Source organism: Meleagris gallopavo, chromosome 1 (genome assembly GCF_905368555.1).
Source record: "Meleagris gallopavo chromosome 1, MGAL_WU_HG_1.1, whole genome shotgun sequence".
Lineage (NCBI taxonomy): Eukaryota > Metazoa > Chordata > Aves > Galliformes > Phasianidae > Meleagris > Meleagris gallopavo.
The window spans coordinates 151,586,317-151,730,495 of record NC_139404.1 but is presented as its reverse complement, the minus strand read 5'-3'; the positions used below and the strand labels follow the sequence as shown (position 1 = coordinate 151,730,495).

At 39.1% G+C, this 144,179-nt stretch overlaps 2 protein-coding genes across 8 annotated transcripts in view; both read left to right on the top strand.

Annotated features, from left to right (window-relative positions):
* Positions 1-47,816, top strand: part of SCEL (sciellin) — a 51,786-nt gene extending 3,970 nt beyond the window's left edge. For 2 of the 6 annotated variants that reach the window (XM_085215690.1, XM_085215691.1), the window contains exons 2-17: positions 3,153-3,226; positions 7,512-7,629; positions 8,281-8,343; positions 8,668-8,751; positions 13,843-13,902; positions 15,759-15,824; positions 19,503-19,568; positions 21,530-21,565; positions 22,437-22,508; positions 35,025-35,084; positions 36,163-36,219; positions 37,676-37,735; positions 41,498-41,572; positions 42,383-42,491; positions 44,258-44,360; positions 45,106-47,816. In XM_085215690.1, coding sequence (XP_085071816.1) covers positions 3,184-3,226; positions 7,512-7,629; positions 8,281-8,343; positions 8,668-8,751; positions 13,843-13,902; positions 15,759-15,824; positions 19,503-19,568; positions 21,530-21,565; positions 22,437-22,508; positions 35,025-35,084; positions 36,163-36,219; positions 37,676-37,735; positions 41,498-41,572; positions 42,383-42,491; positions 44,258-44,360; positions 45,106-45,122 — 1,089 coding nt within the window. In that variant the 5' untranslated portion in view covers positions 3,153-3,183 and the 3' untranslated portion in view covers positions 45,123-47,816. The remainder of the gene's footprint in view (positions 1-3,152; positions 3,227-7,511; positions 7,630-8,280; positions 8,344-8,667; positions 8,752-13,842; positions 13,903-15,758; positions 15,825-19,502; positions 19,569-21,529; positions 21,566-22,436; positions 22,509-35,024; positions 35,085-36,162; positions 36,220-37,675; positions 37,736-41,497; positions 41,573-42,382; positions 42,492-44,257; positions 44,361-45,105) is intronic. The other 4 variants (XM_085215692.1, XM_010728711.3, XM_085215693.1 and 1 more) reach the window with 4 other exon arrangements.
* A 14,855-nt stretch (positions 47,817-62,671) lies between these two features.
* On the top strand, positions 62,672-119,385 carry SLAIN1 (SLAIN family member 1). 2 transcript variants are annotated; one of them, XM_085215687.1, is made up of 8 exons: positions 62,672-63,249; positions 66,367-66,506; positions 89,872-90,021; positions 91,843-91,992; positions 98,104-98,442; positions 112,674-112,838; positions 114,649-114,931; positions 118,294-119,385. In XM_085215687.1, exons 1-8 carry the CDS (start codon positions 62,807-62,809, stop codon positions 118,367-118,369), a joined length of 1,746 nt encoding a protein of 581 aa, XP_085071813.1. In that variant the 5' UTR covers positions 62,672-62,806; the 3' UTR covers positions 118,370-119,385. The 2 variants fall into 2 exon arrangements, with proteins under 2 accessions (XP_085071813.1, XP_085071814.1); XM_085215688.1 differs by lacking the exon at positions 89,872-90,021.
* The last annotated feature ends 24,794 nt before the right edge of the window (positions 119,386-144,179 follow it).

Genomic DNA, 144,179 nt, shown 5'->3' with positions numbered 1-144,179 from the left:
TTTGAAGGTATTTTTCTGGGTTAAACTGTATTTGAATTTCTCCAAAAATGTGGGGAATTCTGAATAAAGGACTGCTATGCCCTAAAACCTTTTGGGAGCAGCTCATTGGACTGGCTTGGGCAGTTTTCATTTCCTTTTAAAGTTTCCTGACGCTGTTTTTAAATTCAAATTTGCACTGAAGCAGCATTCCTATTTGTTTTTATTTTGCATTCCAGCAGAGTTGTTTGGCTTCAGTGGCTGAGCTCTTATTAAGAAAACCTGAACATAATTTACTACTATACTATAGAGGACTAGAACTTCTCTTTTTCACAATTTGATTTTAGAAGTTTTTTTTTTTTTTTTTATCTCCTCATAGTTATGGGATGTTGATGAACTGTTCACTGACCTGTGTGAATAGTGTGTTGGTTTTAGATCTTTATAAGTCGAAGTTTTCAAACTAATGTGATTCTCATAGTTTTCTGTCCATTCCTCTTTTCACATACGCAGATGCACACACCTTTTACGTAATAGTGAAGATCAAGAAAAAAATGCTTTGAATTTTATCCTGTCTCTTTATGCAAGATTCTTTCCATTTTTAAGATCTTGAACTCTAATTCTTCCTCTGATGACTCTTCATCATCTGTGCAGAGACCAAATTCAAAGGGTTTTTAATTTGCATTTCAAAATTGTAATGGACTAATCTAGGATATACAACTTAAAAGTACAAAAGCGAGACATAAATCTTGAGAACGACATGACATTGTGCTCTGGGTTTGAAATTTCTGAATGTCTGACGCATTTTCAGTGCTGGCTGTAAAAGGTATTGAGCTGTTTCTAATGCTCATTGATGCATTCTACTTTGGGGCTTAAAGACTAGGTAGTAGTTTATTTTGGATGCTGTACACATGTGCAACAGAAATATTTTTTTTACCCTGACAACAATGCAAACTGAATATAGGATGAGACGACACACAGCTTCAATTAAAAGATGAAGAAAGAAAGTAGTCTCGCTGTGGACTGTTCTCAGTTCTCTGCTGGACTTTGTTTTGTCATGCATGGAATAGCAAACCTGTTTTTCAGTTGTTTTTAGAGTCAGTATTCTTCATGCATTTTTAGTTATTCTGTATATTTTAAAGTCACGTCTCAAAACATATGATTTCTGTTTGCTTTGGGGATAATTTATTTTCCTGAACTAATATCTGTGGCTTTCTTTTCTGTGACATCTATATAGCAATTACCTGCTGTTTTAATGAGAAATATTTCAAATGCAAAATATGAATTTTTAACAAGAAATTTTGAGCCTTAGAATATCCACATTTGATCTGATCTTGATAAAAGAAGGCTCTTCGATGTTTTGTAATATCTTCCCTCAGAAAATATATTTTAAATTCTTTAATAGAAAATAAATGGAAGTTCCTTCTGCAGAAACTACTTTTATTTGTCCAGATGAAAAAGTGCCAGCACTCACTGACATGCTGAAATGTCAAGCTTCTTATTATCCAGAGACTGACTGAAATAAAAAGCAGTATCAGATGTCCAGTTGTTGCTAAGTTGAAAATATAGCTGAAAATATAAATAAATCAGAACTATCATCCTTTTTTTCTCATATGACTGTGACAGTTCAGGAAAATATACAGCAAGAATATTCATTATTTAAAATGGATTGCCTGAACAGTTCCCAGGAAATTCAGTACATACCTACTTAAAACCTTGTATCAGTAATTTTGAAAGGTATTTTGTAACTTGCTGCAAAATAAATAAGGCTCACTATAGCCCTGAGCATATTTTTATTGGGTGGGAATCAGATCCAACATTCATGTGTTTTCTACATGTGCTTTGTCAACATGTGCTTGGTACTAACAACTATAAGAAAGTAGTGTGGCTCAGAGCCCTCCAGTCAGCTTCTCAGAATTTTAAACTCTTATAAACATCTGGAATTTCACAGCTCAGTAAGACAGATGAAGACTTTTGTACTTCAATACTATTTTTAAATTTATATATATTTACTTTATAATAAGATCTGTCAATGCTTTCCTTTTTTGGTCATCATAAGCTCTCCTAACAATTATTTGGCAGTAGAAACATACAAGGGAATAATCTGCTCTAAGTGCAATTCATTGTGGCATCCACTAGTTATTTTGTTTCCATACCTTCATTTCATCATTATTTCTAATACCTTTGCTAAGCTTCTGCCAAAATTCGACGCCATCACCTTCCATCAGTAAAGAAACAGCCACACGCTCTGGTCTGTCAATCTGCTGTTTACATCTGTAAGACATAACAGTGTCACTCAGAGAATGTTTGCGACTTTTTAATGAATGTCTCTGTCATAGAAACTGTTTTCTTGTCCTGCTTTAAATCTTAGCAACCTGACCAGTGCAGTGGGTTGGGAAAATCCCAGCTTAACGTTGTTTTCTTGGAAAATCCTGCTTTTCAAACAGAAAACTGTTTGCTAAAGAGTATCATGTTCACATGCCTACGTTCTTGTTAGTATTATTTTTTTTTCCTTAAGGGAATTTTTTTGGTTATTAAAATATCATTATGTTTCACTTGATGTTTTCTATATAAGACTGATAATCAAAGTTTCAAAGCACATAGTGAAATTTTTGCATGACTCAACTCCCATATATATTTTTAAATCAGCATATTTGCAGGCTTGTTTTTAACCTTGTTTCAGACAGGGAAGGAAGTCAGTGACTTGTGAACTGCTGCAGGGCAGAAGAACCACCTCTTCCTCCTTCTCCCCCTCTGTCCTCAGAGCCCTGCTGTTAGCTGCAGGCCACTGAAGCTGTGAGACCTGTCAGCAGGGCTGGGTGAGCCCACACGTGCTCCAGGCAGCACTCTGAGCCACAGGCTGATATCATCTTCCCACCTGAGTCTTCTCTTCTGAAGCCTCTCATCACCACGTATGTTCTCAGGGAAGAAGCTCCAGACAAGAAGAAGAGAAAGATGAGCACAGATGCAGGGCAGGATTATACACTGTCTTAACAACGGATGGAAAAGTGAATACCATGCCTGAACTTCAGTTCAAAGAAGGCTGCAGCTATCTCTAAGCCATTCTATCTAACTAAACTTGTCCAAGGAGCTGATCAAAGTGGCAAATGTATTTACTCTGACTTCGAGGCTGATTCCTAATCTTACTGCCATCTTTTCTTTTTCGTGTTCTATTTTAGATTCCCACAGAAGGACACCCCACAGAAGAAAATGTCAGCCTTCAGCATACAAAAGCAGTCTCCTAATCAAAGCGGTAATACTGAGTATCCTTCAGTTTCTGCTGGGGTCTCTTTTACTTACTGTTTGCAAGCACTGCTGTGCCCATTGAACAGCTCCCTTCCAAGGCACACCAACACTCTTTGGTAGCAACACTGACAATGACTACTCTTTGATACTGATATGCAATTGTACCCACTACAGCTGCAAAGTCAGGAGTATTTATTGAAACAGAGTTCTCAGGGCGGTGGTGGTGTCTCTATTCTGGGAGGTTTTCAAGAAAAGGTTAGGTGTCATGCTGAGTGGCATGGTCTAGTGGTACTGTGGTGATGCGTTGATGGTTGGACTAAACGATCTTGGTGATCTTTCCAACCTCAGTGATATTCTTTTATTCTATGATTCTGTGTCATGTGAAAACTTTTTCTGGCAGAGGTTTAGGCCAAAATACTGTGCTGGGTAGCATATCCAGGCAGTGTGGTACAAGATGGCAGTTCCCCATGGTATCCTGGTTGCTGTGGAAACCCCATGGGAACATGGCAGCTTGGCCATCCACTGTCCTTTGACTTCAATGGAGAAAATGAGAAACTGGGGAAAATTAGAATGGAAGGGAGGAGGGGGGAAAGTTGTTTAATCATTGTCAGATGGGACATAATATTTCTAAAGACTTACTGTTTTGAGGTGCTTGAGGGCCTAGTTTTGGTGATCCACTAGAAGTCCTAGCTCATCAAGATGGCCACAGCCATGCTTTCAGGGCTGACCAGGGCTGGAGGCAGCTCAGCCACAAGGATAAGCATCGTGCAGCCTACCCACTGGATTGATTGCAAAAAACTTTATTATTTGTGCATTTTCCTTTTTACAGCTTTCAAGAACTTGTACTGATGTTGCCATTTTCTTCAGGCAGTACTCAATGTAAGGCAGCCCTGCTGTAGGGAGGCAGAAGATAGGAAGGGAGCAAGCATTCTGCCCTCTGAGGAGGGCTTCCCAGGAGCAGCAAAACTGGAAATGGCCTCTGGAAACATGCTGGAGGCATGCACCCTGAAACAGGCTGTATCACCCATGCCCTTGAGCATACTGAAAATCAGTATTTTGCTTTATTCTGAATGTTCATCAAGTCTGGCTGAATTCACTTGGGTTTGGGAGGTAATTCCTCTGTTCCCGTGTTCAAGCCCTGCAAAAAATTAAGGTTGAAATAGTGAAGAAACAGTATATGAATAAGTGACTAGAGGCATCTGTATTCAAATCTGTATAGTGATAAGGACATAAACTATTGCCAAAGTAAGAAGAGAGTAAGCTCTGTCTACCTGTGCTCACGTGACCTACATGGTTGCATCAGATATGTATTCGATTATTAATTGAAACTTAGGAGGTAGTTATTTAGATTAGAAATGAATGCTGTTCAGCAAAGTGTAAGCCTTATGCACTAGCAAATAACTTGTAATATTTCTTGAAAAATAAGCACAGTGTATATCCTTTGGCTGCTGCCTTTATAGGAGATCTCCTGAAGCCTTATGTGCACTGAACAATTTAAAAAAGCCATGTTTTCTCTGAAATCCAAATGATTTTGGGGTAGATGATAAGAGTTTTCATAAAATGTCATTAGAATAGAAAAAGATTCCATATAACAAGTTAATAACTGGATTTATATTGAGTACTTCTTGAACATGTTATGTTCCTGTCTTTACTTCAAGATTTAGAGGAGGTTATGGCTTAAAGCACAGCACAGATTCAGATTTATTGCACAGTTGAAAGCTGCTCTGGCAAAAACTGTAAGTATGAAAGGAATGCTGGAGTTACCTCCACTCCTTGCCAAAGAGAAATTTTATCTCTGGAATGCACATACTTGAACTCATATTTTTCCTACTTTCATGAATTAAAGTGTTGGATTTTTTCCAGTGCAAATGATTGCACCAAATTGAAAATATCTACATATTTATGAGAATAGGAAGCCACAGTTCTTGCGATTACATCTTCACTCAAGTCCTTGATTTTTGATTGTAGTCTGTTTTATTTCTGTGTATCTTCATCCAAGTCTCTAGTACATTCCAGTCATTACTAATAGCATCAGTATAGTCAAAACAATAAATATTTTGAGTAAATGCCCTTAATACAGTTTTGCTTGCCAATTACAACTATATCCATTCTTGGCAGTGACTATGAGACAATGACATTGTTTAAACTGATGAAGTTCCTTCTCTATTCTGTTTACAAGAAGTGAAGTGAATTTTCAATAGATATTTCAATGAACCATAGGAGTTATGCAGGGAAGGCTGTGATATTTTCATTTTTTGAAGTCTTTAGCACAGGTTTCAATAAATATTTTTAAGAAAGAAACTAGTTTAAGTGTAAGAGAACAGGCTGGTACAGAAACTATGCAGTAAGGATGGATGATGTTTTGATCTTAATTTGTGATTGTCAACACATTCTCAAACATCTAACTTTGATGTGCATATTCATTTTGTAATAGTCACAAAGGGATGCATCTTTGTTGCTCTAAAAATAAAATTAAACTTTGGGATCAAGGCCAAGAGACAGCAACACACATCTATACTCTCACATCCATGCTTCTTAAATGTTTGCCCCTTCTGTAGCACTTAGTCTTGGAGAGAGATAATTCAACAAAGAAGCAGAGAATGTCTCTACAGCTGAGCAAATACAAATGATAAGGAGTCCAATCCTTGAATTGCTTCACTGGCCTTCTTTTATTTGGTGGTTGAACATATCTGCTGTGAAAAAGAACAGATAAGAACAGGCACAGTTTGGTCTGCAGTTAGGTACAGAGTTTGACAACTTTTTTCATGGTATAATAGTGTACTTTTTTCATGAAGAAATGTATTTGAAAGATAAATCTTGGCCACTGTCACTTAAAATAAATGTTTTGGTGTTCTGTTATGATTCTATGTAACACTCACTGTAGTTACTTGTCATTTTTCATGTTATTTATCTTTTTTTTTTGTTACCACTACAGCTGATGATCTTGAATCAAAAGCAAGAGCTACATTTTCTTAAAATCACAGCAAAATGTCAAAATACAGCATTGAAAAATGACACAATATGGACTGTGAAGTGTGATCTTCCTTTAAAATTGAATGTCCTTAATGAATATCAGATAATAATGTCTCCTAAAATGTGGTGTGTAACTACTTTCCCTCAAATGCTGGGAATTAGAACTTCATGGAGAAAATCATTAAGGTCTCTGAAGGAAAACCTGAAAAGTTCAGTGTTTTTCGTCAGTCAGGTTTTTGACTAACTGGATGCCATTGAAAAAGATTTTTTGTATTTAATACTTTACCAGGAAAATGTGGAGTTTCTAATAGAGCTCAGCTTCCAGTCCTGCATTTTAAAGAGAAATGTTGTAATGGCAAAAAAATATTCCATTCCACTTCAAAGAAGAAGATGGTATGAAACTCAGAAGGAAGAAAAAGAAATGGAAATAATGGATAATAGTTTTAATATTTTTGTTTGTTCCTGGTGCAAACTCCTCATAAAGAGAAACCAAAGGAAATAAAGATTAGCTTTCTAATACAATGAAGAACATATATTCTCACAGATCAAGTGAACATCATATTATTAGTTTCTCAATATACTAGATATCAGCATTGTTAGGCAAAGCTATTTTAGGTTATTTACATAAGTAAATAAAAATTATATGTGTGTGCATGTTTGTTGTACTATTTCTCTTGAAAACCTTTGAAAACATAAAAATACTACATTTAGAAAAAGTTAAGGAAAACTACATAGTTGGTTAGAACAGAGAACTTTGTTTGTTAAGCCTCTGAGGAAAAAGCTTCAGAGGGAGTCTGAGCCTTTTGAGGAACCTGAAAATTCAGAGAAGTTGGGCTGGATGTGGGTGAATGACCATGTGATCATTTCCAGATTAGCTTTCACCTGAAATTTGTATCCTGTTCCACATCTAAAAATACAGATACCACAGAGATTCCCCGGGAAAATAGGAATCATATGTTTGGCCCTGGAAAAACCATTGTATGTATATTTCATAATTCTTCTATCAGATCCGTCATATTTGTTTACAGTAAAAAACATATCCCTAGCTACTTCATATTGAGAATGAAAATGAATTCAGTTTGATAAACTGTCCTTTTGCATTCCTTTTAAAGTTGAAGGCATTAAGTCACAAACTTTTCAAGGAAACAGACTGCACTAAACAAGATCATCAAACATATTCCTTGTGCTTTTTTTTTTCTGGTGGTAAAAAAGCTGAACTTTCACAGATTTCACCCTTTCTAACAGTACTTTTTAATAGTAAAAGTTTCCAAAGCTTTCTCTTGCCTTCATTTTCAATACATGTTTCTCTGCATTTGTAGATAAAAAGAGCCCTTCTGTTGCAATTAAAAGCAGACAGCAAGCTAATCATGATGTTAACAAGCGACGGACCCTTTTGCAAGATAACAGCTGGATAAAGAAGAGACCTGAAGAGGAAAGGTAGGAAAGATCTGAAGTACATTTCTTCAGTCTTCATGTTATCATGCTAAGTAAATATTTTCTTTGAATGTCTACTTTTTGAATGAATTATATTACCAAAAATTAAATAGATCTCATAAAATAACTATTATTTACTCATCTTGATGAAATATTCATTATGTTATGGAACATTAGTCTGTTGGACTTTCAGTGACTGTTTTTTAGTAGGACTTCTGTGCACTGAGTATTTAATGAGATGTACTGAGCATCTCAGGCTTGTGCTTTGCATGAAAAGTCCCACATTTCCTGTTTGTATGTTCCAAGATTACCATCTGACTCTTTTTCACAGGTCTGAAGACTGCAAACCTTGACAAATTCCTCTAAGGAACTTAGTAAAGTCAGAATCATTTGAAATTTACTGTAATGCAAACTGGTGCTTGTATTAGAGTAGAAACTCAACCTAAAGACCAGGCCCTCCATGAAGAGCACATAGGAAGAGATAAGTCCAAAATGTTTGGAGTAATCTAATCTAATAGTTCTATAGTTGGTGTGGCTATAGTGGTAGTAAATGGCTGTGAAATCTGATTGAGGACAGAAATCTTTTGCCAAGATACATTTTTCTATTGTTGGTATTCAAATTTAAACTAACCACTGTCTTTATTCTCCTTGTAGCGCTGATGAAAACTATGGAAGGGCTGTACTTAATCAATACAAATCCCAAGATAGCCTACACAGGTACCACAGATTATCTAAACATCTTTCTGATGATGAGAAAACGAAACACCCTTCCATTATAACCTGTTTATATCAAGAGCTTTCTTTAAATAATAATCCACTATAGATGTGACTTTCATTTCCCACTGTAAATCTGTTCTCATTTTAAATCTGACATAATTATTAAGCTGATGATTGAAATAGATACAGGATTGGATTTACTAACACCTGAATAGTCTAAAATTCTGTATGAGACTTTAATTCATTTCCTATATTGTTTGATATATGATGAGTTGTTTAATAAAACAGTGACAAATGTGTTATTTTTAACCTTTTTTATGGCAGGAGCGCAAATGAAAAGGAAGATCAGAAAACTGCACTTGGACGATACAGATCTGATACTAACTTGGACAGGTACAGATGTTTTTCGTATGTATTTAATTTTGTGATTCTCATACGTATAAGTAGTCTCAAATATGAAGGCATGAATGAGATAAATCACATATCATTTTTTTCTATTTACTAAGTAGAAGAATTTGAACGATTTTTGCATGAATTGTAAATGAGACAATTGGAAATGTGATTTGGGAAAAGGTTCTTTTTGACATCTTGCTCTTCTTCCCTTGTATCAGTTCATGTGGACTCTTGTGCTCATAAAAGTAAACACCTCTGCACAGATGATCCATTTACTCCTTCCCAGTTTCCTTTTTTTCAAACTATAAATCAGTATCCTATCTCCAACAGTTAAGCACAACATGTCTAATAATTAGTTCTTTCCAAATCCTTGTTGCCACTTCATACTATGATAAATATCAGGACCATATAAGTATCTTAAAGGTGCTTAATTTAAATGTTCTTATCAGTGTTAACTTCTGTCTAGTTCTTTAAGACATGATCACACCAGTATTTGCAGATTGTTTCTGCAGAAAATCTTCAAAATTCAGTCCACAATTAGTATCTGTTATCAACAAGACCCTATCACTACCAGAATTTAATGCACACTTTGTAGAAAACATGAACTTGTTTGGTTGAATCTTGGTACTTTGTAATTTTGTTTGATGAGCATATTTATGGTGTTGTAAGAAACAATGACAAATTATTGCATTGCATTTATTGTGTCCATGGAAATCTGGAATAAAATGGGCTACAGTGCTCTGTGATTCTTCTATGGGCTGATGAATTCTACTGTATTTGTTCCTTCATCATGAAGAAGTGAGCCTATAACTTTATTTTACGTATTGCTTTTCTCCATATCTTTTCTATCTCCATGTTAGTCTTTCTGACCTGAATGTCCACCTCAGAGCACACCTTGCGTATGTACGGGAATATAGCAATGGTTTCTGGTTCATTTGCCGTATCTTTTCTCATACTTCATAATGAATTTGCTCTTTTCAGTACCGCTGAGAATTGAGCTGACATTTTCACAATATTATCTTTATAACTCTAAGACCTCTTTCTTGAGTGATAATAGCTAGTTCAGAGATCAGTTGTTTTTCTTGGCAGGCCTTACTTTGCATCTAAGAAAAATGAATGTCACCTGCCATTTTAGAAATCTGGTATTTTAACACATGACTTCTGAAAGCCTTGCCAGTCAGTATTTGCTTTGACTATCATGAGTTAGTGTAGTTGGCAAGCAACATTCTCTGGCTTCTGTTTTCCAGATAATTTCTAGATATATGGAAAACACAGGTCTTGTACAGATCTCACTTTCCTCTCTGAAAAAAATACCATTTATTCCAAATCCTTATTTATGACTTTTTAAACAGTTTTTTGTGCATGAAAGAACTCTATTACCACATGGTAGATTAGTTTATTTAACAGTCTTTAATGAGGAATTTTCTAGGAGTCTGTTTGGAAATGCAAGCAGACTGTATCTACCATGTCATTCTTACCCACAAACTCATTGACTCAAAAACAAATTTAAGACCTTTTTTTTCAGAATAGAAGCTTTGACTGCTAGTTTAGAAGCCATAGGGCAGTTCCACTTTCTATAGTGTTGATGAAAAGTATTGTCCTGAACATCTCTATCCAGCTGGGAATTTCTGCTTTGTGATATTAAAGATGCCTGAATTATTTTCGGTTGTTAGATGCCTGTCTGTGTTCTTATACACACAAATATCTAAAATAAATTGTTATTAATATGCAACAGGTGACAACAAAATAAAGAAATGTTTATATATATGAATAAACATTTCTGATAACTGATGTGGACTAAGTGAATAATGTTAGTTCTATGTTAAAATGACAAAAATGAGGAAGAAGGTAGTCGTTTATTTTTTCTCAGTCCTCATTGGTCTTCTCAAATCTGTGATATCAGTAATTTCAGGATTAATTCATACACACCCATTGCCAGAAGGCACTTCTGTGAATATGAATCATGTCTTCTGCATCTTCTCAAATTTGCAACCTGAGGCATAAAAGGGTGTGGTGATGTATTTTCTCTTAGCTTCTCTTTGTAACTTGCAGTTAAATTTGGTATTTCTGCTTCCTTGGTAAAGGATGTTTTCCACCAGGTACAATTCCCTTATTTTCTTACAAATTATTTCTGGCAAGAATAACAGTACTACAGAATTACAGCTTAGAATATAGCAGTCTTCAGACTAGCAATATTTCTTAGTTTTCTGTGTAAAAAAAAGAATCATTCATTTTTTTTTTTTTCCTCAAAACTAAAATGTGTAGCTGAAAAATGTCTTCTACGATTATGGAATGTATCAGAAAATCTAAAGCACTGTTCATAGCTTGACAGCTTTGAGAAGAATTACCTTCATACTGAAGATTTCTCAGCTGTTTACCAAGTAAAATAATTTTTGTTTAGCTAGGATGTTGTAAAAATGCAGTCTACCATGCTGAAGGCATGCGGATGTTACCAGTTTTAAGCCAGAGATTAGAATGTCTTTCCGAATTTCTACTTTTTATATCTTGTGAGCATTACTCCAAAGGACATGGATTTTCAAAATGGGGTTCTATCTAGATAAATGTGTCTTCAATAGCTAATTTTCAAAACATCTAAATAGTCATTGAAACTCTAATTTAAAAAATTGGAAATACACTGCTCAGAGAATACAGGAGCAATTCGATGTTCTTCAATCCATGTAGAAATACAACAGTGAAAACATATCTACAAGTCATTTCAAGTACAGATATGCTTCCCAACTCCTGTCATCTCCATATTCAAGGACATTATTGTTTGATATGAGTTTATCTGAAGCTCAACCTCAGAGGCATTCGAGGTCAGGATGGAAAGAGCCCTGAGCATCCTGATCTAGTGGGTGGCATCTTTGTCAACAGCAAGAGGGTTGGAGCTAAATGATCCCTTCCAACCCAAGCAATTATATGATTCTATGATAAACCAGTGTTCACAAAATTTGAACATCAGTTTCAGTATCAAGGAGCTGGAAGAGATGTTGGGGCTGTCTATATGCTTACACCATTGGCCGGAAGCACAAGGGCAGATGAGTTGAGAGAAATCTGTAGCTTGACTGTAGTAGATGCACATATACTGGCACATAGTTCTATACTTCATATGTCAGAGAAAAATTTAATATTAAGATGAGAAGATAAACTATTATTCAGTGGTACTAATCACTTTTTCACATCTCGAATATGCTATGCAATATTTCACTTATGTGTAAAGGGAGATGTCAGTAAATATGTCTATAGGTACAAAATAGCTTTCATACATGGAATGGCTGAAGAGAAAACATTTTCTCAGCTTGGAAAATAATGTAATGTAGGGAAAGTGAGTAAGGAAGGAATTTGACTGCTTTATTTTAAGAATAATGAGATACTCGATAAAAGGTTTAAGTAACAATTCAAAGAAAATAAAGAATATTTGGTTTTTTGTTAACACAAATTAATCTTAGGTTTCACCATTGCAGGATAATGTGGAGGTTAGATATTTAAATTGGTTCAGAAAAACATTAGATGGATAAATGCATCATTAATCCAGAAGTGTCTGTTGTAAACAGCACTGTGTGTGCAAACTGTGTATATTCTTCCACCACTGCTGATCAGAAGCAGAAAAGTTGTACAAGGAAAAATTAACTTTACAGTTAACTTCTTTTACTTTTTTCAAAACATTACTACATTGAGCAGCCAGATGGATGCCAGATGGACCCTTTAAGTCTTACCTAGAATGATATAATACATCACCACTTATTTTGCTTAAATTTTGAAAATAGGAAATGAAACTTTATTGAAATGCTTGTTTGGTGAATGAATTACACTTATGTTTGCATCCACAGTACAGTTTGCAAGATTAGTGAGACCTCTAGTGATCTTTTGGGAAATTGTAGCTGCCAGTCACTGTTACAAGACAGCCATGTAATGACATAGCTATTTGAGCAATTAAGTTTAAGATTTGAAGAGAGAACAGATTGTGTCTCAGTGTCCTTGAAGGATTTTCTTTAAATACAACCATCTTCCGTGATAGCTGGCTGAAGGCAGCATACAAAAGGTTTTGTACATAATATTGGATTATAAATGTAGAAATAATTATAGTTATGTATCTATGGGGTACGTAACAAAAATTAAGTAATTTCCATGTGTAATTAAGTTGCAGTTCAAAATATTTTTCAGCTAATTTAACCAAATATTTAAGATAAACATCTCAACTTAGTATTTGTAATTTATTTACTTCAGTTTATACTTGAACTCTTTGGACTCTCTCTCTTCTTACCAAAGGACATAGTCCTGAGCAGTCTGGTGGCACTGCTCAAGGGAGGTTGGACCAAGTGACCTCCACAGGTCTTTTCCAGCCTCAAATCTGTGATTCTGTGATTTCATTTATGGATTAAATATACATATAAGTATTTAAGTGTTTAAACTGTGTTTCAGCTATGATAGCTACATAATGCTTTCCGTGAAAGTGTGACAGGGCTTTGGGCAGCAACTCTACAATACTTAAGAGCCTTAAAAGTCATGATTAGTTCTTAGTAATGGCATAATAAAATCAATTTAAGGTAAAGCAACATAACTTCTGTGATAGATGGTACTCCTACAGGACCTTACTAGGTTTTATCAGGCATTTTTCACTAGAGCATTTTCAAATCATATTGATCTCTAAGGCCTTAAAGAAAACCATACCTCTGCATCTCTCAGGGAATGGTGAAGTGGATGGAAATAGTATACCTTACATACTGTTTATCTGAAAAACACTGCTTTCTTTCTAGTGTTCAGTTATAATTCAAAGGAATTGCTATATATTCTACTCTATTTTATTCTAAAATTAATTGTTACAGCAATAAGGCTTAGTATATCACTTAGAATCTAAACATCATAGTCTTTTAAAACAGTTTTTCAGTGAGCTACTTAGACTATTCAGATATGAATGCACTACATTTATATTAAGTCAGCTTCTCTTCTGTACCTTTTTTGTGATGCTATTAAATTTGTTATCTGAACACAGGACAAAGGGATACTTCATCTTTTAATTTTATTCAGAGGTTAAAAATAAATATCTAGAGTATGTATTTTGAGTAATTTCTGTTTTGTTTATTTTTGCTTTTTCTTTTTAAACAGAATATGTGATATCGACAAAATAAATAAGTCTCCCACTCTGAATAATAAGCAAAACAGTAGGTAAGTGTTTTGGAAATGTTATCATCTAAGCATTACATATTAGATATTATCACCTAAGTTACCTGTATATATAGCAAGAATGTATAAAGAAATAGTTAGTATGGTATATGGCTTAACAGTAGGTTTCACCATTTGACATCTGGAATGCAGCCATCCATGCCTAAGTTACCATGGACTCTTTAACAGGGGGGTTGGACTCGATGATCTCTTGAGGTTCCTTCCAACCCCTGTGATTCTGTGAAAAAGGGTCTTTTGGTGGATATTTCAACTGATGTCTTCCAGATACTTTGTTTTTAGAACAAGAGGAATTATTATTTCCTAGAACTGCCTATTTCTCCACATAGATTAAAAGAAAGATCAGCACAGATTTATATATTTACATTTCATACCAATTATTTAAGAAATACAGGCTTTTAGATAAAATACAGATACAGAAAAGGAAGACTGAGAATGTTTTGAAATCAATTCATTGTGGTTATGTTCTAGAGCTCTGCATTTGTCTGCATGAATTCATGAGGAAATTCTACAGGGGGAAAAAAATCCGACTCAGGTTTTCACTGGAAAATATCATTGAACTTTAGCCAAAGGAAAACTTGATAACCAAGTTGTAAGAAAATATTTTTTGATAGCAAAGCTGATTTTTTATTTTATTTTATTTTATTTTTAGTGAAAATCAAACAGAAAACTCATGGTTTCTTTGAAAGCTTTTATTTTTTCAGAAGTTCAGATTTTGTTACAAACAGGTTAAAGCCAAAATTTCATTTAAAATAATATAGTAGAAAAACTGTGAAATAATATTTAAAAAATCTGTTATGATTCAGAGGTGACCATAGGATACATCTAACATGATTTAGTTATAATTTAATTCCTAAAGCACAGTTCTACTAATTGAAATTTTTATTTAAAAATTGAAAGTCAGAAGTGCTCAGTTGCCATCCTTATAAATGTAAACAAACAAATATATTGCTGTGGGCCTTCATCACTGTAGAGTTCTATCAAAAATAAATTGCATTGAATATGGTTGCTAGTGAGAACTGAGCACAGGAATTAAATGTCATCTTACAAGGTGCCAAGATTTTATTCTGAAGAGCAAAATAAAGCCATTTAAACATCAAGTGAAGTCATTCCTTTAAATTATAATTATAAAATAATGATATTTTATATCATAATGTTGTAAACCATTGTGATGATGACATGAAATATCATATAAATTGGATTTTAAATTATAGAATTTGGGGATAACTTTTAATAGGCATACCATGAATTCTGAAGTAAGAATTAAGTGAGACTTCAGTGGTATACACTTTCTCCTGCCAGACAGCAATGAAATAATTTTTAAAATTCCATTCTTTAGTTATTCTAATGTCATTAAGAATTGAGGAGAACAGACAATACTTTTTTGATAAAATTTATGAGAAAAATCCCTGACTTGGAATTTATGTAGTTAGGCATATGAAGGATGTCAGCTCCCTTTACAGGCATATAATAAAATAGAACAGCACTAACGGTTACATGAAAAACATAAAATTTAAAATATGAAAAATATTTTAGAACTTGAAGAGTGAAGTGTTGGTATAGTCCAGATGTTCAGAAGTCAGAAATTAGTTTGGATACCAAGTAAAGACACGTATTCTTTAAATATCAAAACTCCTTAAGATATCCAAAATCTATTATCATTTGAGTTATTTCCAAAATTTCATTTGGCAAATGTAAGCATAATTGCACCATTTACTCTGCACAGTCATGTCTTTCTGATAAGAGAAATGTCATTTTTTATCCTCGTTTTCTCATTTAAAATGATACACTTATTAAAGATGAATTAGTAAATGAATGAATGAAGTATATTTTCTTAACAGACAATTGTGGACTCCTAATACATCATCCACAAACACACCTGCCACTTCTCCAATCAAGAAAAAAAGGTATTCATTGCTGCCATTGTTTGCTTGGCAGAGGACATATAGCACTGTATTAAACCTCTGTTAATAATTGTATCAAAAAACACTATCAACTTTCTCCTCTAGCAAACTCCAAGAATTCTTAACACAGAGTACTGTGTTAAGATAGTTTGTACTACCAATTTAAGCTCTGTGGAAGCAATAATAGATGCTAATTCTTCACTATAGCCCCTAACTCAGCAAAACTATACCTTTGCAGTGTATAAATTTAAAGCGCTGTAGCACACTCTAATTACAACCAGCTGAAATCTCTGATGCCAAACTTTACCCTGTGCTGTTTCATTACATAGAAACTACACAAATGGTTTTGGAATAGCTAACTTTAAAATTTTAGATTTCAAATAATATTGACTGAATAAGAGAAAAGAAAGGGTGTAGAACAAATAACTTTTTTTTTTTTTTTTAATTCAAAACATACTGCTGTATTTTAATCATACAGTCATAGAATAGTTTGAGTTGGAAGGGACCTTTAATGCTCATCTAGTTCCAAACTTCCTGCCATGGTCAGGGACACCTTCCACTAGACTAGGTTGCTCAAAGCCTCATCCAGCCTGGGCTTGAATGTTCTCGTAGTGAAAAAATTCTTCCTAATATCTAATGTAAGTCTACTCTCTTTTAGTTTAAAACTATTTACCCCTTATCCTATCAGTATGCACCTCAATAATGAGTCCTCATCTTTCTTGTAGGCACATTTTTAAAACTGGAAGGCTGAAATAAGGTCTCCCTGGATCCTTCTTTAGGGTGAACAACCCCAATTCTCTCAGCGTCTCTTCGTAGGAGAGGTGCTCCAGTGTTCTCATCATTTGTAGTCCTCTTTTGGACCTGCATTTCTCCTATGCTATGGGCCCTTGAGCTCAAGACAGTAATTCAGGTGAGATCACATAAAGACATAGTAGAGGGGGGATAAGCACCTCCCTCAGCCTGCTGGCCACACTAGTTTTGATGCAGCCCAGGATATGATTGGCTTTCTGGGCTACTAGCACATATAGTTGAGTCATGTTGAGTTTTTTATCCACCTGTGCCCACAGGTCCTTCTCGACAAACTTGCTCTCAATCCATTCATCATCTGATCTGTAGTGAAGTTTGGGATTGTGCTGACCCATGTTCAGGAACTTGCACTTGATGTTGAACTTTATGAAGTTCACATGGGCTGTCTCCCAGGCCTGGCTAGATCCCTCTGGATGGCATTCCTTCTCAACTGTGTGATTCAGCTTCTTGTTGTCCATAAACTTGCTGGGTAAGCCCGGTCCACATCACCAATGAAGACACTAAACAGTTCCAGTGCTAGTATGTACCATTGAGGGATGCCTCCGATCACAGATCTTCACCTGAACATTGAGACATTGACCACAACTGTTTAGATGTCGCCATTCAGCCAATTCATTATCCACTAAGTAGTATACCCATCAAAAACATTGATTTTTGGGCTCTTTTAAGAAATGAAGACATTTTTCCCTTTTTCCAGTAACTGGGAAGTTCACTTGGCTTTTGTGACTTTCCACATATGATGGATAGTGACTTAGGGATTCAGCTGCTCCTCATAAGACTTGTGCTCCAGACTCTTCACAGCTTTGTTGCCCTTCTCTAGACATGTTCCAGGCCTTCAATGTCTTTCTTGTAGTGACGGGCCCAAAACTGAACACAGTAGTTGAGGTATGGCCTCACCAGGGCTGAGTACAGGGAGACGATCACCTCTCTGGTCCTGCTGGCTGCACTATTTTTTATATAAGGCACAATGCCATTGGCATTCTTGGCCATCTGGGCAAACTGCTGACTTGTATTCAGCTGAGCATTGACCAACACCCTCAGATCCTTTTCCTCTGTGCGGCTTTCCAGCCACTATGCTCAAGGCCTGTAGCATTGTGTGGAGCTGTTGTGACCAAAGTGCAGGACTTGACATGTGGTCTTGCTGAACTTCATCCCACTGGTATCAGCCCAGCTATCCAGCCTCTCCAGGTCACTTTGAAGGGCCTTCTAACCCTCAGCCAGATCGATGCATCCTTCTAGGCTGATGTCATTTGCAAACTTACTGAGGGTGCACTCATCCTCTCAGTCATTCATCACCCTCATCCAAATCATCAATAAAGATATTAGACAGGGCCAGCCTCAATACTGACCCCTGAGGGGTCAGACCTCTTGACTGGTCACCAGCTGGATTTAACTCTGTTCACCGCCACTCTCTGGGTCTGGCCTTTCAGACAAATTTTTACCTGTCCAAGCCATGGGCTGCCAGCTTCTCCAGGAGAATGGGAACCAGCTCTCTCAGCACCTTGGGATGTACTTCGTCAGGTCCCATGAACTTGTGCACATTTACGTTTTTCAAATATCTCAAACCTGATCTTCTCCTGTGGTGGGTAAGGCTTCATTCCTCCAATCCTTGCCTTGAGATTCTGTGAACTGGGAGGCATAGCAAGAGAAATCGCTGGTGAATACAGACAGAAATGTTGTAGATACCTCAGTCCTCTCCATATCAGTTATAGTCAGGTTCCCTGTCTCACTCATCTTTTTGCATAAAGGACAACCTTCCTTGTCTGTCCCTTCTGAACAGCTTTCAGCCACTCACTAGAGCACTCCAGTCATATTATTCATCCCACCATGTTTCAGTGACAGCATTCAGATCACGGATTTCTAGCTGGACAGCGTGTACAAGCTACTCATGTTATCCATGTTATGTGAATTAATATAAACACTTCAACTGGACTTTCAACTGTCTAAAGTTTCTGACGTGTTATTTTGAGAGAGCTGAGGGGCATTCCTCCACCATGTAGCTCACAAGTATACAAAGAGCCACAGCTTTATTAGCTTCGTTAGTTTGAGGCCCAGTTCCCTGAATAAGCCAACCTGCCAGTGAAGATTCTCGTTCCTTTCATAGAGAAGTGGATCCTATAGTTGCCCAGTAATCTGTTTTCATTGAAATGTATTCTGTGACTGGAAATACCAAAGACACAACAATGACAGGTAGCCAGGTATTAATCTGCATTTGTCCTGCATAAGGGAGTGTTCTGTGCACTCCCTTATCTCTGACTGGCAACATAAAGGAGACTATCGCTTGGGTCCTCATCCCTTCACTTGTGCCTCCAAGGCTAGGAAGTCCTGCTTTATGTATCCTTTCCATTCATTATTTCTGTCTGTGTTTTTTTTTTCCCCGTATTCCATGTGCGAACAATATGATCAGTAGTATTATAAAAGTAGAAATTTCTTTCAAGAAAAGAAGTAAAGCAACAGCTGGAAGTGCTTATAACACAAGACATTTAATAAAAGCCCAAAAATGTTTCTTGAGTTGGTATTCATACCTTTGTTTGCTTTTACATTCTACTTTGTTGTGTTTTCAGAGAACAATCCACTTATTTTCATCATTCAAACTGTAGAAAAGACAATTTGGAGTCAGAAAATACATTGTACACAATAGTAATTAAATTTATTATGTTATTTCCAATTCCATTCAATTCTCTGGATTTAAAAAAATGGTCTAAAGAGTATAATTATGCAGTTTTTTCAAAATATTAGTAATTTAAGAACCATTACAGACATTCCTACACCATTTCTGAGATTCTAATGTTCTTTTGAAAAGAAAGACTCAGACTGCCTTTCAATTCCATAGTATATACTAATACTCAAGCATTTATTTCTTAACACTGACAGACAATCTTGGATGCCTCCCCCAGTTTCAAGTAATAAGACCATGACAGAAGCAGTGGAACCCAAGCGGTAAGTACTAATGATCATTAGTTACTTCCTTTTGTAATTTTTTGCTAGAGTTGATTTCACATGTAAGCCTACAGGGTTAAGTAAGATGGTATGGGTAGAAAAAGGATCCCATGTCTAAAGACTTGTTTGGGCTCTAATCACACAACTGAGGTGTGAGTATGTGAAGTGCCAAAGACTTGAGGTTGCATAAGCGCTCCTTAATTTTTCTACAATGCATGTATGTTTTCTCTGTGATTTTACTTCAGAAATGACTTACTAGTCATACGGGCAGGAATCCATTAATGCCTCTTGGTGAGACAGACAGGGGCTGACTGACTAATCTGGTGGTCTTCTATGGTGGGGTGATGGCATCAGTGAACAAAGGAAGGGCAAATAATGTCTTTTGCATGGACTTGTGCATGGCCTTTGACACGATCTCACATCATATAATTATCTCTAAAATGGAGAGAGATGAATTTGAAGGATGGATAGAGATTCGTTGGATGGTCCAGCCAGAGGGTTGTGTTCAATGACACTATATCTAGATGGAGGCTGGTGAAACAGTGTCTCCTAGGTAGTCCATTTTGGGACCAGTGCTCCTCAACATATTTATCAGTGACATAGACAGTGGGGTTGAGGGTACCCTCAGCAAGTATGATGATGACACCAAGCTGAGTGGTACAGTTGATATGGCAGAAGGAAGGGATGTCATACTGAGGGACTTGGATAGGCTTGAAATGTGGGACCACGTGAACCCAGTGAGTTCAACAAGACCAAGTGCAGTGCATTGCTTTTAGGTCAAGGCAATCTCAGATACGTATACAAACTGAGAGAAGAACTCAGCAGCCCTGTGAAGAAGGATTTAGAGGATTTGGCCAGAATTCAAAGTCACTCACCAACCACTGGAAAGCCAGTGCTTAATAGATATTTTAATATGTCAGATGCAATGTATTTATCTGACTTAATTTCAGGATCTCACTATGATCATGGTAATTTTGAAAGCAAGGAATGCATCTTTATATGACACCTGACCAGCTTCCAGTAATATACCAACATTCCTATGTTCTGCTCAGCACTAATTATCCAATTACTTCTCTACCCTCATCAGACAGAGATGATTGAAATACAGGCCTATTCTTGATGAAGCTTTCATGAACTCTTGCCATTCTTGAATCATCTTACAATGTTATCAAGCATACTTGGTTAAATAGTGATGGGCATTAAATGATTAATTTGTTTATCTTTGAAAAGTGCTTTGAGGATGGGTAAGCTATTTGAAATTGTAAAAATTACTGTAACTAATAATAGCCAAAGGGGAGCATTTTATTTGCTTACGCGTTTCAGAAAATAAAGTGTGATGTGTATATGCTAATAACCACAGTTTTAAAAGGTTGCTATCAGTCTTAGGGACAGCTGGGGCAAAGCACTGTCTTTTCTTCAAATACGAGAATGGCCTATGTTCTGCTGTGTTTACTATCTTCAGGAAAGCAGTTCAGCAATGAAGGATTATTTTTCTATCAAGTTTATAATTTGATAACTTTTTCTAATACTGAGACTCAATTTTAGTTTTCTGTATTCAAGCATGACACATGAACTTTTATAGTGCTTTGTCTCAGTCCTAAATGGATAAATAAGACTTTACAGAATGCTATAAAAAAATTAAGCTAAGTATATAAGCAGCTGACTGTAATTGAGTTTTCTGGACTGTGAATTGTATCCTGTAAACAAAACACTCGATCTGTGATTTACTGGAGAGTATTAACTGAAGAATTAGTGCCTTAGTAACATATAAAGAGTATGATTAGAATTATATCATTACAGTACTTGGGTTAAACAAATTATATGCTACATTAAGAAACAAGGAAAAGTACATTCTTGAAAGAAGAAAAGTAAAATTAATTGCTAATTATTGATCTAAAAGCTTGCAAAGTGCTTCGGTATTAGCACTGTGTTTCTGAAATGTTTTTTCTTCTCTTTCCCAGGGCCACATCATCAGAAAATTTGGAAGATCCAACAAGGTATGTCTTGTTTATCTTGCTTCCTAATAAGTTTAGACATGCAACACACCCCTATGCATAAACATTGATTATTATTTTATATTTATTCATATAGCATATTTATTATTGTAATATTATGATTTATTTGGGGAGTTTCCTCTATAGTCAGGATCCCAGAATTGCATGAAGAAGACATTCTTCTTTGCAGAAATATAGTTATGTTCATATAGTTCAAAATGCTTCATTGATTATTTACTCAAAATTCAAAAACTGTAGCTGCATAAAAATATTTAAAATTGCTTCAAAATTTTAATTTCACAATTATATATGTAGTTAATGTGACCATTTGTTTATGCTAAACTGATGTTTTAAAGAGTGAAAAAGAGAATGAGTAAGCAAAGTAAAGAAGGAGAAAATAATAAATGAAAAAGTTATACAAATTCAAAGTTTTGTAATAGAAGGCATTAACATACGATGATTTGTTGTAAAGTCTCCCTAAATTTTATGTTTGCAAAAGTTGCTCCAATTTCTGAAAATAAATTTATTAAAACAATTCATTAATGAAATATACATTTCACATGGCCTAAATTAGGAAAAGATTACTTAACTAGTCTGTAATTTCATGGCTTATGATAAAGGAAGCTGTAAAACTTGTCATAATTTAATTGCCATCTTAATAGAAAGACTTTCTATAGAAACATGGACTCTCATTTCCAGTTGTATCTTCCACCTTCTCTTATCATTTCAGAGTGTTCCAAAAGTGACCAATCTGACTGATCTTGTCAGCAATAAGTAAACATATCTACAATGATAACTAACATAAGTGATAAATTATGTAACCTGTTTCCAAATATCATATGCAGTAAGTATGTTTTCACCATTTGTATTGCAGTGCTGCTTTTTCATCAGAACAAGTCACCTCTCAAAAACTAAAGACTGACGTGGATGATCAAGCTACAGCAGGGTAAGAGAAACTGACGTAGTTAAAATGATGTTATAGTATATGATAAATGTCATCTTATGTACTCGTTTATTTTTCATGTCCATATTTGATAGCTTTTTTGGTCATGGTGAGTGATAAATGCAGCATTTCTCTACTGCTAACAATTGTCCGAGAAGTATGAACTTTAAGTCCCACCTCACTGACTTGCTAAGTTATTTCAGATGTCTTCATTTTTAATTCTTTCACTGCATCTAGTTTGCATCATAAGGGGCAGTATATAGATAGATGCTGCAAAAAATAAAAAAGGTAGAGGCAGACACATTGCAATAGCATGGTTTGTATAGTATATTTTCTTGGAGCTTCAAGAAATTGTGGGAGCAGGAGTATCTTCATACTGCTACATATATAAAAAGTTCCAACTTTGAGATTTTACATAGGAAAAAATAGCACATATCATGACAAATTAGTATGTTTATACAGATGCATTTGTTCTTGTGTTAAGTTAGATGGCATACGTAGTAATGTATCTTAGAAATGTGTCAGTGTAAAGAATACCGTGAAGATGACTGGTGGAAAAGACAGAACTGTTGCTTTACTGAAATTCCAGTTAACTGTAAGAATCTCTACTAACAGAGATGGCATGTTTTTTCAAAACAATCAGCAATACTGAGGGGTGATGGTTTTACACTGATGGGAGCTAAGCTCCACCATGCCGCTTGCTCGCTCCCCCTCTTCCAAAAAACAAGAGGAGAAGATACAGTAGAAAAAAAAACAGCTCACGGGTTGAGTTATTTTGAGTAAAAATATTCTACCAGAATAAAATGCCTGAATATGCAACTAAAAAGTGCATGAATTAGAAGTAGATTTCTAGGTGTGCGCCAAGAATTATGGTAGCTCAGATTTGTAGTTTTTAACTGGAAATACTGAATTGCATAGATGCTTAAATTAGTCCTGTTTAGCTAATTCAATTTTGTTTGATTCATAATTTGTGGTCAACAGTCATAGTTTATACTATTTTGAATCTTGTTCCCTCCCTTCAGTATGTAAAATCAGTACAAAATAGTTAAGGATAACATGCAGAAAATGTGACAGTGCAATTCCTTGGAAAAAGCAGTGCTTTAGTGAAACATTTTCCTGTCAGGAAATGTGGGAGATGTTAGAGAATTAAATATGCCTCTGTATTAATGAGGGAATTCACAGCCATTCTTTACTTGTAAAGGCATGTAAAAGTCTTAATCCCCAGCCTCAATCAGTCCACATCAATAGTCCCCAGGGTCTCTCATTACCATCTTGAGCTTTGTATTCTAGTCCTTCAATTGGCAGAGAGCTGGAGGAATATTTGACTGATCTACAAGTTACTATGGTAACCTCACACTAACTACAGCTATATGTGTCACTGTGTAAACTATAAGTAGCCTGCAATCTTCATGGGCAAAATTCTGCTCTCTTTCCTCTTGCTATAATTCCTTTACATTTGGGTGATAATTTATATGTCAACCATCTGCTACTCATGTGTCAATTTCACAAAACTACAAATTTTTGCTGAATTTATGCTAACCAAAAATGCATTAAGCAGCTGTCAGCAGAAGATCCTTTCTTCCTATAAGATGACATATCAATACTATTTTTTTGTCAAAAATGCTTGCGCCACACAGGAGAAATAAATGGCAACATTAGAGTATCTCTAGTAACACTGACGTGTATAAGTAGTCTTACATCCTTTAATTTCACAAAATTTTATTCAAAATGCAAAGATTTTCAAGTTGTGCTTTTTGAAGTTATATTTAATTGATTATTTGTCTTTTGTCAAGGATTCTGATATGAAAGTCAATGGCATAATGGATTAATTTCAGTATAAAATAAAGAGAATATGCTAAGTGGTTTTCTATCAAACCTCATCAGTGACATAAAGAAAATCTTTTGAAAGGACTTACCTGAAAAGGATAGCAGATATTTTCTTTTGGCTGAAAATGTAAGCTTCATTATGAAAATGAAAAGCCTAAGCCTGCCTTAAAGTAAAAAAAAATTAATGTGTTCAAATAGAAGAGTTAGATGTAGTATCTGTCTTAAAGCAAAAATAAATTTAGAATACATAGAGGCATAATTAACCTACGGACGGCCACTATTTGGTATGATTAACAGACTAGAATATGCAAATTGCAGTTTTTTAGGGAATCGAAAGGTTCCATAGACAGCATAAGTAAGTAAGGTAGAAGCCAGAAAAGGCAGAGATAACCACTATGTAATAATTGTTGTGTGTTTTTTCAGAGTATTATAGGTTGTCCTCAAATTGGGTACCTGGATATTTTTCTGTCTTACACTATGGATCCTTTTTCACTCAGAAAACTCAGGAAACAGTATCTCAGAAGAAGTTCATGAAAGAATCATATAAAGCACTCAGGAATTTCATTTTTATACGTTCATAGTTAGCTTGGAGAAGAGAAGGTGCCAGGGAAACCTCACTGCGGCCTTCCAATAGTTGGAGGGGCAATGACTGTTAACAGGGGTGGATAGTGATAGGACAAGGGGGAATGGTTTTAAACTAAGACCGGGGAGATTTAGGTTAGATATTAGGAGGAAGTTTCTCACTCAGGGTGGTGACGCACTGGAACACGTTGCCCAAGGAGGTTGTGGATGCTCCATCCCTGGAGGCATTCAAGGCCAGGCTGGATGTGCTTGTGGGCAGCCTGGTCTGGTGGTTGGCGACCCTGCACATAGCAGGGGGGCTGAAACTAGATGATCATCGTGGCCCTTTTCAACCCAGGCCATTCTATGATTCTGTGATTCCTTTAGTCATTTATACATTGTTTACCAAGTATTTTTTGTATTTTGTTTCCATTTCAGTGGAGAACGAAGATTTTCACTTTTTTCCATTATAGAATCTCAGCAACTATAAAATGCAGTCACTTAGACAACTGCATTACTAACCGTGTCTTGTGGGCAGTCTTGTTAAATCATTTGAAACATCCTGTGTGTTTAACACAACATTAGTCTATTTTTCATTACTGATGGTAATAGGGAAATTAAAATGTATGTTTCTATAAAATACTTTTAAGAGAGAGTTCACTTATGTTTAACTAAACTGTTTTCTTGCATATGATCTATACAGAAACCAACAGTATTTGTGACAGTGGGCCATGTTTACCAGTACAGTAACAGAAGTATTATCACCAAAAGAATTGCAATAATTAGAAATCCAAATTTCATAAAGTTATAGAATAGCTTGGGTTGGAAGAGATCTTAAAGATCATCTAGTTCCAAAACACTGGCATGGACAGGTCTGCCACCCGCAAGACCAGGCTGTTGAATACCCACAAGATCAGGTTGCTCGGTGCAGCATGGACTCAGCTGTGAACAATCCAAATCATTCACTGAAGGTTCTGACATCCCTAATGTACAATTCCAAGTTCCCTCTTGTAACTTTCCATCCCTCCCAACATGTCAACAAACATTTAAGTCTTCTTCATATCAAGGCACTAACTGACCACACCAGTGCTCATCCAATCAGAGCTACAAGTTGCTTCTATTTACACATTTCTTCTCCAGTAAAGATCATAATACAGCGATTATGCGCCCCGCTTGACTTCTGCTCTTGTCTCCTGGAGATAGTCTTTATTCTCAGTGTCCTCTTCCACACAGTATCAAACTTGTTTTTCAGTCTCTATTCTGAACATTGTCTTGAACCCCATAGCCCCATCCAACCTTGAATGTCTCCAGAGATGGAATGTCCATAGCTTCTGTAGGCACCTGTACCAGTGCCTCACCACTCTCTGAGCAAATAATTTATTCCTATAGCATCTAACTTAAATTTTCCCTGTTTTACCTTAAAGGAATTTCTCTTTGTCCTGTCACTATCAACTCATGCAAAAAGTTGGTCTCCTCCTGTTTGTAAGTTCTCTCCAAGTACGGAAAGATCACAATGAAGTCTCCCCAGAGCCTTCCCTTCTGCAAGCTGAACAAGCCCAGCTCCTTCAACACTTCTATATAAGAGAAGTGCTTCAGCTCTCTGATAGTTCCTGAGGCCATTCTCTGGACCTGCTCCAACAGCGCCTCATCCTTCTTTTTGATCGCCGAGGTTTGCCGCTTCGGAGCTGCCCCAGGCAGAGCTGAGGCGGCGGATCGCGGGCTGCGTAGAGGATTCGCTCGGTTTTCCCTCATCCAGGGATTCCCGAGGCATCGGAACAGCCCGGCGCCTCTCGCGAGGGCGGCTCACGTGGCGGGGGCGTTGCCAGGTTAGCGGCTCTCCGTTCCCGCCTCCTTCTCCCCCTTCTAATAAGCGGGTTGAAGAGGGCAGTGGCGTGCCACTGGCCACACAGGCGAGGAGGAGGAGTTTTTTGTCACTGTGAAGAGAGTGATAGGTGCGGTTGCACCCGTCAACAACCTGGTAAAAGAGCGAGGGCAGATCCAGCACTATCAGTAACGGGGCGGTGCTGTTTAGTCGCACTTGTGAAGGCTACTCTGGTTGTGTTAGTGCTAGTGGGTCTGCTGGATTGCCATGGCTGGGTCCCAGTGGAAGGCTACTGGCAGGAAACATGTGGAGACCCCAACAGAGGTTCCCTGCACGCGTAAGAGGACAGCTGCAGCCAAGAAGAGTGTGGAGACCCAGACTGAGGTCCCAAAACAGCACGCTAGTGTTCAGGTTGTTGGCTGCAACGAGTGCCAGAGTCTGGCCTTTGAAGTGCCAGGCGATGGAGGCAGCGCCTGTATAAGGTGTGATCAGGTAAATGACCTTCTCAGTCTGGTGGCCTGCCTGAGGGAAGAGGTGGAGAGGCTGAGGACCATCAAGGACTGTGAAAAGGAAATTGACTGGTGGTGCCAGGCCCTATCGGCCCCGAGGTCCCGGCATGCACCTGAGGTTCCCTATGGAGTATGTGGCCCCCAGTCGCCTAGCAAACAAATGACAGAGAGGAATCGGCAGACATACTGTGCTCCTGATACAGTGAGCCCTCAGTCTGCTCCTACCCCTCACAATACTAATGAAGAACTAGGGGGTGTGGGACTGGGTCAAAACCACTGTAACTCTCTCCCAAAAGGGCAAGGTGATATCCACTGCACAGTGGCAGAGCCTCCGCCCTGTTTTTGCCAAGCAGAGCAAAGCCATTTGAGAGAGAAGGACGGGTGGAAACAGATACCGATTCGATGTTGTGGGCGTTTCACTTCCCCTCCTCTCCCCCGACCATGCTCGGTTCCTCAGGTGCCTCTGCAAAATAGATTTGATGGCCTGGAACCCGAAGGAGAGGTGTCTGCAGGTGTGGAGGGAGGCCCATCCGTTGAGGGTGCCTCGGGGGAAGCGGTCACTCCCGTGCCTCAAGACTTCCTCCACCCAGAAGGACAGAAGGGTGATTGTCATAGGAGACTCCCTGCTGCAAGGAACCGAAGGCCCTATATGCCGGCCCGACATTTTCTTCTAAATGAAAATTTATTGATAGAACTTACACAGCTGCAATGAGTACAAAACTGAGGGAACATTTTAGTACATCTCGAGGCGTTTAACAATTATGTCATCCCATTACATGAAAAGAGAAATCTGTTTTGTGGATAAAGGCAGGCAGCTTCAAACAACCACTAGAACAAACTGGAAAATTACCATTGTTTGGAATAGATTTTAGATGACCAAAAGAAGGTGGCCTGTATCTTACACCAAGTATTCCTTTACTATTGTGGTGGATTATTTATTTACTTTCACTTTCTTATAGGCTATATAATGCTTCAATAGACCTCTGTTATTCAAAAAGTGTTGGAAATGAAGATAGTATAAAACAGAAGTCACATAAGTATAGCCATAACATAATAGTCACGACTGCAGCCAGACAGCCAGTTCTGGCTTTGACTACAGTTGCAATTTATTCCATATAATTAGGAGAAGAATCTTAGAACTTTCAAATCTGTTTTTGATAGTACAAGTAAATACACTTATTTTTGATGATATATTTTTGCATTTCAGTAGAAGGCAAAAACATTAATTTACTTTCTAGTGATGGGGACCTTCTGCCTGCCCTTTCTGACAGATTTGCACCTTTTCTGTTGTTGATACAAATTATCTGCTCTAGCAGAGCTTCAGTGCAGCAATCCAAGCCCTTTATTCCTGACTGAAAAGATAATATATGTTTGCAAGGTCATACATATTTTCCAACCAAAACTGAGTAAGACTTCCCTTCTTCAGCCATCTTTCCTAATCTACTTTCTAAAAATGTTCTGATCAACAGCTTCTTCTTCTGTATTTAACTATTGAATTCTCTATGCTAAGGATTACGCTGTTTTTGGCACTGTTTAAATTGGCGTTCACAGTTGACTGCAGAGCTCTTCTGTTCCATCATCCTCTAGTCTTGGTCTGAATGAAGACTCCTGGCGCTGGTTAATGGGCGTTAGTGAGCAGCCAGCCTCAAAATAGATGTCACTCTCTTCTCAAAGAACTTCTTTATTCTTTCTCATTTATACGTGAAAATAAGTCTGATATAAGGATAGTAAAGCAGCCATGCATGGCAGATCAAAATTCAGGTAGGCCCATGGGGTTAAGCTTTTCTCAGTGAGGTGCCTGACATACTTAATATATTCTAGACCAACTCCCTTCGTTCACACTTGGAAGGTCCAGTTGGCAACCATTTGTTTTTGTAACCTTAAACTGTCTTCTATGCTGAAACTACTAGGTCAGAAATTCCCTTAATGTTTTAGCCAGAGTTTATTAGCATGGCCTTTACGTATACAGTCTTGATAGAGGAAAAACCTGTGGATCAGATGTTTCATATGAGATCAGCTGGGAAAAATATTACTGGAGAAAGGATAACAGATTATACTTGTTTTGTATCACATCTAGAAAAGTCACTTCTGAGTAGAGAAGGCAGCTACTTGATGGTTATCAACAGATTCCTAATTTTGTCACAGTGGCTATCCAGATCAAAGGAATTTACTTCTTGCATTGTATGACCTGTAGCAGTTCACCATAGGAGCCAGCAGTCAGAATGGTGTTTTAGTAAGTTTCATGAGCAGCTCCTCCATATCCAACAATCAGTAATCTTCTGAAATTTGTGTGCTAATTCTATTGTCTTGTCCATTAAACACTACCTACAATGTTGAAGACTTGTATACATAGCTGTTTGTGAATCAGCAAAGAGGTATTCTAGGTAATGAGACAAATCTTTCAGTAATTAGATAACATCTGAACCTAGAAATGGACTAATCAAGACTTTTATAGCTTTCATAGCTTACGTATACTCATTCACTGAACGAGTAGGGAATTTCTATCACACAATTTTCTACCTTGCACACAGGATGCATAGTTCAAGAGTATGGCCAGTATCTGTTTAAAATTTCTATTCTCACTCTCCCACTTGCATCCAGGATCAGGTTAAGTTTGGCCTCAGCATAATGACACAGTAACGTGGTCAAACATTTTAAGATCTATTTTTAGATATGTTTTTAGATTATCGTTTTCTCCATTGCCTTCCAAATTTGCAAATGCAAACATTATAAATGTTTTCATTGCTTTCATCAATCAATGACATGCTAAAGCTCTTTTTGTAGGCATAGTTTATATATTTTCTTTTTCTCTGTTGTTTGGATTTTTGTTTGGATGCTTTCAAGACAAACGAGAAACAAGCAAGCAAACAAACAAACAAAAAACCCAAAAACAAACAGACAAAAAACAACAACCAAAACTATTAGCTGTGCTTGAATTTGTGGATAGGATTCATTTTCCTTTTCCTTCTTTGATGGTGATCTGACTTGTCACCAGTCAAACCAGAATTACAGAACTATTACCCATAATAGAGACTCATAAATGTATCTGACAAAGCAGAAGGACTGGAAGATATTAGAGCTTTATCTCATGTGAACCGAGTTAGAACTCAAATGCAGGATGAAATTCAAAGCAAAATGTAGACAACTCAATTCTGAATTTGTGATACAGAGCATAAAAGAAAAAATCATAATTTATGGTTACATTATACATCAATTTCAGTGCCTTCAAAGTTTACTCAATACATCTATATGTCTTTTGTGCATTAAATCTATAAAGACATTCAGTAGCTAACATTAGCAAAGCGAAATAGCCCAAAATAAATAGTTTTTCTGTAAATGACTTTAAATAAACTTTTACTGGTATTGATTCAGGGTCAGATACTTTGAAATTGAGCTTTTGAAATTCAGCTCATCTCTGGAGAGCTTTTTATCTGAATGATTTCCCTCTTAGTTTGTGTATGAGAAGCACAGGGGTTGAAGATATGGCAAAAGAGAATCTGGTTAAATAAGCGATAATTTTTGCATGCAGCCTGACTTGGTAGCAATTTTTTTTAACATACTTTACTTATCTTCATTGCCATCCTATTTTTATTTTTTTTTCCCTGCTGGATTCTCTTCATTAGTTATCACATCTCTAATCCTATTTTGCACAAAGAGCTAGAGGTAAGAAAAAAGAAAGCACCAGCAAAATTCATGGTTGAAAAGATTTTTGGAATGAGGCCCATGATGCCCAGTTACACAAGGGTTTTCCTGTCTTTCAAATTGGGGCTTTTTTGTAAACCCAAAGTGCTATTTTAGGCACTTTTCTGTAAGGGAATGTTACGAGCAGAAAGACTTTTTTTAAAAAAAAGATTTATTTTTTTCTCTTGGATGTGGTCACTTATTAATGGAAAAGCAAATGAATCAATGAAAATGCAATCCATACATTTGTGATGATTACAAGCACATCTGCAACTTAAGAAATTTATTAATTTAGTCAATGCTATATTTAAACAAATCCTTTTATATAACATATGATAACAAAACTTTCTGCACTATGTTCCAAGTATTTTATTATTTTTTTTATGCATAATACAAAAAAAAAGTATTTGTTATCCTGAGTTGGGTGCTCCAAAAAAAATCTAGTCACGTCCTGAGGTTGTATTTATCTATTTATCATGCATTTAATCTTCTTGAATTTATGAACAAATAATGCATTCTCTTCCTGGCAAGCTTTCTAATCTGCTTCCTTCCCATCCATTTCTAAAAACATTCACCCCAGGCAGAATGTTTACAGTGGTGTAATGGCTGTCTCTAAAAAAAAGTGGGTTTGGAGTTGACATCTTTCAGAATGATCAATGAAAAATGTCAGTATCCATTAGAAGCCATCTATCATATTTGAAAGACATTTCTCCAATTTTGTCTAAATTGCTGTATGTAATCCTAGAAAATTTATACTGTGGTTTTCCATTGTCATCATAGCCTAAAAAACTGCTGCCAAATTTAAGAAGGATATATTACATTCAGCCATATTTGGACACTGATTCATTTTTCAGATAACACTTGTATCTGAAATGGGAAATACTGTTCCGCAATGGCTTTTCACTTTATGAAATTTTCTGATATTAAAAGAGTTTATTTAATAAATGAGTTTATAGGTTAGTCTCTTCCCCACTTTAATACTTGACATCTCTTTTAGAAATATTAGTAAACGTGACATTGGGTTATATGATTTTATCTGCAGTTACTGCCACTGTTCTATAATAATAATTAATGTAGTTTTACTAAGGGCAAGAGAAATTACAAAAATCTCTGAAAGTATGCCCAATGCATAATCAGTTAAATTCTGATTGACCCACTATATCCTGCAGTTTGCCCCATTTTATCCTTTTATAAGTAATAACTTAGGTTCAGCAAGGCCAAGTGCTGGGTCCTGCACTTTGGCCACAGTAACTCCACGCACACTACAGGCTTGGGGCTGAGTGGCTGGATGACTGTGAAGAGAAAGGGACCTGAGGGTGTCAGTTGATGCTCAGCTGAACATGAGCCAACAGTGTGCCTAGGTGGCCAAGAGGGCCAATGGCATCCTGGCCTGCATTAGGAATAGTGTGGCCAGCAGGAGCAGGGAGGTCATCATCCCCCTGTACTCAGCACTGATGAGGCTGCACCTTGAGTACTGTATTCAGTTTTGGGGCCCTCACTACAAGAAAGACATCGAGGCCCTGGAACGTGTCCAGAGAAGGGCAGTGAAACTGGTGAGGGGTCTGGAGCACAAGTCTTATGAGGAGCGGCTGAGGGAGCTGGGATTGTTTAGTCTGGAGAAGAGGAGGCTTAGAGGAGACCTCATTGCACTCTACAGCTTCTTGAAGGGAGGTTGTGATGAGGAGGGGTTTGGCCTCTTCTCTCACGCAACAAACAGGATCCGAGGAAATGGCCACAAGTTGTACCAGAGGAGGTTTAGGTTAGACATGGGGAAGAATTTTTCTCTCAGAGAGTGGTTAGACACTGGAATTTCCTGCCCAGGGAGGTGGTGGAGTCGTCGTCCATGGCAGTGTTCAAGAGGCATCTGGATGAGGAGCTACGAGATATGGGTTAGTAGCTTGTGGTAGCAGTGGTAATGAGAGGATGGTTGGACTGGATGATCTTGCAGGTCCTTTCCAACCTTGTGATTCTATGATTCTATGAACTCTAACTTCAGTAGCTAGTAATCTGAGCTGTGCTGGAACCAATAGCCTGGGGTGATATTCTCCCGTGACTTCTTTGCTCTTACCAGCTACCATAAAGCAAGGAATTTGCAAGATGTCAGCCCTGATTACTTTCTGCAGTCCTGTCAAGCAGCTGTTTCATGAAGTTGAAAATTAGTGAAAACAGTGCAGTAAATTAAAATCTTCTGAGGGTCAAATGTTCTGTACATACTTTGTTCCATAGGACCCATAAACTGTAGCTGAACAGGTCAGTCAGCATCTGTTTTTGTGCTGAAAGCTGCAGCTACAACTCTCCATCCCCTCTCTAGGACTCTTCAGTGATACCCTTCTGTAAATCAGGCTGCTTGTTGTGAGGGCATGTGAGTACAGTCTAGACTTATTACTTTTGTTACAATCCCTTTGGAGAGCAAGTCTTCCTCGCTAGTCAATCAGTTAATTCTAATACACAAAGTATTGAAAATAATGTGTGAAGAAGTAAAAAATGCTGCCGTCTGCAAATTCATGATGATTTGAAGTCTACAGAATGGAACAAACTCAGCATTAGGGTTTGATATGGCCAGTAGAAACCTTTCTACCCCAATGGTACCCTCAGGTGCATTAAAAAGAGCATGGCCAGCAAGTAAAGGGAAGTGATCTTCCCCCTCTACTCTGCCCTGGTGAGGCCACATTTAGAATACTGCGACCCGTTCTGAGCCCCAGTTCAAAAAAGACAGGGGTCTCCTAGAAGTAGTCCAGCAGAGGACCACTAAGATGATAAAGGGCCTGGAGTATCTCCCATGTGAGGAAAGGCTGAGTGACCTGGGTCTGTTCAGCCTGGGAAAAAGAAGACTGAAGGGGAATCTAATAAATGTTAATAAATATCTAAAGGGAGATAGGAGGAAAATGGATGATGCCAGGCTCTTCTTGGTGTTGTGTTTTAGAAAAAAACAATTGGAATATAGTTCCCCAGCTGTCTATATTCCTTTGAAAATCAGACAGAGAAGCATACTATCCTGCAAGGATCTGCAGAGCATACTGTCCTGCAGTCTTTACGTTTCACTAAGATTCTGTTTCATGGTAGAACTGTGCGGAATGAAATTTCATATGGAATATAGTTGGCTACCAAGTTATCAATAGTAGAGTGTGGGAATACAAGAAAAACTGTTCAGAGCAGCAGCTGTGGAGCAAGATAAAAAGCATGAGAACCAAGGACACCTCTAGAAGAAGAAAGAATGTCTCACGGCTCTGATTGGATAAGCGCCTGTGTGAATGGTTGAAGAGTGTTTTGTAGAATGCTCTGCTGACATGTATAAATAGAGTAGTGCTTAACAGTAAAGCAGACTAGCAGCTTTTAACCACATTGGTGTGCTGTTCTGTCTCCAGCACGTCCTGAGAGTCCAGAGAGTTCCCCACAGTGGAGCACTGTCATACTAGTATAAGCATCATTCTTTCCCAAATTGCCTACTTAAGAAATATTTTTTTTCTTTTTTTCTTTTTTTCTTCTTTTTTTTTTTTAGCCATTTATTCATTGTTGTAATGAGTTAAGTTTACTAGATGGTGATTTCTTGTAATGTTGCTGTAAGTGTTACAGGAGTTTTCAGTTGGAAAAATGGATTTTTCTTGGAAGTGAGGTATTTTGCAGAAGCATATTGACACTGTTTAAATCCTATGAAAAGAGATAAAAGCATTCAAGGAACACCCTATTTTTGGATTTGAAGGGTTAGTCTATAATAATTATTTTTTTTTAGATAAGGAATTATTCATGCAGGTGTCAGGAATATTTGGCTGATTTTATTTCTGGGAAAGATACTTGCTATGTCTTAGTAAATTAAAGGACAGACACTTTCTGAAGCTGCCTGTGATGTGCTCAGCAGGAATTATAAAAGGTATAACTTCTTTCCAAAACCTAATCTGGTGATTTTATTCTAGCAGGAATGTGTGCTCATGTACATATGGCTAAGTCCATGAATTTATCTGAATTACAAAAGTGATGTGTGCTTTGAACTTTTAATCAGTTTAATTTCAAATTTCATTAAGAATGTGAATTATAATTTCATTTTAAGTGATATGTATTGGCTAATTGGTAGCAGGATATATAAATTTTGATTTGATTTTTTTTTTTGTTCTGTCTGTAAAGGAATCAAGACCCTGATGACCTCGTCAAAGTGAATCCACTGTCTTTCACAAGGAACAAGGAGTAAGTCTTCAAAGTTCTTCAGGCCCTGCTTTTCTAAGGCAGTACTAGTTTGTAATAACGTGAATGTCAGGAAAGATAATGTTGCTAATCTCTAAAATGTTTCTAGATTAGTGAGTGGCATTCTTTATACAGAATGACATTAACATAAAAATAAAAATGCAGATGAATTAATTGGTGCATGCACTGTCAGCAAATGTTATCTATGGCAAGTTTCCATACATACCCAACATGCTTTCTCAATAATCTATTACAGAAATATATTAATATAGTTAGGGAAAGTGCATTGAACAAAATGTTGTATAAGTCATGGATGATAAGTAATGCCCCAACAGCATGTAACAAAATATTTCACTTAGCCAAGGGAAGTGAGCCATGAAGAGCAGCCTGAACCTACAATTTTGAACTGCATGTCAGTTCACTTTGTTTCAGGCCAAATATCTTGTGGTCTATAATCAGTCCTTTGGCATACAGAAAGGGAACTACTAGTGCTAGAACAGCTGTATAATGTACTGTGCTATTAAGTGCTATGTAGCCTTTTTCACATCGTACATTAGAATTGTGCGATGACTTCAAGAAACAGCACATAAATGTTACCAAGATGTGATCATCCATTTTATAATAGACAATCTTGTGTATATGCAGACATACATATAAATTTGTATAATTTATATACAGTTTAGTACTAAACTGTAGGTTGAATATGACTTTTTTTTTCTTTTTTTTTTTTTCTTTTTTGCAAATTTTAATTTACAGAGAATGTATTAGGACAGAGTCCAAAACTTTGAAGCACTGCTTAATTCTGGAAGACATCCAGAGCTGTAAAATCAATAAGTTCATTCTGGATTAAAGTGTCCAACTCAGTTATCAGCTTCAAAGAGCTAACACACCTTTTTCTTTTGCTCTCTTCCTCTACCTAAAAAGAATTAGGATTTATTGCAATAGTTAGAATGCTTTTCATAGATCATCATTTCCTCTAATTAGGTGAACCAATATAAAGTCAGTTTAAAGAAATTATTACAGTTTACCTCTTTCCAGCTAGAGAGAATATTCTAACAATTGTATTTGTTTGTTGTTTCAGAGTAAAAGACCATGAGGATTTTACTGAAATAAATGCTGCTTCTCAGAAAAATAAGAGGCAAGACTGTCATCTTTCCCTTACAACTTCTAAAAACTCTTTGGTTAGATAATGATAGTAATAGGCTCTCTCCTGTAAAGGTAATGATGGAAGTCAAAATTAATACTTGAATTTGAGCTAATTACTTAAAATTCCTCATTAAATACAGGATGGTAAATATAAATAATTCAGTGTGGAAAAAACTTAGTTCTTGATTTTATCTTCTACAAACTTAAATATTGCATGACCATGTTTTTTAATTACAGACCACTTAATATGAAATGTTGTTATCAAATCAGCTGTTTCACAGCCAGTGAGTTAATAGTTACTAGTATAAATGTCGTCATAAGGTCCTAGAGAATATATGGAAACCTAAACTACACTAAGACAAAACAGTGCTGGATATAACTGCAAAGCAAATAACACGTTTTGGCAACCATCGTGCTGGTGCCTGTACTAAGTATGATCATATTAAGAAGCTAAAATGACATCATTATAGTCTACTTTGAAGATGTAAATGGACTCTTCAGCTGTAGCATGGCAAGATGATGAGATGTAAGGGTCATAAATAGAAATGAGAGATTCAGATATTATATAAGGAAGAGGTCCAGCAGTGGAGGAGGATGGGTAAAGAGGCTGTACTAATTCTGTCCTTGGAGATTTTCAGGGGTCAATTGCAAAAAGTCCAGACCTCAGAGGTTTAGAGACCTCCCAAAGACACTTCCAACCTGACTTATCATACAATCCTATGATGTGAGAAAGACACAGACATACTGCGAAGAGTCCAACAGAGGATTACCAAAAGGATCAAGGGATTGAAGCATTTATCCTCTGGAGAGAGGCTGAAAGAGCTGGGACTGTTCAGCCTAGGGATGGGGAGTCTTGGGAGACCGTATAACTACTATAAATATACCTGAGAGGAGGATGCAGAGAAGGCAGAGCCAGGCTCTTTTCAGTGGTGCAATGAGAAGATGCATTGGGCACTAACCTGGGACACAAGAGATTTCATCTGAACACCAGGAAGCACTTCTGTGCCATTTGGGTGATGGCACAGGTTTCCCAGGGAATTTGTGGGGTCTCCTCCTTGGATATTTTCAAAAGCCACCTGGATCTGGGCCTAGGCACCTTACTCTGGGTGGTCCTGCTTGAGTAGGGGGTTGGACCAGATGGCCTCCAGAGGTCCCTGCCAGCCTCTGCCGTCCTGTGATTCTGTATGTGATTTTTTGAGTAGCATGTCATACCTCTGTAGTGATATAGTGGAGAGAAACAGAAAAATATTGTAGTTAGAACTGATAACTTTTAATTCATAACTAAAGATTTGTGGAAATTGTAGTATATACTCAGTGTAGTCAGGAACTTCCCTTGTTAAATGCATACACTTTTTCTCCTTTTTCAACATACAAAATTCAACGTATGTAATATGCTTGAATTTAATCAAATAACTTGATCAATTCTGAGATGTTTCTATCTTTCACAGAGATGAGGATCTTGGTGATCATATGGAAGTGAAGTCTCCTGATGACCAAAGTAGAAAAGGGTAAGACTCAGTTCATAGTTCTCTCTAAAATTTAAAGACCACATAGCAAGAGCTGTAGTTGTTCAGTATGGTATCTGAAAATACTAATACCTAATGCAAAGAAGCTGAATGTGCATAACTTGTGTAAGGTATGTATATTATTTATAAAATGTGCCAGATTAATTAAATATAAGAGCATAAACTGCATGTATTAGCAAAGCAACATAAGCAAACATATTCATAGCTTAAAAAAATTACTGATGCTAGTTTGTCAACTAATGTGAAGGCAGTATTACGTTATCAGGTACCATTCATGTGGTATTTTTGTAGTCTTTCATTTAGGTACATATATATATGATGAGGAAAGACTTAGCTATCTGAATACAGAAGTATTTCTGCTTTTTTTTTTAATATACGTATTTTTGTCCTAGCAGTTCCACTTGACAGACCAGAAGAACATAACGCTGAATATGTAAAGTGAATGAGTTTCTCTTTTAGTTCTGAAAAGAAGCCTGCCAGATTAGTACTAAAGCACAATAGAGGGTGCTGCTTCATACAGCATGCTATGCATACAAAACAGCGACCAGCACTGAGCGAGATTCATTTAGCAAAGCTTTAGATTTTGGCAAATTCACTGAAATAAATCAAAATGCAGACCAGACATCCAGAGTTAAGGCTTATAATCATCAAATTGTTTCAGAATATAACATTTGACAAACCAAACAAGAGTAGCTTTTGTCTGAGCTGCTTGTAAAATTGTCAAGGAAATTATTAGCATTGATTACTTAAATCCTATAATTTATCTGACAAGGTTTATTCCTGTTTGGTGGCATATTATCTTTACTGAATGAAAAATTGCAGGAGACAAGGTTTATTCTGCTTGAATCATAATCCTGCTTCTTGAAATAAGAGTCTTTGTATTTGTTTAGCTCATGAATTACTGATTCAAACATTAGTCTAGTATTTATATGAATGTATGTATATATATATATATATATACGCACATAAAATATTAAATTTCTGAGCTGGAACAAAAGTACAGTAAAAACAAGAATAAAATATTGTGGAATATTGCTAAGAACATGCAGAATATTATCAACCATTGAAACTCTACTGTTCAGCTGAAAACCTCAGTGAGCACTCTGAGGAAACTAAGGTTCAATTAAGTTAGGGGAAGTTTCTGATATGTGTTTATCTATTAGCATAAACTGAGGGCTTAAAATTAGAGATCTGTGATTCAGTTGTTTTCCACAAGCAACAATTTAACAACAGTAGGAAAACAATAGATTTCTTTAACTGCTGTCACTAACATAAGCTTCTCCATTTATGGGCATAAGTGTAAGTGAAGGTTGTGTAGCTGAAAAGGACTTTTATAAATACTGCTTTCTTGGTTTTTTTTTGTTTTGTTTTGTTTTGTTTTTAGCATAACTAAGCAAATATATGAAAATCCTCCAGGTGCTTCAAATAATGTCCCAGAAGTAACGTACCTCAGTGACAGCAGAAGAAAGAGCAGCTAAACTGGACAATTAATTGAGAATCATTCCATTTAAAGTGCTATTTCTTGGGGAAAAAAAAAAAAAGAAGAAGAAGAAAGGAAAAAAAAAAAAAGAGAAACCATCTTTATGCAAGAAATTTCAGGCATATTTGAAAACCTCACACTTGTCTCTGATATAATGCCAGCCCCCTTTCAAGTTTTTCTGTTTTTCAAATAGAAGCCCACAAAGCAAACCTTCCATGCACAGAGTGGGCAGGACTAGGTATACCTTGTGTAGCTCTAGAGATGTGGCTGAGGCATGAAATTTAGGAGAGTTGTTAAGCCAAAATTCTTACGTAATCAGTAGAGCAAATGTATTCCAACATGTTATTTGGATGCTAAATGTACCGTGCTATAGGAGAGCTCATTTCTTTCCAAGGCTGTAAGGAAAAAATTACATTATTCACTGATTCTGAAGTTCCTAAAGCTGTATGGGATTAATCTGAGCCCTTGTGTCATCTCTTACCACAAACATTATTGCTGTGACCTGGGTTTCTGACTTTTTAATCAGGTATAAATTATTTTTAAAACCATTTCTCCTTCTCTATTTGGACTTTGTCACTCAAAGCATTCAATTCTGAGTGGGAAAAAAATGTGTTATAGGGACATGTAATAGAACTGGCTAAAAACCATGTCTCTTGGTAAGAGGAAATCATTGCATGTTTATTTGAGGAAGTATTTTGTGACAAGCAAATCCAGGCTTGCATTATTATTGAATGGCAAGAATATTATTATGTTCTGTAAAATATAAAATATTTATCATTTACATTTCTCATTATCTGTGCAATTTTAATAGATTTCTGGTGTTACATAGTATAAAATACAACAAATGCACTAAAAAGACAGGTAAGTGTAAGGTTTATGTGGGCTGTATAATACCCTGCACATGCATGTTGTCAGTCTGTTACGCTTTACTTAAAAAGACATTCTGCAAACACACATAAGTATAAAAAATTTCACAGCATTACTGAATAGTATGCAAGATTGATATGAAAAATAATTATTATGTTAAATTATCATTATTGTTGTAACTACGTTAAATTGCTGCACCTTGAGTACTGTGTTCAGTTTTGGGCCCCTCACTACAAGAAAGATCTCAAGGCCCTGGTGTGTATCCAGAGAAGGGCAATGAAGCTGGTGAGGAGTCTGGAGCGCATGTTTTAGGAGGAGTGGCTGAGGGAGCTGGGATTGTTCAGTATGGAGAAGAGGAGACACAGGGGAGACCTTATTGCTCCCTACAACTACCTGAAGGGAGGTTGTGGCGGGGTGGGGGTTGACCTCTTCTCACTTGTAACTAGCAATAGGACTAGAGGGAATGGCCTCAAGTTGCACCAGGGTAGATTCAGGTTGGATGTTAGGAGAAATGTTCTCTCTAAAAGAGTAGTCAGGTGTTGGAATAGGCTGCCCAGGGAAGTGGTTGAGTCACCATCCCTGGAGGTGTTCATGAAATGTTTAGATGTAGTACAGAAGGACATGGTTTAGTGGGAAATACTGGTGATACAGGGATGGTTGGACTGGATGATCTAAGAATTCTTTTCCAACCTTGGTGATTTTATGATTCCATGAATTACCATATACCTTATAAATTTCTGGAAGAATGAGGGTAATTAAATCAGTTCAGAAATGTTCAAAACATGTATGACAAGATGGCTTGTTCAGCTGTCATATAGTTGCTCATTCCTTCCATGCCAAACAAAACTGACAGTTAGGTAACCAGGAAAAAAAAAGGAAAAATTAACTGCTCTGGCAGCTAAATTCAGTTATTGCAGGGAATGCAAATCGCACATGAAACAGCCTGTATTACAAAGACCCTCAATCTACTTCTAGGGACATATTGTAATTTTTTTTGGCTATTTGACAGTTGGACAGAGGACTAGTGAAAGAATACAAAAATTGCAAAAATGCAGCATGTCACAATTTCATAGTAAGTACAATATATGCTGAGATATGAGCATAGGCAAAACCAGTATTGTAGTGTAGATTTCACTCAGTAGCCTTGTGGAGTTCATTTTGAAATACTAAAGAATCATGCAGCAAGTGAACACAGTGTAGGGATACTTTATGTCCAAGTTACACTTTCTTATTTAATATATATTTCTTGACGAAAGTGAAAAAAGAACTCATAACTAAATGGGATTTTTTTTTTACAACAGTGTTACATCTGTTTAATTTCCATATGATCAATGTAGTGAAGCCTTTTACAATAAAAAGTAGCTTTTTGTAATTTTTATGTATTTACTGCCTTGCAGAAATTCATCACGTCATGCCTATAACGAAAATATAACTGGAAATACTATCAAAACTGTTTACTCTACTTCTGATCAGTAAGTGCACATTAATAATGTTATGCTATATCAAAGGGCACAGATGTTTTACGTAAGCTTTTCAGGTGTTCGAACAAAAGAGAGCAGTAGAAATCATCATTAGGCTAGTCAGACAGCTTTTCATACAGTACTCCCTCTCAGTGGGATCTTGTCTTCAAATCATTACAACGGTTTGGCAGGCTAATATTATGTAGGCTTATTGGATCTGGCATATAAAACATCTAGAAACAGTAGCCAGGGTCTTAAGTGGTAGAGTTGGATTTGTGATTCTGTAGGTTTCTAACTCTGCTGGCTACTTTCTCTGCAAAATTTCATTCCTTTTTGAAAATAGTGTTTATGTGACCAAGTTTAAGTCTAGATGTGGGAGAATAGGTCCACATGATAATGCTGATTAAAAATGTCATGTTTTCACACCAGTAAATATTTTCCCAAGCATAGAAGAATATTTGTTCAAATCAGTAATATCTCTTGGGAAGAAAAAAAAAATTTAAATGTGCACACTGTTTTCAGATAATTTGGATATTTCCATTACTTGGAAATACATAGAATAATAAAAACTTGTATCCTTTTCAATGTAAGTATAAGAAACTCTGGGGATGATTAAGAAATGAGTACGATGTTTTATCACTGACTGGAAAGGAGCAGGACCAGTTAATTAAAAACATTGATGTTGTTATAAATACTAGGTGAGCTGTTTTATACATATGTCCTATATAGCTGCCTTGAAAATACACACAATGCACTAAGATTATCAATTTTCTCCTTGAGATTGCTCTTTTTCTGACAGCTGATGTTATATTATATACACAGGAGTATAATTGGAAAAGATATATGTACATACTGCAGGAAGCCCTTGGGCATAGATGCCAAAATGATCTTAGATGCCTTGCAAATTTGCTGTCATTCAACTTGCTTCAAGGTAAGAAGATTTCACTTACTACTATGAAATAAAATTTAAATGTAATACCTACGTTATATTACACATCTAATAAGTGAATATTTAGGCTTTAGGCCTGGTAGATGAGGAAGGCTTGCACACTAAAGGAGAAGATTAATCTAGGAAGTACTCGTCTGTAGTCTTTCTCTTTCCTCCCCAGTCCCTTCCCTCTCCCTCTCCTTGCCTCTCCTTTCTTTCTCTTGCAACCACTAGAATGATAAAGGATACAGAAGGACATGTCCTGAATGTCATTCATGTTTATAAGCTTTCAGTTACACAGACTTCCAAACTGATACAGTGAATTTTATCCTATTTACAATTTAATCATACTGTAAAATCTTATTCTCCTTCTTTTCTATGAAGTTTTGTGAATTTTCTTAGTTAAAGCCATACTAAAAAGCACTAGTAAGAAGAATTTACATAAGTAACAGGGTTGAAATCATTTTCCCATTAGGATCAAAATATCAGTTAAGATTTTGTTGCTATGGAGAGTTCCTGTTGTATAATAAAATAATCTTAATTCTACTTGCATCCCCACGCATGATTTGTTGTTGTAACAAAAATTATTTGTGAAAATCACCTCATTAGCATAAATCACCTTCTGCCCAGTCTATCGTAGTTTCTGTTTCTCAGAGCTACTCTTTTACCCAGCTGTTGCATGAAAAGTCACCCAAACCTGAATAGTGAGCACTAGCAATGCAATTTCATCTCTGACAATCACTATGCAATACTTTCTCAAAATTGTTATTACAAATACAAACTCTGGTTTGCTTCCATTCTTTTTAGATGGATGAACCCACATAAAGAGTAATTATTTTTGAATGCAGCTAGGATTGATAACTTCTTCTGTTGTTATCGACTGAATTATTTTTTAAATATTTAAGCTTACTGATGAGATGATATTTTTTTTATACATATTCCCAATTGGTGATGTGTTTGCCCAGCAAAAGTCAGCTTAAATTTTCTGTAATTACACATTTATGAAAGTATTGGCAGAAAATTAAACAACTAAGTCTGATCTGGGGATCAAAATTCTGTTCTGTAGATAGAATGACAGTGTTTCTTGATACAATCACTGTATGCTCTCCTTATGACTTTGGGAAGTCAGTCTTTGTGTTTATCTGTACAGTTTAATACATGAAACAAGGGAAATACTTATGTATCTCAGAAATTAGCTTTTTCTTGTATTTAATATAATATTTAATATTTAATAGAAGTCTCTGGATTCTTCAATTATGGGAAATATATATAATGGTTAAGGTAAAGTATTGTAAAAAGTTTGAAATAAGAAAGTTCAGATTCCTTGAGTTCTACTTTGAGTTGGATGTTTAAGTCTAATTATGCTTCCTTTACTCAGTGAAAACAGAAGGGGATCTTGAAATGGTGAATCATTTTGTTTTAGAATCAAATTCTAAGTTAAGATAGAAATTACCCTCTGGAAACGTCTGGGGGAGGAGAGAGGTTAGTGATGATAAATAGAACCTAGGGAACCAGCCAAGATTCAGATATCTGACTTTTAGAGGTCTGAAAATGTTATTTTTACATTTATAGTTTATTTCATGTAAATACTTTTTTGGTTTTTTTTTGTTTTGTTTTGTTTTTTAAAGTTCAGATTTCACGATAGTACAGTACTCACAAATGCTGTTCTGGTCTGGGTATGTTTGCTTTATGAAAGAGTATGCTGGAAATGAATAGTAGCGAGGGGCTTTATTTTATTTTTTGTTTTTACTTTTACTTGCACTTTGAAGTGTGAAGTATGCAAAAGACCACTGGAAGATCTGAAAGCAGGAGACAGTGTTTGGATTTACAGACAAACTGTGCATTGTGAGCCTTGCTACTCCAAAATTAAGGGTAAGATGCAAGATGTATTATACTGAACAGAGGAAAAAAACATGAGAAACATTCAGAAAACTTCAGTATATTACAACAAGGCTGTTGCTTTTGCTTATATCAGTGTATGCAAACCTTTTCAAAGTATGCCCCCCCAAAAAGAGAAATTAAAAAATATATTAAATTATAATGAAAATATTATACTAACCGACATTATTTACTTTGTGAGGAGGGTAGTGAGTAAACAAATATGCAAGGTGGTAAAGAATGAAGCTTTTATTTCATTAACTTCTCTAGAAGTTGTTAGACTTTAAGTCTTCTTTGTTTGTGGCAATTATTAATTCATAATACTATAAAACTATACCAAATAAAGACAAGCTTAAACCTAGGTGATATGTTATAAGCTAGTGTTGCCCTATGGGCTTTTTTGAGATAAGATCATGTAAACTGAAGTTAATCAATTTGTATTGTTAAAGAACAATGTTGTTAAGCCATTGCAAAATTTGATGGGAAGAGTGAATTTTACAATTAATCATATTTAAAAAATAAGGCATTGTGACTGTTATAAAACTGTAGAAAGAAATACCAAAAGTATGCATGCTGTGTTATAAATGTATATACCGTATTTCAGCAAGTGACAAGAAGTGATAACCAGACTCCAATTGATTTTCTAAGAAAAAAAGAAGACCTAAAGTTTTACTTGTATGACATTTAGAGACTGCTTCTGTGTTTGGCATCTCTAATCATTTTTTTTTTTCTCTTGCAGAAAAATGGATCTACTAATTTTGACATACAGAAAGTAAGACAAAGAAGTTCCACTTGTGTTTACTTAAGTGTATTGGCCTGTTACTTCAAACTGCTAAGGAACACAATTTTTATTTCTAGAAATAAATGCCCTACTGCATGGTTCTCAAAGGAATGAATTCCTTGAGAATTTAGATGCCTTTTCATGCACACATTCCAGAAAGCAAAACAAGATGTCTGTTGTTCAATATATTCATCAGATCTGTAAAACTGCTAAACTGTATGTAAAACTAATGATAATTTATTGAAATGTTCTGAATAGGACATTCTTCTGAGAAGGACATACTTACACATCAGTTCTGAAGGCTGTTTATTCTTTTTACTGCAACCATATCTCCTTATAAATAAGAAACTATTATCTTTGTGAAGCATGAAAGGTATTAATCTCATCTATGATTAGCCATCTAGAAGTCAGTTAAAACTACAATTTAAACTACTGGTTTCATATAGAGTGAGGTGGGTTCTTCTTCATGCTTTGAAGACAGACATGAATCTCCAGAGAAAGATTCTTCCCAAATAACTTAAATGATAATTTTAAGATAGAACAAGTATATTTGGAGAATACATCTGTCTTTATTAATGGCAGAGGCATTATAAACAAAAAAACTGTTAGTTGAGTTATCACAGTAGTTTCCCACTCCATGTCTTTAATCCTGGTAACCACTGTATTACCAGTTAAATTTTTTTTTAAGAAGTGCACACTTCATAGTTGCCATGAAGTCATAGAATATGTACTTTGCATGACATTATGTTGTATTTGTCTTTCTTACTCTATTAAGTTGCCTGTCTAAATATTTGGGATGGATTAATCTCTTCTAAATGTAAACATCTTCGGTGAGGAAGTAAATAATTTTAGGAAGTGGTTGGTCAGATTGAAAGCATCTATTTTATGATGAGGTTAGCCATGTTATGAACAGATGTTTTACTTTCCTCTGCTTATAAAGGAACCTGGGGTAAATAGTTCCGATCTCTAGACACTGACATCAAGACAGATGACCTCCTTCTCTTGAGCCTACATTGAAAGCTTTTTATTTTTGGACAGTGTATGTCTGTTGAAGTACAGAAACTGAAATGACTTCATTCTCTGTTATGTTTCTGCGACACTTAATTGTTATTTGCCTTAATTGCCTAATTTTTTTTTTTGTTTACTGGAAAAACAAAGACATCGAACAAAGACATCGACTGCTATTCTATGCTTTGAGGTGTTATAGATCACAATTTTCAGAACTGATTTTCCTCCTTTACCTCTCCGCTGAAAAGGACTTCTTAGGTATGACTGTGACAGAGTTGAGTGCTTGGAAGCTGCTGGACCTCACCAGAGCTTAGAAAACTGAAAAGTGCCAAATCCGTAGATTAAAGTTAGACTGTTGAATTTCTGTCACTGCCAAATTTTCTTTCCTTGTTTGCACTTGCTCTAGTGGAGACAGGAGGTAAGAATTGCTGTATGATTTAAACTGTTGGGTCCTCAACTGAGTATGATGCAGTCTGTTTGGCCTAGCGTAAAGAGTGTACATACTGTTGTATGAAAAAGAGTCATATAACAGTAGATAATTTGTTTAATTAGCTTAAGAAAAATGATTATGAATTAATGGCAGTAGCTTTAGAAAATCTGTTATTATCTGTTTTCTGTTATTTCTTTTTCTATTGTGTGCCCATTGCTGATGACATGCTTTAGTTAAATTATTATCAATATTGCCCTGTGCTTTTCTGGTGTAATGAGCCTTGCAAAACTGGTGGAGAAAACCCATAGAGGAGTTCTAATACTGGATGACAAATTTGGTCCTGTTCAGAGACCTAGGCTGAATTACAATGGAAGTTACTGGATATTCACCCGAGACAGCACCTTAGAATCCAGTACATTCTAGTGTTTGAGAAACCAGGAGAAAACTCTGGATCCAAATATCTGGTACTTAAATGCTCACTGACAGAGAAGTAGCAATACAGAAACAATAAATAATAATTCTCTGCTCATTAATTCATCCTTGCTGAACAGTGCTGGCTATTTTGCAATGTGGATTGATTTTTTATTTTTATTTTTAATTATCATATGTTGTAATTTTCCTGAAAAGAAACACTGGTTTTGTGATGTGTGATATTTACATATAAAAGCACAGATAGCAGTACTCATTAAAAAAATCAAATTAACATCTCAATAGTGATGTATCAAAATGGAATTGTTTTTTGTCCTTTTTGCATATCATTAGCATGTGGTGTTTTATTTCTCTTTGACTGGTACTTCCATGAAACTATCAAAACGAGCAGTTTGCTGACAGCTGTTTTAATGAATGTGTTATCTTCAATAATGCTTTAAATTAGACTGAAAAGCTGTATTGAGAGGTGATGTACTAAATTACGTGGGATTTTGTGATTCATCAGACCCATTTTCTCAATGTGTAATGGATACTTTCTTTTGCAAATCTTGGGCATAGTTCTACAGGGGAAAAATTCATTCATGCATATACATATGTAGATGGCATCAAGACTACTGATATTTACTCCTACTGATATAAGTAGGAGGAGCATCACAAGAACTGTTTCACTGTTGTACTGTATTCTGCTGTATCCTATATAGGTTCTTACAGAACACTCAGTCTTTGCTTGAAGCAAAGTGACAAGCACGTTAATATTGTCTTCTAGTCTTTTTCCTCTTGTAATAAATGTCTATGAGTTTGACAGGAAGTCTCTTTTACTTTGTAGAGCCTCATTAGCTTATGAAAATGTGGTCAACTGCAAACGGTCCTTGCTTTTATTCAGTAGGACAGCTCTCTGTATTTCTCCTTGATATGGAGATGCATGTCATGTTGAAAGTTTTACATGTTCAGTGTGTATCTCCTTAAGCACTTATAAGTCACTTACACACTTACGTCTTTTGATATTTTAAAAATCCTATTATTTAGGATAAAATATACCTGTTTTCCTGGTTGTTTTTGCTTTAGGATCATGGTTGCTTGTTGTTCACAGTAACTACCGATACCCTAGGAGACAGCTCTAGCTTTCAGTCAAATAAGTATCAGACTGCAAGAGAGAAATTTAGCCTTCTTTTCTCCCTTCTGCTGGACCAGATCACCTCATTTTTCTTCACCCCAGCTTAACAGCAGAGACACGCTTCATTCAATAAAGACAGTGGATAAAGACACTTAATACTTAGATAGGGCTGATATGCCAAAGCCTGAAATTGTTAACTAAAAAATGTTCTGTTTAACTGCGTAACTGATGAATAGTCGTAGAGGTCTTAAGGCTATTTTATATATCCTTCTTTGACTTCGAAGTCTTCAAAGCATCATGCGCTTTGCCTGGCCTGAGCAACTCAGTTCTTATCTCCCGCATCAGTAAAATTAAAATTTAAGAAACACTTCATGCATTTCAGGGATAAGAATCTGCAGATGTTCTCAAAGCACATTTGCTAGTATCCCTCAAAACTCTCATCTTTTAAAATCAGAGAGATAGTAGTGTTCTCTTTCAAAAGAACACTGCCTAGATAGTAGAAGGGAGATGATTAATTTATCCCCCAGCATTACCTATGTTTTAACCAGATGGTTTAATACTCTGGTGTGTGAAATAAAGTATGTTCCCATTCATGTTTTTGCCATGTTCCATGACTTTTGCAGGGTGAATTCTTACAGCCTGTGGACCACAGGTTATCTGCACAGCCTGCACACTCACTATCTGTAATTGAACCCTCAGGAATTACTATTGAGTACAAAATATGGAAAAAATCCCAGAAGCAAAGAGAACATCCTGGAATTTCTTTGAGTCATCAGAGTGGTCTAATTCATAATTAAAAGCAGTCTTTATGATTCTCTGTTTATCCCTGTTAACATCATGCTCCCTCCTAGAACCATTAAAGGAGCTGGGTGCACTCAGCTTTGGCTGGAGCAGGATAGTGAGGGAGTGTGAGGTGGTGAGTTTCATTTGAGAGTACTAGAAATGACTCCAGAGGATGATCTCTTTTAAGCTTTGGTATATTCTTTGCCTTTTTTTGTCTCTGAACTCTGCTGGACGGGAACTAATTCCCTCTGTCTGTGCGGTGCTCAGCATAGTGACCTCTGGGTGGTACTTCTGCACCTGTGGATATGCCTCAAGGAAAACAGATTTCACCTCCCTTTCTAAGAAAGCTACCTATAATTTACTGCTTTTGAGGAGGTTTTATACCTGTGTGAGTTATAAATTGTCAGCTACAGCCTCTTACGTGTGCCAAGACTTAAAACTTCTTGGTTTTGGCCCATTAGAATCAATATATGAGTATAATCATGCCAAAAGCTCTTGTCTGAGTCTTGGCATTGCTGTGTAGTCTTCAGACATCTGTTTAGCACTCTCAGACAGCTATTACAGTCAAAGCAATGGCAGCCAACATTTTAAAACTACATACTCTGAAAAGAAAAAAAAGAAGAGAAGAATGGTCATTTCTGAAAAGAAAATTCAATGTTTTTCTAGCTTTCATGATATTTTTCCTAATGGGGGAATAAATACTAGTGTTCACATGTCATAATACCCAAAACTAGCAGAAAACAGGGAAAGGACTAAGAAAAAGTTGAAAGTGTTGTGCAAAGAAGCCAATTAAGGGCAGGTAGAGTTGGTGATTTTAAAACTGGGGATAGGAATTTAAAAGTAATAGTGTTGCCATAAATAATGGTGTCATTGAAATCAATACTAAAACTCAACTGCAAAATGAATATTCTAGAAAATATTTATCTTCACATCTTCTGGTTCCTCTAGGGAGTATCCAGCTATGGAATCTGGAATTATGTCACACCTGTCTCTTGCTCAGGTATTATAATTAAGAATTGGATACCAGCTACTTGAACATGTAACACTGTAATCTCAGACATTCAAATATTTTGAGTTCTAATATTTGGTAAATCTACAAAAAAAAAGAACAACAAAAAACAAAAAAACGCATACAAATGAGAATACATTTATCCTTTCACCAAAGTAACAGTAAAACTTTCTGAAGTAAAATATCAGTTTTCTCCAGACAAAATTCTCTGTGGGAGTGGGCATGCTAGTTTTGACATGAGTGACATCTGTGGAAAGCTTGAGGAAGAAAACAGAAATACTATTTCTTCTGCCTCTTCCACTGCAGTGTGAGACATCCCAGACAGTCAGAGGAAAGCACGTGCTCTGGGAACTCTACTTTCTGTTTGTTTCTTAATTGAGTTTTCTAACACAATCAGATCTTCTCAGTAGGAACATAAAGGAAACAGTGAAGTGGGGATAGGAGGAACATTGTTTCTCCTGAAGAAATCTGAACAAATACAAGGAAAAGGCACAGCTGAAAAGAAACCATAATTCAGAAGTTCTTCATCAGTCCAGTGAGCGCACTTGCAAAATGCCTTTGCCACAGCAACATTTATTTTCACCGTGATAATCTTTCCAGCTCTAACACCAACTGTAACATCTGGCAAACCAAGCATATACCATCAAGATGATGGCTGCCTACGTCAAGTTACTGCGAGCGACCAAGGGACTCATTTTACTGGTGTGATGATACGACACAGGCAGAAGAAAACAACATTGAATGGCGATTCCACCTGCTATATAATCTGACAGGGGCAGGCCTCATTAAAAGTTATAACGGTATTCTTAAGGCTGCCCTGAAGACAGACTCAGTCCCTGCAGGTTTGGACAAAAAGACTCTATGAAACCCTGTGGGACCTGAATGAAAGACCTAGAGACAGTACACCCAGTGCCCTGAAAATGCTACAGACAACATGGGTCTCCTTGCTTAGGATCCAAATTACTGGCACTGATAATTGGTAAGACCCCAAATTTGCAGTGAAAATAACCTTCTGAACCTGCCCCTAAGAACTTAGAACCAGGTATCTATAGAGTAAAATGGCCTTAGAAGGTGCAGGTAGGACCAAAGTGGTGTGGCCTACTTGCACTTTGGGGGAGATTATTGCAGGTGGGAGGCTCAATTACCAGAGGGACTATCAGTGCATGGCCTATTGGTATTGTGGTCAACACTCCAGTCTTCATTGCAAGAGGGATCCCCGTCACGTCCCTATGGCAGATCAGGACACCTCCTTCGGTGCCCAATGTAGTTGTGCAAATGCAGATATCTGGCCAAAGGGTATGGTACAGGAGATTGGGGGAGCATTCCTTCTCTGTTTGTCTCTTTTCCATTTTCACCATGGTAATCTTTCCAGCTGTATCATAATATTTATGTGTTATGGACTCTTCTGTGCATGAGTAAGTTATAGATAATGCAAGAATGGACTTTAAGTGTGAGGGGTTTTTTTTCTGATCAATCTGATAGGACATAAAAAAATCACAAAAGTGGTTGTGGTCAGCTACTCTGCGTCCATGTGGGGGCCAGTGATGAGTGGTGTCCCCTAGGGGTCTCTTTTGGGACCAGTACTCTTTAACATCTTTCTCAATGACATAAACACTGGGATTGAGTGCACTCTCAGCAAGTACGCAGATAAAACTAAGCTGATTGGTGCAATTGTGTTGTGGTTTTCTGATGAATTTTGTTGTTGTTGTAGTCAGTATTTCCCATCAGAAAATCATGTGGACGAGTGGGAGTTAACGAGTTAATGTTCTGGTTCCGTTTACTGCCTTTTATGGGCACTTTGAGTATCCTGATGGGAAGGGAGGGGGCAGCATCCCTGGAGGACCTGGCGGGAAGAGGAAGTGGGGTGGAGCTCCAGACAGGGCCCGAGCGTCTGTCCCTCTCCACCTAGCTCCAGCTCAGCCATCTCAGCTCGCCGCGGAGAAAAGCACGTGCTTTCCCTCGCACTTTTGTGGTTTGACTCTTGTCTTTCTCATTTTATTTGATTTAGTTAAAGTCAGGAAATTACCGTTCCTCCTCGGATCGTTGCCATTATGTTTTCTCTTCGTTAAAACTATCAGCTAGCTCTCTGCCCTTCCCCTGTCCCAGAGTGCACATGGCCCGGGGCCGGCTGGGTTACGGCAAACCGTTAGTACCCCTTCCTTTTGTGTGTTCCCCCCCCCCAAGGCCTGTGCCCCCTTGTCACAGACTTCCATGTAAGGATAACCCCTATCTAAGAATAACTGTTGGTGGAGGATGCAGGCAACTATGGTCTTTTACTTCATCTTAAGAGCATTATATAGAGGACTAAGGATCCTTGTGTTCCTTGGAACATATTGGTTCCTTTTTAACCTCCTGATATTCTGTTTTGGAGTTGCAAATATCTATAGTCAGTTAAGGGCACTGATAGAAACACCTGCCTGGTTCCTATATATCCATCTAATCTGACAGACAATATGATGTTTGGACTGGTTTCCAGGTGCTCTTCCCAGTTCCTTATACATGTTCAGGGAGCCAGCTTGGGTACTGTGCTGTCACTGCTGTCAGTCTCTCTGCATGTATTCTCTGCAATAGTATTTTAAGTTATGTGGAGGAAGCTTTCCCTGAAACCAGAGAATGTGGAGTGGCAGGGAATATGGAGAGGCTTAGGAAAGTGTGGGAAACCCCGGTATCATGGGATTTCACTCTTGAACACCTGTGGGACCCTGAGGAACTAAGTGAGATTTGGGTAAGGAATGGTGCAGCTCAGAAAGATCTGAGAGGAACAGCTTTTTCGGGGCTTGGCTTGTGCTTACTGAGCTCTATATAACACTGTTGTGGAGAGAGAGAGTTTCCAAACCTAGATCCGAACCAAAAGGGGAAACATCCAAGTCAATCTTGATCAATCACAGGAGGCACCAGTATCAATGCCAGTTGTCCCTGTGGGAGACCAGAAATGGAAACAGGTGTCCTCACATCTAGAATGGAAAGAAGAAGAAGCGGAGGAAATAGCGGAAGATCCAGGCAAGGGGAACTCCTCAAAACCACCATCACCGAGAAAAGCAACCGAAAAAAGACATGGACAGGAGAGTGATGAGGAGGGAGTCACTGTTACCACTATTCGTTGATCCCTGAAAGTGACTGAAATCCAAGACATAAAAAGGGAGTTTATGCGACATCTGAGTGAAACTGTTGTCACCTGGTTGCTTTGGTGTTGGGACAACAGGGTTGGTAGCGTGTCCCTAAAAAGTAATGAAGCCCGCCTGCTAGGAAACATCACCCGAGACTCAGCTGTTGACAGAGGGATTAGTAGATATCTGGATGGAGTCACCACCCTCTGGGAGCGACTGTTATTAGCTGCGAAGGAAAGATATCCCTACAGAACCGAGCTATAGCCTGGGATGAAAAGCTGGAATACTGTTGAGAAAGGCATCCAGTATTTGAGAGAAACAGCCATAGTTGAAATGCTGTACAATCCTGAATTTGTTTTGAACGATCCACACCAGGACCATGATCCCGACAGAACGACAAGTACACCGGAAATATGGCGTAAGCTCACAAGAACAGCACCGGAAAGGTACGCCAGTTCACTGTTTGCAACAACCTATAGATATGAAGACCTAGGCAGAAGACGCTCAATTCTTGAACTGATTCTTACACTTCAAAGATTGGAACAAAGATTACCGCCATCCCATGCTTCCATATCAGCCAGGTGATCAGACTAGGTGAAATGGAGTAGAGCCAGAACGGCATGTGGGAGTTCCTAGTGATCAATTGTGATGAAGCTGTGGCGTATCAGAAACACCCGATGAAGACCAGGACGATCAAAAGAACCTGCTGAAGGAGCTGGTTGAACTGATTAAAGTCTCAGATATCAAAGGCAAATGCCCCTCCACCCCCCTACTCCTGCAAAGGACTGCAGTAAATTTATGTCTCGTGGTGCCCTGTGGAGCTACTTACATGAGCATGGAGAGGATATGAAGAAGTGGCGTGACGAACCCACTCCTGCACTACGAGCATGAGTGAGAGAATTACAAAGCAGATCAAGCACCACTGAAGTTGCTCCCGTTACTGCAGATAACAAATAGAGGGGCCCTGCCTTCAGCAAGAGGGAGGAAAGGGATAATAGAGTGTATTGGACTGTGTGGATTCGATGGCCTGGCACATCAGAACCACAGGAATATAAAGCACTGGTGGACACTGGTGTCCAGTGCACTCTGATGCCCTCAAGTTATAAAGGGACAGAATGGAACTGATTTATATTTCTGGAGTGACTGGGTGCTCTCAGGAATTGTCTGTGTTGGAGGCAGAAATAAGCCTCACTGGAAGAAACTGTCAGAGACGTCCCATAGTAATTGGACAGGAGGCTCCATGCATACTCGGTATAGATTATCTTAGAAGGGAGTATTTCAAGGATCCCAAGGAATACCGATGGGCTTTTGGAATAGCTGCTGTAGATACAGACAACATTAAGCAGCTGTCTGTCTTGTCTTGCCTGTCAGAAGACCCATCAGTTGTGGGGTTGCTACAGGTAAATGAGCAGCAGGTACCCATTGCTACAAAAACGGTGCACAGACAACAGTACCTCACCAACAGGGATTCCTTGTTCCCCATTCGTAAGCTGATTCGTCAACTAGAGAGTCAGGGAGTGATCAGCAAAACTCAATCACCTTTTAACAGCCCTGTATGGCCAGTGCATAAAGCCAGTGGAGAATGGAGGCTGGCGGTAGACTACTGCGGCCTGAATGAAGTCGCACCCCCACTGAGCGCTGCTGTGCCAGATATGTTAGAACTTCAGTACGAACTGAAGCAGCCAAATGGTATGCCACCATTGACATCGCCAATGCGTTTTTTCCGTTCTGTTCGCCACAGAATGCAGGCCAAAGTTTGCTTTTACTTGGAGGGATGTTCAGTACACCTGGAACCATTTGCCCCATGGGTGGAAACACAGCTTGACTATTTTCCATGGGCTGATCCAAACTACACTGGAACAGGCCGGTGCTCCCGAGCACCTGCAGTACACTGATGACATTTTTGTGTGGGGCGATACAGTAGAGGATGTTTTTAAGAAAGGAGAGCAAATAATTCAAATTCTTCTGCGTGCTGGTTTTGCTATTAAGCGAAACAAAGTGAAAGGACCTGCCCAGGAGATTCAGTTCCTAGGATTGAAATGGCAAGATGGGTGTCGTAACATCCTAGGAGATGTGAGCGACAAGATCACCACTATGTCTCCACTCAGTAGCAAAAAAGAGACACAGTCTTTTCTGGGTGCAGTGGGCTTTTGGAGGATGCACATCCCAAACTACAGCCTCTTAGTTAGCCTCCTCTATCAGGTGACGTGAAAGAAGAGCAATTTTGTGTGGGATCCTGGACAGCAGCAGGCTTTTTAACAGATTAAACAAGAGACAGCCCATGTACTGTGTCTAGTTTTGGGCCCCTCACTGCAAGAGAGACATTGAGGCCCTGGAGCAGGTTCAAAGAAAGGCAACAGAGCTGGTGAGGGGTCTGGAACATAGCCTTGTGAGGAGCAGCTGAATGAGCTGGGATTGTTCAGTCTGGAGAAGAGGAGGCTCAGGGGAGACCTTATTGCTCTCTATAACTACCTGAAGGGAAGTTGTAGTGAGCTGGGGGTCGGCCTTTTCTCTCATGTAACTGGTGATAGAACTAGAGGGAATGGCTTCAAGCTGCACCAGGGGAGATTTAGGCTGTACGCTAAGAAATACTACTTTTCTGAAAGAGTGGTCAGGCACTGGAATGGACTGCCCAGGGAGGTAGTGGAGTCACTGGCCCTGGAGGTGTTCAAGGAACGGTTGGATTTTGTGTTGAAGGACATGGTCTAGTGAGTACTGTTGGTGATAGGTGGGTGGTTAGACTGGATGATCTTGAAGGTCTTTTCCAACCTTGGTGATTCTGTGATTCTGTGCTGTGGCCCTAGGGCAAATATGGATGGGACAGGATGTAAAGAATATCCTCTATACTACTGCTGAAGAGAAAGGTCCCACTTGTAGTCTGTGGCAAAGAGCCTCAGGAGAGACCTGAGGCCGACCCCTGGGATTTTGGAGTAGAGCATACAGGTCGGAAGAGGGCTACACTCCAACTGAGAAGGAGATCCTAGCTGCATATGAGGGGGTTTGGGCCGCTTCTGAAGTACACGCTTCTGGCACTGAAACGCAGCTTCTTCTGGCACCGCGACTGCCAGTGCTGAATTGGATGCTTAAAGGAAAGGTTCCCTCCATCCATTGTGCTACTGATGCCACTTGGAGTATGCGGATTGCGTTGATTACACAATGAGCACGGATGGGAAACCTCAGCCGTCCAGGGATCTTAGAGCTGATCATGGACTGGCCTGAAGGCAAGAAGTTTGGAACATTGCTGGCAGAAGAGGTGTCATGTGCTAAAGAGGCCCCGCCATACAATGAACTACCAGAAAATGAAAAGAAATTTGCCCTGTTTGTGGACAGATCGTGTCATATGGTGGGGAAGCATCGCAAATGGAAATCTGCTGTATGGAGCCCAGCATGATGAGTTGCAGAGGCCACTGAAGGACAAAGAGAATCAATTCAGTTCGCAGAGGTAAAGGCTGTCCAGCTAGCCTTAGATGTTGCTGAACGGGAGAGGTGGTCAGTGCTTTATTTTTACTCACTCATGCATGGGAGTGGTTACAGCAGTGGGAGCAGAACAACTGGCAACAGAAGGGTAAACCTATCTGGGCTGCTGAACTGTGGTAAGATATTGCTACCCGATCAAAAAAATATGTCATAAGGTGTGCAATGTAGATGCCCATGTGCCCAAGAGTAGGGCTGCTGAGGAACAGCAAAATAACCATGAGGCAGGTAGAGCTGCCAGAATTGTGGTGTCTCAAGTAGACTTGTACTGGCAGAACAAGGGAGAGTTATCTTTAGCGCAGTGGGCCCATGAGACCTCAGGCCATCAAGGAAGAGACATGACATATAAGTGGGCTAGAGACCGAGGAGTGGACTTAACTATGGACACTACTGCACAAGTTACTCATGACTGTGACACATGCGCCACAATTAAACAAGCAAGAAGATAAACTTTTCTGGGGGGAAGGGCGATGGCAAAAGTACAAATATGGGGAGGCCTGGCAGGTTGATTATATCACCTTGCCTCAATCTCCCAATGGTAAGCGTTATGTGCTTACCATGGTGGAAGCAACCATTGGGTGACTTGAAACATATGCAGTACCCCACGCTACCGTCTGAAGCACCATATTGGGTCTGGAGAGGCAAATCCTGTGGTGGCAATATGGCACCCTGGAAAGAATTGAGTCAGATAATAGGACTCATTTCAAAAATTCACTTGTGGATACTTGGGCCAGAGAACATGACATTGAGTGGATTTATCATATCTCCTATCATGCACCAGGCTCTGGTAAGATCGAATGCTTCACTGAAGGAGGGGAGATTTAAATTCGAGGTTAGGGGAAAATTCTTTACTCAGAGGTTGGTGAGGCACTGGCACTGGCTGCCCAGAGAAACTGTGAATGCCCCATCCCTGGAGGTGTTCAAGGCCAGATAGGGTGGGGCCCTGGGCAGCCTAGTCTGCAGAGTGGCAGTCCTACCCACAGCAGGGGAGTGGAACTAAATGATCTTTAAGATTCCTTCCATCACAAGCCATTCTATTATTTTATTATTTGTGGATGTTCAGAAAAGTTTTTTGCATGATCAAACTGAATTTGGATAATAGTTCAGGCAGTTACTCTTTGAAACCATTCCCTTGTCTAAGTTCAACATACACATATGCTAACACAAATAAAACCTTCCAAGCAACTGCAAATTTTCCATGGTCTTTCGACATTAATTCAACTGTGGTGTCATTGCACTCAGATTTACTTTCTCAAAAAGCATATTTAGTGCTGGCAGGAGGGTTTTTAAATCAATTTTTCCCAGATATGTGACATGACCAGTGCTGAGCATATTGCTGTTCAGTTTTTTAACATGGTAACTTCTAAACCACTTTACAGTATCATTATCAAATTTTCAAATTGTAAAAATCACTTAGTTATCCATGTGATGGAGCTGCAAACATGGATAGTAATTTCTTCCCCACTCTGTTGAAAAGTTGCCCCAGTACATTCATATTATCATGAAGGCATTTTTCCTCTGCCAACATCTGCTGTTCCGTGAAGACAAGTTGAAAACAGAATTGTTGGCAAAATGTGTGCTGTGGTTTTTTAGCCACCTGGAGATCAGCTATTTTTCTGTCATTCTTGATGAAAACTCATAAGAAAGAAACAACCTGCACTGATGTAGGTCAATGCTTTCTGTCTATGGCTGATAAGGTAAGGGAAGGGTTGATGGATTTGTAAGCCAGAGTGATTTCATATGGAACTGATGAGTTAAAACAAAAAAGTACTCAGTTAAACTACAAGAATCATGTTCCATCTAGATGGACCTACAAACTAGGACTATCTCTATGTTCGATATGCGGGCAATATTTCAGATCCCGTAACTACTGATTTTCTGGGGCAACTGGGTCTCACAGAAAATGATGCAGTTTTGGACTTACTCCCATGGAAAATATATACTAGTAGTGATTGCAATGTAGTTCAGTTTAATATTAATAAGGGGAAAAAAAAAAACATAGGATCAGAAAGAATCATAATAGTTTAGAAAAAGAATAAAAAAATAATGAAGTCAATTAAGATGAAATTGAAAGTAACAACTAAGAAGGTAAAATGTTTGCAAGTGACATTGATAGTGAAGAATCCTGTAACTCCAAGAAAATGTGTACCTATTCCTGTGCATTTGAGCAAAATTTATAAATCTAACAGTAACAAATTTTTAGGACCAGACTGTGCATACGAAAATTCTACAGAGGGTCAAATGTACCATTGCTGAACTTGTCATATGCATTTAACCTATTGCTCAGAGCATGCCTGGTGCCAAATGAATCGGAAGCATCAGCTGTGATGCTGGACCTGAATAAATATGAAAGCTGTTCTGTGGAACTATATTTCAGTTAAGCTGACTTTTCTATCAATGCAATTTGTACCAATTACAATAAATAATGAAATATGCGGGCATCTGGTATGATATATTGGAGGCAATTCTATACAGCTTTTTTAAGACAAGGTATGCTCATGAATATATGAATATTTCTAAAGGCAACAATATGTTTTTGGGGAAGGTTTTTTTTTTAACTGAATATTTTTGGATTTATAAGAAAGTTTTCACAATCTTTTTCTATGTCATCATAATATAAGAAAACAAGGACTACAAATAAAAAGAAAACAATGGGTTGGAAAATTCAGCTTTCCTTATGGTGGGAAAGAATGAGAGGTTCAGCCTGGCTTCTGTAGGGGCAAGGCTCTATAAATGAGGGCTTGTCAGCTTGGAAGAGAAGTGACTGAGTTTTGTAAGTCATGAATGATAAACTGAATAGAGAGTGATTAATCATTCTGTCTTAGAAAAAACGGAACTAAGGGGCACCCAATTAAATTACTAGGCAGCAGATTTAAAGCAGATAATAGGAAGTAGCTTTTCTTACAATACGTAATTAAATTGCAGTGCTAATTGCCACAGGGTGTTCCTAATGGATAAATGGTTTAAAAATGGGTCTCAGCAAAATATATTACACATTGGTGGCTATAAAAAATAAATGGTCCAGATGTCCCAATCCACTGACTACAGAATGCTGGAGAGAACCTCTCAATATTTTTCTTGTTTCTGATATATTTTCCCTAAGCAGCTACTCTCAGCCTTTGTTACCGGTCAGTGGTTAGATGACTGCTGCTGCTGTGTTAGTGGCTCTATTTCTATAAAGTCATTTTCACAGACATTTTCTAGACTGGAATTGCTCTTCAAAATTTCACCAGGCGTGGAGGTTACAATCCGTGCTCTGACCTTATTGTAACACATCCTTTATGTAGCTCAGACTGGATTACTGCAATTAATTCTTTACTGGCTTGCCTGAAAGGCAGGTCCAGCCTGCAGCTATTACAGAATAAAGCAACAGGCTTATTATCAGAGAAGAGCAGATGGGATCTGCAGACTTTCCTGCTTCTTTGTTCTCTGCGTTGGGAGCCTATCAACAACTATACTGATTCATAAATTTCTACTCCAGTAGGCCATGTAAGTAGCCAAAATCAGCACCTTTTCTGCTACCACAGTTTCTCAGGGCCAGGAATAAGAGGTTTGATGGGCATTCGAAGATACAAGATTGGAGGTAAAACACATTTTTATCAGTAACTTAAAAAAAGAAAAGAAAAAAGGAATGGAATCATTAAGTCTTTATTTGGTTTGTAAAGAGCTTATGTGTTCTCGGTTGACCAGACTAATCAGCTAGTGTTGGGACACTGAGTAGAGAGCTTGTTAATAATTTTTTTTAGTAATGTCAATATTGGGAGGAAAATAATTTGTTAAGGAAAAGCAAACAGGTCAAATATTTTAATCATGTTCTAACCTTCTTGCCAGAAGACCAGTATGCCAGCACAAAGGTGATAGAGGACTTAAAAACACACATCTATATACCAACACCATGTGCGAAGATATTACACATACATTTGACATACAGCAACAAAAGCAATGCAGTGAAATGGATGGTTAACCTCCACTCAGCCAGGAAATACCTGGAAAAAAGACACAGTCTCACACGATGATTATGAGCATAGTAACTGAAGCATGCACGAGTTCGAGCTCTTGCAGGATAAAGATGAGATTCAAAGCTGTCCTACTCAAAGAAGAGGGATGAGATGTAGTGAACCTTATTCTGCTTGTGATCAACTTGTTTGAGCTGCCTGAAAAGTTTGGCCCAAGGCTAAGGAACTGCATTCAGCACTCAGCTTTTCCTTCTCTGAACAAACACTGCCCCAACAAGTGTCTGTATGCAGCATTTGTGTTGGCAGCACAAACAGAAGCAGGTAGTCAACAATTTGCTATCTATAGCAGTGAAAACTGGATTATGCTACCAACATGGATGACACATGGCAGAATTGGGGCCAGCAGTTTTTTACATTAACATTTTTCCACTTCTCTCTTCCAAATGGATGGAGGAGACCAAACAAAATTTTTGGATTAAGCACTATTGGGTTCAATCTAGGTTACGCTAGGGGCTATCTTTATTCTCTTCGGTGGCAAAATAAAAATCGTGTGTCAGTGCTTTGTTCCCTGCTTTATCTTTACAGCCACTCTTGTAGTACAAGCCGTTATCCTTATACTGTAATAGTGTAGATTAACAAGTAATAGTGCTGTGGTTCTGTGCATGTGCAGAAGAAAGTTTCCCTTCAAAGACTATGAACAAAAGAGAGAAAACTCTGAGAACTGGTTAGTTTGTTTATGCTTTGAGTAGAGAACTGATACCCGTACATCCTAACATGAAACCTGTGACGCTGCAGGTGGCAGTGGCTGCTATTGCTACAGCTCTGTCCAGGATTAGTGCCCAGCAGTTGGGTAGCAGCCAAGTGACCCCAAAAGCCACTGACCTGGCAATTCACATACATTGGAGTTGTAGGAAACTTCAGGGCAGCAACTTCAGGGCAACCTCTGTCTTCTCCTGATTAAATGAACCCAACGGGCAGTCCTGGCTGTGAAATGGTTGCGTTGCCTTGGGTATGATGCTCTTTCCACCTGCTTGCTGAGGAGAAGGGATGCATGAGTGATTTCTTCCACTGCTAGACAAGGAATGATAATGAAGGGTAGCAAACTGATTTGCTTTATCTGGACTGTGTTAAAGTACCTTTCAATCAGGGAAGAGGGAGGGAGGAGCATCTTTCATCTTGGATTCTCCTCCACTTAACAATTTTGTTATGTTTTTGTTATGTTTTATTTTGTTACGCTTGGTAATTCATGACAGTAAGAGAGGTAACAGCCTCAAGTTGTGCCGGGGAGCTTCAGGTTGGATATTAGGAAGAATTTCTTCTCAGAAAGAGTGATGAGGCACTGGAACAGCCTGTACAGGGAGGTGGTGGTCTCACTGTCCCTGGAGAAGTTCAAGAAATGTGGAGACGTGGTACTGAAGGACATGGTAGCAGTAGACTAGACAATCCTAATGGTCTTTTCCAACATTTTGTGTGGTTTTCTACTGCTTGTGGTTCTGTCTCCCTTCATCACCAACACATCTTAAAAAATCATAGAACCATAGAATTACTTGGGTTGGAAATGACTTCTAAGGTTATCAACTCCAGCCGTTAACTCAGTACTGCCACAACTGCTGCTCAACCACACCCTTAAGCACGACACCTACATGTCTTTTAAATACTTCCAGGGATGGGGACCCAACTACTTCCCTGGGCAGCCTGTCCCAATGCTTCACAGCCCCTTTTCGTAATATCCAGCCTAGAGCTCCTCTGGAGAAATCTGAGGCCCTTTCTTCTTGTCCCACTGCCTGTAGTTTCGGAGAAGAGACCCCCACCTCCTCCGAGGCAGTTGTAGAGAGAGATGTGGTCTCCCTTGAGCCTCCTTCAATAGGTAAATAGCCCCAGCTCTCTCAGCTCTTGTCACGACACTTGTTCTGAAAACACGCTGCTGTGAATCAGAAGACTCGAGGCATCAGCACATCTCGTAGCCACAAACGGCGTTTCTGCCTGCGTCCGTTCCTTTCGGACCCTACGACAGAGCCTCCCGCTGCGCCTCTCGTTCCAATCACACCGCAATCTGCATAATTACCGCCTCGACACCTACGGGCTCCCATCATTCGGCGTCCCGGCACGGCCCCGAGCTGAGAGGCCAGGCGGCGGCCTCGGCTTTGTTCCCTCCCCGCTCCGGCTGCCGAGTGGGAGGGAACCGGGCCCGCCCGCGCCTTGCCTGCCGCTGTCGGGAGGCGCAGCAGCGGCGGAGTGGAGCGGCGGCGGAGTGCAGCGCAAGGTCCCGACTCTCGTTCCCGGCGCTTCCTCCCCGGCGCCCGCGGGCCCGGGCGTTGCCCTGCGGCGGCGCGGCGAAGGGCCGGCAGGATGGAGGCCGCCTTGCTGAAACCGGCGATGATGGCGGAGGTGAAGGGGAGCGGCGCCGGCGCGGCCGTGAGCGCCGAGCTGGAGGTGAAGAAGCTGCAGGAGCTGGTGCGCAAGCTGGAGAAGCAAAACGAACAGCTCCGCAGCCGTGCCGCCGCCGCCCGCCCGCCCAGCCCGCACCTGCTGCTGGCCCCGCTGCCGGCCCCCGCCGCGCTGCGCCCCGCCAGCCCCCCCGGGCCGGCTCCGGCTCCGGCTCCGACCCCGGCCGCGCCGTGCGTGCCCGGCCCGCTGCCCGGCGCCGCGCCTGGCCTGCAGGAACCTCTCGCCTACTTCAAGGCGGCCAGCGGCGGGCAGGAGGCCGGCGGTGCGGGGGCTGCCACGGTGCTGGACGAGGTGGCGGTGCTGGAGCTGGAGGACGGATGCTGCGGCCAGGACGAGGATACATGGTACATGCGGATCGCTCCCGCGGCCGTCCCCGGGCCCCCTGCGGGGCTGCCGAGCTTCCCGGCTGCTGGCTCAAGGCGTTATTAGCCCCCAAATCCAGTTGATCTCGTGCTGCTTAAACTTACGTCTGCCTCTTTATCCTGCATTTTCTTTTATTTTTCCTTTATTTTAACATGGCGCGGTGGGGACCCCCAGTGCTTGATTCCTCGGCTCCCCTCCCTGCGTGTGCCCCTTCTGTATTCTCCCTTCCGCGGATGCTTGGCTCCCCTGATTTGAGGTGTCAGCCTAGTTCCAGCCTCCACTTTACATAAGGAATTAAAAATATTGGAAGGGATTCGGGAAATCCTTTATCAAGGCAGCGCCACCTCGCTCGCCATCCTAAAATCTCAGTCCAATTGTGGCAGATCCTAAGGGATTTGGGAAGGCTTTTGTCTTTTAGACATAGACCTGAAGGGTTGTTTGTGTATCTTCCTGTAGCACCAGAACGCATGGCGGTGTGGTGGTGTGTCAGGTAAGGCAGCAACGAACAGCAAATTGATAAAACCTAACAGAAAATTGACCTAGAAGAAGGATTCCTTGAAAACAAAAAGTAGGGGTTTCTTGGAAGGGGTAAATAAATAAAGTCTGGTGCTTCCCAGCTTGCCCCAGCAAAGCATGCAACATCTCAGGGACTATCCAGACACTGCAGAAATATTATGGAGATGATGCTGTGTAACCATGTCGGGCATAATTGATGCTCGGCTGTGTTCATACACAACACACAGTCTCAGTAATATGATCTGCATTATCCGTATTCACATATCCATCTTAATTATCAGTCGAAGTTTTTTTTAATGATTGCAGTTTTTGAATAGGAAGCTTAGATGAGCTGAGAATACAACGTAGTGCAGCTGAGAAACACTTAAACATCCTTACTTTGGTAGCAGAAAAAAAAAATTTAAAATTAATCTGAATAGCGTAAACATTTCTTGAATGTTGGTTTTATCTAGTTCACACTACAAGGTAATCCATGCTTCAGTTTTTGACAATTGCTTCTTCTAGGTGAGAATCATCCAAAAATTATATGGACGTGTTGCTAGTGTGGTTTCAGTGTATGCACTGTTGGTCTGCACAACATTCTTCTGGTGCTATAGGTCCTGATTGTGCTTCAGTCCTACAACCCAGTGTTTGTGACAGAGGAGCAGCAATGATTCAGCTTTCCTTCCCACTGAGGATTTGTGTGACCCAGTCCTCTTCAACAAGACATTATTCCTTTTTGTTTATGTTTCACAGAGCACTGCAAAGTCAGCATTATTTTGTGTGCCTCAACAGAGTGATGATCTTGATCAGCATCCTTTTTGATTTGCCCCCAGGAAGCATTCCTAAACACTTTATTAGCATAAAAACTTGCCTACATGTCACACAGCCATGTCTCTACAAGAAGAATTTGGCAACTTATTTATTCTGCCAGGAGCTGCTTTAGCTGTTTGCACATTCTTCATTCAAGGCTGAATCTCCATCCTTGTCCATTAATGGTCAGCTGTGTGATATCAGCTGCCTGGGGCTTTTTGTCATGCAAGTCTTCAAAGCAAACTGGTATCTGAGAGGCCAAAGACCATTGTGTGCCCTGGTTGTTGATTATAATTTTAGACCTTAGCTTTTTTTTTTTTTTTTAACTGCAGTAAAATAACAAAACAACAACAACAAAAAAACAGGGTTAGCGTCATTGCAGACAAGTCAAATCTTTTTGTCAGCTCTTTACATGTTTCATCATCGAGAATTCATCAATTGGACATGTAGCTTTTGAAACACTTCTGCAAGTTAATGGGAGAGCTCAAAGCCTTTCTGTTTTTTCCTTTTCCCTTTTTTTTTCACAGGATCATTTTTAAAATATGTAGCCAAGCACTGGAGGAAGCAAGGGGAAATTAGTCTTCTCCTTAGAGAAATTCAGTAGTTGAACTCCTCTGAGACTGCCAGGAGAGATACCAGTTGAGGTGAGGGTATTGATTCACTGTGAGCTGGGCAGGGAGCACTGATTTACCTACCTCACAGGAAAAGATACAGGGCAGAGATGGGAGAAAAGTTACACTCTGGCTTGGGTAGCTGGTAAACCAAAGCTCTCAACAGGTGAAAAGCTGAAAGCGGTCTACCTGAAGAGCTCAATCCTTTTGTTGCTGTTGTCTTGCCTTTTATAACTCCTATTTGGATACTAAATCCGTTTGCAGTCTGTGGAGCATTTTGCTGATGCAGAAAATCTAAGACTGTCTGCCCCATTGATCAGAAGTGGTGAGGCTGATAAGCTGAGAGCGATCTTGGGCAGCTAATAATAGTTTATTTCCTGGGAAGATTTGTGTTCACCCAGGTGAGCTGATGCCTGCCCTGGTGAGCTAATCTGCAAGGGCAGCAGCAGCAGCAGCACAAATCCCAGCTTCAGGAATTTACCCATGAAATCTACTCTGTAGCTGGCTTCCCAATATGCTTGGCCATCTGATTAGTTGCCTTCTGTAGTCTGAGAATAACGCATGAGAGTAGTGCATATATGCTAGTTCTTCTTGCATGCTTTTTTTCCTGGTGGAAAACAACATGGAAAACATCTCTACAAATGTTTTCTCATCTTTAAAAGTCTGACTGCTGTACAGCATTTGCTTCATTTAGGAGAAGGCACTTTGTACAACTTGCATTATTGTCGGCGTTCTGACAAGTTGATTAAATTATAGGTTAAAATGCGAAGCATAACAGTGAAATTGTAATTTATATGCAAAATCAAATATTGAAATTATCTAATCCCCAGTAAAGATAAATAGAAAAGGGAAAACCAGTAGCTTCTTTGTTGTGCATATGTCTTTAACTGTGTGCAGCAGCTAATGCATTTGAACTTTGAACCTTGCTGAAATTCTTAATAACAAGATGCGGGATTTTAATGAGAGGTCTCATTGAACTTAGATTGTCAGTTCTAGACCTGTAAAGTCTGGCTTGCTGAGGAGGGAAGAAAATTAGTTTAATTTTCAGAATATATGTTATTAGAATTACATTGCAGCTTTGCACTGTTAAAAATTACAAAGGGACAGGAAACTGAGAATAGAAATGTAAAATCTTAAGTATTGCATTTCTTGCTGACATTTGTGTGTATTTTGGTTAAGGTTGTATGTCCTGCCTAACAAGACTGCCACTCTTCAAGAGAAATCACTGAGTCCCCTGCAGTGGTGCAGACGTGTTCTGGATCATCCAAGTCCTGAGATGGAGGCTGCGAAACGTTCCTTATGCTTTAGACTGGAACAAGGTATGTTATTCTTTGAATTTTTCTACTAGTAAGCTGGCTTTTTTGGCTTAGTGTTTCAGTGTCTTTTGCAGTTCAGCAAGCTCCAAAAACGGCAAACATGCAGTTTTTCTTGCAAGTCTTCCTCTACTCCTTGTACACTAACTATTGTTAATATTTATTTTGATGATGATAAATTTTTTGAAGTATTAAAGTATTCTCCTTCTTTGTTATTCTTTTCTTCTGCTTCATAACTCTTATATTTTCAACATGGTATTTTTCATACATTGCTTAAAATAGGAATTTGTGGACCTCTTTGCAAGAAAACTTTGATGTAAACTTTAGTACTCGTCTGGCACTGAGATTTGAAAAGCAGTACTTCTGGTTATGTGCAAAACCAAATTGTCAAGATGCAATGCATTTATTTTTTTTTTTTAATGAGTTAGGATTTTACTAACACTGTAATACGTGTTTTTGAACAGAGTGAATAAGATAGAAAACTCTATGTTGATGTTTATAAGTCACTAGGTAAGAAAATACAAATGAACAGGAAGCTGACAGGAAAAGGAAATACAGCCATTTGCTCGTACTGCCATTAGCTGTATAACTGAACTACAGTGTTCATTAAGAGTGGCTGAACATGTACATACGTGCTTTGGTGCATATATAAAGTTTTAGTTAGTCCTATCCAAAATTAGGCATTTAACTGAATCAGTCTCTGAAGGGATACTTCTCTTTGCTTTGACTGTAAAAGGTCATACAGTAATTACTGTCATAGCAATAAGCAGTTGAGTTCATTTCCCTACAGTTAGGTGAACCAAACGAGGTTCATATATTGGTAATAATCCCACCTAGCTGTAGAGTGGAATTTGTCTTGGGATTCAAACTGTGTTCAGGTGTTTGCAATGTGTGCTAGAAGTTTGTGTTTGGCAATCAGTGGGATTTTTGTCTAGAGTCCTGGGGAGCTACTCAGGGAACGTGGTCTAAGTTTTGGTCTTAGAATTAAATGGAGCTCTGTTGAGTCCACTGGCAATAATGGGTGCTTGGAACCCAACTTGCATGTGGTCACCTGAAGATATGTCACACCTGAAGATAGCCTACACCTAGATGGTGTAGGGTGTCCCAGTCTGGAACTGAATACTGGTGTAGAGGTTCCACTCAAATTGTCCCATGTAGGCATTTAGTACCATTCAGGATGCCCTCAATTACCCTATGGCTTCCACTCAGGAAGAGTGCAAACCTTTCTCAGGTTCTGTGACTCATCTGCTATTCTTTTGAGGGTATCATGGCCTCCCAAGCGCACCTTAGTATACTCTCTATACATATAGGTATGAGCAACTGAATCAAGTCCATAATGTTTATGCAGGAATCAGCCAGAGGAATATATGACCTATTTTTCCCTTCCAGGGTATTAATTTACATTTAATAGACAATAACAGCATTAGAAAGGCAAATCTATTACTTTGGATTTAAATCACTATATGATTATCCATACAATCTTTCTGCAGAAGTCACAGTGAGTGACGTACATTGACTTACATTGATGATGGATCACTTTAGTTGTGATAGCATCATGAATTTCCCAGGCTTTATCTTGATATGGGAGCCATATGTTCAAGGAAGGAATGGACTCCTGTTACTACTGCAAGAATTTCATGGTAAAATCATTATAATTAACAACGGCACTCTTCTTTCCTAATGCTAAATTTTCAGACTTTATACTTAAAAGTTGAAAAGTATTTTCCCCCTTCAGCTGTTGGCTTTGGAACGGTATTTTAGAGTGATTTTGAAATCTAGTAATGCTTTTTCTGTACGGCATAGTAACTGTAGCACTGTTCAAGAGAAATATTAAACATGTAGTTTAAGGAAAAGCATGCGTACCAGTATGTTCTTTCTGAGATGTTTTACAGGTAGAATTCAATTAGTAGTTTGTCAATGATGCATCAGGCAAAAATTAATCCAGTTTAGATTATGATAGCTCTCTTAGCACTGTGGTGCAGACAGAAATGAAAAGCAGTAAAAATAGATTTTTTCTCTGCCAGATCAGCATGTATGAATGCACACAGAAAGGACAGCGGTGAACCAAAAAAGTAAAATTTTGTGAGGCGGTTTTTCTGCATTTTAACAAATTCATGTTCTCTTCTAGCAATATTTAAATCTGTGCTCATTTGTTCCTGCTTAAGTTTCCCTTATTTTGTTATATTTTGATTTTCATAAAAATGCTGAGTTGTTGTGTGAAATTTTCCAGCATTAGAATGGCTCACAACGAGCCTAAATGTCTTGTGAGAGACTTAAACCAAAGCAATCCTAGGCAATGAAATAATAGTGTCTACTTGATTTTTCAGATTGGAGAGTCACTTGAATGATGCTATTTTTCTTTTCACTTTACTGTGCCTGTTTCCTTTCTAGTGGGAAAAAAAAATCTGTTTTGTGTGTTTCAAGGTGGAAGATTTCACCTTGGAATAAATCTTCAGAGGTATAAGCACAGTGGTGGTCTGCGGGTGATTTTGCTGTGAAGTGCTGTGAAAACATAGACATGCTTCTCTGCATGCCACTGTTCTACCACTCATTCGTTAACTTGTATGTTTAGTTTATAATGAACTAGACTTATTACAAGTCCGGTTTCATTGGATTAAGCATGATAGCTTTAAGGAGGATGAGAGTTATATCATAGAATCATTTGAGTTGGAAGGGACCCTTAAAGGCCATCTAGCCCAACTCTTCTGCTGTGAACAGGAGCACCTACAGCTCCATCAGGTTGCTCAGAGCTCCGTCCCGCCTGACCTTGGATGTCTCCAGGGAATGGGGCATCCACCACCTCTCTAAGCAGCCTGTTCCAGTGTCTCATCAGCCTTATCATAAAACATCTTCTTCATTATATCTAGTTTAAATCTCCCCTCTTTTAGTTTGAAATCATTTCCTTTTGTTCTATCACAACGGATGTTTCTATTGAGTCTGTCCCCTTCTTTCTTACGACTCCCCTTTAGATACTGAAAAGCCACTATCAGGTCACCCTGGAATCTTCTCTTCTTCAGGCTGAACAGCCCCAACTCTCTCAGTCTGTTCTCTTATGGGAGATATTCCATCCCTTACATGGACTCTCATATGGTAAGGTCATTACTTAGAATTTCTCCTGTTTTCCAGGGGCAATTCTAGTGATGAGGTGATTGTTTTTACTTTATGACCTGACCTGAATCAGTTCTTTCTCTTTGTTCTTCTTCTGTCATCTTTTGTTCAAAACCTTTATGGTTTTTGTTGTTTACCATGGTTCTCCATGTACTGTAGAATCAGTTCCTTGTCCATTTGTTACTATTGCTTTCTATCTTATTTCTTTAGTTTCATTCAGATCAACAGGGTCGCCTAATAGTCGTAAAAGTATAGTGGAGCTTCTGTATTTTTTTTGTAATCCTTGAAGATGTTGTGAAATGTCAACATTAAAACCAGTGGGGGAGATTTTGTTATATAAACTTCCTAGATGCTGCAGATAGGTATAATTTGTCTGAAATTGATTAAAAGATGTTGATTTACACCCTGGATGAAGCTACACTGTGTAGCTTCACTTCTGTATAAACTGCTGTGGAACAGCCAGATGGATATACTGAGGAGTTAAGAGGCTTAGCAAGGAGTCAGGCTGTAGGAGCTCAGCTTTTTTGCAGCGCTTCAAAGCATATTTCATCCAATTCAGCCTTCTAGAAAGAAAACTACTCTTCCTTGGAGAATATGAAATATTGGTTAGATACAGAGATCATCATAGTTGAGTTCTCATTCACAAAAGCCACTTCAGATGTTTCAAAAGAGTAGGCAACAGAAATCTGGAAATTTTGTGGTTGGCTGCAGAAATTTATAGCCTTAAGATGAAGCTATTTTTCATTTCTTAAAATAAATAATATACTTCAGGATGGATGCTATTATGTTGTATGTGAGTATGGTATCTTGTTAAATAGATCACCTGTTGATTTAATGATTTCACAAAACCAAAAATCTCAGTGAAATTTTAGCCTTTATTGTACTGGATCCCAGATATTAATTGGCAGTACTAAATAATTTTTATCTGTAAAAAATTTTAGCTGGCAGGGTCTCAGACAGAATACTTTACTTGGTTATGAAGCTTCTGTCTTACACAGAACTAGGGTAGGTTCTGTCCTGTTCTCCTAATTCTCTTTACTCTTCCAAAAGACTCGCCATGAAGTCATTTAGTTTGACATGTTTAAGATGTGCTGTATATTTAATCAACTACTAAAAATTGCAATTATAAAGAGGTTTTACACCATGGTGTGTTAACAGCTGAAGCAAACAAGAAATACTGTAAATTGTTGATAGTTTTTATTGTATGTCCTTGAGCTGAATACAGTGCTGTTTTGCATGGCAGCATGTCGTTTATTTCATGTACATTAATTTATCAGAGATGCATGTTATGGCGATCAGGACTGGATTCTAACAGATCTAACAGAGCTTTCTCATTCTTATTTTTCATATGTAATGGAGATTAAAATGTTACATGAAATCCTTCTGGAGCTGCAAATGATAATGTCTTGAAGCCTGCACACAATAGGATTACTGTTTCCACCACAAATAAAACAATTTCTAAGTCTCTTGAAGGAATGAAAGAAGTGGCAAGCATGACTCATTTCATAGCATGAGTCATAGAATGGCTTGGGTTGGAAGGGACCCCAAGGATCATCAAGCTCCAACCCCCCTGCCACAGGCAGGGCCACCAACCTCCACATTTAGTACTAGACCAGGCTGCCCAGGGCCCCATCCAACCTGGCCTTGAATGCCTCCAGGGACGCAGCATCCACAGTCTCTCTGGGCAGCCTGTTCCAGCACCTCACCACTCTCTCTGTCAAGAACTTCCCCCTGACATCCAAAATTTTCTCTCTCTGTATGTTTCTGACAACAAAAGTTGCTGGGTATCTGGTATACCTTTCCGTATCTGAGCTCCTTTCAGAGAATATGACATCACAGAGGACAGTATGTATAGCAGTCTTCTACCACAGCACACAAATATACATGCGTAGGAATTATTTCCTATTAGATTTCATTTATTTGAAGTAACATGTTGTAACACTGGCATAATTTTGAGAAGTTCTCAGAGATTTTGCAAATGCTGGTATCACTGGATTTTCTAACACACTACTGAAGATGATTTGTATGCTTCAGTTGGGAAAAAAAATGGTTTTTGATACTCTACTTGGAAGCATGTACTTCCATTTCAAATAGAATATTTTTCTTTGGCACTGGAACATTTCTACTCACACTTCAAGGTGGAAGGTTTGATTGAAAATTTTTATGGCAACAAAATGCACAGAAGATCAGACAGTTCAGTCTATTCACTTCACTGATATCTCTTGCCTTTGTAATATGGTTCTTAGATATGATATGCTTCTTAAGAATTTTCCATTTCTTATTTGGGAGTTGGCTGTTACGCAATTTGTAATTAAATGTTTTCTTAGAACAGATTTCTAGTTGTCATTACAATTATGAGAAGATGCAGAATTTGCAGTCTAAAGCCTTTCTTGTAAAGATTGTCAGGGAAGTCGTATTACGTATTATCTCTGTGGAGAAGATATCCATCTCGCTTTAGAATGGAAGTGCTCTATTCATGCACACCCACTACTGAGCTAGGATTATCAGTTCATCCTGAAAGGTTTAACAGCCAGGAACGCTGTCAAATTTTACATGAGGATTTCAAAAGCCTTATTTAAAACAGGAGTGATTTATGTTTCCAGTGTAGGCTCAGTCTGTAATGCAGCGTATGTGTGAAAGCAATAGTAGTAGCTTTGACCTTGACAGTTACGCTAAAAATACCGGCACAGTTACTGTTATCCAGTGGAGCACTAAATAATGTTTTTGTCTGGAAGGTATACTGCTGCTTTCCCAGATAGAAAGTAAAAAGTAAGATAGGCTTTATTGATGGACGTGGATGAACTTTGCTCTGAGGATGATTTTTTTTGTGGGGAAGAGAATCTTTTCAAAGCGGGCTATTCTGGAAGCTCTCATTTCATTTTATCCTGAAAGTCTATGTATCTTTCTCATTGTTTGTTAGTCTCCAAATTATTGTTATAACTTTTTTCTTTAATTTCCATTTTCTTTCACTGCCCATTTTTGATAGCTACAGAAAAGAACAGGAAATAAAATTTCATGATGTAGATGAACCTCCCCCATGTGGTATGTAGAGGTAGCATCACTTCCTTATGAACATATTTTTTATTTCTGTATTTCTGCTGTCAATGAGAACATTGTTTCTTGTCTTCATAGCATTGTGCCTTTTTAAGAAGCTTTTGTTCAGACTTTTCTATGCCATGACTTCTAAGTGTCTTTTGAGAGTTCTTTAGTCCCAGGATATAGTCCATAGGCTTGTATATATGACGTATAGTGTTTGTCCTTGGTGGTTGACCTCCCATTTTAATGTATTAGAAGAAAAATCAATCAATTGCGCTCACTTTAGCAAATGTTCTGCATCCAGTCTGTCTTCATATATTCTGGAAACACAGCAGTTAGATGAGTAATTTGTTTTTATCAAGGCTTTGTGCAAATGTTTTTGTAATGCAATAAAACCTATTTTGACACAGTATAGAATGTAATCTGAATACTTGTGAGGCATGGGCATTTACAGGTCATAGAGTCAATAGGATCTGCTGAGTTTGAAAGGACTCACAGGAATCAATGAGTCCAACTCCTGGTTCCACGTAGGACCATCCAAAATTTCATCTGTATGTCTGAGAGTGTTGTCCAAATGCTCCAAATGCATTTGAGTTGTGTATCCAAGGCATATATGAAAATGTTGAAGAGTACTGGCCCTAAAGCTGTGTGGATTTACTCTATAGTCTTTCTTTGGAAGACAGAGTAAGTTAGTTTGAATGATGGAGACATAGAATCATATCATCACAGGACGGCCTGGGTTGAAAAGGATCATGATGATCATCTAGGTACAACCCCCCTGTCATGGGCAGGGTCACCAACCACTAGACCAGGTTGCCCAGAGCCAGCCTGGCCTTCAATGCCTCCAGGGATGGGGCATCCACAACCTCCTTTGGCAACTTGTTCCAGTGTGTCACCACCCTCTGAGTAAAAAACTTCCTCCTAATATCTAACCTAAACCTGCCCTATCTCAGTTTAAAACTATTCCCCCTTGCCCTATCACTATCCACCCATGTAAACAGTCATTGCCCCTCCTGTTTATATGCTCCTTTCCAAGTATTGGAAGGCCGTAGTGAGGTCTCCCTGGAACCTCATGAAATTCCTGAGTGTTTTATATGATTCTTTCATCAACTTCTCCTGAGATACTGTTTCCTTAATATTACTTCTAGAATTGGATATGTGTTTAAAAGTCATAATTACAGAATATATTTTATTTTGGAATATTCACTTTTGGGGGAGGACACTAATCCATTTTTAGTCTTTGAACGTGGATTGACCCAACACTGTGATTGCATACTTAATTAAAAGTTTCATGATTCTGAGAAGATCAGGGGAGAAATGTAGTGTAAGTCTGCCTGCAAGATACTCAGAAGAAAGGTCTGTGGTGTAGTGATGAATGCCTGAAACAATTTTATGAGAGAATAGGCCTGTCAGCCTCACCTCCGTCCCTGGAAAGGTGATGGAACAGCTTGTACTGGATACCATCTCCAGACAACTGGGAGAAAAGGAGGTTATCAGGAGTAGTATGTAGTTCAGCATGGGTTCACCAAGGGGAGGTCGTGCTCGACCAACCTGGTGGTCTTCTATGATGCTGTCACATGCTGGGTGGATGGGGGAAGAGCGGTAGATGTAGTCTACCTTGATTGTAGAAAGGCATTTGATACTGTCTCCCACGACATCCTTATAACAAAGCTGAGGAAGTGTGGGATAGACGAGTGGACAGTAAGGTGGGTTGAGAACTGGCTGACTGGCAGAGCGCAGAGGGTCGTCGTTGGTGGTGCAGAGTCTGGCTGGAGACCTGTAACCAGTGGTGTCCCCCAGGGGTCTGTGCTGGGTCTGGTCTTGTTCAACATCTTCATCAATGACCTTGATGAGGGGATAGCGACCACCCTCAGCAAGTTTGCTGATGATCAGAAGTTGGGAGGATTGGCTGACACGCCTGAAGGCTGTGCTGCCATTCAGCGAGACCTGGACAGGCTGGAGAGCTGGGCAGTAAGAAACCGGATGAGGTTCAACAAAAGCAAGTGTAGGGTCTTACACCTAGGGAGGAATAATTGCATGCACCAATACCGGCTGGGGGATGAGCTGCTGGAGAGGAGCTCTGCAGAGAGGGACCTGGGCGTCCTGGTGGACGACAGGTTGTCCATGAGCCAGCAGTGTGCCCTCGTGGCCAAAAAGGCCAATGGCATTCTGGGGTGCATTAAGAAGAGCGTGTCCAGCAGGTCGAGGGAGGTGATCCTCCCCCTCTACTCTGCCCTGGTAAGGCCTCATCTGGAGTACTGTGTCCAGTTCTGGGCTCCCCAGTACAAAAAAGACAGGGATCTCTTGGAAAGAGTCCAGCAGAGAGCCACAAAGATGGTGAAGGGCCTGGAGCATCTCCCCTATGAAGAAAGGCTAAGTGAACTGGGTCTATTTAGCCTTGAGAAAAGACAACTGAGAGGGGACCTGATCCAGGTTTATAAATATCTGAGGTGTGGTGGCCATAGTGGTGAGGCCAGTCTCTTTTCAGTGGTACGTGGAGACAGGACAAGGGAAAACGGACATAAGCTGCAGCATAGGAAGTTTCACACGAATGTGCGTAAGAACTTCTTCACGGTGAGGGTGACGGAGCACTGGAACAGGCTGCCCAGGGAGGTTGTGGAGTCTCCTTCTCTGGAGATATTCAAGTCTCGCCTGGATGCCTAGCTGTGCGACCTGGTGTATGGAACCTGCTTTGGCAGGGGTGTTGGTCTCGATGATCTCTAGAGGTCCCTTCCAACCCCTACAATTCTGTGATTCTGTGATTTTGTGAATGTTGATTTCTTTTTTTTCTTAGGAGTGAATGTGTTAGCATGTTACATTTTGTAATCAACCTTGTTTTTATCAGTAATGAATTACACTAACCTTTTCACTGATGTATGTATGAACATCTCAGGTGACTTTTAATATGCAACCTGTTAGTGTAATAGATGTGTTTTAGAAGGAAGATTTTTGTAACTTTTTAAAATTCATTCTGGATATGTGTTTAGGTTACAGCTTTTAAATTATTAGCATGTTGGCACACGGCTCTCATGATTTTTCATGCTTCATACAGCAGCATGTGGTGATTAGTTTTGTTTTCTCTTTAGAATTTCTTTTTACATATTAAGAAATTTAGTGTATGTTTTTTATTGATACTATCATGTTATTGGTAAGTTATCAGCACAAAAGAAAATAAATTGTGCAGGGTACTTTGAACTGATGTAGTTTAGTGCATAAATAGACTTGATGTAGCATTAGCTACTTGCCATGTTTTAAAGTCACTTGAAAACCACGTAGAAAGATTTGCATCAGAAATGAAAATGGTGTTTAGATTGTCAGCTGTTAAGGATAGGGACTGTCATTTATTGTATGCTTCAGAAGTGCCTCATTCAGTATAATACAGTTTATTTGGGCTCTGAGTACTACCACAGTACCTGACCTTTGTGAAATGAGAAATGTTGAGTATTGTATCTTAAGGATTTGAATCTGTCTTGTAGCATATCTCTATGTTTCAAATTTTGGAGGTATTTAAAAATTCATGTGTTTGTGATTTTGGCTTCAATCACAATTCTAATTATGATTTTTTGCACCATAAGGTGTCTTAAGGTCTGTTAAAGGGGCAGGAAAGGATTTTGTGGCCTGTAGTGTATGAGTGATGTCAGCTTAGTCATATATTCTCTTGTTGCCTGAAAATAGAAAGGGCTGAGTTCAACATCCTAATGGTTTGAAGTCCTTTCTCCCTAGAATTCATAGAACCACACAGTCTCAGAAGAGCTGAGGTTTGCAGGGACTTCTGGAGGTCGCCTGGTCCAACCACCTTAAGCAGTGCCACCCAGCACAAGTTTCCCAGGCCCACATCCAGGTGGCTTTTGAGGATCTCCAGATTGAGAGACTCCACAAGTTCTCTGGGCAAACTGTGCCAGTGCTCAGTCACTCTCACAGTCAAAAAGTCCTGTGCACCTCCTGTGTTCCGATTTGGGTCCACTGCCTCTTGTCCTGTCACTGGGCACCACCACAACCCTCAGGTAGATCAGTAAAATGCTATCAGACCTTCTTGGTGCTCAGTATTCTTCTATCCTAACTCATAGGAAAAGCAAGGAAAAAAAGTGACTTTTATGCAAGCACTAAATACAACAGAATAAATTGATGGAAGAAATCTTTGCTTTCAGCATGTTCCTCTGTCTTGCCTTGAGGTTTGTTTCTGTCATTTTTGCTTCGTGTATTGTGAAAGCACATTCAATTTATAAGCAAAAAAAAAAAAAAGATTTTGGTTTGTAAGAGGCACGCTTGTTCTTGTGTTGGATGTTGTTATTTTTTGCTTCTGTGGGTGCTGATAAGTCTGAGGTAATTACTTTGAAGAAACAAATGGTTTTTAGTGAATAGTATGAAAAACATTTCAAACTTGCCTAAGACCATTTCAGCTAATTGTGGACATGACTGGTTCTGGTGGTGAAAATGCTTGAAAAGATACTGTGAAGTACCTTTTATCCCATAAAATTAGACTCGGGCAGAAAGTTACTGCAGCAGCATCATAATTCTGTTGACGGTGATCCTGTAACTTGTGTGCATTGACTGTTGTTTCTGAGTTATTCTCAGAATAACTTTTGGTGATAGCTTTATACTCTTACACATCCCTTTCCATCAAATTGTATGTGTGTTACTTGCTTGCAAGAAGTACAGATTGTCTCTTAAATGTTTATACAATTCTTACTGCAGTGTAGGTAGCTGTGGGACATACTGATAAGGCAAAGTTTACTTATGGAGTCTCTTTAGAGATGTCTAAAATCACTCCAGAGGAGCTTACATTTGGGAACATAGTCTGACTTAGTGGCAGGAGGAGACAGTCTTTCTTTGGGGAATCTGAAGTGAGTAGTCTCTCCAGGCTAAAAACTGTCATCACAAAAGCCCTGGCCCTAATCACAGTAATAATAATGGCAATGGTATCTATATCAAATCTCTTTATGTCATTTATCCTGTTTTGCATGATTATCATAGAATCATAGAATGGCCTGAGTTGAAAAGGACCACAAAGACCATCTAGTTTCAATTCCCCTGCTATGTGCAGGGTTGCCAACCACCAGACCAGGCTGCCCACAAGCACATACAGCCTGGCCTTGAATGCCTCCAGGGATGGGGCATCCACAACCTTCTTGGGCAACCTGTTCCAGTGCGTCACCACCCTCTGAGTAAGAAACTTCCTCCTAATATCTAACCTAAATCTCTCCTATCTCAGTTTAAGACCATTCCCTCTCGTCCTATCACTATCCACCCTTGTAAACAGTCATTTCCCCTCCTGTTTATATTCTTTTTCTTTGGTATTTTATAAATAGAAAACCGTATTTTACAGTATCTTCTATGTTAGGGTTAATGATTGAATTATTTTTTTCACATTGTGATGTGATATCTCAAAAGATTCACATATTTGGATTCCACCTGCTGTGAAATTAATATCCAGCACTGCTAAGAGAGGGAAGTGAGGTTGTTCTTCTATGACTTGCTTTCAGAACAGATTCCTTACATGTTATCCTTACTCTCAGCTGAAGGCAGAGAGCTCCATTTGAAAGAAAGTGTACAGAAGAAATAAAAATTACTATGCTACTAAAATTTTAAATTTAAGAAATATAATTTAACTATATTCTTCATGCAGCTGCTGTTCTGAGAAAAAAAAAAATTGCCTTCTCTGAACCATGATGCAATAGCCCTTTTTGTTTTTCCTCTACTCCAATCAATAGGCTAAAGGAGTTTCTGAAATAATACTTTCAGCATGTTCTCTTAAATATTTTGTTTATACTTTAGATTAACCTGTTTGCCCTAATTATTACGTATTTGTGAAAAGCTTTAGTTTATGTGATTTTCTTTTTCATTAAAAGATGGAGAACATGCTGCATTTTGCAAAACGTCTAACAGTCCTCTCCTTTCTGGCTAAACATTAGATTGGCTGCCATACCAGTGCTATTCTACGAATTTTTAGTCATCAGATGTGTCATTCAATTAATTTAGAGTCATGGAATCATAGAATGGTTTGGGTTAGATGGGACCTTTAAGATGATGTAGTTCCAGCACCCCTTCTTTAAGCATGGACACCCTAGACCAAGTTGCTCAAAGCCACGTCCAGCCTGGCCTTGAACACCTCCAGGGTGTCTGCATCCATAACCTCTCTGGGCAACCTGTTCCAGTGTTTCATCACCCTCACAGTCCCTTTACTGCCTTTATGTATGCTTTGATGTACTAGAATTGTTTCCATGGAATTCTAGCACTGTAGAATTAACCTGATTCAATAATAAAGTGATGTTTTTTCAATTTTATGGTAGGAGTGAAGGTAACTATGTAGGTACTGCTAAAGGCTTAAGTGACTGTTAATATATTAGGAAAGTATTATGAATATTCATCCCTCTGTAGAATTAAGGTACTATACTAATCTAGAGTCACACGAAGTGCACAAAGCACATAGTTATTTCTAGAAAAACAGGGTAAATCACACCAGATATTTGATATAGATACCACTGCCATTATTATTACTGTGATTAGGGCCAAGGCTTCTGTGATGACAGTTTTTGGCCTAGAGAGATTGCTCTCTTCAAATTCCCGAGGAAGACTGTCTCCTCCTGCCACTAAGTCATAGCATGTTTCTGAACATAAGCTCCTCTGGGGAGGTTTTAAACATCTCTACAGAAACTCCATAAGTAAACTTTGCCTTAACAGTACTTCCCATGGGTGCCTACACTGCAGTAAGAATTGTATAAACAGTTAACAAAGAGGCAGTCATTATGCGTGAGCAGTGTTGAAATGGTGTGTGTACCATAAGACACTGCTCTGCTTAAATTTACTGCTTTTCCATTCTGTAGGCTGCAGTGAGAAAGTCTATATGAGGACACCTATTTCATGGTAGACAAATGAACACACCACTCATAAATTAGTATAGAATGGGGCTTTCTTCAAGGTTATTTGAACTATGTGAGAACAAATTAGTTATGTTTGCCAGTCTAGATGCAAATAACTAATAGTGAAGCTGTGCTAATGGTAGTTTCTTGTCATGGTCCAATATTTCCCTAGGTAGATTAATCATCCCCCTCAGAGCTTGTTCTGTGTTCTTGCATAGTCTGCTCTGTTCTGTGGTGTAAACAATCCTGCAAGCCTCTTGTGGATTCACTAAATTTGAAATAAGACAATTTATGTTGCTGTGATTGTATCTTCTTTTAATCTCTTTACATGTAAATGTAACCCACTTTCTCTTCAGCAAGGATGTCATTCTTGCTCTTTCAAATCTGCTAGCGTACACAATGGTGTCCTTGCCCATTGCTTGCAGCATATGCTGATTTAGATTAACCAGAGGCCTGATAATATCTCTTTCAGAGATTGATAGTCAGGAGGAGCTGAGACAGGACATCTATCCAGCTGACTTGTTAAGCTCTGGAAGGTATTTCTGAGGCTTTAGGTACATGGTTGTAGTAGGAAGGTGATGTATCTATCTTTATCTTCAAAGTAATTGTGGAATTGTAAGATAGTTATCATTTTCTACTGTTTTTTCATTCTGATTGTTACAGATATGATGAAATTGCCAGTGATTTGCTTTGTGCTATATATGTAAGTAAGTAATTGTTGTAAGACATTGAATTCATCTCACCTACCTTTAGACATGTCATAATTTCCTTGAAGGTGTGCCAGACAGGTTGGATGAGGCCCTGGGCAACCGGGTCTAGTTCCAGATCTGGAGGTTGGTGGTCCTTCTGTTGGTGGCAGAGGAGTTGGAGCTTGATGATCCTTGAGGTCCCTTCCAATCCAAGCTATTCTATGATTCTGTGATTCATAGAGGTTGTTCTCTGATAAATATTTTCTTTGCAGGCAACATTGACTTTAGCAGCCTCAGCTTCCTGCTCCTGTTTTCTCCTTCTCCATTTCTCTCTTAAATGCCTTGTTATAAATTTCCAGCATTTTCCTGGTAAATGGGAATGAGGAACTCATTTTAGTATTAAAAGAAAAAAAAAAAAAAAACCCTACAAAAAGTTATGCTTAGTACAGATCACAGAATTCATCAAATTTATCATTAAATCTTGCCAGGAAAGTTGTAATTCCAGTGTACCAGTATAGCTGAGAAAATGACACGGGGAGGACTGGGGTAAAGGATCATTCTGTAGGAACAAGTTCCCCTTCAAGCTGCCCCTACTACCAAGAAGGATGCACAGCAACTTTAATTGGATTGAGAAATCTGTTTAGGTTGGATACTTGCAAGTGTTGATACACTCTAGCATTTCAGAGAAGTTGTCTTTTTTAGTTGCTTAGAAAAAGGGAAAGCTAAAGGCAGTCTCTGAAGTCTCTTTCTAAGCTCTGTTTATTGTTCCCTGTAATGAATGCTGTCAGAGTGAATTTCTTTTGAATATATGCAGACATCTGTATCTCAGCCAGTCACCCTGATCTCCCTTTGTAGTCAGTGGAGGCAAATAGGCACAGCTCGTGCCTTTTAAGTGGAGTTGAGGTGAATCGTGCCCTGTTCTTTCACTTTTGAGCATATTCTGTACTGTGGTGACTAGGTCAGCCATAAATGTCTGTACATCAGAGCATCTTCATCATGTCTGTGTGACACAGGCTCCTGTGGACAGAAGTACCATAAATAGATAACTAGAAAAGAGTGAGAACAAGAAGAAGCAGCATGCATCCTTGCTCTGACACTCTCTCAGGTGTATTTCCATTTCCGAGTGTGACTGAACCAGATATGATACCTGATTTATGTGATTAACTAACCTTTGATGGATTCTTCTTTGAATTTATGTAGTTTCCCCATGTGAACTTTCATTGTTGATAGCATTCTCTGGTAAGAATTCCTTATTTTAAAAAGCTTGTAATTCCTTATTAGAAGGCTCCTAAAAATAAGTTGTGTAAACACCCTCCTTAATGAATGAAAAGATTATAGATTGGCAGAAGAGTCTGGGCAGTCCCTTTTTTGTACCACGTTGCCTTATGTAGTAATACTTAAGAGACTGTGTCTTCTGCTTAGGAAATTATATCTTGTTTCAAACTCGTTGAAATGTGACAACTAGTATACTTATGGATCCTGATTAAGAATCCACCAAACAGACAGATAACATATCAGATTAGCAGTTTGTACAAATTGGCAAAAGTTGAATACAGGAGCTAGGGAGGGAACAGACATTTGGGCTCCAGGTCATTACTGGGTATAGTTTTTCAGTGTAATACTTGTTCAGTATCTCAGGAAAGGAAGTTTGGAAGCCAGATGTGCCTGTTTGCTATTACTTCTTTGAAAATTTGTTTTTTGGACCCGTGCATGCAGAGGGAGTTTTGCATGCAGTAAGAAAATGAACAGTGAGACAATTACATTTATCACAAAGCCTTCGTGCTTGTCTGTGTAACTAGTTAGTAAATAGTTCACCTATAAAAAGAGGCAAACTAAAAGAAAAACAAAAACCCAGCTGTGCAAAAGCACAAAGCCAAGGCATGATGGACTTCTTGTGTAGGAGTTTTGTATGAGACATGTAATTCATACTGCTCAATTCCATTTTGTTTCTAATCTTCTGAACACTTAGAAAAAATCATTTGTATGAAAAAGTTCTGTTGGGGAATGGTGGTTGGACTCTCTCTGCAATTCAGTGCACCACAGTTGGAACCTAGTGTAGTCATTTTTCCAATCTGTGGTGTGTCCAAAGACAGTTTTCAGGTCAGCCTGTCACTGAATTTTGTTGAAACAGGGTAGCTGTATGTCTTGAAAAATAAAGAAATCTTCGCTGCCTGCAATGATACATCATCATTGGCACAAGTGAAATTTGTCTGACACAGTGCAACATTCCTGAATCTTACTTAGATTTACATTTTTTTCAGCAACTGCAGCATGCTCAACAGCACTGTTGATTACATTGCTTTACTGTGCTGGATGAAAGTCCTAGACATTTCTGCAATTCAGATGCTTTCTGACTATACCTTTGAAAGAGGTCTGTGCTGTTTTTGCTGGGGCAGATCTTGAGGTATATGAGTTGCTGCAGTTTGATAGATTTAAACAGTAGTAAGCCAATACAAACCAACTGAGCTACTTTTTCATTTTACACTAATATTGATTCCTTTTTATTTTATTGTTGAAAAAGAACTTACTTTATGTGAATAATTGGGAAAGAAGCTTTTTTAAGTACTCCCAGTTCTCACATACACTTAAAACTAACATTATTTTTCAGTTTTTGTAGGCTTAGAGGAAGGTAGGCAATCTTTATTAATTCTTTCAGCTCTTCCTGATATATGATTATGTCACCTAACTGTAGTGGCGGTTGTTTTTATTAGACTTTTGATACTGCATTTGAGGTTGAAGTTGATTGTTCTTTATTATTTTAAAGTAGCATGGAAAGGGTATTTTAATTTCTTTTTTTATTTTGGATAGCAATCCTGCATATTGCCTATAAAAATGCTGTGGAAACTTCCAATTTTGTATTGGAATTATATTATTTTAGAAGACAACTCAATGAAAATGCTGTGTTGTTTCTCACAAGCTCACCTGTGTTAAGAATGTGGGAAGTGGGATTTCTACGCTAAATCCTAACAAACTCTAAGGAAAATGTTGCCATTTATTTATTCAGCCATTGCAGTCTAGTTGTGGAGATTCAAGGTTCAAGGGTAAATATATACAGGAAATTTTATTTTGGAGACCCTTGTTTACTGATCTGTGCAGTCAGCATTTACAGATTCATCATTGCATTTGTGGATGAGAAGGCACCTTGCCTCTCCGGAATGAGACATCAAGGGATGAAACAGCAAACTAGCCCCAAGAGCATTTTGTGAGCTGGGTGTGACAGTGGAGGGAAATAGCTTTGGACAATGACAGATTCAATGTGAGTGAAAATGTGCATTAAGCATATGAAATGTGGCTTTGTGCTGATGACAGTTTTGCTGACTAGGTGGCTGAGGGAGCTATGGCTGTGGTTATGAAACTGTAAGTGCTTAAACAAGGTGTTCAGACAACCACAGCTGATGACTGGGAGAGACTGGAACTAAGAGTGAAATGCTTGAAAAGTTGAGATGTTTGCAGTACAGTAATATTCAATAAAAGGAGAATATACGTATTCACCAGAATAATTTCCAATTTTATAAATATAACTTAATTATGTTGCATGCAGTAATAGAGGTGACGACATTGCTGTCTTGGGCCCAGAATTTGTTTTGTTGTTACTAATAAAAACTGTAGTTTTTTGAAGAAGTTTTAGCACTTATAATTGCAGAGAAAAGTGTGGAAATTGTAGAGTTTGGATAAATGCTGGGAAATGTTTTTTAAATGTTAAATTTTAACTGAAATGTACTGCTCTTAGTCTTCATTTTTACTATTGCTCATTTGCTTCATTGACCATTTCGAAATATGTAAAGAGCAGACTGGCACAGCACATTTGCAGATGCACATCACTAAGCTCTTACAGTTTGCTGAAACTCATGAGGCCACCAGGGAAGTGGTGAAGTCCCTGTCCCTGGAGATGTACAAGAAATGTGTAGATGCACTGAAGAAAATGGTTAGTGGGCAAGGAGGGGATGGGCTGATGGTTGGACTTCATGATTTGAGAGGTCTTTTCCAACCTTAATGATTCTGTGATTCTACGTTACAACCATTCTCTTTTGAGTATAGAAACTGATTGCCTCACTGTATGGATGTATGAAGCAGATCTAAGGAGTGTGAGTGCTTCTAAGCTTCCTGTGGCAGTGAGCTACAGAGATACTTGAGACACTGTCTGCTTAAGCTTTGCTTTGAACATTTTGAGACCTGGAGATCAGTTCCTGCATACTGGCACCACAGCATTGCTTGCAATTGAGTATAGAGTACCTCCTGTCTTCTTAAGAGTGTTTAAAATCATTTTGCTTAACTGCACAAAATCAAAACAACAAGATGAGAGTTAATGCCAGTTTTACCTTGTGTCCCAGCATATGAATGATGCCATTAATGTTAATAGTCAGTTTTGGCATCACTTTCAAAACTGGCTTTTGTATATATGCTTAGAGTATGTTCTAGTTATTAATATTATTCCATTTCTTGTCATGCAATTCTATATATGGATATATATGTATATATATGTTTATTTATTTAGGTTTTCATGTGAATTGTTGCATACTTATTAAAGCTGATTATTAACAACAGTCAGTGTAGTACATATTTGTGTTTAGGTAGTTGCTCAAAGTTATTGCATTAGTGTCCTGCATCATTTTGGTATATCCAGCATATCATTTTTAGCAAAATGTTAGTAAAAATTTTAAAATGTTAGTAAATATTTTAAAGTTATTTATAATAGATGTTATGTAACCCAGTATATTATCAGCAATCTAGTTAGTAAGAATTGATAAAATCCAAGAACACAGTATCCAGAAAGTTGAGTATTCACAGTGTAGCTGTTAACTTTAAAGATTGGGACAATTTGTTTTTATGTATTAGAGATTATTAGCTCCTTTTATTGGTGCCACAGGCGAACAGCTTCATGCTTCATGAAGTCAAATTGTTAATATATTTGACTTAGTAAATCAAAATGATTTTTTTTTGTTTCTTTTCTCTTTATGATTCTTTAGATAAGCCTGCTTTCCTTTCCACAGCTTGTGTTTCTTCCTTTATATGTCTTCAGGATTATTCACATTTATATCCAACTGCAAGGGTCAGAAAATTCCTTTACTTTTAAAGGGCAGATGAGTTTCTTAAATCATCTCTGGGCAACCCAAGTTGGAGCTTTAAGAAAAAAAAACTACTAATATATGAAGTGTTGAAGCAAAACAGCTTGGCTTTTAAATTGAAAATAAAGGTCTTCACAATGTTGCCTCATTCTCTGGAAAAATCCTACTGGGAACTATTAACAAAGTACAAATCCTTGCATATTTTAACAGTGCTTACTCTAATAATCAGAGCAGAGTCCGAATCAGTTTGGAGTAAAATAACTATCCTAAAGTGACCATCCATTGCACTATTCTGTGATTTTATGAATTTTACATTATTTTGTATATTTGCTTAGATATGTGTAGACTTCGTTCCTTACATACCTTTTCATGTTTTTGGCATAACCCAAAACTTATATAAGTCTAATCTTACTGTTGTTGATACTGTTGAAATACTCAGTATGTACTTCATTTTGATATTTCCATTTGAAACCTAATGAAAATGTTTTTGTATATTTGAAGCTAAATTATTGTTTAGGTGTTAATCATATGCATAAAAAAATGACAGTCCTCAGCTGAACCTGAAGCATTTGAAACAAAGAACCCAGTAGTTTCAGGGGCCATTTTAGAATAGTATATTGCTAGAGTTTATTTGCATCTTTCTCTGCCTTCCCTTCAGAACACACACAAGTTGAAAGAGGAGTTCTGAATCTGTTTTGTTATAAATACGGAATTTATTCTTAGTGTGGGTTCTTGCTTACATAGTCACAATAACTGTTGCTTTGTGCTCTGTAGGCCAGCTCACAGTGGTGATTGTACAGAGCAATGAATGATGTTTATTTGTGCTCTACGGTTGACCACATCTGTGGGTGAGAACATGCTGGAAGCTAATTGGCCTGGCAAATAATCATACTGTGATAAAACAAGACCTTGTGTTAGGCAGAAAAATAGAATTACAAGGAGCTGTCATCCTTTGCTCCTCACTGATGTGATTGATGGAAGTGACAGATGTGGATATGATATTTAGATCTACTCTATCACATACATTTCTTTAAGTGAATGCCTCAGATTAATTTACAGTTTCTGACTTTGTGGGTTAATCTGATCCTTTGTGACTGTGTTACATACTGCTTTGTAAAGCTGTGGTTGTCAGAGTTCACTCTCCTTTTGTCTTGTAATACTTGCACACTTGACTTTTGAACTGTAAATTTTCAAAATTTACCTTCAATAAATATTAAAGATGAATAGCTCTATCTAGAGGTAGAGACCATGTTGCTAGGCACGGAGCAGTTTTCTAGAAGTGGCAATGGTGCTGCTCCTAGTTATGAACTCAGGCCTGTAGGGTTTTTATTCTTGAAGGGTCTATAATCATGAAAAATGAGAGAACTGAGTAATTCTGTGGTGAAGTAATGGAAATGATCACAATTTGCATTTTTATATCTTTTTTTTTTGTAGTTTAATTCCCTCGTTCAGAGGCAAAGCATGATGAATCATAGAATCACAAAGTTGGAAAGAACCTACAAGATAATCTAGTCCAACTGTACTCCCATCATCATTGCTACCACAAGCTACTAAACCATATCTCATAGCTCCTCATCAGACACCTCTTGAACACTGCCAGGGACAGTGACTCCGCTACCTCCCTGGGCAGGTTTTTCCTTATGTCTAATCTAAATCTCCTCTGGTACAACTCGTGGCCATTTCCTCGGGTCCTGTTTATTGCCTGGGAGAAGAGGCCAAACCCCTCCTCATCACAACCTTCCTTCAGGAAGTTACAGAGTGCAATGAGGTCTCCTCTGAGCCTCCTCTTCTCCAGGCTAAAATGCTTCCTTTCCCACTGCAGACTGCTGTATTCTCCTTGTGGAAATAAGAAATCTCCTTTGATGTAAGCTTAGTAGCACTGATGAGAAGAATATAAGAGTCTGATTAGTTCACACAGAACCAAGAGTAACCTTGAGTGGGAAAAAAATGAAAGGAATGGGGTGAAACAGTACCTTTTGTACTGATGGTGAATTGATTTTCAGGTTGGATATTAGGAAAAAAATCTTCTTAGAACAGGTGGTGATGCATAGGAACAGGCTGCCACGGGAGGTGATGGAGTCACTGTCACTGGAGGTGTACAAGAAATGTGTTGATGTCGCGCTGAGGGACATGATTTAGTGTGTATGGTGAGATGGGTTGATGATTGGAGTAGATGATCTCAGTGACCTTTTCCAACCTTAATAGTTGTGTGATCCTATGATCACTCATAAAGGTTGTGGCTATGAGACTGACAGCCTGCCAACATGATGTATTTCCTGTCTGTCCCCATAGCTACTCTGTGTTGGTGTTAGCAAGGAGGCAGAATAAAATCTGTATGTCCTGCTAGATCATTTTCGTGACAGAAATGTCTTAAATATTGAATTTTTTTTTTTAAATATCTGTGAGCAGCTATCCAGAGGGACCTGGATAGGCTTGAGAGGTGGGCCCGTGCCAACTTCATGAAGTTCAGCAAGGCCAATTGCAAGGTCCTGCATCTGGTTTGGGACAATCTCAAGCACAAATACAGGTTGGGCATAGAATGGCTTGAGAGCCCTGAGGAGAAGGATTTGGGAGTGTCAATTGAAAGATTCAACATAAGCCGGCAAGGTGAGCTTGCAGCCCAGGAGGCCAACTGTATCCTGGGTTACATTAAGAAAAGCGTGACCAGCAGGACAAGGGAGGTGATTCTGCCCCTCTACTCTGCTTTCATGAGACCCCATCAGGAGGACAGCATCCAGTTCTGGGGCCCCCAACACAAGAAGGACATGGAGGTGTTGAAGCGAATCCAGATGAGAGCCATGAAGATGATCAGAGGGCTGGAGCACCTCTCCTGTGAGAACAGGCTGAGAGAGGTGGGGTTCTTCAGCCTGGAGAAGGCTCTGGAGAGACCTTATAGTGACCTTCCAGTACCTGAAGGAAAGCTGTGGAGGGACTTTTTATAAGGGCAGGTAGCAATAGCATGAGGGGAAATTGCTTTAAACTGGAAGAGAGTAGATTTAGACTAGATACCAGGAAGAAATTCTTTACTGTGAGGTTGGTGAAACACTGGAACAGGTTGCCCAGAGAGGCTGTGGATGGCCCCCCTCCCTGGAAGCATTCAAGGCCAGGTTGGATGGGGCTGTGAGCAACCTGGTCTAGAGGGAGGTGTCCCTGCCTATAGTGGGAGGGCTGGAACCAGATAATATTAAAGGACCCTTCCAACCCAAACCATTCTATGATTCTATGGTTCTGTGAAATGGATGAACAAACCCAAACAATATAGTAGATTTGTGATATAAACCATTACGTGTTAGACACTTGGCTTTTGAGGGCTTTGGATTTTGAAATAGGTTTGCAACATCTATCACAGTGAAGGACACCTGCTAAGTGCCAAAGTTATCTCATGGATTTCTGAGCTAGATGTAAGTATATCCATATGCTGTGGTTTAATCTAGCAGGCAGCTAAGCACCAACACACCCATTCACTTGCTCCCCACAGGAGTGAGGGGGAAAAAATTAGAGAAAGCTGAAACTTGTGGGTTGACATAAAGACACTTTAACAAGACAGAAAATGAAAGGATATAATAATAATGATAAAAGAATATACAAAACAAAGTGATGCACAAAGTAATTGCTCACTACCCATTGACAGAAACACAGCCAGTCCCCAAGCAGTGGCAGCCCCCACTCAGCTCCTCCCAGTTTTTTGTTCAGCATGACACCATATGGTATGGGATATCCCTTTGGCCAGTTTGAATCAGATGTCCTGGTTCTGCCCTCCCTCTGCTCCTCACTGGCAGAGCAGCACAGGAAGCTAAAAAGTCCTTGACTATCCTAAAAGTATGTGGATATTGCTTATTTTACCTTTTGAACTGATATTAAAAACAAACAAACCAAACCAAACTATAAATGTAATGCTACGTTACTAGATGAGCTAAGAAAATGTAAGTTAAATAAACATTAGCATTTTTGCCTTCTCTGAACTTTCTGTGACATTTCTAAGCAGAACAGATGCTTTTCAACCTTGCTGTAAGCAATCTGTAGAAAGAGGTGCCCTGTTCCATTATTTGGTTGGTCCTTGAAAAAACTGTCATGCTTATATAACCACGCTGGAAAAAGAAAAGTAATAATATGGCATTGTAGCTTAAAAGCTTGCTATGGGATTACAGTTGTTTTTACCACTTGGTGGTTAAGCGTATTTTACCATTGTCTCTGAACTGATAATTCAGTATCTTGTAATTGAGTAAGTGTGATGTTTGATTGCTATGAACAATTCCTTGAAGAGCACTACCAATTTAATTTGCTTCTCTATTAACTGTAATGTTTTTTGTTTTCTTTGTTGTTTTGTGCCTTGACTGACAGCAATATATATGATAAATATATACCAAAATGGTTTATACATAGAAAATAGTAAACAGCACGTATTTAGTAGAAAACTTGTTGGAACAAATCTTGAATGTAGAAGGCTCTGCTGATCCTGTTTTGCTGCTGAATTCAGACCGTTCCATTTGCCATAAGTAATCCATGTATAATTAAGAGATTATCGTTAGATGATTTTCTCTCTAATAGACCTTTTCTATTTATAACAATAAATCTTTTTTTTTCCCCCCCTCTTCCATCACATCCATAACAGCTAGCCGATGGCGGAGCCTCTTCTCTACACCTGTCTCCTTGGCTTTCCCCTATAGTCCTGTTGCAAGACTCACCCCATATGCCAGTGGCTTTAATAGTCCCAGCTTCTCTAAAACCTCCAGTAAAGTAATACTAACACCTGAACGGACAGGTAATGCTTATCGTTTTGTTCATTTATGGTTCTTACAAGATTGCTTAATTCAATCTAAACTTGCTAGTATTTAACAACAATGTACTATTCAGACGATTTTATAAACTCTCATCTCAGAGGGATTTTTTCATTAAAATGACCTAAAATTTTGCTATTAGCTGCTGGTGTAAGTTATTTTCTTTGTTACGCAGTGTGTTATAGGAAAGCAATGCTCCTAAGCAGCTTGGCTCTCTGTAATGGTTAACCGTACTTTATAATTGCTGCAATATCAGTTTAAGCCATCTCTAGCTTTGCCCTTTACTGCTCATTTCTACCCCACTGTGCCCCTTCTTTATGTCTACAAAAACATTTGTGCAGTTGTGTAATGACTTCGCATGGGCAATTTACCTCATAAAAATAGCCCTGAGAAACAAAGCTGTTTTCCATCTGGCATCATTACTACTATCACCAGTTTTCAGAGGGCACAGGTATTTTAGGAAAAATACAAACTTTCAGTGGGTTTTTCCTTCTTCAGTACAGGTATCAGGATTCAGTCTGTGTCTGCTCTTAAGCTGAAGTGGCAGTAGAGAAAATAATCCTCTGGGGAGGAAGCATTAATGTTTTATTGCTGGCAATAGCAGATGTGATCTGAGGAAGTCAGCAGTGCTGACAGTGCCACACTGCTCTATGCACAATTTTCTTTACCAGTGAAGAAAGCCCTATTAAGGAATATGAGTGCTGTGGGTGAGATAATGCCTTGTGTCGGTGTTTACGTGTGTAAGCTAGATGTCTGAGCTGCCCTGTTCAATGGGATGCAGCTTAGTTCCTAACCAAAAGCATCTAGTTCAGTTTCAGGTGCCCTCACATATCTTATCTAGCTTCTAGCTGCTGATCCAAAAGAGCACAGATGTTAGAAAACCTAGAGGACCACTACAACTTGAAAATTTAAAAAGGCAAACACATTTACCAATTATAATCCCTCCAAAGCAAAGTAATCCCCGCATGTGCTTTTCTGTTGGAGTTATTGTTAGAGAACAGCTGAATTGATGATGAATTTTGGATAAATGCTGTGCTGGAGAATACAAACACATCTGTGATACAAGCACAGCTTAAGAGCCTTCATCACAGTTTCCTCCTGTAGGCAGTGAGCCTCTGGTGGTTCAAAGGATATTAATAAGTAATTTGCTTTTTTATTTGAAGAATTTTTCTTTAATTTGGGCAAATGCCAGCTTGTACAAGTGATTGCAGTTTAGTTTATACTTTCCCTACTTCACAGAAAAAAAATAGAGCACTCCCTGGAAGTCAGCTCTGTGAAGGACACATTGTTTACTATTTTGTTTCATAATGCCTATTTCAGTCTTAATTGCTATGATCATTTATTTCTCTGACAATTACAAACAGTTAAAAAGAATAGTAAAATTTAAGTAAATAACTACTGTATAGAATCTGAGTACTGAGCTTAAACTAGAGACATACGCACACTTGCTTTTCAGAAAAGGATAGGAAAAACTACAGTATCATAAGAATGATTCAAATGCAGGTAGATTTAGAGTACTCTAACAAGTCTATGCCATTAGAACTGAACAGATTAAATTATTCATTGTCTGGGCTATGCAAAGCTATTTTGGGAACAAGCAGACGAATTCATGATCCATTACTACTTCTACTTCTCATGAGTTTCTAATCCCTTTGCTGATTTTTGCTGGGCTGGGCTATACTTCCGAAAGCTTTTTGTTTGTTACATAAAAATAATTTAAGCTATTGTAACATAAAGAGCAGTTACTCTGAATGAAAAAATGACCAGAGATATTCACAGACTAAAGATTATGTTTTTCTGCCTAGGTTACATTTCTAGGAGTTCCCCTTTGAGCCCACAGTCATCAATAGACAGTGAGCTGAGCACCTCAGAGCTGGAGGATGATTCTATCTCCATGGGATACAAACTGCAGGACCTCACCGATGTTCAGATTATGGCCCGTCTACAGGAAGAGAGTAGGTGTTTTTCTTACGTTTTTCAGAGGAAGATTTTACACTGCAGTCAAAACTGCTCCTGGCTTGTCTCAGTCAATTGGATCTTTCCTGAAAGATGTCACCTCTTCAGCAGCAGATGGAAAAACTCTTTATCTGAGAAAGAGTACATAATGTCAGGTTCAGGTTAATGGTACTGGATGTTTCAAACTTAGTTCTTATTTATTGGTGAAACACAATTAGGAGTTCCATATCCAGTTAATACAATATTATTTGGCTGTTTTGTAGTGTCTAAAGGTATTATTTAAATAAAGCATGATAAAGGGCCTACAGTATCTTCCATATGAGGAAAGGCAGAGCTACCTGAGTCTGTTCAGCCTTAAAAAAAGACTATAGATCAGTGTCTATAAATATCTAAGGTGTGGGAGGCAAAGGGATGAGGCCAGACTCTTTTCAGTGGTACATGGCAATAGAACAAGGGGAAATGGCCACAGAATGAAGTATAAGAAGTTCAGCACAAGTGTGCATAAGAACTGCACAGTAAGGGTGACAGAACAGTCTGCCCAGAGAGGCTGTGGAGTCTCCTTCTTTGGAGATGTTCAAAACCCGCTTGGACGCCTAGCTGTGCAGCCTGCTCTAGGGAGCCTCCTTTGGCAGTGGGAGGTGTACATGATTGGAAGGGACCTTTGGAGATCATCAATTCGGTGGTGCTGTGGTTATCACTCTATGTATGTGTTGTGAGAAAGGAAAAAACCTGAGCAGTACTCATGGATTTTTTGCACCTACTTTGTTTTTCTAAATTTTATAAATGAATTCTCTTTACAGTTCTTCAGACACTTAAAGTCAACATTTTGATGTGAGACCTGTGATTGTGCACAAATCTAACCCAGAAGGCTTGTTTGACATATATTACAGAATCATAGAATCACAAGGTTGGAAAGGACCTATAAGATCATCTAATCCAATCACCCTCCCATTACCATTGCTACCACAAGCTACTAAACCATATCTCATAGCTCCTCATCCAGATGCCTCTTGAACACTGCCAGGGACAGGCATCTCCCTGGGCAGGCCATTCCAGTGCCAGATCACTCTCTCAGAGAAAAAGTTTTCCCTTATGTCTAATCTATACCTCCTCTGGTACAACCTGTGGCCATTTCTTCGGGTCCTGTTTGTTGCCTGGCAGAAGAGGCCAAACCCCTCCTCATCACAACCTCCCTTCAGGAAGTTGTGGAGTGCAATAAGGTCTCCTCTGAGCCCCCTCCAGGCTAAACAATCCCAGCTCCCTCAGCTGCTCCTCATTAGACTTGTGCTCCAGACTCCTCACCAGTTTTGTTGCCCTTCTCTGGACAAATTCCAGGGCCTTGATGTCTTTCTTGTAGTGAGGGGCCCAAAACTGAACACAGTACTCGAGATGTGGCCTCACCAGTGCTGAGTAGAGGGGGATGATTACCTCTCTGCTCCTACTGGCCATACTATTTCTGATGCAGGCCAGGATGTCGTTGGCCCTCTTTGGGCCACCTGGGCACACTGTCAACTCATGTTCAGCCAAGCATCAACCAACACCCCCAGGTCCCTTTCCTCTTTACAGTCATCCAGCCACTCAACTCCAAGCCTATAACGCTGCATGGGGTTATTGTGGCCAAAGTGCAGGACCCAACACAGCCTTGTTGAACCTCAGCCCAGTGATCCAGCTTATCTAGATCCCTCTGAAGGGCTTCCCTGCCCTCAGGCAGATTGAGGCCACCTCACAACTTGGTGTCATCTGCAAACTTACTGAGGGTACACTCAATCCCCTCACCTAGGTCATCAATCAAGATATTAAACAAGATGGGTCCCAGTACTGACCCCTGGGGGGACATGACTTGTTGCCACTGTCTCCAGCTGGACTTAACTCCATTAACCTCTACACGCTGGGCACGGCCCTTTAGCCAGTTTCTTACCTAAAGAAGGGTATATCTGTCCAGGCCACAGGCAGCCAGTTTCCCCAGAAGAAGCCTGTGAGAGACCGTGTCATCAACAGCCTTTCCCGCATCTACCAGGCTGGTCACGCAGTCATAGAAGGAGATGATGTTGGTCAAGCATGACCTGCCTTTCATGAACCCGTGCTGGCTGGGCCTGATCCCCTGGATGCCACGCACGTGCTGTGTGATCTCACCCAAGATGATTTGCTCCATAACTTTCCCTGAGGATAACTGATCTGCCTATTAAGGGCAGATGTAAGGAAAACGTTCAGGACCTCAGTCTTATCCTCAGTGGTCACACTGCCCAAGTAAAGGATTGAAATTCTCCCCGGTTCTTTTCGTACCATTGATATATTTATAAAAGGATTTCTTATTCTCTTTTGGTGCAGTGGCCAATCTGAGTTCAAGTTGGGCTTTTGCCTTCCTAACTTCCTCCCTGCATAGCTTAGCAACTTCCTTGTAATCTCCCCAAGTAGCCTGTCTCTTCTTCCATAGAACATAGACGCTCTTTTTCTTCTGGAGTCTCAACAATAGTTCTCGGCTCATCCACACTGGTCTTCCCCTGCAACTTGCCTTACGGCATTCATGCACAGCCTGTTCTTGCACCTTTAAGATTTCCAACTTGAGGAGCATCCAGGCTTCCTGGACCCCTTAACCCTCAAGGAACAAATCCCAAGGGACCCATGCTACAAGCATCCTGAACAGGTCAAAGTCTGCCCTCTGGAACTTCAAGATAGCAGTTTTTTCTAGTCAGCCTTCTGACATCTCCAAGAATAGAGAATTCTACAATTTCATGGTCGCTCTGCCTGAGACGGTCTCTGACCTTCACATCTCCCACCAGTCCTTCTCTGTTAGTGAAGAGCAGGTCTAGCAGGGCACCACCCGTGGTAGGCTCTCGTACCAGCTGCGTAAGGTAGCTGTCTTCCATACACTCTAGAAACGTCTTGGACTGCTTCCTCTGCACTGTATTATATTTCCAACATATATCAGGGAAGTTGAAGTCTCCCACGAGAACGAGTGCTGGCGATTGTACGATTTCCGCAAGCTGCTCATAGAACACCTCATCTATCTCTTCATAACGATTAGGCGCTCTATAACAGACCCCCAACAAGCTGTCGCTCCTACAGGCCTTCCCCGGATTCATACCCCCAGACACTCAACTTTATCATTCCCAACCCCAAGCTCTTCAACATCAAAACAGTCTTTAATATAAAGGGCCACTCCACCATCCTTCCTTTGTCATCTGTCCCTTCTGAAGAGCTTGTAGTCATCTACCACAGCACTCCAGTGGTGGGAGTGGTCTCACCAGGTTTCGGTAATGGCAACTAGGACATAGTTAGCCTGACACACAATTGCGTCTAACTCCTCCTGCTTGTTGCCCATGCTGCATGCATTGGTATAGACGCACTTCAGCCGAGTTGTCTCCCACTCACACTCCCTGATGGTCCTTAGTCTCTGGACTTCCTCCTTGAGCTCCACCACCAGGCTGAGCAGCTCATCTACCTGCTCACATCTCATACATGTGGAATCCCTGCCACTTTCCCCAGGCAGAAGCAGGCTCGGGCACTCCCTGCAGCTGGAGACCTGAACAGCCACATTTCTGGGCAGGCCCTCTGTCTGGGTCGCCACGGTCATCTTGGAATAAGCCCACTGTCTGGTGGAGACCGTGTTTGGGCCTGCAGTCTCAGACTGTCAAGAGGAAGGCCACTCTCCTAAGCACAGAGGAACAATACTTACAGTCTTCTTGACCCACCTCCCAAACCCACAGCTGCAGTACCATATGGGCAGCGTGGGCTATGCTCACTTACTAAACCTCCTTTCTCTGTGGTCAGCAAGTGACCTGAGGTCCTCTGTGTTTCTGCTCTCTCCGAAGCTATTTAAAGCCTATTATCAGGTGCGAACATTAAGGGCAGGTGGTGACACGTCCGTAAGTTGTTTAAACTGTGCCGCTAATGTACCAGATCCCGCCCTGCTGGTTCAGGAGCCCACCCACAAGCTGCCTGCTGCCCTACATTAGCACAGCGCTGTTGCTGGCTTCAAAAAGCCTTAAAAAAAACCTTTTTGTTGGCTTTTTTATTCCAGATCGCCTGCTCAGTGTGGTCCTACCTGCTCTGAAGCTAGTCTCCACAGCAAATGGAGTATTATATTTTGGTGTGATAGTAGTTTATGGAAGATAACTTTATTCAAAAATAAATGCCATTTGGCATAGAAATCATTCAAACAATGCATCTTCACTTTCTTCCAGTGCCAAATAAGTTGTAAAGGGGGATATGATGAGATAAAAAACAAGGGAACTTCACAAAAGATGCCTGAATTAAAATGCAAAATATTAAGTGACTACTAAGGGAACCAGGCTTGTTTAGCTTGGAGAAGAGAAGGCTCCAGGGAGACCTCATTGTGGCCTTCCAGTACATGAAAGGAGCATATAAACAGGAGAGGGAACAGCTGTTTACATGGGTGGATAGTGATAGGACGAGAGGGAATGGTCTTAAACTGAGATAGGAGAGATTTAGGTTAGATATTAGGAGGAAGTTTTTTACTCAGAGGGTGGTGATGCACTGGAATAGGTTGCCCAAGGAGGTTGTGGATGCCCCATCCCTGGAGGCATTCAAGGCCAGGCTGGATGTGGCTCTGGGCAGCCTGGTCTAGTGTTTGGTGACCCTGCCCATGACAGGGGAATTGAAACTAGATGGTCATTGTGGTCCTTTTCAACCCAGGCCATTCTATTATTACATGAAATGAAGAAATAGGAGCAAGAAATTGGAGATCCAATCTGGCTGGAGCTACTGGACTTGTTAGCATTGAGCTTGCTGTGAGTCTGTTAGTACTAGTTACATTCAGCAGAGTAATTTTGCAGACATAACACTGAATTCTCAAGTGGTCACTGTGTGTAGTTATAGCTCAGAAAATTTCTGATGTTATTTGCAAGATATAAGAATTAAGAGAAATTAGTTTTGTGACTACCATAGAGGTGTAAGAATGTGTTGTGTAAATGCTGTGCTCTCCTCCTTCAGAGCAAGGTTTAAAAAAAGTCTTCAGGTGCTTAGCTCTGATAAATCAGGTCATTCATAAACTGGAAAGAGAAAGGCTGTTTTTCTTCTAATCTACTTCTTGTGTAATCACTTCATCTCATTCTTCTCCCAGCAATCAGTTTGCAGTTTTTGAACACATGACAGTTGATGTCCACTTAATCCTGCAGAAAGTGGTAGTATTATATGTGCACATAAGCACAAACTCTTCACATGCACAAATGATCTCCTACTGTAGAGGGGGAAAAAAAGCAGTTATGTTAAGAAATTTTCTTTATGGTAGCAAAGATACTTGAAGCTGAAAGCTTTCTGTAAATTTAAGGAAGCTATTGTTCACAGCTATTTGCAGAATTGCTCAGATGCTGGAAGTGCAAAGCTTCCTGTGTTGGCTGCTCTGCAGCAGGAAAAGAGGGAAGTGGAAGGACTGTGGATGCTTTCCCCTCACTTTGCTTGGAGCTAATAGTGGGATAGTTCTCATACCTGTCGTTTTGAGAAAGGGGCGTTAAAACGCATGTATATGAAATGTGACAATGTCACCTCTGAGCCTTTTCTTTGAGATTAGGTTCTAGCAGGATTTCACCGTGGTTAAAGGAGGTTGAAGAGCAAGAATATTTACATGGATTATATGTTAAGAAATGTCATTGTCATCATTTTTTTTTTGCAGGAAAATAAAAGTACAGTAATAAGTACAATAATAAAAGTATAGTAATAAGTATAATATAATAATTTGGAAAACAAATTGAGTGTTGATTTCTTCAATTTAAAAAAATTAAATACTTAATATTTGTGTCATCTTCTCACTGGCAGAGAAATAGGCAGCTCCTTAGAGTAATTCATACTATTTGAAGAGAAGCACATGAGACAGTTCACACAGCACAATTTGGAGATGCTTGTATTCTCTTTCTAGTTTTTTTTTTTTTTTTTAATGTTACTAAAAAGAGATTTCAGCGGAAGTAATTCAGGCTTAGATACCTGAAAGGTAGACACCAATAGTTAGATTTGCTGAATCCTATCTCAGATCTTCAGCTTGGTCAGAGTGTAAATCCAGTTCTTGCTGTCAGACTTGCCAAGTCTGAAAGATTGTGTGTTAAGTGTTGATCACTTAAGCAGAAGCCGAATCATCCTTCTCTTGGAATTTACAGGTCTTAGACAAGATTATGCTTCGACTTCAGCATCAGTGTCAAGACACAGTTCAAGTGTATCACTGCATTTTGGAAAGAAGGGGACGTGCAGTGACCAGGAGTATGATCGCTACAGCTTTGAGGATGAGGAAGAATTTGACCATCTCCCACCCCCACAGCCACGGCTCACACGCTGCTCCCCATTCCAGAGAGGGATCCCACACTCACAGACTTTCTCCAGTATTCGGGACTGCAGGAGAAGCCCTACTTCCCAGCCCTTTCCTTCAAGTACTTATCAGCCGCCCTGCTATTCTCCTCAAGTCCAAACACCAGAGCAGCAACCAAATAGGGTGAATGGAGGTGGGTTGCATGCTTTTGTTGTGCCTCTCCTCTGTTCCAAGTGCCAGTTTTAAGGATCAAGTTGTGTAAACTGACTGAAAAGTGTTTGGTTTATGACCGCTAGATCAGTTCTTGAGTTGCAACAACTGATTTAAATCTGTGCTAATGATTGTGTTATTAGAGGAATGTTGTAATTAGATAATTTGCTACAAAATGTAATTTGACCCAGTCATGAAAGCTATTAACTTAGTTTTAAAATGTTGCAGCTGTGAGCACATGTGAAGAGAGAAGAAATAGGGAAAAGAGTCTCTTTTAGCAGGCCACTATTTGTCTGGAAAGGCTGATCAGGCTTCTGAGCCTGGCCTGCCTATATCCATCATGGATATGGCAAGGTAGAGAGAAGGGTTTTCAAATTTGCATTCCCAGTAACATTCTCTTTCTTACTTCCCAGCTTATCCATGAATGCAGCTTTGTTGTAAGTTCATGATGTGTGCTTATGATAAAGGTCAGTGCTCTGCTCTTGTTCCAAATCTGGTAGGGCAGACTGCTGAGGTAATCAGAGATAAGGTTGTACCCAGTCTACTCTGAGCCATTGCTGCTTTATGCACTACATTTGAGAGTCCAAAATATTTTTCTCTTACTGCTTTTTCAGGAATTGTTTTTGCTATTATATTCCTTTTCCTTCCTCATTACGATCATAATTTTCTTCCTACTGCTGCATCCTACTTTTTGTTTCTTCAGTTCAAGTCCCCAAGACACTTCAGGACAGTTAGTTTTCAGTCAAGGTTTTGTTTGTAACATTACAGGTTACAGCTTACCCTTGGGCAAGAAAACAAATGTGTTGTTCAAGACAGCTCCTATTTATAGTGTGCTACAGGTATGCATGTTACTTTCCTGACAAATCAGAGGTGACAGGTTGGTTCCAAGAGCACTTGCATTCAAAGTAAGACACAGCATGAAAGTATAATTGACAAGTAGCAGCCTACAAAGAAGGCTAAGGTTAGCACAGAGCACAGTGATGTGGGTGTTTGCTGTTACAGCATATGTACCACATTCATTTCAATATTATTTTTCTCATCTGTGAGGAATGAGAATGGGACAGCACTGAATGGCTTGTGGAAAATCTGTTTGGGAGATAGAAAAGAAAGTGATGGGATATTTTTGATTGTGAAATATGGGCAGGATTTTGTATTGCAGTGTTTTTGTATGGTTCCCAAAGTCTTTTTCGATGATTTTTCATGTCAGTAGAACTTAGAATCATAGAATCATAGAATCCTTAGAGTTTGAAGTGACCTTTAAAGGTCATCTAGTCCATCTCCCCTGCAATGAACAGGGACATGAACAGCTCTATCAGGTTGCCTAGGGCCTCATCCAGCCTACCTTGAAAGTCTCCAGGGACAAGGCATCAACCACATCTCTCAGCAATTTAACGATTGGATTCCCATGAGGAAATCTCAGAAAGTTCTTGCAGCATACAAATACTACATAAGCTTCTAGTTTATTAACTGGAAAAAATGTAAAACACTATCAGTTTTATCACCTGGTTGCTTTTTTTCTCAAAAAGCTTAAGTGTTGGATTATCTGTTCAGTACGGTTTGGAAGATTGATACGTTACTTGTGTTACTCCAGTTACTTGTTTGCTGGCATGGCAGACAATCCTATAATAGCCAGTACCATTATCTTCAGAGGCAATTTGTTTATTTCTTTAGCTTTTTCAATTTCACTTTATGACTCATGCGGCAGCGATGAACATAAATGGAAAATGCTGATTGTGAAAAATATTTTAATTTCTGTTTTTGGCCTGATCTACTGGTTGGCAACCCTACCTGCAGCAGGGAGTTGAATCTAGGTGATCTTTGAGGTCCCTTTCAACCCAAGCCATTCTGTGATTCTGTGTTTTGTTGACAGACAAGGAATAAACTTTTTGCTATGTTTAAGATGTATGAATAGTGTTATGACAGTATCTTTTCATCAGCACTTCTCATCATGTTGGCAACAATTTCATAGTCTTTCAAGAACTACAAGTTGAAATAGAGTTAGACTGCAAAAGAAGGATTTGTTTGAAACTCAGTGTGATGGACTGCCGCACTTTCCCAAGGCTGATGAGAAAGAAGAATGGGATAGATAGAGAGGCTAACCTGTTAGTTTACTTGCAGCTTTCAATATACATGAAAAGTATTATTCATACTTAATCAAAATTGCACTTTAAGCATGCTCTGCTGTAATACTACTATTGCAGTATTCTCAAATCTCTTTTCCTCTCTTTTCCTCTACTTTCCCCTAAAGAGATTGGTTGTGTTCTTGTATGTGGAGTCAACAGTCTGGCTGCTGATTCATCTGGACGTTTACAGAGCTCTCTGTAAATGAAGAGAAATCAACAAGTAAACATTGAGTTTTGGCACTCAATCTTGATGGAAAGACAGTGTTTAGGTTTGATACAGTGTCTTCCCAAAACCTATCTATGTGTTTACCTGGACTGTATTTTTTTGCTTTTAAGAACAAATAGGATCACGGGTTCTGGTTCTGTCATACTTGCTTGTAGTTTGTTTGGTGTGGTATGCTAGTTGAGATACTTATTCTGAGTTTAGATGTGTACTACCTGCATTGTTAAAAAAAAATAATAACAGACTGAAGGTGTGATAAACTTAGAAAATGTTAGTAATTTCTAAGAGTATTTTATTGGATGCCTGATGATTGGCTTCAGTATGTTTATTGCTATGAAGCTGGGTTGGACTTCAAGAGTCCAGTGTGTCCTGGTGGCCAAGAAGGCCAATGGCATCTTGAGGTGCATTAAAAGGAGCATGGCCAGCAGGTCAAGGGAGGTGATCCTCCTCCTCTACTCTGCTTCACCTGGATTATTGTATCCAGTTTTGAGCTTCCCAGTACAAAAAAAGACAGGGAGCTCCTGGAGAGAGTCCAGCAGAGGGCCACAAAGATGATAAAGAGCCTGGAGCATCTCCTCTATGAAGAAAAACTGAGCGACCTGGGTCTGTTCAGCTGTGAGAAAGGAAGACTCAAATGTGATCTTATTAGTGTTTATAAATATCTTAAGTGTGAATGTCAAAGGGACATGACCAACCTCTTTTCAGTGGTCTCTGGGGACAGGACAAGGGGAAATGGCCATAAACTAGAGCATAGGAAGTTCTGCACCACTATGCGAAGGAACTTCGTACTGTGATAAGGGTGACAGAGCACTGGAACAGGCTGCCCAGAAAGGTTGTGGATTCTTCTTCTCTGGAGATACTCAAGACACACCTGGACATCCATCTGTGCAGGCTGCTGTAGGTGGCCTGCTGCCTTGCTCCAATTTATAGGAGGGAGATGAGGTTCTTTTAATATCTGTATACCCGGCGTGAGATTAAGAAACAACGGTTCATATGTTAGTCCAACCAGTTTATTATAAATCCTAATCAGGGAGACGGGGAAAGTGATAGAAAAGATAGGAAAGAAGCAAGAATTGCGTAAAGCGGGGATAGTCACCACCATGATCCAGCAGCGGTCCCGTTGCATGACGTTTTGAAGGTCCGAAGCAGAAGCAGCAGGGGGGGAGAGAGCAGCAGCGTGGCCGGCCTTGGGCAGCAAGCACGTGGCAGGAGGAAGTCACGGAACCAATCCAGGAGGAAGCAGCAGGACTCAGGTAGCAGACCCAGGAGAGTCCGTCAGCATGCAGGAATTCTGTAGTGAGGAATCTGTTGGCAGGCACCTCTGTTCTTCTTCAGCATCGTGGTAGAGCACAGAACAAGTCCAGGAGGGAGAGAGCAGAGCAAGTCCAGGAGGGAGAGAGGCAGGTCATGAGGCTTCTCATGGCAGAAGACCTCTGTTCTTCTTCATGAGGATTGTGTTGTCAGAAAACCTCTGTTCTTCATGAGGAATCTGTTGCCAGAAACCTAAACCTCATGGGTTTCGATTCCTCTTTTATCCTGCTTGTTCTCCTGCCTACGTAACATCCCTGGGCGCTTGAGCAAGAGTCATGTGAGTACCCCCTGAGATGGCCATCATCCTGAGATAAATCCACACAAAAGACTGCTTCACAGCTATTAATCTGCAGCTTATCTCTCTCTCCTTGCCCCTGGCCTTATCCGTCTGTGTCCCCCAGACAAAGGATTTCACAACCCTTGCCCAGGACTTGTCCATCAAAGTTTTCCAGAGAAAGGATTTCACAGCCTTTGCCCAGGACTTGTCTGGACTTGAACAAGTCCATTTGTGTCCCCAGCAAGCTTTGAGACAATGAAAATTAAATAATCTCTTACACCTGCTTTGCAGGGAGGTTGGACTCGATGGTATCTGGAGGTCCCATCCAGCCCTTACAATTCTGTGATTCTCTGACTGTGTGAAAACAATTGGGAAAGGTAAAATGTTTACCGAATAGACAAGGAATATCCCAGTAAGCACTCAAAAACTGTATCCAGGTTCCCAGTGGCTTGGAAAAGACATCCCCTAGTTACAAACCCTGTAACAGAGTTGTTTTGACAAGGCCGAGCAGTGTCTAATACTGGCCTCAAGGAAAGGGCAAGGTAAATGGGCTGTAATCTAACAGAGAGTGGCAGTCACCATGACTGAGGAGATGTAGGCATGTGGCTTCTGGGGACAGGAGTGACTGCTTCTCTGTGCCATTTCCCTTAACCTTGCTGAAAGGGCTTGCAAAGGTTTGAGCAGATAAGACTTCTGGTTCATTGCTGTAAATGCTTTTAGGCTTTTTAAGAGATGAGTCAGGAATGTTGTATTCTTAGGATGCACGTTGCGTGCCCTTACACATATATTGGATTGGATCTGCTTTGCTGTTGGCTGCATTTAGGTATTGGGATGTAGGTGTCCAAATGTGAATGCACTGCCCAATTCTTCTGCCTGCATTTAAGCAATTACTGTTATATGAGGTGCTCTAGGCCACTCTTCTTGGCTTCACCACAGACATCTGTCAGTGTTGTTCAGATGCCTTAAACAATCCAGCATCTCTCAAATGGCACTATGTAACCATATGGAGGCCCAGTAGAGCTGATGATCTGCTTGTTTTCCAGTCGCAGGATGTTGTTCTAGGTAGCAGAGAGATTTCCTGTCCTGTGAACTTAGCCCCTGTAATTTTCTGCATATACTTTGGATGAGAATGTGCTCACAGATGTTTTCCAGCTGTGTTGTGGTGAGCAGAACTGGGAAGTAATCCTGCCCCTGTACTCGGCACTGATGAGGCCTCATCTCAGGTACTGTGTTCAGTTTTGGGCACCTCAGTACAGAAAGAACATTGAGGTGTTGGAGCAGGTCCAAAGAAGGGCAACAAGGCTTGTGAAGGGCTTGGAGAATATTCCCTACAAGGTGAGAGTGAAGGAACTGCGGCTATCTGAAGAAGAGGAGGCTGAGGGGAGACCTTATTGCTCTCTTCCAATATCTGAAAGGTACTTGCAGCAAGAGTAGGGTTGGTGTCTTCTCACAGGTGACAGGTGACAGGACGAGGGGAAATGGCCTTAAGTTGCACTAGGGTAAGTTTATGTTGGATATCAGGAAAAGCTGCTTTACAGAAAGAGTTGTTAAACACTGGAATAGGCTCCCCAATGAGCTGGTTGAGTCACTATCCCTGGATGTGTTTAAAAACCATTAGGATGTGGTGCTCAGGAGCATGATATAGCGGAGGGTTGTACTCTAACAGGGTAGTATGGTTAGGTTGTGGTTGTACTTGATGATCTTTAAGGTCTTTTCCAACCTGAGTGATTCTATGATTCTATAATTTTGAACTTACACATTGTTCTTGCCAGTGTGCTTAGCAAAGCACTGCCTGTTGGTGTAATTTTGATACTCTGCCATGCTTTAAATTGCCATACATCTATTTTAAAATAGCGTGCAGTCTTGCTCTTCTGCTCAATCCCAGGTTCTTTTTCTCCATTTCCCCACCAGTGAACTCTCTGAGTGAATGGGACCAGTCCTATCTGCTGCAAATCCACGACTGCTGCACTAAAAGGTTCCTGATAAATGCTAACATAAATTGGTAGATGTGTGCAAATGTAAATGCGTTGAGATGTGTTTAGAGTGTATATATAGGGGCCACCTGTAGCACAGGCTGCATATGTAGCTAATACCTGTAGTGTGTATATGTTATGCTTATATTCTAACAAGTTTTATTTCCAGTTCTGCCAAGAATTCACTAATAGAAAAACTTTGCTTTCTTTGTTTAATTAATTGAATGTCTGTAACTACATCTGAAAAAAATCCATCCCTAATCAGTCATCAGGCATTTCATTTATTGATGCCTTATGATACTATTTACACTAAAAATCTTTGCTTTTTCTTTTCTTAAATTGTTAGTTATTAAATATTTTATTGCTTACACTTCTGGGGAATTACTTTTCTCAGGCGAAATTGTAAGAACATCACTGAGTGTTGCAAAATCCTTGCCTCAATTGGAAAGTGCACTTCCTTCCTCCCTCCCTCCCTCCCTCCCTCCCTCCCTCTCCTTACCCCCCTTACCCTCTCCTTCCCCTCATTCCTTCCATTCATCTTTCCAAGCAAACTCCAATCAGACATAGGAGAACAGCATTTTAGTAGGCAGTAGGTCGTTTCCAGCTAGATACTAGTTCAGTGTCAAGTGACATTGATTTGCGTGTTTGGAGGGGTGAGAAGAGACCTCCTCTTACTGATTTATTGAGTGCTTTTCTTCTCTTACCTTCTCTGAAGGTCAGTAAGGAAGAGAGAAATCAGAAGGAAATTTTAGCAGACTCTTTATTAAAGAAAAGGAGAAGAAAATATTTTTCAGTCACTTGAAGTGTTACTGAGCATAGTGAGCAGTGGAGGGAAGTCATGGAAGGATAATGGAAAAGTCTCTGTGTGTCTTTGAAAGGAGACATGTCAGGGTGAAGTAATAATTTTAAATAAAATGGAAATGTTCAACACAGCAAAATGTAGATACTGACAATAATGAAGAATGCTGTCTCTTGCTTAACTTTTTTTTAGTTCTTTATCATGCATTTATGTACTGATGTCTCTGTTGCATATTAACTGATGATTCCACAGATCTCTAACTGGGCCATGATGTATTTAGGATATCTTACCTCTTGTAAGCGTAACAAGTGTAATGCAGATACTGAGCTCAGGTATTTGAAGATGAAGAAGAGAAATTAATCAACAGTATATATCCCACATGGTGAAGTTGTAATTCAGTACGATTTTGTTAAGGATTTCAGAACAAATTCTGAATAACAAGTTTTTCCCTTAAGTTTTTTCCTTAACTTCTTTGTGCATACAATACAAATAAGGTAGGATTGAATTTGCAAGTTTTCTCTGAAGAACTTAAATATGTGAAAGAAATTAAAATGTAGTTTGAAAAGTGATATAGGTTTCTCTGAGACTCTAATAATTGTGATTCATTTTATCCATTCCTTAACCACAGTGCACTTTTGATCAGATGTGAATCTGTTCAAATGAAATGCTGACAGCACTTGAAGAAAATAACAATGAATGAATAAATGTCTTGTAAGACATTTCACTATATAGCCAACATAAGCTTAGGCTGCACTTAGTCTTGCTCCTGTCAACAAGCGTTGGATGTCTGACATCAGTTTGGTGTTTTTAAATCTAGACTTTTAAACCTTATTTTGTATGTAATGAGACCCATCTTTTGTAATGCTTGTACTGATAACCTGCTCATTTTACATAGTGGAAACAGACTAATCAGTGTTCAAGCTGCTAGCCAACCAGTTGTAATCCTCCAATAGGTATTTCTGCAGTTCATTTTAGGTTTTGTTTTCTTTCTGTCTGCTAACACCTTTCTTCAGTTCTAGAAATTGCTGACAGACTTACATATACCATTTGGGTATTTCAGTCTGACATGGCATAAGGAACAATTGCATAGGCAAGATTTTTACATTCTCTTTTATCCTAGGAGATATCTGTTCTAGAAACCATTCCCTTAGATTCTTGGCCACTTCTCTGAGATCTGAGAGAATTATTATTTAGGGACGTTTATCCACGATTACAGGCTGCTAGAAGTGCTTCAGTGGATGAAGCATAGTGGATGAAAGCATTTTTTCAGAGGGAAGATAATATTTATCAAGAGCCTCTACGGGAAACCCAAAGATCAGAACTCTGAAGTCTGGCAGCCCAGGTGGTCATGCCTCTTTTGGTGCATTCTGCATGGATGTTACTCTTCAGATAATGCTAGTATTTGGTTAGAAGTAGGACAAAAACACTGGACAGTGATGGCTATCAACAGAGCTGGAATCAGAAGACAGCCGTCAGGTGCTGACTGCTGTGGAATCCTGCCAGAAGGAAGTTGTCCACTGATCGCTGGCTGACATCAGAGAAGAAAATGTATTGGGGAACAAACTCTTTCGGAAAATCAGAACTGAAGCAATCGGGTAAGAGGCAAACTGCTGTCTTAAACATAATTTTGTGGAATCTTTTACAAAATAAGGAACATTTAGGCTTGTTCTTCACCAATTTATAGAATCATAGAATCGCAAGATTGGAAATGACCCGCAAGATGATCTAGTCCAACCATCCTCCCACTACCATTGCTACCACAATTCACACTCCTCATCCAGACACCTCTTGAACACTGCCAGGGACGGCGACTCCACCACCTCCCTGGGCAGGCCATTCCAGTGCCTGACCATTCTCTGAGAGAAAAAGTTCTTCCTTATGTCTAACCTAAACCTTCTCTGGTACAACTTGTGGGCTTTTGCCTTCCTAACTTCCTCCCTGCATAGCTTAGCAACTTCCTTGTAATCTCCCCAAGTAGCCTGTCTCTTCTTCCATAGGACGTAGACGCTCTTTTTCTTCTGGAGTCTCAACAATAGTTCTCGGCTCATCCACACTGGTCTTCCCCTGCAACTTGCCTTACGGCATTCATGCACAGCCTGTTCTTGCACCTTTAAGATTTCCAACTTGAGGAGCATCCAGGCTTCTTGGACCCCTTAACCCTCAAGGAACAAATCCCAAGGGACCCATGCTACAAGCATCCTGAACAGGTCAAAGTCTGCCCTCTGGAACTTCAAGATAGCAGTTTTTTCTAGTCAGCCTTCTGACATCTCCAAGAATAGAGAATTCTACAATTTCATGGTCGCTCTGCCTGAGACGGTCTCTGACCTTCACATCTCCCACCAGTCCTTCTCTGTTAGTGAAGAGCAGGTCTAGCAGGGCACCACCCGTGGTAGGCTCTCGTACCAGCTGCGTAAGGTAGCTGTCTTCCATACACTCTAGAAACGTCTTGGACTGCTTCCTCTGCACTGTATTATATTTCCAACATATATCAGGGAAGTTGAAGTCTCCCACGAGAACGAGTGCTGGCGATTGTACGATTTCCGCAAGCTGCTCATAGAACACCTCATCTATCTCTTCATAACGATTAGGCGCTCTATAACAGACCCCCAACAAGCTGTCGCTCCTACAGGCCTTCCCCGGATTCATACCCCCAGACACTCAACTTTATCATTCCCAACCCCAAGCTCTTCAACATCAAAACAGTCTTTAATATAAAGGGCCACTCCACCATCCTTCCTTTGTCGTCTGTCCCTTCTGAAGAGCTTGTAGTCATCTACCACAGCACTCCAGTGGTGGGAGTGGTCTCACCAGGTTTCGGTAATGGCAACTAGGACATAGTTAGCCTGACACACAATTGCGTCTAACTCCTCCTGCTTGTTGCCCATGCTGCATGCATTGGTATAGACGCACTTCAGCCGAGTTGTCTGCCTCACGCCCAGCTCAAGATCATTCCCCTAGACTCATCTCTTCTGAGCCCTGGTTTTTTTCCCTTTCCCCTGTCGTAACTAGTTTAAAGCTCTTTCGATAAGCCCCACTAGCTCCTGTGCTAGGATTCGTCGCTCCCTTTGAGATACGTGGGTTCTGTTCATGGATAGCAGGCCAGGGGCTGAGTAAACTGCCCCGTGATCAAAGAACCCAAAGTTCCTGCCTCAACACCAGCCTCTGAGTCATTTATTCATTGCTTGTGCTTTCCAAGCCCACTCCATGTCCCTCACTGCCCCTGAAGGTATAGAACAGAAAATCACTTGAGCTCCCGCTCCTTGAACTAAACGCCCTAAACCCCTGAAATCTCTTCATAGTTCGCAGGCTTCTCTGAGCAATTTTATCACTGCTCACCTGAACTATGAGCAAAGGAAAATAATCAGTGGACGTAACCAGCTTTGGAAGTTTTCTGGTTATGTGCCTGACCAGACCCCAGAAGGCAGCACATTTCCTGACAGTTCAGGTCTGGTCTGCATATGGGGCTCTCCGTTCTTCTGAGAAGAGATTCACCCACTACAACCACCCTTTCTTTCCTGATAGAGGCAGTCTCAAGGCATGGAGGTGACCGCCTAGCCTTAGGCTCCCTGTTAGACCGATCCTCCATTGCCTCCCCACTCACCTCCCGTTCAATTTCTAGCATCTGAAACCTATTGCTTAGAGGGACCTGGGGAAGCAAGGCAGGCAGGCAGGGGGTGCTCCCGTGACACCGAGCTGGGACTCTGTTCCAACCCTCCTCATCAGTCAGGTCTGTCCGACTGTGACAGGGCAGGGGGTCCACCTCTTTTCTGGACGTGTTTCCCTGGCACCCTTCCCTCCGGCATGCCAGCAAGTCACTTTACCAGTCAATCTCCCACTCACACTCCCTGATGGTCCTTAGTCTCTGGACTTCCTCCTTGAGCTCCACCACCAGGCCGAGCAGCTCATCTACCTGCTCACATCTCATACATGTGGAATCCCTGCCACTCTCCCCAGGCAGAAGCAGGCTCGGGCACTCCCTGCAGCTGGAGACCTGAACAGCCACATTTCTGGGCAGGCCTTCTGGGTCGCCACGGCCATCTTGGAATAAGCCCACTGTCTGGTGGAGACCATTTTTATGCCTGCAGTCTCAGAGACTGCCAAGAGGAAAGCTGGTCTCCTGAGCAAGGAGGAATTTTTTTTTTTACTCCAGATCCCTCCAGATGCCCACTGCAGTCTTACCTGCTCTGAAGCTAGTCTCCGCAGCAAATTTACTGTAGTGGCTATGTTCCATGCCTGGGTGATCTTTTCACACACCTTCAGGTGTGTTTCATAATTCCTAGTTTTCCTGTACTCTGGGCAATGTGCAGTTCACTGTGTATACTACACAGAGGAAGATGTGGAAATATGCTGTAGGCAATTTTTTCTGGATCATTCTGCCACAGATATGAGAAACAAGGGCGATAGATGCAATCTGAAGAACAGTCATGAAGTAACAAGTACGTGTATATACATGAACTACTCTAAAAATATGGTAATGACAGGAATCTGATTAAGTCTCTTGCGTGACCTATCCTTGCATTTTGGTCTTAACGCTTTTAAAAAGGGAAAGAACAAAGACTAACTTAGTTGGTCACAGTAGTCTTTGATGCTGTAGAAGGTGCAGGTCCTGTGGTGTTAATAGCTGCTTGTGTCTAACAGAATAAACTGTAAACAACCAATGATACTTCTAGGCTTTCTGTTGAGACAGATCCGTGTGGGAGAGTTAGCTGGAATGGTAGAACTTTGCTATGTTCAGCATTCATAATAAACAGGACCATCTGGGCAAATTATTTTCTTACCTGAGAATCTCAGGTCTTCTGCTTCACTCCTCCCTGTTAATTTTCTTACCACCCTTAGAAAAGCGAAGAGACCTCTAGAAAGGGAATGTTTACTATCAGTGGCTTAGCAAATTATTTTTGCTTTCTTCTCATAGATTTCCAGCAAGTTTATATCTAGTCAGGTTTCTGTGGCCTGAAGTAATATGACAAGTCACATAACTCTTGTCTTCTGTGTACCAGGCTTACAGGAGCTGTTTTTTCCCTTAAAATACCCATAAGACTCCACTGTTCATAGGAGGGAAACAGGTGACACAACAAACATCAAGAAAGAGATGAAAGAGAATGTATCATCCAAGGAGATGAAAGCAGCAAAGTACTATAAAGATGAGCATTTCTGGGTTTTCCCCAAACACAACACTGACCTTCTGTTTTCATTGCTCTTCAGGGCTATTTATCTCAACAGACAAAAGGAATCATCAAAGAAGTAACACAAATGCTTGACAGATGAGAATTTGCAGGTGCAGTAGGAATCTGCTGCCTAAGGACTGAATCAGCAGCAGAGCAGACTGCTGAGAATAGAAGGGACTGATGAGTGGGAGGCAAAAGAAATGGCCACCCTGACCGTGGAGGAAATTCAAGCAACTTCTATGCTTATTTTCTTGCTACTGTAGCTGCATCTTCTGGGCAGTTCTAAACACAGATTACTCCTTTTTGGCTACACAGTCCCGGAGTGGAAGAACATGTAGATTCCAAGGAATTCTGCCTGTACTGGGTGATACGTGGATAGTATTAGACAAACATCTGTTTTATGTAATGCCATCATCCCTACCACTGTCCTACCACACATTTTTGCCATTTTTTAACTACAGATGCCTCCTGTTCATGAGTTTTCTGCAACTCTGGGCCAAAACTTATCGTAGGAAGGCAGTTACCTTTCCAGTTTGCAAAATCATGAGTATTTCACAAATGCGGGTTTATAGTTTCTATATAGATGCCATTGTTCACATTCTCAGTATGATTTTGGAAACCTGATAGAGTTGTGCCATTTTTATACCAATTAAATTATTTTTTACTACCTGAGTGAATCACAGTGTCAGTGATGAGTCACCGAAGCACAACATCTTTAATTCTTTAATGAAGGGTTACCCTTTAATTAGAAAAGATTTATTAGAATTTGGCTGTACTCTAGTTTCTGGAGAGTCAAACTTTGTATTCCCTTCTGATGAACACCTCTACATTTTGCTTTCCATACTTACTGTTTGATTTCAGTAAAATAAATCGAGCTATGTAAACTATTTCATAGATAGCAATGGTTTTCTATCTCAGACCATCCTATGGTAATTGAAATTCAGCATTAGTTGAGATGAATGGGAAGACCAAAAAGTACAGGTAGGCAGTGGTAATTGGGAGCTGGGACATGAGGGTATTTGAAACGCTGGACCATTGAAATTCAAGCGTGTTTTTCACTATTTTAGAATGCTGTACTGAGCCTTATCCCAGAAGTTTATCCCGTGATGACCAGTCATATACAACAGCTACACTTATAGCCTTGCTATATGACTCAGGCAACATATGTACTCAAGTTAGTGACTGCTAATACATTTTATAGATAGAACTGTACTGTCACTTCTCATTACTCGTTAGTTATTAGCAGATTTAAGGATTAGAGGAGCTCATTATAGTGCTAAATAGGTTATATATTTATGCGAGCTGATTAACAGAGACTCCTAAGAGTCAATTCATAGTTTCTGTGTGTTGAACTTATCCCCATGTGAATTAGGAGGTCAGCCCAAAACAGCAGTTGGAAGCCATGTGTGATGTATTATTCCCATGCATAAATCCAGATTTTAATCTTGAATTGTCTTGCTTGCCACTGAAGAGGTTAGTAGTGGCTGCCTTTTACAAGAAAAGCACATCACTGCAGTGGAAGAGCTGGAGGCAAATCTGTACTGTGCATTGGAACGTACTGCTGATCAGTAGCTGGCAGACTCCATGCTGACCCTGGTACCAGAAAAAACATAACGACAAGCCAACAGCACAACATTTTTGCTACTGAACCTTGCCAAGAGGCCAGTGCTATTATCAAAGATTTATTGAATGACCTGTTAATTCCATACTTACATTAACAACTCAACCTGTCCCCATACATCTATTTCCAGCTTTCTTTCTGTGCAGAGCCTTACTCTGCAGGCCTGCTCTGAAAATGTCCACCATAAGGGTGACAGGAGGCAGACACACCAGATTTGAAAACCCTGATCTTAGCCCAGGTCTCCAAGCAAATGCCAGTATCAAGACTGAACAGGTTTTCAGCACGGCCACGTTGAAGAAATGTATCTTTAGACATCCATAATATAAATATCCACATCTGATTGTCACTTCAACTGTGCTTTTTATTTACTTCAAAGAAACAGGCGCATTCAGCACATGATTCATCTGACCTATTTTACACATTTACATTAAACTCTTTCTTATTATGACACTTCAGCATTTAAGTCTTTGCAATCCCTGAAATGTACTCTGTGTTGGTGTTTTTAAAATGATTTGTGAATAACTGTGATATTACAGTAATCAGAAGGACTCAGTTAGTGGGCTAATAGTAATGTATTCATATTGTCCCTATTAACCCAAATCTTTCTTTGTGTTGAATCAATTTGGTTTTAATTTTGATTTTTTTACAGAAATGATTCAGAGACTCTTTGCATTTGTTGCAAATTCTGACATGACTGTGAATACTGTGCTCTTTCACTTCAGATAAACTCCGAAGAAGCATGCCTAACCTAGCTCGGATGCCGAGTACCCCCACCATTAACAATACTGCTGGCTTTGCTAGTTCTCCAGTCACTGTGAGGAACAGTCAGAGCTTTGATTCCAATCTACATGGAGCAAGTAATGGGATTTCAAGGATGCAGTCATGTAGTAAGTACCTGTTTTCTTTGGCTGTGTGTAAGGTATTGACAGAATGGTAAAGTATATGTTCCAGCCACTGGAAAGCTTCCATAAAGTTTTCAATTTATGAAAAATTAAAGGCAGACTGCATCCGTTTTATAATGGATTTTAATATAACTCCAGATTTTAAAGCTGCTATTTTGGAAAGCAGCTTCCATCTGATCTTCTTATGCAGTGCTGGGGGTTTCATCACAATCTTTATTTTCTTTACTCACTCACTTTTTACTAACTTCAAAACTAAAATTACAGTAATATAATGGTAGTAGTATAGAAGCACCAATAAAGGAGCTAATTCATATAGGCATAGATTTTTAGCTTTGATACTAACATTTAAAACATTGCTTTTCTTAGTAATTTGCACAATGCTGTATTTACGTTACACTATATTGTCTTAAAACACATGACCTCTCTCCTGTTGAACTGGAGCCAGTTTGTGGCAAATAGAGGGTTATATCCTCAAGTATATATTACATGTTGAGCGAGTGACTTAAAATGACTCTGTAATTGCTTTAATTTAGTTGACTTCTAGATGGCAGGGTGGCAGTATTGATCTATCATTTGTTGAATTATTCATGTAAAATGTTAGCAAGATAGATCAAGAACCAAGGCAGTCTTTTCTAGCACAGTAATTGACGTACTCTTCTGGGAAGTGGAAAAAGTGAATGTTGTTTGACACAGACAGAAGGAACTGAACTTCTGCCTCCCATTACCTGTGAAGTTTTCAAGGGAGAAATTGGCACAGAAATGCTGTGGGTATTTTCCTTCAGATTACAACAGAATTTTCAAAAGTCTTCAGAATGATTAAATTGATATTTCTTGTGCTGGATTTATATTGCTTTATTTTCATCCATGTCTTGTAGGAGAATGGAAAGTTGTTCATGGTCCCACTTGAAACATTTGGCTAGTGTGTTGAGAGTTTAATTTTATTTACTACTTTAAAATATATGTTTATCTGTGTGTTTATGTACATATGTATACATATGTGTGTAACAGGTAACTCTTCTGAAATACATTATTTACCAGATGGCTTTGTTGGGGTCTTTAAGGAGCTGTGTTATGAGAAAGGTTCCGTAGCAATATGCTGCTAGTCTTGTTTAACTGAATCACACATCTTTATTTTCTTCCACGTCTTCAAATGGTTTTAAGATGCCCTTTTCCAAAGAGTTGAAAAAAGATTGGCCTGTGTGCAGTAGTTAGTTTAAGTGCTTCAGGCTTTTGATGGTTTGCTTCAGATACGTGAATTCTGAAACAGATGTTTGTCTAATGTACACCAGAGGGCAGGATTGTGTAGATAAAGCTTCTGGAATAGGTAGCATTGATCTAAAATGATAGTTTACATAACATCGGCCGTGGAATATGTTGTTATATTTGAGACCTTTTTATAGCTTTTTGATTGTTCTTATTATGGACAACCTTATAAACATCTGAATAATCTAGCAGTAATTAATATACTTTCAGTGGTTTCAAAGCTGTAATTGCGTAAGTGGAATTAGTTTGCTTTTAATGACTAATGAAACCTCTTTGGGAGAGAGAAAGAAGGGTGAATAAGGGATAGAGTTTTTGTTTGGTGTGGGGATGGAATGGGATATTTTAGATCAATGCAGCGTCACCAGATGCAGTATTGGATCCAAGGGGTTATTCAGCAGTTTATAATTAGTAAGTTAATTGCATAATTATGTGTTTATCTGCATTTAAATCTGTCTTGAGATGAGCATTATTACCTTGCCTCATTTGCTGCATATTGACCTTGTTACTTCCTTTTCTACCTCTCTTTTAACAGTTCCATCTCCTGGACAGCTTCAACACAGAGTTCACAGTGTGGGACATTTTCCAGTGTCTGTTAGGCAGCCTCTCAAAGCTACTGCCTATGTAAGCCCAACTGTACAAGGTAGTAGTAGTATTCCAGGATCCAACAATCTACAGTTACATTCTAGTACTGGGATCCCAATGCCAAACAAGATTGCCAGTCAAGGGATTTTGGGGCGTAGTGCTCTTCCAAGACCCTCGTTGGCCATCAATGGGAGTGGCATACCCAGAAGTAAAATTGCACAGCCAGTTCGAAGGTAAGAATTAAATAGACCACCTTTCTTCTGTAGATAGATTTGGTTTAGATAGTTGTTTAGTTAGTTGTGTTGTTTTTTTTTTCCATGGAGTATGAAGCTGGGCTATAAAGGAGAGACATTTCTAGCTTCCAGTGCTGAGTCAGTGAATGGGTGAAGATTTATCTCCACAAATAGTGATGGACAGTGTCTACTGGTAGTAAACTGTGATACTTGCTAGAATGTAATTATGTAAGAATGGATTGCTACTCATCAGTAAGAAATCAAAATATCTCATATCATTAGTATATCTGACTCACCATCTTCCAGACTTGTGCCAATTGCTGATCCAAGTTCATAGGATAAGCTTGCAAATAGGCATGCATGCTTATTGTTAAAGACAGTGGACTTCAAAAATGCAACTTGTGATGTTACAGCATTGGAACATGAGGAAGGAGATATCTTCCGTGGCTTTGTCTTGTGTCGAACCAGCATCCTTTCAGTTACAGCTGAGAAACAATAGGCAAACTGGGAATGCTGAAGTACTGTGTACTTGCAATGAGCTACATTGCTAAAAAAATTAATTCTTGCATTGTGGAAGAGACTGTTTCCAAGTAATTTTTTAGGATAAGCAGTAAAATAAGCCTGAAGAAAGAAACTATGTTTTCATCACCTTGTCACAGATGGGAGTTAAACTTCTAGCTGTATATTCTGTGATTAATAAGTTGAAGTTTGTCAAAGAGAAACTTTTATCAACTAGTATGAAGTCTTTATGCTATTTTTCCCATTGCCTGCATCCTCTCTGTTGTGAAAACCTGCTGTATCGCTGCCTACTTTTCTGTTGGATGAACTATCTCTGTTTAGCTCTCAGTATTTCTGTGTTTTTCAATAGATACTGGCAATTTCAATTGCTCATATTCTCTGTTTGTTTGAGTTACGCAGGGATTACACCAAAGTGACTGACAACAGGTTTTGACCAACTGTGGTGAAACTTTGATAAAAAGCTGTCAGATTTCTTCTTTGATGAAGACTATACCATGAGATTTCTGTTACAATCTTCTCTCCTCTCTGCTGGAACTCTCTCTGATAGAGTTCTTTATAGTAAAGGTTTTTCTTTCTTTCTTTCTTTTTTTTTTTTTCTTTTCCTCAACATCATGTTCTGCAGAGCTCTTAAATCTTTCATACCCACATGTGAGAAAGAGACTTCCTGGGCAACAAGGCCCTGTCTCTTGCTATTTTGTAACTTCATACAACAGGCAATGTTAAAGAAAAACAAAATTAAGAGATTTCAGTGAGAGGGCAAAACACCCTACTCTCAACACTGTTTTTATTAGAAGCTGATTCAGATTGGTAACAGTTCTGTTATTAGTCCAGGAAGTCTGGATTCGTATCTTCCCATCTGCAAGTATATTGCAGTGTCATACATTGCCAACAATGCTGGAAGATATATAGTGTTATCAGTGTGTAAATGACAAGTTTATCGGTCTCAAAAAGCACAGGTTGGACCTCAGCCAACAACTTTAAGATCCTAGTTTCATTTTATTTATTCATTTGAAAAATAAGTGTGGCTTCAGTGCATCTAAAACTTTCTTGGAAGAAAGTCAACCACGAGAGGAAGATTTTCTCAGTGTTGACTTTGTCACTATGGTCATTTCTGAGGAATGGTATTTCTGATTATCTGTTGAAGAGTCTAGCTTCTATTAGTATATAATAAAATAAAGCTGTTTTTAATCATAGCTTCATTGAAAGTAGAAAAGAACTTTTTTTGTTTTTCTGTAATAAATCACATGTTCAGGAAGAATTGTTCTTTCAAAACAAAGCTGTTTATTTTTTACCTATACCCAGACTTTAAAGTAGCCAAGTTGCTGGTATTCTACATAAAATAAATTGACACTTTATGTAGGCCCTGTGTTAGGAGACTTCAGTACTTCACAAAACCAAACACAAGGGAGTACTTTTGACAGTTTATAGCCAAGATAATCAGCGGGCTAAATGTTACTTGCTTTTCTCCTACTGTCAGAGATTAAAGCATTCAAAAGCGGTGTAAATAACTTGTGATGTGTACATTCCATCTGCATTCAATCTTATAAGCAAGGCAGCACTTTTTCCCTGTTAAATGGATGCCCGAGTCCCCAGCTTTCTGCAAGTTCACACTCTGGCACTAGGTTTATAGATCCACCTTCCCAACTCCTTTCCCCTACTTGCTGGTCCTCCATGTTCCATCTTCACTCAGAAGCATGCTGGCATGAGCAGAGTGAGCTGGAAGCCATCTGCAACAGCCCTGTTATCCCACAGCACTGAAACAAGAGCAGAGCAGCACTGGTACCAGTGTCAGCCAATGGCCCCAGTTTCCAGACAATTCTCCAGTGACCAGGCAAATCTCAGCTAACCCAGAATGTCTCTTTTGTGCAAGGGCATTTGGAAGGGAGAGAAGGCATCAGTAAGTTACAGGAGTTACTGCTAAAGAAAATGCAAAGAAGGAAGAAAAGAAGGCTCAGGACTTGATTTTTTAAGACGCAATTTTACAGAATTGGGGCACTTTGTTTTCAGCAACTTTTGATGTAACTAAAATAAGGTTGGCTATCACTAGTGGATTGGTAGTAAGGTCAATTAGATGTGTTTTTTTGTTGTTTGTGTGTTTGTTTTTTAATAGTTCTTGAATCAGTTACCTTGCTAATAAAAACCTGGAAGATTTGGAAGTTGGTCAATAATGGTTTTTTAAGAAGTCCTTGTTCATTAGTGAGAGCTGGAGCCCAAGTGAAGGGTGTGTGGCTGAAGGATTGCCAGCTCTTTGCACTGGCAGTGGTGTAGGAACTGACAGCTCTCTGAATTTGGCTGAGTGATGGAGATACATAATCTTTTCTCTTGGATAGGAAGATCTGGAGCAGGGCTCGCTACAGTTCTTCTGTTGCCTTAATTTCTTAGTGCCTGTATAGTGCTTTTGGGTTTTTTGGAAGTACAATGAGCAGAAGTGCTTTTTGGAGAATATTTCCCATTACATCTCTGCTGTCTGTCACTGTTGGAAGATTTGTTGTCCATACTGATAAAAATAGGTTTACATTTGTGTTTGTATTCTTCAGGGTGCTTAGCTCTGAAGAATCAAGTCTTCCCACTTAGGGGGATTTCTTGCTTCATATGAGAATTATTCAATGAATTCCTTTCTGCAAACCTTGTATCCAGTAACAGGAATGGGATCTCATTGGAGATCTTAATTTCACCATAGATCTTTATAGTTGCATTTGCATGGAACCAGGATTATACCACAGTGATGTCTCCGAGCAAGCCACAAAGCCAGTGTCATTACTGAAGTAAGTCATATTTTTTTTACCTCAATCTTTTATGTGAAATATGACTTCCTTTGTCTTTTTCTGTCATTTGTTCCATAGTTTTCTTCAGCCTCCAAAGCCACTTTCATCACTCAGCACGATGCGGGATGGGAACTGGAGAGATGGCTGCTATTGATGAACGATGCCCATGAACAATGGAAAATAAGTAATGTAGATTTCATTACCCAGCTGGCTGGGTAACACTGTTTTGGGAAAGGAGCGTCATGCAATATTATATCCCCTGGGATTTTAATATGTAAATATCCATAATGCAATGCTGTTTTTTAAAAAGGAACATCTTACAAAATACTAAATATTACACTTAATCAGTTTCCCGAACAGCTGCGTCAGACTAACAATGGCAGAATTATTGTGTAGAACTGAAGAAAGCACTACATATGTGCAAGGTACCAGAATATTTCCTTAGAAAGAACTTGGAGTTAAGAATTCTGGGGCAGTTTTGCTATACTGAAATCCTAAGATAATTTATTCAGTATGAATGCATTGTGTATTTTATTTTGAATTTTGGAGGGACTTACATATGTGCTTGAATATTTTTTTTTAGTGTTTTCAGTATATTTTATTTTGTATACTTGAGTTCATTTAAACTTGCCTGAACTTGAACAACAGAGAGATGATTTAACTTTTCTGTGCCATAAATAATATTTTTGGGGTAATGTACTTTTTTAGCACTAGGAACATATCTTACGAAATTGTACCACTGGCAGTACAAAGCAGTATATTTATGTTGCGAAAGCACAAAAAAAGTAGCACTGGAGACTGCCATCCAGCAGGGTCAGCATGGTTTTGTTGGTCTTTCACCATTTGTTCAGTTGTTAATTTATTGTCATTGTGTTTTGTATTTAAAATGGCATCGTAAGTCACACTGCACTTACAAAGATACGGTGAACTCTATGACTATGTTTGGTTTTCAGTACTTTATTATAAAGAATAAAACTGTAATGTTTTATTAACAGTTGCTTATGTAAAATGAGTTTTAATGTGAATAAATCTTTTTGATAGATCTTTTACAAAATCCAATTGCACTAATCAATGCTTTCTTATAATGGCATATGACTTAATATTTGATTACAACTGTGTATACTGCTGTTTTGGAATGTTTCAGAAATAAAGAATCTATTTCAGCAATAATACTGTTCTTGAGCATGCAGTGTAAGCTTTGTCAGAATTTAGCAATTGTCATCTTCTAAACTCCTGGAGTTCCTATTACGTTGCATTGATATTATGCTGCATTTTTGCAACTAGTAACTAAGTTCATCTGAATTTTTTTTAAAAACATGCCGTAATATGCCTAGAGCACAGGTGAGCATTATTTTTTAAACAAACTTACTGTGATGTTAAGATTTTTTTTCAATTTAATGTTCAAATTCTGCAAGTGCAAATGTGACACAGTAGGAAAAAGAGAATATGTATGAAGCTACCAGGCCATTCTTTTGCCATGGATTTAGCTCTGAATTTTCTTGAGGATCTGTTTTTATTAAAAGGGGAAAGTAAAAAAAATAAAGGAGAAGAAGTTAGTAGTGAATAAAGCCTTTATTAGGGTGAGATGTGATTGTACAGGAATGCAGTGGTATCTTTGCAGTTTAGGAAAAAAAAAAAAAAAAAAAGGAATCTTGATAAGGGTCTAGAAATATTCCAGCATGGAAATCGTCTCAGCACAAGTAAGTATTTCAGCATGTGTGCATGGAACTCATCTTGTTCATAAGAAACTAATTAGAAAAAATTACTTCTGGATAAAGGAATCAATCATTTCTTGGACAATCTTAGTTACCTTCAACTGTTTATTTTGCTTGCTGATTGATTGTGACAGGGATGCAGAGCCAGATCTGGTGGTGCTTCATTATTTGCCCATGACAAGGAGTGTTATAGAACCTGCATCTAGGTCTGGGGCCCACAACACAAGAAAGACATGCTGCTGTTGGAGTGGTTCCAGAGAAGGGCCAAAAAGCTCATAGGGCTGGAGCGTATCTTCTGTGAAGAAAGGCTGGGGAAGGTGGGTTTGTTTAGCTTGGAGAAGGCTCCAGGAAGACCTTGTTTCCTTCCAGTACTTAAAGGGAACCCTACAGAAAAGCTGGGGAGGGACTCTGTGAGGGAGTGTAGCAACAAGTCAAGGGGTACATTTTTTAAGCTAGAAGAGAGAAGATTTATATTAGATATGAGGTAGAAATTCTTTTCTTTTGGGATGCTGAGGCACTGGAACGGGCAGCATGTTCTACCACACCAGAGAAGATGTGGATGCACCCCTGAAAGTTCTCAAGCCCAGGTCGGATAGAGCTTTGGATAAGTTAGTTGAGTGGAAGGTGTCCGCGCCCCTGGAAGGGAGGTTGTAAACAGAGCATCTTTACCATCTAACCTAAACTGTTACGTGATTCTAACCTAAGCTGAAGCAGGAAAAGGCTTTCAGTTCACCATCTCTGGCATGAGCAGTGCTAATGCAGAGCTAACCTTTGGGAGCTAACCCTGGTGCCCCGTTTATATTCTTGCTTCTCCATTATCTGTGTTAAAACAGCCACAAATTGCTGTTTTGAAGTTTTAAGATGGATTGCAAGCTGCTTGTTGGAGGCAGTGTTGAGTTGCACACATGAGGGCAGCATGTACTTGGAAAATGTTTTATTTGCAGTAATATAGCTTACCACTTTCCAGGCTCTTCATTGAATTCTTTTCCAGTGCTGTTAGTATATTATGATATGCAAAAGAAAGTGCTGAAATGCTTGTGATTTGCACTTTTATATTGAATGCCACGAAATGTGTCTTGAACTGAAGAATTAAGCATTTTTGATGCATTGAACTCTTTGAGAAAATGCAGTGTTTTCCCTTTTTAATTGTTCTAGTCTCCTATAATGTGTTATTTCACTACATCAGGATTTCATAAATGTATTTTTGTTAAGTATCTGTCACACTGGACACCATCAATCTTTAGGAGGAAACCCAAGCTGTGAGTGGCTTGATGTCTTTTTCTGTGCTCAAAGGATCAAGAGACTCAACTCATTTCAACCATAGACTGTGGTAATGATTCTGTTTCCTTGTAGCTGAGGGAATTTGATTCTATGATTCTATGCTCAGGGGAGACCTTATTGCTTTCTACAACTACCTGAAGGGAGGCTATGGTGAGATGGATGTAGGCTTCTTCTCCCATGTCACTTAATGGTAGGACTAGAAGGAATGGCTTTAAGTTGTGCCAGGGGAGATTCAGATTGGATGTCAGGAAAGTCTTTTCTTAAAGAGTGGTCAGGTACTGGAATGGGCTGCCTAGGAAGATGGTGAAGTCACTGTCTGTGGATATGTTCAGTGAACTTTTAAAAGTCTTACTAAGGGACATGGTTTAGTGGAAAATGTTGGTGATAGGTGTCCAGTTGGACAGGATGATCTTAGAGGTCTTTTCCAACCTTGGTGATTCTATGATTCTATGAATTTGCTTTCTCCACTGCAATTAGCTAACCAAATACTACTAAATAGTGCCCAATGTCACATACTTTATCACTGTATCACTGGGACAAAACTGTATGGACTATGCAACAGAACAAAACCACTTCTGCCATTATCAATTCTGTGTGGGGCAAATCTTCTCCAGGCCAATGTGAAACACAGCAAGGCCAAACAGATAGCTTTAAAATAGTCAAACTGCTGTTTTTCATGAGGAATTTTCATTTCTGAATATAAGGAAGTATTTGAGGATTCTCTGTAACACACTTTGGTTCTCCTTCTTTTGATGTATGAAAGCAATCTACTCTTGTCTCCTTGTTGCTGACCCCCAGAAATGACTGTTCAACAAAAACCTACCTCTTTCTATCCAAACTAGTCTTGGTCTCAGTTCTCAGGCTGGTGTCTAAAAAGTAGCTCTAAACCTTTTTCTCAAAAGTATTTTCCTTCCCTTTTCAGTTATGAGATAAAACCCTCTAACTTTCCAGTCATTCAACTCCATAACCCAATCAGTCTTTGACTTTTATTACAACCTAACATTCTGATCTAAGTCTAAATTTTGCAAGATAAATTGAAGATGCAAATTTTCTTTTCCATCCTTAGAGATCGTGCATTTATCTGTGACCTCCTTGCTTGAAGTCACTTTTTTATTTGGCCCTAACTGGTAGTCTTCAACATGCAAGATCCACCCAAACTAAAACTGCAAGATCATTTCCCGTCTTCATGCTTTGATAATGTTACTTCTACTCATTGTGTATTGCTTCTGATTTCTCTCTTACTGTGGAAATCACTTTAGTTAAATGCAAGCTGTACTCAGTTTTCAAAGCAATATGTCATCTCACTAAAAGTTTTACATTCAGTGTTGAAGTAGATTACCATATCTAAGCCCATGATGTCATCCTGTGTTGTTTCTTTTCTAAACAAAGCATCTCCTAGCTTCAGAGAATCACAGAATGGTTGAAGTTGAAAGGGACTTCTGGACATCAACTATTCCAATCTCCTTCCTCAAGGAGAGTCCCTTAGAGCACATTACCTGGGATTGTGTCCAGGTGGCTTTTGAGTATCTGTCTCCATGGAAGAATCACAGAATGGCTAGGGTTGGATTGGAAGGGACCTCAAGAAGACTCCACAACCTCCCTGGGCAACTTGTGTCAGTGCTCCATCACCTCCACAGTAACAAGTTTTTTTCCTCTTATTTAGTCAGAATTTCCTGTGTTTCATTTTGTGCCCATTGCCTCTCTTCCTATTGCTGAACCCCATCCTCTTGACACCTGCCCTTCGGATACTTATACACATTGATCAAAATCTCCTGAGACATCTCTTCTCCAGGCCTGTACTCATGCATAAGGTTATTCCTTCCCAAGTGTTAGACTTCTTAAGTCTTTGTTGAATTTCAAGATGTTCTTCTCTGATGAGAAGAATATTCTTTGTGCCACTGATCACAACCCTCAGAGATTTGCCATTCGCCCAATTCCCAATTCATTTCACCATCCACCCACCCATTCTGCACTTCTGAGCTTGCCTATGGGAGACACATAAAAAACTTTGAGGCAGTATCAAAAGCCTTCCTTTTATGTTGTCCATCACTGAAGGGGAAATCCCCCGTAAATAGAAGGGACATCATTTTTATTCACCTTCAAATCCTTCCTTAAAGGCTTTTCTTTTCTACAATACCACTGAAAACAGGACAACAGTTAAACTGTTTTCTGACTGCTCTTGAGCCCATTAACCAATGCTATTCCATATTTCCTTTTTACAATGTGTTTTTTTCTATACCCAGACTGCAGATTGTTGCAAGCTGAAGACATTTCCCATTGTGCTTGTATGAAGCCCAGTAGGTTCTTAGGCTCAACATTAAAATGCCTATATGCTAACACAAATTCCAAAAATGAACATTTTCATATGGAAAACACCAATTAAACATTCACTATGAACAATTTGTAAGATTTCATTAAGAATTAGGGAATAAGACACATTATCTCTTAAAAATACATTCACTGCGTTTAATTCTTAGGCACGATTTATCAGTTAGGAAATTCTGGATTAAAGAAAGGAAATGAATAAGATTGAATTATTTCTCCTGTCACCATTCTGGCATGCTGTCAGTAGGCATATTTGTGACTTCACTGCTGAATGCTTGACAATACTAAGAAGTTCACGTACTGGCGCCACGCTCATTGCAGTAGATGTGTTAAGCATCCTGAGTAGAGGAGAGTCAGAAATCTTGAAGTCTTGGTGTGAAACCTATTCTAGCTGACTTTATGAACAGTAGATCTGTATGTGATTGAAATGTCATTATGATACATTTTTGCAGATACCAGCCATCTTTTGATTAGAACTAGCTCATGTGGTTTCCTAATACATCTGAGATCATAAATGCCAGTTTCTCTGCACATTCGCTATTCCACCACTTACATATATATGCTTGTGTTGATCTCCTCTTGTGCTGTAAGCACTACAGAACCCAGATTTGTCTTTTTGAATTAGTCCCTGACTTTTGTGGATTTCAGCAGAAAACCTGGACTAATATTTCTGAATACAAATAAGTCAGATAGTTGAGAAGAGAATTTAATAATTTTTCTGATCTCTGTAAGTACAGTGACAAAGAATATATGAGCCTAGGTCTGGAGAAGAGAATAGTGAATTCTTTCTTTATTGAAGTAGGGCTAAACATATCACATAGTTCATGCATTACCTCAAGCAGAATATGAAATGATGGCATGCATAAAATACATACATACGAAAACAACTGTTTGTCTTATCCTTCACTGGTTCAGATGAAAAAAATGGATAGAAGTATAAATTGGGCTCTCTGAACCATGTCAAGAAATTTGGACAGTGAATGCTTGAACTTCAAACTTCCTGTAGAAATACAAAGCCATTTTTTACCTATGGAACATATGTAACTTTAATCTTTTATATTGATCATTCATCTTGATTTTTAGAGATGGAAACACAGTCAAAAGAAATATGCACAGTTCCCAGGTGTAGCTATCAAAATTGAAACAACAGGTAGACAACAGATAATATGCACACACCATAAAGTTACTCTTGCCTGAAGAGAAATGTGACAAAAAATGGAAACAAAATGGAAGCAATGCTGTCCTTGCCACTACTCTCCTAGCTATCTGGAGATGCATGGCTCTTTACACAGAGGGGCTGGACATTTGAGGCCAATTGAGACACATACATTGCTCTTCTGGCTGTGCAGAAAAAAACTTGTGACTCCTATGTACAGAGGAGATTTGGCCAACACGACTGTGCCATTTCTTCCCAGAAGTGCAGTGCCTGCTGCAGACGTGTTACCCAGATGCACAGCTCTCATGATCCACTAAGCTGTGTGTAGGTACCAGAGAGCTGCTTGGTGAGGTGAACTGCTTGAAAGAAGGATTACATATTAGAATCTATTCAAATGATGATACTCAAACATGCTGTTCTATTCTGTGAGCTAAAGGATAATGTTTAGCCATGTCAGACATCACTTTTCTGCTACGTAGAGCTCTTTCCTTATGCTTATACTTTTTCTTTAATTTTTTGTCATTACTATTTTTAAGTTAAAAGAATGAAAATAATATTTTTTTCTTTGTTAAAAAATGAAAAATATTTCTTCTGCGATTCTGTTCACGTCACTCCTTGTACCTCAGGTTTATGTTGTTCCCTTCGAAAAACAAAATATTACTTCTTTGTCCGTTTGGCCAGACCTGTAGCATGAATAAGCCTGCAGCAGTATTCCCAAACTGAACTCCAGCAATCCGTCCAACCTCTGTGCTTTGCAGACTGCATGCAGATGTTTCTGAGCAAGCCTGTATCCAAGACTGAGCTTTTCAACTATAGAAGCAGCAGCAAACATAATCTGAGTGTCAGCTACAATACACATAAACTGGAATATTTTGAACCATTTTTTTGCAATAGCAGAAAATACACTAGTATGTTTTTACCAATGTGCTTTTCAACCTTCCCTACAGGAGGTTATATCTTCATTTCTGGATACCCTTATAGAATCATAGGATTACAGAATCACCGAGGTTGGAAAAGACCTCCAAAATTATCCAGTCCAGCCATCCACCTACCACCAATAGTTCCCACTAAACCATGTCCCTCAATAAAACATCTAAACTTCCCTTCCTTTTCCTAAACACCTCCAGGGTTTGTGACTCCACCACCTCCCTTCCCAGCCCATTCCAGCATCTGAATAAGTGTTCTTTTCTGTCCAAATGTGAATTTCACTGAGTCAATAAAAATATGTTGTATTTATATTTAGAAAAATGCTTAGTGACTATTGAACTTTTTAGAGGACTTTCTTAAACTGCTTCTAAAGCAGATATTCCAATTCCAACATCAATGTATAATCTTTTTTCCGTAATGCTGCTAATATTCTGTTCAGCTCCTTTAAAATGTAAAGCAGTAATTGAAGTGAAAGTTCGAGAACTCAGAAAGAAAATTAATTTAGAAAAGGCATGATTTTTTAAGCCAAAGAAATCATAAAAATGTGTTTTGATTTAATCCCTGTTTTTCTAGGCAGTCATTGACTGAAATGAGCTATACAACTCTGATTATGTATACAGATACAACAGGAAGGATTTTTGTATACAAAAGAGAAGGGAAAAAACATCAGAAGAAATGATGTTGCTGCATTGCTGGCTGGATCAGAAATCACAGCACACAAACCTGCTTCCATCTCTATAAAAGGAATGCAATAGCAGTGAATTACCACTTGATTTACAGCTGCAGCTACTTGGGTGGGTGCAGATGGGCTTGAGCCCTTTCAGGTATGCTCTGATCTGGTTGCTATAAGTGAAGTATGATCCAGAAGCTATGCCGAGTGTTAGCAGAGCTTATCTTGCTTCCCAGGACACCTTATTATTTTGGATATGATCTCATGCAGACGGAGATCTGAGGTTGTGTAGGAGGTCATGCATCTGCCATACCTAGCTCTGTATTATCAGCCTGGCAGCTGAGAGCTGATAGCAAATCTGTGGCTCTGTTATCAGGCCTGTGGTTTGAAAGCAAACTACTGAGTGATGCTCTTTGATGAAGAGCCAAATGTAATGATTCACAGACTAACAATATGCGCATGTTTTTCTCATGTACTGAGTACTCACAGATCCCATTGCTTCTGCCTCAAACTGTAAGACTGTTAACACCTCTGAAATTAGTTGCTGGACCAATTGTATCTCTTGATACAATCTCAGTTCTTATTAAGTCCTGTTTAATTTGAAGTTTCATTATTCTGTTTTCATGGAGCACCATTTCACAGTCTGTTACAGAAAGCAGTTCATACTATGGCACTGAGAGAAAATAGTTTGAATTAGAATTAATTATCTGGACAGGGATATTGTGTATTTTTGTGGCTCATTCCAGACTCAGTGCACAGGACATTCTGTTAAAAATAACTCTTTGTTGATGGCATATTTTCCCAAGTAAATAGGAAGAAAAATGCCATCTACTAGACAAGGTATTCCAGACAACTGGAGTGATAGGTTTCCCTGGCACTCAATTGCTTTATATAGAATTGAGTTTATATTTTAATAGAAAGTATAATGAGTGTGTATTTTAATAAAAAGACATGGGCATTCATAAAAGTCCAAGTTAAGTATACAATACACTACGAAATTACACCCAAGGAGTGATGGAGGACTCCACCACAGTGAGCCTCATCAGTATCCCAAAGAGCAGGCTTACAGCTTTTTTGAAGACTAAACCAGCAGATTGCTCAACTTCATGTCTTGCTTCAAAATATAAATCACAGGTGCTTGTCATGTTTATATAAGCATAAGCGAATTTCCAAGAAAGAAATAGAGAAGTGGAAAACTTGAAACGTTTCAACAGTGTTTAAGAGCATAAACTGCTGAAAAAAGCTGTTTCCTTCTGCATCATTTTGCAGCCTCACTCAATATCCTGTCTACTTTATATCCTCACTGTGAACAATATATGATAAGATGAAAGGCAGTTTACGTAAAAGCAGACCATCTCCTTGAGAAAAAAACTTATAAAGCACATCTTTATATCCTTTAATCCTTTGTGAATCAGTGAACTGCCACTTTGTCCTCCATTCTGAAACTCTTCCTTAGTTCCACAAAGCAGATAAGTTTGTTGTGAAATGCTTTTATTTTTTTTTCCTCTGAGAGAAAAAGAGAAATGAAAAGCTGTTTTGTGGCATGTGGTAGCCTGCTGACAAAATCACAGAGCAGTGGAAATGAACATCTTTCATAAAAACCTCAGTATCACTGGAAAACCCGTGGTACATGCCCATGCTTGTGCAGCAGGATTATGTGTCTGTATTACGGCAGTGTCTGGAAGCAAGTTGGATTTCATGCAATAACAACAAAAAGCCTCGTCTGAAGCAGCTGGCAGTCTCAGTGAGTACACTGCCTGAACTCTGTGCACCTTGTCGTATGAACAAAGTTGTTCCAGCTAGAGGAACATAGCAGGACTGTTGCTGAGACATGAGTAAACAGTCAGTAGAGTAAATTGGGGATCAGAAAACCTGTGTTCTTTTCCCTGCTTAACCAAACATCTTTGCTTAACCAAACAGCCTTTGCTTAAATGAACTTAACGATGTACTCATACAGCACAATGGAATTACTGTTTAAGTCTTGCAGGAACCACAGTGAAACAGATAGTAATTTTTGATGCTAATGAATACAGATAACCATTTAGCAATGAAAAGAAGCAGTGGAATAATAACTTTCTAATTCAAATTTGAAGGCACTTTTCCATATGATCTATTCATGTCTACTACAGAGATGGGGTTATCTTGTGCTAGCAATGAAATTACGTAATGAACAAAAGGTCTGTAACAAGTTCAAGTATCCAGAAGGAAATAACTGTGCTGCTTCTGAAGTGTTGTTCTTTGTTTTGCACAGGGAGAAGAATAAAAACGTTCCCTGTGTGGTGAGAATTGTTGTGGACAAGACAGGAATTTGATATCTTTTTACTTCAGAAACCATTTTTACAGTGGTTTGATTTTTTCATTTTGTTATTGTTATTTTTCATATAGAAGTGACGACTGTAAGCCAGTTTATTGGTGCTATACTATTTCCTTTGAGCTGTAACCAGAGAGCTATCTTAAAAGATCTCCAGAGACCTTAGAAGTGTTTTAAAAGGTATCACATATACCATTCTTATCTCATACACGCCAATTCTTACAATGTACAATGGACCTTCCTAGGATGTTCCAGAATCAAGCTGAGGTATGACCAGAATTCAGGTATTTTGTCCAGAATCAGGAAAAAAAAATTGTGTCCTTGGTGTGTTATCTCATATTATTTTGTAGTGGTTCACAAGGATAATAATGAGCCAAATGATATGGGCTAAGACACATACTATTTTGAAAGTATATATTGCTAATGTATGTATGCATTTCCCTTTCCATCAGAAACCAAGTATTTCCGTATTTTTGTATGTTGTCCTCCAGTTACGGTAAATAAAATTCTTTTCTGAAATTTTGTGTTATTACTGTAGAATCACGCCTGTTGCTCAGATGCTATGCACATATCGTTAGTAAGGAGATAAAATTAGATATATCAAGAATAAGTACCTACATTGAAGGGATTAGGGTCTGAAAAACAAGGAAAAAATAACATAAAACTGTGTGTACTTCTGTAGAGCAATTCAGGTTTTAGACTGTATGTACTTGAAAGGATAATACCTCTGGCAGTTATCTTTGGCATTCTCTTTTTTGGATTTACCATAGAAGCTGACCTTGAAGCATTAGTTCTGAGAGCAAGGACTGTGAAAGTCAGCTACCACACAACTGTGGTCAGCCCTGAGTTGGCATGGATGCCATAAAAGGTGAAAGAAAGAGCAGGATTGATGGCATCTACTATGACTCAAAAAACAGCAAAGGAATAGAATTATCATGATATTATTTGATGTTTTAAAATCTTGGGACACTAGTTTTCCTACCGTGTACTAAGCTTCTGTTCTTCCTCATCTCTTGACCATTTCTAAGCAGTTCCAACCAGGAAGCTTCTGGTTTTCATCTAAATTTGCATCATTAGAGACTGGATGAACAGGGATTCTAGTTCTACGCTCAGTGGAGAAAAAAAAAAAAAAAAAAAAAAAGAACAGAAAAGAAAACCTATCTATGGAGTGTAGAACGACATCCAAATCCAATACGGTAAGTGGGTACCGACACAATAGGAAATGTCATGCCTACTTTTGACATTCCTGTCCGCCTAGGAGGTAATCCAAAATATATATTGGAGGAGTATTTCCATTAGGGCTAGCTAATTAAATCCTTCCCTTTTCTAGACTGTAGGTGCCTGCATTAGGGCTATAAAAGAGATGACTGCTCACTCAGGAGTCAGAACCACAGCTCCCAGCTCCCCTAATGAAGTCTGACACTCACAAGTTCTTTGAAGCAGTGTTTATGCTGCTAATTAAAAAGGGATTGTGAGCCTGACCTCAAAGCCAAATGACGTGAACTATTTCTTGGCTACACAGCTGAGGGGTAGCTCCCTCTAGAACAAAATGTATCTCAGAGCAAGTTACCTAAGCCAGTCCAAACAGAAGCCAAGGTGTGAATTAATATTTAAATACTGTGAATGACTTGTGGGCCTATTGCTTAATTTAAATTCCAGTTTCTTTTCTAGCAGAAAAGAAGTACCCTCTTGATGGTTTTAATGCTTACCAAAGAAGTGCTACACCTGGCTTGTAGGATCTCACAGCTTGTATCCCAAAGGAGACCACTGCTACTAAGATCCCTCTTCTCCTCTTAAATTGCAAGACAATGAGGTGATATGAAACAACCAACATGAAGGCAGGTCATATCTGACCAATCAGGTAGCCTTCTACGATGGAGTGATGGCATGTCTGGACAAAAGAAGAGCAATTGATGGACTAGCTGGGCATGTGCAAAGCATTTAATATGGTCCTGATCCACATTTTTGTCTTTAAATCTGAGAGGTTTGCAGAGTTGACTATTCAGTGGATAGAGAATTAGTTAGATGGTCACAGCCAGAGGATTGTTGTCAGTGGCTCTACGTCTAGGTGGAGGCCACCCCAAGTGGTGTCCCTCAGGAGTCTGTCTTGGACTGGTATTCTTCAACATCTTTATCAGTGACAAGACAATGGGACTGAGTGAACCCTCACCAAATATGTAGGTGACACTAAGCTGAGTGGTGCAATTGATGTGACAGTAGGAAGGGAAGGCACACAGAGAGACGTGAACAAGCTTGAAGAGTGAGTCTACATGAACCTAATGAATTCCAATATGGTTAAGTGCAGAGCGGGAGAAGAACTCATTGAGAGCCCTACGGTGAAAGACTTGAGGGTTCTGGTGGATGAAAAGCTGGACATGAGCCAGCAGAGTCTGCTTGCAGACCAGAAGGCCAACTGTATCCTGGGCTGCATCAAAAGAGGGGTGGCCAGCAGTGCAAGGGAGGAAATTATCTCTCTTTACTCTGCTTTTGTGAGGTCCCATCTGGGGTACTGCATCCAGGCTTGGGACGCCCAGCACAAGAAATCATGGAACTGTTGGAGCTGTTGGAGAGGATCCAGAAAAGGACCACAAAGATGATCAGAGGCTAGAACACCTCTCCTATGAAAACAGGATAAGGGAGCTGGGCTTGTTCAACCTGGAGAAGAAAAGGCTCCAGGGAGAGCTCATTGTGGCCTTCCACTATTTAAGGAGAGCTTATAAATAGGATGGAGAGTGACTTTTTATGTGGTCTGATAGTGACAGGACAAGAGAGAATGGTTTTATGCTACAAGAGTGGAGATTTAGATTTGATGTGAGAAAAAAATTCCTTACACAGAGAGTGATGAGGTATAGGAACAGATTGCCCAGAGAAGATGTGGAAGATATGGATGTTCCAACCCTGAAGGCATTCTAGGCCAGGTTGGATGGGGCCCTGGGTAGCCTGATCTGATGGGTGGCAACTCTTCCCATGTTGGAATTAGATGATCTTTAAAGTCTCTTCCAACCCAAATTTTCTATGATTCTATGATTCTATGATTCTGTGATTCTAACCTACAGCTGATGCAATATGCATCAACCCTGTCCATTCTATGATTCTATGATAAACTCAGCAGAAGTGACTACTGAAAACTTTGGGAAAGAGCATAAGTTGCATAACTTGCAACCGTTTGCAGCAGTTAAGGGAAAGATGGTGTATTTATTCTTGTTTTGGTTTTGGTTTCTGGTTTGTTTTAGTTTTCTCCTGGGACTACTTCTATGTTTTACATTAAGCAGTTACTGCATACAGAGACTGCTATGCCCTTTAAATGCCTACAATTATTTTAATGATTCTAGATCTAAAAAACAAGCATGGAAAAATTGTTTCACTAAATATGCTGCTGTAAAGCAGTCATGACAAATGTAGGTACAAGATGCATATAAAATATAGATGCAGACTGTTTATATTATCACAGAAGGAATCAAGTTCTGCAGGAGTATCTGAAAAGCATCTTTTGTAATAGTCGTTTTGATCACTACTTTCCTGGATATGTCTGCAGCTTTTAGATTAAATCAGTATTGCAAACCTTTTTGCAGATGTTAATAACTTACATCAGCTGACAGAATCAGTCTTCTGTTCTGGAAATAGCTTACAGGAGACATTATTCTTTCAAAATATGACCAGGAGAAGGAATTGAAAATAAGCAATCTTAAACTCTAGCATTAAATGTTTCAGCGTTTTGTTGCTATACTTAAAGCTGTAAGACAGATGAAGATGTTGCTTCCTATTGCTCTTCTGATGAAAACTGGAATATAGTAGCCCAGGGCAAATATATTCATCTATAAATATTTTGGAAATAATTTTACAGAATAAGGCTTTAAAAAGGATGTGCTTAGTTTTCATAGGCATTTGGTTTGCATTGGTTTTGGAGTATTTCTAGGTTAAAAAAAAAAAATGATAATAATAACTGTGGTTTCTTCATCCTGAAAGAAAACAGAGAGCATTCTACTGCATGGTGAAGTGATGCAAAGTTACCTCTGGATCCATGGAATCATAAAATCATGGAATTGCTCAGGTTGGAAAAGACCTTAAAGATCATCAAGTATAACAACAACCTAACTATACTACTCTAACTAACAACTCTCTGCTAAATCATATCCCTGAGCACCACATCCAAAAGGTTTTTAAACACATCCAGGGATGGTGACTCAACCACCTCCCTAGGGAGTCTATTCCAGTGCTTAACAACCCTTTCTGTAAAGAATTTTTTCCTGATATCCAACCTAAACTTATCTTGGCACAACTTAGAGCCATTTCCCCTCGTCCTGTCACCTGTCACCAGTGAGAAAAAAACAACCCTGCTCTCACTGTAAGCATCCCAATCAACCTAAAGTATTATACTCATTGTTGACTGCTGTGTTGCCATATAACATGATCCCAGTCCTCTCTTCTCAACAGAGCTGAATGTCAGACAAAATGGCAGTTACGTGTTTCAACAGCTGAAAGAACTGGAAATGTTTTCTTTTAGTTCTCTGTGGTCTTGGCATTACCAGCACCAGGCACAGTTAGGAACACGTCAGGAAACTTTCAGTTTCTGAAAAGCAGAAGTTTCACAAGTAGGAGTAAAAAGTGGTTGTAGAAGGACATCTCCGAAAACAGTCCTCTTGCTCATCATATAACGCTTGGTATGGATTTAGATTTATTTAAAGCATGAATACTACTGATTTTGTTCATTCCGCTTGGTTTGATTGACTTTGATTTTCTTAGCTTTTGTAACTCCATGCTGATTAAAATCTTTTTTAAAAATCGTTTTCTACAAGTTTACTCACCTACCTCACCATTCACCCCTATATTTATCTGAGTCTCTAGGAATTCATCTGATCTTGGTTCGAAGGGAAGGAGAAAGAGAAATATAAAAACACTTCCCTGATTAAATCTTCTTTTGCTAATAATCCCTCCCACCTGTAGAAACATAAGTGCTTCTCACTTGAGTAGCATGAAAGTCATTCCATACAAACTCGATCATTTAGGAAAAATAATTCAGGGAGTTTTGTATCTCATACTAGTAATAAAGAAAAGTTAATAAAAATGGTCAGGCTTATGAAGAACGCTAAGAGGCAAAAAGTATGGAAATTATCTGCAGATACCAGGTACCCGAAAGATGAACAAAGTAGATGCCCTGCTCAATACATTTGGCTGGATTTTTTCAGTGACAGGAAATTATAAGCTAGGAGCATAGGGAATTGCTCAGAGTGTCATATGCCATGTCCTAAGCATCATCAATCAGTCTTTGCAATATTAAACTTTCATAGTTCAAACCATTTTATCAGATGCACACAAAGTCGGTTTGCCAGTAACACAGGAAACGACCCTAAGGACATGTTTTTGAACATTTATTCAAGATGTATTTTGAATGCACTTTTAGCTCTCATTCTTAGATATTGGCAGAAACAGTATTACTTTTGCTGCAGATGACCAAGGCTATTTAATCTCTCCAGATGCCAAGGAAATGAACACTGTGAAAATACAGTTGCAAAAATAGTTCGGAGAGACTCTGCGAAATGAACGTTGAACAGATATTGGTTCACTGCACACAGGGGACATGAAGTCCTGATTGGAAACTTCAGAAACAGTCCTGTCTATCTGATACTTTTAATAACAGTTGTGATGGAATCTAGCAGAGAGAGCCCTTAAACAACAGTGGTATCACTCCTATTTAGGAAAGCATGGAAATACATGTCTAACATTAAGTACAAGCTCTATTTAATTAAGAAGCACTTAATAGCACTCCCTGCACAGGCTGTTCTAGTTTGGATATTACGAAAAAATTCTTCTCATAAGGAGTGGTGAGGTACTGGAACAGACTGCCCAGTGAGGTGGAGAACTCACTGTCCCTGGAGGTGTTCAAGAAACGTGGAGATGTGGCCTTGAGAGACATGGTTAGTTGATGTCACTGAAGTTGCTGTTTTGTAGATCTGGTTCCAAGTTTCTTGTGTTCCTAAAATAAAATGTCATTTTCTAAGATGGAATCAGGAATTGAGATTTCTTGTTTTGCATGTTGTTCTGTCCCAGAGAACAAAATGTCCATGCTGTGAGAGATCCTCAGCATGCTTTATTAACAGTGATTAGTTAAACTTTTTAGCAGTCATCGGAGAACAAACAACGACAGTTCTTGCTATTTCACAGAAGAAGTCAGAGGTTCAGATGGCTTTGTCCAAGTCTTACACAGACCTCATGACTTTCAGGCTTGTGCCAAGTACTCTGCCTTCTGGAAAAGCTGCATTCACAGCAGAAGCTGCCATCACACAGTGTGGGCCTGTGGTCCTCTTTGTGAATACAAATCCGGTTATCTAGAAATATTCAACCATATGAGCTTTAGTAGCACATGGCTTTTCCAGCACTGAAAATAACCGTAGAACAATTTTTTCACAGATCTAAAAATTTGCTTTTGCAAATATCATGCGTTGGCATCATCACATATCGGCTGCATTTTGAGCCATGAAAATAAATTCTGGAGTAGAAGTGCAGCAGCAGTGTATAATTTCATTACTATAATGAAGAAAATATGCCACGAGTAGCTCCCATTTCTGTGCGTATGAATGCATATAGCTCTAAATCTCCATTCTACTTCTGGGTGGCAAGACTGCAGAGTTAGACAGTCTTAATCCTTGTAATCAAGCAAAGATGAGAGGGGATGTAGCACCTTCATATATTTTTTTTCACAATGGCACCACTTTGTGCAATCTATGTTATTACATGATGGGGAGAAATGCATCACTTTGTATATGTAGACCCCATCATGTCTGGGTCTATTTTGCTTTCATTTACTTTTACTGAACACTATAAAGCTAAAAGAAGACATTTGCATAGCTATCTAAAACACTGGAATATCTTCCTAATTCCATGAAAGAAATATAAATATTTTTTAAAAGATCATTTCTTAAACAACTTTAAAACTTGGAACCTTTTTACTTGAATGCTAACAGGTCTGAACTTGTCCTTTTTATGCTTTTGTGAACCATAGAATCTAGCTTTTAAAATCATTATAGAAAATTTACCACAAAACAAGAGTTACATACTCTGAATGCATGCATGTCACCTACAATCTTATTGCTCTTTTTTTTTTTGGAACCTGTTCCTAAGGAAAAAAAAAAAAAAGGGACAAAAAGCAGATAAGCAGATCATTGTTTTTTTGAAAGTAAAAAAAAAAAAAAGGCAAAACAGAAACCATAAAAAAACCACCACCATAACCATATTTTATCAGCATAAATAATTTCACTTAAGTACCAGAACTTGAGAATTCAGTAAATCACCATTCCCAATTTGAAGTGCTTTTTGAAAGAAAGAACAGGAGTTTGCAAGTTATCTTTTCACAGCTCCAGGGGAAAGCTCCCTCCCTTCCTTTCACACCAGCTATTCTTGACCTCTAAATTGTCTTCCTGCTTCCTCCCTCTTAGATTTCATGTTTAAAGCTCCAGAAAGTTAAGATAAACAGGTCTTGTCACACTAATGCATGACTCAGTAATATTGCAAAGCTTTGTGTTTTCTTTTTTTATTAGTAAGAACTGCAAAGGATAATCGTTACATTCTCAAAAATTCAAGCAGCTATCCATCTGGATACTTGAATTGGAATTGATTTGCTCATTAGACATCTTCAGTGCCTTCAAATAGATGGCTGTCATCGTTTACAGTCATAAAAGCTATGCATGATTTTAAACCTCATTATTTTCACTATAATCTACATTTATGTAGTGTCTTTCAAACATCTCAAGGCTGACATAAACACCACTTCTATTCAACAGAAGAGTGAGTAGTCTGCTATTGGCAAAGTATAAAAGAAAAATAAGGCCTAGTTCTATGATTCTGAATCCTGGGATCTCAAATGCCCACTCAGAATAAACAGGAACTTTTAAAGCTTTGTGTATGACACACACTCCCCAGGACGTTGGTAAACCACACAGCATTTTGTTTGCTGAGAGGATGGGAGGGAGAGTAAACACTGACAAGTCTGAAAGTTTTTATTCTGAGATAATAAGATATTTTGCCACCTAATGCTTACAATCCTATCTCCTTCCTCTTTGGATAAGTAAACCAGTGCAGGGAAATTGAAAGTCGTAGGGTTTCAATGAGTGTGGTATTCCACCAATCCCCATAGTTCTGCTCATGGTAACATTTGCCTTAATGTATGTTTGCAAACATTTCATAGTCACTAAAAAAATTCACATTTCCTGTAGGAAAGGGAGTAGCTTCTCAAACATCTGAGTGGTATGAACTGTATTGTTCTGAAAGTAATATATACACAACTCTATTGGGTATAATGGAGCAGATTCAGTCCTGAGTAGTAGTGGCCAAAATAAACGCATCTTTAGTGCACCTTACAAATGTTTCTCTATACTGAACACCAGTAAGGGAAATGTAGAAGTAGAAACACTGCAGAGTATGATTCCTTATTTCCATTTTAAAGAACTACAGGAAAGGTGACTTGTTCAGCTTTGCTTTTAATTTTTATAAAAGCTTGTCTGACCTCCTGTCAATTCACTGTTTGTGGAGAGTGTTTACTACACTATGTTAAAGAGAACTCATTTTTTAATTCCAGCTGTATCTTTGTCATTTACTGACTATCACAAACAATTTTTCAGTGACTGTAGGATTGTTTGCGTATGAGTTCTCTTGCTTTCTCACATTTTTGTTTTACTGAAAAGCACTCTGCTAGTGCATTCAGCATACTGAGAAAGAGATTTACTTAGAAAGGGGAAGAGCCTCATGCAGTCCTCTTTTCTTCTTCATTCCATTTCTCTTTCCTTCTGTGTTGTGCAGGTCACTTAGATTTGGTACGAATTTTTCTTTGAAATCCTTATCCCATCTAGTTCTCCAGAACAGGTATGAATCACTGACTCAATGGGTTGATTTTCCAGAGCAGTCATCTTGCAGGTAGAAGTGCCAAGGAGTTTTAGCAGTGACATCTGAACAGCACTATGGCACGAACTCACAATGAGAAGATGTTGCCATCAGTTTATCTTACTGTGTTAAAATGAAATTTGCTTGTTGATCTCCAAGGAGCAGTGCAGTTGATACACTGGAAGGAAGGGAAGCCATTCAGAGGGATCTGGACAGGCTGAAGAAGTGGGCCCATGAAAACCTAATGAGGTTCAATAAGGCCAAGTGCTGGGTGCTGCACTTAGATTGGGACAATCCCAGGTATTTATACAAACTGGAGGAAGATCTCCTTGAGAGCAGCCCTGCAGAGAAGGTCTTGGGGGTCCTGGTGGACAGGAAGCTGGACATGAGCCAGCAGTGTGCGCTTGCAGCCCGGAAGGCCAACTGTGTTCTGGGCTGCATTAAAAAAGGCGTGGCCAGCAGGGAGAGGGAGGTGATTGTCCCCCTCTACTCAGTTCTTGTGAGGCCCCATCTGGAGTAATAAGTCCAAGCCTGGGGTTGTGGATGCCCCATCCCTGACGGCATTCAAGGTCAGGCTGGATGTGGCTCTGGGTAGCCTGGTCTAGTGGTTGGTGACCCTGCACATAACAGGGGGGTTGAAACTAGATGATCTTTGAGGTCCTTTTCAACTCAGGCCATTCTATGATTCTATAATATGATGATTTTGTTTGATTTGAAAAGTTTGCCTACTGTATATACCTGCACTTACAGTGCTTTCATGTATTCGCTGTTCACTCCTAGTAAAAGTCTAATACATTGCAAATGATAGCAAAACAGGAAAGATGGTTTGGCTATTTTGTCACATGATCTTACAAGGGAGAAACCTGTCGAGTGAAGCAACAGGTAGAGAACAACCATGTCATACACACAGTGTATTCCTTCTGGGGTCCATTGCCTTCCCCCTGCCTTTAGTGTCATCAGAAATTGGGCAGTGTCACTCTGTCACCGGTTCTTCTGGAACACAAATGTTATTTCTTCCCAAAATATAATCTCTGAAGGTAAGAGTTTTTAATCTAACTTTTGGCAACAGAAGTTAGGTATCTCCTCTAAGTTAGTCACATGTTTTTTCTCCATATTCTATGAGGAAAAATAAGTTTCTCTTATGCCATTTGTCTCTTACTAAGATCTTTATTCAGGTCAGCTTCCATGTTTTATCTCAAGAGTTCTACTTTTTTTTCTTTTTTTTTTTCCCAATTCACTCACCCATCCCACTGGAAGGGAGGGAGGGTGCAAAGAACTGTGCGGTGCTGAGCTGTCTGCCGCGTTAAACCACAGCATCCTGATAGTGTAAAATTGGCTTTCATATTAATGGCATTAAAAATCAGTTTTGTGGCTGAAATGTTCATTTCATCTAAATGTTGCTTGTGTTCCTGGTGACAATTATGGAAAATAACTTTATACATTTAACACAAGCGATTCAATGTTTCTTATAACGATGGGCAGCTTTGGACACAGAGACTGGAAGTGAGATTGGAAGATAAGCTTGCTCTATTTTTGTACATGTACTCACCTTGTAATACTTATATTGTCTGTATAGTAAACATTTTATGTCTGAGACACCGTGATTGCTAAGTTACTCTAGACAGATGAAAGCAAATGCAACAGACTGTAGCTAATCAAGAAGCCACAGGAATCTGTGCAGAAATAAAGTGATGATAGGCAACAGAGAAGGAATCCATCGTTCTAATTAAGTAACCGTAAGACATTTATCCTCAGTTTTTTAATTCCATCATGTTCTCCATTTCAGTGCTGTGCCAAATCATGATTTGTACCCACAACTGTCAATATGTCATCACTTACTGCTCACCAATACATGAATGCATTCTTCCATGGATTCTGCTAGCAAATTTTTTACTTCTAACTCCTGGAAGAATGTGTACTGCTTGTACTCACATTCAAACTTACTACATTTCCAAACACATATAAGTGGATTGCATGCTGTGTATGAGTTTAGAGGCTTTACAAGTCGCAGCTCAATACAGATGCAGATCTCTATTAGCAGATAGAAGAGACGAAATCCAGATTTTCTGGTTTCTGGCTTTATTACAAAAAAAAAAAAAAAAAAAAAAAAAGTTTTCTGGGAGTTGAGTTCCCATTTTTACCAGAATTTGGAATATAAAAAACACAAATTATCTATTCCAGGATTTGCAAGAGAGAGAACCAGACAATAAAAGTGTCCATATTTTGTATTGAAGTTATTAATGTTCTTAGGAAATGATGCATGATTTAATTTTTTTTTAATATGGCTTTTTTTTTTCAAATATATTAAGATCTTACCTTGAAATTCAAGGCTTGATATTAATCACATTAGCTACCCAAGCCTCACTGAAGTACAACTGCTTTGTTTATACTATATAATATATTGTAAACAAATAGAAGCACATCCAGCAGAAGTTCCTGGCTTTAAAGTGATCATTTGACTTCATAATATATATATTTTTTCTTCCTGGATGCATTCCAGTGAAATTCAGGCTTCTAACTCCAGCATCTAAAATACGAATTATATCTCTTTCTGTTGACCACAAAGAATCAGATGTTCACATTCTTACCTCTATTTCCTTATTCTAGGTATTAAAATGAGGGGGCATGTGTCTTGACCCTATTACTTTACTTTCAGGTCTTACATTAAGTGACACATTCTGTCGAAGTGCTGGGTATAATGCAGATAGAGCATGACCAGATGAGAAAATGGAAAGCTTTTATAGCAGCTTTTATAAGCTTTAAAAATTTGGAGAAGTCAAAGTAACCAGTTGAAGGTAAGACTCGGAAAAAAAGGGAGTTGTAGAAATATTTTACATTGTCCATAATGTTGCTACAGGTGAAAGTGCTACTGATTAAAAGACTGACGAAACAGAATCATGTTTAGGAAGCTGAGAAACAAAAAGAAGACAAACTCTCCACTGTGAAAGAGCTACAGAGTGGGGGATGGCCTCTGAGATTTGACATGAGGTAATGAAAAGCAAAAGATTTTCCTGCATGGTAAGAGACAATTGGGGCTCAGCAATTTTTAATCAATGTTATCTCTTCCATAAAAACTCAGTACAGAAAATGAAAACCCTTGCCACTTATGCTATGTCAAAATTCTGATCTGAAAGAGATGTCAAGATACAATAGGAGAATCTAACACCAACCTTCCTGGGAATCAACATAAGATACTAATTATCAGATGAAACAGTGATATTTACCACTTTATTTTTTACAATGCTTTTTGCTGTGGAACCAATATTTTTCCAGTTCTCCTTCTTTAGTTTTCATGGGACATTTCCATGAAGATGCAGAAGCTCTTAGCTACTTTCAGTAGCTAAAGCATAAGTGTTTACTCACTCTTATTAACTCTACTTTCCAAAATACACCATAAAACCCATCTTGTTAACAGTGAGACCCTTACCTGACTGCAGAGATTCCTTGCTACATTTCTGTTTTGAAATTTCCTATGACTGATGTTGTTTCTTGCTTATCATTGATTTTGGAATTTTTATTTTAGGCATGTTTTAATGTTCATTCCCAAGAGCTCTTCTGGAACAAATGTTTTTTCTGTTAGACTTCAGCTTTGAAGTGCCATGTCCTAAGACTGGAGATCCTTAAGGTCAGATTGAATATGGAGAGGACCAACAGCAGGGATCCTGTAATGACAGGGAAAACAGGCAATGAAGGGCAAGCAGCAATACAAGGGCTTTTGTATTAGTACATAATCCATGGCCACAGACACATGGAAACACTGAAACATAATTGGAAGCTCTAAGTTCAGTGTCAAGAACAGTTCTGTCTATCAAAGATGGGAGTCACATAAGGGAAATGACATTGGGGCTTCGATTTCCTTTCATGGAGATATACTCAGTTTACCTTCCAGATAAGATATCTCTGTCATGATCCACACAAAGATTGAAGTGAACTATACTTACATACCTCCACTTTAGGATTTTTCAGACTTACCCACAGCAGGAATCTTCTGCTTCACTGTGGTGCCTGGGGTCACCAGCAATACTATATAAACTCAGTGGATAGAAGCGGAAACTTCAATGTTATGATTCATCTCATCTCAGTGGGACCAATCCCGCTGTCTAAACATAGTCGCCTATTGCCATAGGGTTTTCCACATAAAATTAATGGATAAGGTACAGGACTTTTGGTCAACCTGTACTTTTCCCTAATGGAAGGCAGGACAACAAGCATGACACCCTGCAGCATCCAGCTGGCACTGAGACCTGTATTCAAGCAACTGAATGGAATCCCAAATGCTTACATTTTCATCACTTAAGCCACCTTGAGGAGTGTGATTCGATACCAGACTGTAGATGTCTAAATGTGCTGTCTGCAAACAAATTCCATGGCTAAGCTCACATTATAATCAAAGCACATTTAATTAGTATTGCTGGTAGTATCTGGAGAGCAAGGATATAATTTCACAAAGCTTTTCCAGAAAACAAGATGGATGGTTATATTAGCTTCTTACCCGATTTGTGGAAGCCAAATTCTTCTTTTAGCAGCCATATGGAGTAGTGTTTTAGCGATAACGCTAATTTGAGAGTGATTAAACTATTTGTTAAAACATTTTTTCTAACCTGTGTAAAGATGTCAGACCTAAGGATCACATTAAAGCAATTGATCTAACATCACTTAAATGAAGTTGAATATTTTAATCCTAAACAACAGCGACTTTGGGTTTACTTATCTCATAAAGCCTTTTTTTCATTTTTACTTTGTTACCACTTGTTTGAATTTTAAGTGGTAGGTTTTAATCAGAACATGTTTATATATTTTAGGATGTTTATATTAAACCATGCAGTGCTTCAAGCAACTCTGCAGGACAGAGATACTAAGTACAACAGTTTATTTTTACTGTTGGTCACATGGTATTGTGTGTCATGACAGTACACCTCATACTTGACAAAACACTGTAGAAAGGTAATGCCTGAAAGCAGGATAAAAATGTTTAGAAGATCATATTTATAAGAGATTTTTACATGAAGAAAAATATTTTCCTGTCACAGACAGTAATTAATAACATCTGTAAGAAGTATGACCAACACAGTAGAGGATGTTGTTACTGTTATGTTTTCTTTAAAAGGCTGTGTTCTCGTGACCATAAGAAAATATCACAGGATTGAAACTTATAGCTGATCTGTCATGTAATGTAATCCCTCCTGCAGTCCAGAAACGTGCTCTGTCACAGGCAGAAGTCTTTGGATGCTCTGTAGTGCTTGGAGCATTTTGAAATCTGCACTCAAGTAAAAAAGTGCAAGTATGGCATAGGTTCTGAGATGACAACTCAGGTGCTTCCTTATTTTGATAGAACAGTCTTTCTGAAAGAAAGAGAATTTAGGTAAACAAATCATCCATCAGAAGTTGACCTGGACAAATGAATGCAATGGAATAATTTCAAGCTAGCTCTAGGCAGGATAACCGAGAATCATGAGATCCCTAATGATAAGACCCCTCCAAAGACCTCTCAGCACCATCCCTACTAATGGCTGGTCTCAGGAACTCCTGTGTTGGCATCAGATTCTGCAGAACTACTTGTGGACACTCTTTGTGACTTTGCTGTGTGTCCTATGAAAAGTGCAGCACATTGCATACAGAAGTATAACCTAGAGTTTAAGGCTGTAGTCTGACAGTCTTATTTAAAAGCTATGGACTAGGATCTCTGTACAGTCACTAGCTTGGAATAAGCAAAGTTTTTTGAGCAGCAGCACAAAATGAAAGCATATGACTCAAACCTCCATCTGTTCCTCTGGAAGGTGGAGGGTCCTTGTGGACCAAGCTGTTCCCAAGTCTTCTTCTAAAGGGTACAGGTAATAATGTTTTGTATATTGGTGCCATCTCACTTCCACAAGATGTGTTCAAAGGTCAGGATAGAGCTCAGTCATCCCTGCTATACTGGAGTTCAGATGCTACACCCAGTGTGATCTACCTTGCTTGATTGGTATCTTATTCCCTGGCTTTGCTTTAGTCTGCTCCAGCTAGCCATCTCCAAGGCATATCTCCAGGAGATTAGTCCTAACTAGGTTTGAGGTAAGCAGCTGGTCCCACCTGGTCTTCAAGCCAGGTGACATGCTTTGTTGTGCTTTGTAGACATAGCCTCAGAGTCTGTAGTAAAGGAAAGAAACCATTTTGATCAGTGACATTTCCCAAAATGAACCACTTAAAGTAAGTATTCATACATTACAGATGCTTTTCTCAGATAAAACCTAACAACTATAATCTTTTTGCCAGGCTTTGTTGGCAGCAACAAAGGCTTCTAAAAGTCTCTATACTAAAACAGACTTGAATATATACCTAGAAACCTGGGAAAATAAGCCTAGTTTGTCTGAACAAATACTTCTACAGCTGCAAGTGATGAGCCAAGCAAATGAATATATTAATTAAACAGTTCTGAGAGGTGAGAAGGAGGAAGAAAAGAAGCAGAAACAAAATACAGCTCCCTCTGTGAGGTGCATAGCTACTAGTTAGAGTCTTTCTCTTTTTATGGGAAGAAAGTATTCCAAATTTTGGCTACTTGCCTCTTCTGGCTGTATTTCAGTCATTATTGGACCATCCAAGCAACAAATCTGAGGCTGTAATATACTTCCCAGTTTAGGATGGATTAGGGTAAGGGATTAGTAGGCCTCTTACTTACATAGTTACTTCTGTTTGTATGAATTTTAAAATAAATATACAACATGAAAT

What these genes read in the sequence shown, in the direction of transcription:
- SLAIN1 (XM_085215687.1), top strand. Translation starts at nt 62,807, where the DNA reads ATGGAGGCCGCCTTGCTGAAACCGGCGATGATGGCGGAGGTGAAGGGG. An exon ending in ATGCTTTAGACTGGAACAAG is followed by an intron (nt 66,507 to 89,871) that starts GTATGTTATTCT and finishes CATCCATAACAG; the next exon opens with CTAGCCGATGGCGGAGCCTC. An exon ending in ACTAACACCTGAACGGACAG is followed by an intron (nt 90,022 to 91,842) that starts GTAATGCTTATC and finishes TTTTCTGCCTAG; the next exon opens with GTTACATTTCTAGGAGTTCC.